Genomic DNA, 140,587 nt, shown 5'->3' on the forward strand with positions numbered 1-140,587 from the left:
CTCGAAGCCGCGAGCCAGCGAGCACATTCTGCGGGGGCTGAGGCTGGCGAGCCGGCAGGCACTCAGCTTCCTCGGCAGGACCCGCCACGAGAGCCGGATTCGCGGCCGGCGGGGACTCTGGAGCACGAGTGGGAGCCGCCATTTTCCCGGAAGAACGGGTCTTCTTCGAGCCGAATCGAGCTTTATTGAAACACCGGAAACAAACAGCGACTAGGAGGAGGGGCGGGAGTTACGTGATGACGTCATCGCCTCCTCTTGGCGCGCTTTCGCTCCGCGCGTGTGCGTTCGTTTGTTCATCGGCTATTCGTCTGTTCATACGAGAAATACTTAGTGCCACCGTGACCTCACCAAGCGTTACAGTGTGTGTTAGTGCACAAATAGCCCAGCCCCTGCTGATATGGAGTTAACAGAGTGGTGGAGGGGAGCAGAGACATTAACCAAATAGTAATATAACAACTTAATAGTAAGATTGGCATGGGCACCGGGGGAGGTGTCGCTGAGAAGTGAAACTTAAATCCAAACTTGAAAGGTGCGGGAGGGGAGGGTGCAGGACGGGGTTTGGGAGACCCTGGCCTGTGGTATGGAGCCTCCTAGCCCAAGGCTTAGTGAAGTCTTGAAATGTTAAAGTTGGAAGTTCCTTAGAAACCACCAGCGTACTGAGACTGTGGCATTCGGAGCAAGACTTTCTTCATTTACAGCACTGCCTCAGGCATTGCGGGACATTTGGTGTCTCTGGCTTCTGCCCATTAGTTGTTATGACACTCCCAAGTCATTGTAACAATCCAAACCCTCCCCCATCCTCCATTTCCAAAGGCCCACAAGAGAAGTGATGGGGAGTGCGAGGTGCTGTACAAGCCAATTGAGAACCTGGCTTTCATAATTCCCTGCTTTGCTTATAGCAAAACAGAGGCACAAAAATTGAAATAAATATTGCCAGGGCACAAAACCAGTAAGTGACAGCACCAGATTTCAAGCCCAAATGCCCAGCTGCTTTTTCCACCACACCAATTTGAAAATCCCTTTCTTCACTTTAGACCTTTTCCAAGTGTATGAAATTGTTGAAAAGATTTTTTTGCTGGCTGTTGAGAAGAGGAAGGCAGTGCAATAAGCATCAGATCCAGCGTATAGCTTCTCTTTACAGTTCAGCTACCAGCACCGAGTCCCAAAGAGTAGGAAGCATGCTGAGTCACAGCAGATATTACTTGAGAAGTGTGAATGCCCCCATAACCTCCAACACTCACCGCCAGTTTTTTTGATATAGAAAATTGAAGATATCTCAATCCTATATAAGATGCTATGTAAATACAAGCAACTCCCTCCCAACCAGACAAACTCCAGATAAAATCTGAAGCTACTCCAGGGAGCATAATTGCAGCCATTTCTGTACCTCCCCAATCTAGTCCATTTTGATCAGATTAATTAATATGTCAAAAATGTTCTCAATATAAGCTTTGCTTTCAAGGATTTCAATAACCTGCTCCAGCCCTAGCTGAATAAGAAATACTTGAAAAAGGCCCTTGAGTCAGATGATTGTCGTTGCAAGCTCCCTCTCACCCCCTGGCCCAGGCTCCCTCATCCTGCCCCTGCACCCTAGCTGGAGGCCTTTTCCGCCCCAGAGTAGTAAACTCCCATCTTTGGATCCTGGGCCACCAGTGTCCTCAAGGCAAGAATGCATGTCTTTCAAGCCTCAGAATTTTTCTCCCTTCTGTTTTCCTCTTGTAGAAGGCTGTCCTTTCTCCCCTTGGCAATTATAAATCTTGGCTCAAGTCTCACTTCCTCCCTGAACCTTCCTAGATTATTCTAAACCAAAATGCTCTTTCTAATGACCACACTATAGTGCTTAGTAAGAGTTGGAACCTCACTGCGTGAAGCATATGCTTCTCCAATTGTGTTATGCATGGTGATTTATTTTTCTTTTCTAAGAAAATAATAAAGTCCTTTCTTTCAGGAAGCTATCTTTGTACTTTTCTGTTTCCCCTTTATAAAGCACACAGCGGTACAAATTGACAGAATCTCCTTTTATAATTTTCTCTCTACCTTTCCCTCATATTCCTCTTCCTCTTAATGAAATGTCCCTTTTGTATGTACAAATCTTAAGCTTTTTATATAAATATTGACCATAATTACTCTAAATTAATTATGGATATGGGATAGAATCTTCTGCACAGCATAGCTTAAGGCTTCAAGATGTCATCATAGAAATCTGAATTCCTACAACACCCCATGCATCTAGTTCTTTTGTCAGTAACCAAGAGGCATGACAAGTGGAGAAACATCACTCTACGACAAAAGCAGGCTACTTGCATTTCAAAATTAAAATAAGCAAAGTATTTTTTTATAATCCATCAAACAAACAAGTATCTAGAACACAAATTTTCATAGCAATGTCTAGGGAAAAAGATATAAAATGGAGAAATTTAACAATGGAGAAATAAAGAACAGAGAGAAACAGTGAATGTCACAAGTTTTACCTGTTTGCAGCTGAACCAGGCAAATCCTCATGAAGAAATGGAGCCCACAAACCATAAGCAGCTAATCTCTGCTAAAGTATTCCAGTTGCATATCAAAGAGTCCATCTATTATAAAAATGAATCTGGACGAATGTTTGGGGGTTTTGTTTATTTGTGTTTTTCAATGCTCATTTTTTAAAAAATCTAAATCACTTTGCCAATGGTACTTGGGTTAATCTCCTGAATGTTGCCCCCAGAATAAATTAATAAACTTGGCTACGTTAGAAAGAAAGAAAAATTCAAAACAAAGAATTAAAGGAAAAGAAAATTTCATCAGTCATGCAAAGTGCTGCCAGGATGACTTATAGCTGCACAAGGACATAGTTTGAACATGAGTAAAAACAAAAGCAAAACCTGGGAATGATTTCCATTTGTCCATACAGAGTTGAAGATAAAAGCTGACAACCAATTGTGAAATGGATAAACATTAATCTTTAGAACTTCCAGACTGCTGTCCTCTGTTTTCTATTTGTTGTCAGTGTTGGGACATGAATGGCCACAAAACTGGCCATGGTACACCAGGAGTCAACCAAAATGGCAGCAACAATACTTACCACCCTACATGTTCTTCTTATAGTGTGAATTTAACATTCCTCCTGTCAAAAAATGGGGTCAGTCTTCCCTATCCTTGAATGTGGGCGTGCTTATGACTAGAGCAAAAGTGATTTTTCCAGTGTAAGTGATAAAAGGTCCTGCAACTTCTGCCTAGTTTTCTTGGGGTGCTTACTCTTGGAACTTAGTCAGCAACCATGAAGAAGCCTGAGTTTGTGTAGGTGTTTTGGCTGTCAGCCCAAGCTGAAGTCTCAGCCAACAGACAGCAACAACCACTGAACATGTGAGTGAACTAACATTTGGATAATTCCAGCCCCAAACTGTCATGTCACCTCCAGCCCTGAAGACCTCCAAGCTGAGGCCCCAAACATGTGGAGCAGAGACGTCCTCCCTATGCCTTTTCTGAATTTCTGATCTACAGAATTTGGGGCATAATAAAATGGTTGCTGTTTTATACCTTTACATTTGGGGTGGTTTATTAAACAGCAGTAGTAACAGGAACATTATCCAAAGTTAATCCCTCCACCTATGCTCTGGATCCCATCTATTCTTGCCTCCTTTGAGATTTCATTCATTTGTTCCTTCAGCAAACATTTACTGAGTGCCTATCATATACAAAACACTGTTCTAGGCTTTGGAGATACAGTGATGAATGAGACAAACATATTTCCTGCCACACTGAAACTTAACATTCTGTCACATAGTACTAAGTGCCACATAGAGAATTGATACAGGGTGATGTGAAAGGAGTGACTGGGGAACAACTTGCTTGATTGGGTGATTTTGCAGTTGGTTTTTCTGAGGAGATAAATTATAAACTGAGACTAGAATGACAAGAAGTGATCAACCGTGGGAAAATCTGATGGAAAAACATTCCAAGTAGAGGACAGAGAAAATACTAAGGCTCTAAAAGGAGAAGGAACACAGCATGTTCAAATAACAAAAAAGCCAATGTGGAAGGCTGGGGCTAGATTTTGCAGGGCTATTTAGACCAGGATATGGAGTATGAATTTTATTCTAAGAGAAATGGGAAGTCATTTGTGGTAGGCAATCTCTAGGATGGTCCCCAAAGGTCCCACTGTAATGTAAACTCCGCCACTGACTGAGGACTGGACTTATTGACACACTTCCAGTAAATAGAATATGGCAGAAGTGATAGGGTGTCACTTCCAAGATTAGGTTATAAAAGATTTGAACAGACACTTCACCAAAGATGTATAGAAGAAAAATAATCACATGGAAAGGTGACCAATGTCATTAGCCATTAGAAAAATGCACATTAAAAACACACTGAGATACCACTACACACCTATCAGAGCGTCTGAAATTAGAAAGAATCACCAACCATACTAAGTGTTGAAAAGGATGTGGAGAAACTGGAACTCTTATAGATGGTTAATGGAAATGCAAAAATAGCATAACCACTTTTTAAAAACTGTCTGGTGGTTTCTTAAAACTTTCCATATGATTCCTCTGCCAGGTATTTACCCAAGAAAAATGAAAACATATATCCATACAAAAGTTTGTACATACATGTTTATGCCAGCTTTATTTGTAATAGCCCAAAACTGGAAACAACCCAATGTTCATCAGTAGCTGAATGGATAAACCAATTGCAGTATATCCATACGATTAAATACTATTATACATGTAACAACTCTGATGAATCCCAATTCTACTGAGAAAGAAGCCAAACAAAAAAGAGTACAATTCTATTTATATAAAATTGTAAAAAATACAAACTAATCTATATTAGGTTCAGGGAGGACTACTTAAGATGGTGCCACCCAAAGATACTCAAAATGGCGGTTCCCACCCTATGGGACTTCCCCATTAAATAAAAAGACAAAGTAACTCATAACTGCAACAGAACTCCATGCCATTGGTCCCCTCTGAAACCCTACTTTACATACTAAGGGAACCAATAATTGCAATCTAAAAATCACCTAATTAACATAAGGCCTCAACAACTCTCATTGGATATTTCATTTAATTCCTCATTAACATAAGCTGTGGCCAATCAGAATAACACAACTCACCACAGAAAGAAATATAAGCCCAACCCCCATGGGGAGAAGAGGCTAGGTTCTGTCCCTGTGCCTCCACCACGCTGCTTGTACCAATAAACTCCTTCTAGCCTGATTTCTCATCTCGGTACCAATTCTTTCTGAACCTTTCAATCTATAGTGACAGAAAGCAGATTAGTGATTACCTGATAATGTGGGATGGCAGGGGGTGGGTAAGAGTTACAAAGGGGCAGGAGGAAATATTTTGCAGTGATGGATGTGTTCATGACCTTGATTGTGGTGATGGTATATACATACGTGTGTGTGTGTGTGTGTGTAACTTTCTTCTTTGAGAAATCAAATGTTGCTTCCTTCACTTGGGTTATTGATGTGGGAAACACCAATGTCAGTGTAGCAAAGATTGAAAGTGTTCAATTCCACACTTGGGCCCCTCAGCACACAGAGATGGCCCTGCCCCCAAGTGGAGATCACTGGAGCTGAGGGGGTGGGAGTGCTCCAAGGGGACATGCAGAAGCACGCCCAGCCTCTATGCCCAGGCTTGGCCATAGGGACAGAGCGCCTAGTAGCAGGAACTTGAGCAGCAAAATGATGATTGGTGGGGACTCAGTATCAAAAGAGACTTTAAATGAGAGAATAGCCAGAGATTTAGACCAGACGAGCTCACTGGGAATGATGATCAACAACAAAGGAGCCCAACATCACCATTCTATTAGAAAAACCAAGACTTGATTGACAACCAGAATTTAGGGTTAGAGAGCTGACTGAGCAGGGGGAAAGCTAGCTTTTGCTTTGCCCCTACTGTGTGCTGGGCCTTTTAATTGCATTAACTAACTTTATATAATCTTTAAAACAAATAGACCAATAAAACAGAATAGAGAACGCTGAAACAGACCTATGTATATGTGGAAACTTGATATTTGCCAGAATTGAGATTTAAGATTAGTGAGGAAAGAGTGAATTTTCATAAATAATGCTAGGAAAATTGGTTGGGAAAATAGTTTCCTACTTCCATGTGAGAATTAATTCCAGGTGGATTAACAAGCTACTGTTAAAAACTGAAAAGGGTTTATAGAAAAAAAAATTTCTAATGATCATAAGTTTAGAAAGGATTTGTTAAGACACACCTTACAAGCTCTATATAGGAAATAATTTGTAAATTCAACTACATTAAGGCAAAAACTTCTATAGTACAGAAGGGAAAAAGCTACCACTCATAATCAGCAAAGCAGTATCCAGAATATAAAAAGAATTCTTACAAATCAATAAGCAAAACAAACAAGTCAACAGAAAAAAAGGCTTAGATATAGTTCACAGAAAACTGGAAAAGCCGAAAACATATTTTAAATATACTGAACTTGAGGGAAAAGCAAAGTAAAACAAAAATCTTAAAAATTTAAGTCTTTCTGATTGGAGAAATGGGATCTCATGTAATGCAGATGGGAGATTGAATTGGCAGAAATGCTTTGGGAAGGCAAATCTAGTAAATTTGAAGATGTGCCCACCCTACAATCCAATACACAGCCTCTATGCATATAGTCCTTCTAAAGAAACTCTGTATATGTAGTAAAGAAGACCGATGTCAGAACATCCATTGCTGCACTGTTTGCAGAAGTAGTGAAAACATCAGTTAAAATGAAGGACCTAGATCTACAGGTATCAACACGGCTGAATCTCCATAACTAAAGATTGAGCGAAAAAAGCAAGTTGCAGAATAATACCATTTATTTTAAGACGGATAACACGCAAAATAATAATGTATACTGCTTTTCTTTTAAGTCAGATTTATTGAGATATAATTTACACATAGTAAAATTCACCCTTTTTAGTGTACAGGTCTGAGTTTTGACAGATTCAGTCCCATGATGGCCACCACAATCAAAATATAGAACGTTTTATCATCCCCCCAAAACGTAGTCAGCCTCCACCCGGTCCCAACCTCTGGCCTGATCTATCTTCTGTCTCTAGAGTTTTGCCTTTTCCAGAATGTCATATTGAAATAGAGCTCCCTACACCCTCATAACGTATGCTATCTGCTTCTGTAGAATTGCTTGCTTAACCTAAGTAACTCCATTTTGCTCCCTGTCTGACCTGCAGACTACCCCCCGCCTTCTGCATGAGAAACCATTGACCTTCTCATAGAAACAAAAACCATTGCACAGAAATAGGAGCCATACACAGTAAATTATTACATGGGAACAGGAACCATACACAATGAAAAGTCGTGTACTTGATTGTTCTAATGACTCATTCTCGGCTTCTGTGACCTAGCTCCCTAGCTTGCTTTGTGCCCCTGGACAAACCCGTGTGCCAACGGGATGTAGTTTTTGCCTTTAAAAAACCCCACAAGACCAAGGCCCGAGGCTGCTCTTCCTTGGTTGCTCCTTGGGAGACGGTCGCTGGCCAGCTGGAGTGAATAAACTGCCCTTTTCTGCACGAGTGGCATATAAGTGCATTTCTTGTGGGAGGGTGCCTCACGACAGTACAAATGACATACAGTAACCTTTTGAGTCTGGCTGCTTTCACTTGGCGTAATGGTTTTGAGATTCATCTATGCCATTACAGGTATCAGTAGTTTTTTCCTTTTTATTGCTAAGTAGTATTTCATTGTATGCATGTAGTAGTCCTCTGTAGGGTTTGTTTATGTACTTAACAGTTGCAAGATAGTTGGGTTGTTTTCAGTTACTGGTGATTATGAATCAAGTCAATATAAACATTTGTGTTTGGGTTTTTGTGTAAACATAGCTTTCATTCCTCTTGGGAGTAGGATTACTAGGTCATAGGGTAAATGAATGTTTAACTTGATAAGAAACTGCCAGATTGTTTACAAAAGGTCTGTGCCATTCTGCACTCCACTGGCAAGGTCAGAGAATTCCAGTTACTCCACATCCTCACTGGCACTTTGCTGTTGTTCTTTTAGTTTTAGCTGCCAGCCTTCTTGCCCAAGTGCTCTGGCTTGGTTATTAAGAAAGATTAAAGAACTTGTTGTAAACATTTTGTATAGTATCAATCATGTTTTTAAACGATGTGGAGAACATTTTTTCCAGGGACAAGTGACATGATCCATGAGGGCAGAGGGAGGTGAGCAGGAAGGGAAGGGATGGGAACCAAGGGTCATAAACAAGAATGAAGGAAATTCTATTTTCTTTCCGTGATTTTTGGGGGGAAGCATCTGTTTGGGAATGAAACACACTAAATTTTCAAATAAACAAGCGCCATAGCTAATGAAATATGAATTAAGAATGCTGCACGTAAGACTTCGTTGAACAATAGTGGCTTACATCTGTGTACTGTTTCACCAAACCTCCCCTTTCAGTGAGTCTCCCACACCCCTTTGTCAGAGTTTATAGGGGGAGAGACAAGGCTAGGGCCTCCCGACTCACCCACCTATGGGCCACTCTCTCCCCACCACCCAAGTGTCCCTCAGTGCAGAGCTTCACAAATGAATGACAGGCGTCTGGCCAGTTAGAGAAGAGAAAGTAAAGGAGGAAACAGAGAACTGGAATTGGGGTATAAGAAAAACAGTGAAAGGTAGGAGGAGGGAAGAAGGAACCGGTAAAGAGGGAGGCCAAAGAGTGGAAGGGGCAGTAAGAGGACTAACATTTCTCTGTCCAGAAATCAGAACATAAAGTTCCATAAGTCCTCAGGAACTCACAGATAGAGTCTTCATTTCCCTCCCAGCTCTAGAATTCTATACTTCCACAAAACGTCACATTTCCCCTCTTTATATTTCACTGCGATCCCACAGCAACACAAGGTTCCCCTCAGCGGCCCAAGGGTTTAGGCTGTAAAGTGCATGCACTCCACACCAGAAGTAAATTCCTGCAACGGTCACCCACATTGTTTGAAATGAGGAACCCCATTTGCAGCTCATATCTCCCTTTTTATCAGCAAATAGTAATTGAAAGCCGTTTGCCGGGGCTGTGGTTCCCGAGTGACAGACTGTGGCCTATTAAAATTAATCTTGACAGCAAATCCTCACCGCTTCCTCTGAGCACGTTCAGGCCGTTGGTTTACGAGCAGGATGAACAGACGGCCCATCCCAGAGGGTCCGGGGAGGAAGCGCGTTCAAATGGCCGCCTGCATCTTTGTTTGCTCAGCTGCTTGGAAAAACTAGGACTGAGGGAAATGGGATTAATCAAGGGGGCAGTTGCCCATGGAAAAAAAATACAAAGACTCTGATGAGAAAATCTCAGCCAAATAAGGTTCAAGTTGGAGGAAAAGGACTCCTCTCTTCGGACCTTCACGTGGTTTAGTGTGGTTTAGTGACCAACCTCCTATTTCAGGCCACCACTGTGCTTTATGATCTTGATAGTGTGGGATGAGCTAATTCAGAAAAAAAAATTATGAAATGTAGGGTTCTATGAAATTTCATGTAATTTTAGTTTTAATTAGCAAATTTGATGAAGATTGTTAGTTTGTGATTGAATAATAAACCTTCATAAAATTTGTGATTGAGTAATAAAACCTTTATAAGTTTTTTTTTTTTATATGAATAAGCTCAACACCAGAAAGAAACGTCCCTAAAAGAGCACATATTCTGGTCTTTGATACAGACTATATAGACATTGTAGCTAAGGCCCTTTCTCTCAGTTTAGAATATAAAATCTTGAACAAGATTTAAAGTACCTTTCCCTTCCCTTGACTTATTTTTCTTCTCTTTGACACATTGGCTGAAATTCCATCAATAAGAAGATTATTATGTTAACAAGGATCTTCCTTTGAGACCACAGATACTTCTAGAAGGGTTATGGTCTATCAGTCATTTACATATAAGCATGAATTAATTCCAAAGAGCTTTCTCATAAAAGCCTAGCTGAGGTGATACTAAAAGAGAGGAATCTGGTAGGAGGGAAACAGAATTTTGAGCAATCTGAGAGGAAGGACAAACCAGAGAGAATAATATACAGCAATGAGTTTAGGGTAGTAGGAAGACCCCAAAGGACCTCATCTCTAGGATTTGGAGAATATGTAGGGCAAGCAAAAAGGGAAGCAGGAGGATGTCAAAAGAAAACTTTGCTTAGAATTGGTTCAGATTCCGTGCTGGAGAGCAGAGCAGAGCATCCTATACATAAATGGGCCTCACTTCAGATTTTTCATAAAACAGCCAGTACATTGTGTATCATAAGTCTGGCTATAAAAACAATTGATAAAATATGATTAGATAAACTATGTTCACACTTCTTTTGTGCTTGAGGAAGGACAATTTGCACATTTATTTATGAGAAAACAGAAAAGGAGTGAGGGAATTCATTTGCAAAGTCACTATAAGGTGAGATTTCATAATATTCTTCCTTTCAAGTTTCACTGGGAAGGAAGTTGTCCCTTTAGCGAAGGGAAGAAAGAAGCAGGTGTCTGCTACAATGTCAACACACCACATCTCTGACTTTTTGGAGTCTGATGAACATCAGAGGCCATGAAATATAGAATAAGGGAAAACTTACTACCCCTTTCCTCTCCCTAGACCTGGCCAGAATCAAGTGTCTGGTCACCTTTCCTTTCCGTCTTGCATGAAAAAGAACACAGCTCTGAAAATCATCAACTAGGGGGAGAAACAGGGGAGGAATAAGGGATGCCCGTGAAATATGTAGTCTGGAGAACTATTCAGGAAAAAAAAAATTCCCCCTTGATTTTCTTCCCAAAAATTTGGAGGAGAGAATAGTCAAGCATAGTATGTAGGACAATAAAGTTAATCCAGATAAGAGGATGAAGGGGGTGGCGGTAAAATTTGTCAATCCCCAACTATATTTTTAGGGGAGATGGTTTGTGTCGTACTAACTTTGTGGCAAGGCAATTAACTTCTCTGGGCCTCAGTTTCCTTCTACGTAAAATGAGAATATTGAACCAGACAAACTCCAAGATGCCTTTCAACACTTAAATTATATGATCCAAGGATGATTAATGTTATAATACATTCTTTGGCAACATCTGCATCTATTTAAACTCATAAATGTTGAGAAGAAATATTTGGTATGCAGTAAAACCAGGAAGCAGGTAGCTCCCTTTAGATAAATATTCATCCAACACTGACAAAGTTTCAGGTTTATCAACCTCTGCCGTACTCCCATAGTTGCCCATATCTTATGGAACTGGATAATGTTTTCCATCACCTAGAATGCTTGGGCTTAGTTTAATTTTTATATCTAATGGATAACAGTTCTGAGTAATTTAAGATTGTTTATAAGGTTAAAAAAAACTGCAGTTGTCAAAGTAGCAGAAGACAAGCAAACCATAGTGAATAATGTGGGAGGAACATCACTTCAAGCAGACTGAAGGAAAAGGTAGTTCAAAGGAATAAATATTTTCTTTATAATATACAGAATGAAAAACATTAGATAATGTAAGTCAAGTGTTGCAAACTGTGGGTCTTTGGTCATATCCAATCTAGAGATGGATTTGTTTGGCAACAGTGTTTTTCAAAATTATGAACTTGTGTGACTTTAAGATGGGCATGTACTGACAGTCCCGAGGAGCAACCTCTCAGTCCCTTCCCTCCCCCTGCCACCCCATTTTTTGACCCTTTGCACTTAATGCAAACTCTCTGGGTACCAGGACATTTGAGTTTGAGTGTGTGAGGTAAGTGTAAATGAAATATCCAACTCTTTTTTTTTTTTTTCTGAGAGGCTACAATTAATACCATAACTTCCTAGATCACTAGTAGAAGATATGTACTTGTTACAGGAAAGTGTTCTTTATCTGTAAATCTCAAAGTTTTTGTAAGGTCTTCTGTGCTTTAAGAATCTCTCAGATTGTTTTCAGGTAATTCACAAAATTAATGTTCCTCCAGATTATAAACTTCACCAAGATTATAACCCTTTTTCTAGAATCCAGTATAAAAATTGAACTTTAATTCAATTTCTATCTTACCATCTGTAAGTAAGGTTTCCGCCTTTTTGTGGGAGAGCCAGTTTCCTTGCTTTATAGTCAGACTAATAAATGCTCTATTCAAAACTCAAACAATGTATAGGTATTGTTTACAAAGCTTGATTAAACACTCTTATCTATAACAAAAGCCATTTTTAAGATGTCAAATGAAAATTATAAATCTTTATAATCACCATGGAAACACTAACATCTTCACAACTACATTTTACATTTTAAATTTCATATTGGGGATTTTGTAACCAAAAAAAAGGTCAACTTGAGAAAGCAATAATTTCCTTCCCCCAACTCTGCAAAAATGTTTAAATAAATTTGTGGGTACCATAAATATATTTTATTTTAGGGTTGGGCTGCAAAGCGACCAGTTAAGGTTTTTTTCCAGTCTGAGTGTGTTTTGTTTAGGAGGTGGCAAGTTAAGAGGAAAGGGGAGAATTAAAATATTTGCAAAATGTCATTAATCTCCAGCAAGAGCCTAGAGTTGTTTTTTCCCCCTCCTTCATTTCAGAACTAATCCAGCTTTCTGTTATTTGGCTCAGAAAAGTCTTAAATCTGTAACAAGAGAGTAACTTCCTGTTCTCAAGAGCATGGCTGCCAAAGAAAACATTTACAAGAAAAGTCCCAGGGCCAAAAAATTGCATACTAATTATTTCTCAACCCCCCCCCCCACCCTTAATTCAGGAAGGTGAATGCTGTAAATGCTCTATGTTAAAACCCTAAAGTATGTGTTGAAAAATGAAGAGAAAACCCTCAAGAACTGTTTGCCATTTATTTATATTTTATTGCATTCAAATTACATCAGTTTTATGGCTGTTGGGCACAAATAAATGTTTCTTACAATATTTTGTTTGAAATTCCACAAAGATTGTACTATACCTTTATCAAAATACATTATGGAAGTTTTTACCTAGTACCTTTCCAACTGGGGAAGAGAAAATCAGCGGCTGCCATCCAGGAGCTGACCTAGTATTCCCAGCTAGGCCACGGTGTTGCTGCAAGCTGGCCTGACACAGCAAGATCTTGGTGTTCGCCTTGGTGATCTGTTGATTCAACACAGTCTCAATCAAAATCCCAGCAGCCCTTTTGTAGAAATCAACAGATTATAAAATTCATATGCAAATGTAAAGGACCTAGAATAGCCAAAACAACTTTGAAAAAGACTAAAATTGAAGCCTATTCCACCTGACTGTATGGCCTGTGATAATGCTGCAGTGATCAAGACAGTATGAAACTGGTGTCAAAACAGGCAAGTAGATCAATAAAACAGAATAGAGAGTACAGAAATACACTTATGCATACATGGCCGATTGATTTTCAACAATGGCACAAGGGCAACTCAGTATAAAACAGTCTCAGTAATCTCTTAAACAAGTGGTGCTAAAACAATTGGAGATTCACATGCAAAAAAATAAAATAAAAACTACTTGGATTTGTACTTCACATCATGTATTAGTTATCTAATCCTGTCTAACGAATTACCCCAAACTTCAGCAACAGTCTCCCTCAGGTCTCTTTGCCTCTGGTCTCTCTTTCTAGAAACACATCCCCAGTCTGCCTTTTGGGCCTTTCCTTCCCTGACAAAGTCAAATGGGTTATTCTCAAATTCACACATGAGGAAAAGGAGATACAGTTTATTTAATCTCCTGTTTATCCAGCCACATTTTCCCACCACCCCCTATTTTCTTTCTGCACAATCCCATTCACTAGTATTTATTAAGCTCTAATATAATTAAATTCATCTTCCCAGTAAGACGAAATCCTTGGGTTTGCAAAGATTCATGGTGCAACACCTCCTTCCCAGTAATTGCTAGTGATTAAGAGCAGGTACCAATGACTGGCATGTCTGATGCAGTGCTGGGAAATCCATCCATGCTCTCATGTGATCGGCACAGCAAGACGATGCAGGAGTCACAATTCCATTTACTCCATAGGTAAAGCTGCATCCTGGGGCATGGAGTCTCAGAGGACTGAAATGACCTGACCAAACAGGTAACACGGTTTAATGGCAGACCTGGGACTGACTCCAGGCCACCCACCTATGTTCTGAAATCAGACAGGCCTGGGTCATTTTGAACAATTTTCACATCTCCTTGAGTTGCAATTTCCTTATCCTTAGAATAGTGGTAATAACATCTTCCCTGCAGGACTGTTGGAAAGATTCAGTGTATGTGTGCTATGTCTACTCAGGAACTGTTGGTCTCCTTTACTTCCCCCCAGCAAAGCTCTTTTTGGAATACCTTTCATTTGCAGATTTCTTCATGCTTATCAAGGTTTGGAAGGAATTCCTACAAATGACTAGCATGAGAAACTTTTTCCTTTATGGGAAACTGCTCCTGAGGAGCTTACATCATTGGAGCCCTGAAAAGATTGGGAGGAGCTGGACTCACTGGAAAGATTTTGGAAAGGACAAGGGTCTTCAGGTACATACCTTTGTCTTCCCAGAACCTGGCATGTGCTGACTGAACTGGGCCTCTGAGTCTGGGTGTCAAGAATAGCACCATGGTCTGATGTGCCCTGAGCCAGGACACAAAGGAATCCTGAACTTCCTGTCACCCCCAACCTCACCCTTTGCCCTTATGATCACCCATGAGTTCCTGGCACAGGCAGATGACATCCACTGGTGAGAAGGTGGGTGCTCAGACTAGCCCAGGGGCCGGCTTTTGGTCATGCATCTTCCAGTGGGGGACCATGTCACATCACCTAACTCCAAGCACTTCCCTAATGTTGGTCCTCCCTCCCAGGCTAGTCCCCAAATCTGCCCTGTGGGGCATGCTCTGCCTGGAGTCAAATGCTATCTCAAGCTCAAGGCTTGAGTTTGTTTGTTTTTTTCTCCACTACTGGCTCTCCGTTCTGGCTCACTGAGCAGCAGGCCCTCTCTGATTCCTAGATCCTGGGGACACCCACTCCTTCTGAGCCCCATCCAGCTTCCTGCTGGCTGCCCAGGCACTCTCCCAGCCCTGGGGGCCTCTAGCCCTGCAACTCACACCTGCACACCCCTGAGTTCAGGTATCTGAAGGCAATATCCTGAAGGAACTTCTTTCACTACCTGTTTGGGGGCAAGTAGCCTAAAAAGAGAAACTTTATACACTCCATTTCTCATTTCTAGTATTGGCAAAGGGGTCAGGAAATCACATTCCCATCCCGTTGGTGAGAGTTTCAATGGATACAAATTTCCATAGGCCAAATTGGACCACATGTTCCAAAAGACTTAGAGTGTACAAAGCTTTTGACCTGGCAATTCCTCTTCTATAAATTTATCTTGAGAAAATAATTAGGCAAGTGTACAAAGATGAGTGCACAAGATGGTTCATCAAAGGATTGCTTAAAAAAGAGTAAAGACAATCTCCAAATTTTCAACATTAGGGGATAGATCAAGTAAATCATGGCACATCAATAAAATGGAATCCAATTAACTATAAGAAACAATGGTGTAGATTATATATATATTTATATATACAAATAATCATAATATACAAATAAGCAAAAAGTGGTTACGGAAGTATGAGTAAGAATAGGTAGCAGTTAGTAAGTGCTTCCTATGTGCCAAGTGCTATTCCAAGAACTGCACAGGTACTAACATTTACTCTTCACATCAACCCCACTAGGACAGAACTGTCACTATCCCCATTTTATGGGGGCTCAGGCAGGTTCTGGGACTTACCCATGCACACGCTAGTGACTGAGCTCAGGCAGGTGGACTCCAGAGCCCAGTTCTGAAAAACCACATGATTCTGCTTCTCAGTATAGAGTCATATTTGTTCAAAAAACAAAATAAGTGTACATAGGTGGGGTTTTTTAAAAAGAAACTGGAAGGACTGAAATGAACATAACTTGAAGCATTATTATATGATTTTTTATTTTTTTAAAAAAAACTTACATACACTGCTGTTTTTCATTTTAGTGAGATAAAGTTACTATGTAATACTAGAGTTCATCCCCCAATTCTACATAATACCCATGCTCAGGAAGAGGGCGATGAATGTCACTCTTTCAGATGGAGGGTTGCGGGTCACTATAGCTAATTTTGACAAAGGATCTAGAAGGATTATCTCAGTTTCTTTCAGTTTCAGCCTGTACAATTTAGGAACTCTAATAGTGTTTCTGAAGAGTTGCAATAATGTCTAGAATTCTCCACATGTTGAAGATATGTTTAAAAATACAAAGGCCTCAGCTGTAGAATGATCCCTGGCATTCTTTAAATTTTGAAGTACTAAGTTTTTCTTTTTTCTTTCTTATTTTAAGAGAGAGAGAAAGGAGGGAAAGTGAAAGAGTTTGCAGAGCAGTGTTTGTTTCTGCCTGGGTCTCATTAAAACTGACATTTTTTAAGTCATTGCTTTTCACTTAGAAACTGCTTCCAGACCAGCTCTTCCAGGGGGCATGGGCCTCGAGTCCAGCTTTCCTCTCTCCTTTCTAAGAACTGCCTTTCCCTAAATGCTCCTCCTTGGTGATTTCCAGAGAGTATGGACACCTCCATTCATGAGGGTCCACCAGGAGTCAGCGGTGCTTTAAAACAAGCCTCCTGAACAGCAATCGCTGCCTGTCCCAGCACCGTGCCAGTCCTCCATGTGAATCACCTCACCGGATGCTCACGTCAGCCTGCCACACAGGTGTGGTCCTCCCAGGTTTTTAGAAGATGAAACTAATATTCAGAGAGCTCTGACAACTTGCCAAGGTCCCACAGCAAGAATTTAGAAACAAATTTGGCTCCAAAATGTGCATTTTCCTCTTTACACTATCCTGATTCATAGTGATTTATCTTGCTTTCTTTCTTTTGTTTTTTTGTTTTTGTTTTTATTTTTGAAGTGGCATAAGAGGTAGGAACTGTGGACAAAGGGAGGGAGATTTTTTAAAGTAAAAACTATTTTTGTATTTTGTGATCACGAATGTATCTTACTCTTTCTAGAAGGTGGGTTGACTAAATATGTTTTAGGAATTAAAAAGAAGGACACACACATAAAATATTCTGGCTTATAAATGCTTCTATGGATTGCACTGATTGAAAGATCACCATGATCTGACATCGACACTCATTCCTGAGCTTGACTTGCTCTCTGACCCTTCTACATGGCCATGAATGAAAGACAGACACATTAGTAGAACAAAATATATGATATTTATTACACATATGTGATGTAGGTTATAATATCAAAGTAGAGCGTGCATAAACAGATTTATTCATTCATTAAACAAAAACAGCAATTGATATTGAAAACATTAAATGATTAAACTTCTACAGCATAAAACATTCTCTTTAAGTTAAAGTGAGAGAAAAAAATCACAGGTTGAATAAATACAGTGATTTCAGCTGGTCCAATAAAGGCATAAGGCACAAATTAAACCAAGAGATTAGCACATCAGAATGAAGCTTGTCTGGCCCACACATGTCCCTAACCGCGGCTCTCACAACCCTGCACAGATCCTAGGGACCGAGGAGAGAGCATCTGCACCCTGGGAACCCTTCCCTCCAGGTTCAAGTTTTTCTGGGTGCCCAGGCTCCTTGAGAACAGGATTCTCTGTACCAGAGAAACACTGCCTCTAATACTTTTATGGGTAAACAAAACCTTCATGCTGTAACAAATGATCCTGAGGTAACATGAAATTTCAAATGAATGCCCTTTTCTCCCCCAACCGAGTCTAGCAAAACAGAAAATGAATTGTGAAGGAATTATCCTGATAGGATTTCAGTGTCTACACTGAAAACAAATGATGACACAGTACAGCAGGGTACGCTGTACTACCGGGTGTTTGACATGCGACCTTGTACACCTCCCTCTCTTCCCTGTCTCCTTCCCCTTCACTTTCCTTCCTGTCTCAGAAGTGAATCAGATCCTCAGCAATTTCCATTCTGGCTTACTTTGTGTGTGTGGAAACAACAGCCACCCTTTCCAGACTTCAAGCCACAGGGTTCCAGGGCCTTTTGTCCATCTGTAAAAAGTGTATGCATTCGAGTGCCTAAGTCAGAGTTTTCTTCATAGTTAACTCCAGGACTCTTGTGTATGGGGTGTAGTTCCTAGAAGGCATGATGATTTCACGGGTCCTGCTTGCTTGGCTGAGAAGTGAAAAAAGACAGGTCAGGAAGATGAAACAAAACTCTCCATACTATTCACACCATAAGACAACTCTAGGAAGTGGCTTTTCAGCACTTAAAAATAAAAAGACTGTAATAATGCTGTTTAATATTTCACTTAAACATTATAAAAATAAAAAGACTAATAATGCAGTTTAATATTTAAATATTACAAAAAGTCCTGCAGTAGACTGAATGTTTATGTACCCCTAAATTTGTATGTTGAATTCCTAAACCCCAAGGTGATAGTATTAGGAGGTAGGGCCTTTGTGAGGTGACTTGGGTCATGAGGGTAGAACCCTCATGAATGGGATGAAGAGGAGGCCTTGCAGAGATCCACTGCCCCTTCTGCCATGTGAGGACACAGGCGCCATCTATGAACCAGAAAGCAGGCCCTCAACAGACATCAAATCTGCTGGCACCCTGGTCTTAGACTTCCCAGCCTCCAAACCGTAAGAAATAAGGTTCTGTTGTTTATAAGCTACCCAGTTATGGTGTTTTGTTACTGCAGGTCCGAACAGACTATGACAGGACTATTATTTTTAGCAACTTTTCAAGGCTGTACTAGGCATCAGTGATTCAGAAAAATATTAAGACATGCATTCAAGGAACTCATAATTTGGTGGGAAAGATACATACATGAATAATTTTGATATAATGTGTTAGGTTCTATGACAGAGATATAAAGACATTTTCTAGAGGTTCTCTGCTTGACATTCAGATATACACTCCCTCTTCTCTCCTCTGCTCTGTGCTTTGGGAAGCTGACCTGAAGGTCAACACAAATGGGTTCCCTTGCCTTTGAGCTTCTGGTTTGTTTTGACCCATTGGGAGATGGCAGCAGGGGACTGAAGAACAGGAGGACAGAGAGGTCAAGACACGTGCTCCCTCCCAGCCAGGCTGCAGCATGGTGGCTGGCTACGTCCTCTACCAAAGGCCACACTCCAGCTCCCTCTCGCCCTCTTCTCCTGGCTTTCTTGCTTTGCCTCTTCAGGCACAGGTTGGCGACAGCTTTCACTGCTGCAGCATGCCATTGTCCCTTGTTTATTTCCCTTAAAGCTATGCAAACATTTGTAAACAGTCCCTTCATTTAACTCTCCTCAGTCTTCCCTTCCTGCTAGGACCCTGAGCAATACAAGAATGAACACATGATGGGAAAACTGAGGGCAGAAAAATTTAGCATTACCAGAAAATTCACATCTGGAAATCTGCTAAGAGAAGGTGAACCCTGAGGGATGCCTAGCATTCATCAAGTGGGTAAAGGGGACAAGGGAATTCTAGGCAGAAGGGATAGTATGTGCAAAGGCAAAGAAGGGTGAACACACAGTTTGCAGATGTGGAATGGAGACACATTTGGTATGAATGGAGCAAAGAGCTGGCAGAAGATGAGGCCCAGTAGAGAAGGGCCGTGTGTGCCTTGCTAAGGAGTTCAGAAGGAAACGAAACTACTGCAGGCTTTTAAGGACAGGTATGATATGCTCATATTTTTATTCTAGCAAGATTCCTCTGGTACTGCAGAGGTGTTGACTGCAGAGGGGTTAGTGCAGATGCAGAAGGTTAGTTAGAAATCCTTGATATTTAGGAAGTGAAAGAGAGATCATGAGAACTTGAGTTCTAACAGTACCAGAAGGGAAGCAGGAGGGAAAGGCTGGGGAGATATTTGGGAGGTAGAATTAACAGGATTTGGTGACTAAGGTGGAGACATCCCATTTTTTTTTCTTCCTGGATACATAACTCAACTACATTTTCCAGCCTCCCTTGAATTTGGAGAGGGGGGGAATGTAACTAAATGGGCAGAAATGATTTCTATTTCTCCCATGTTTCATCCATAAATACCTCCTACATAATCTTCCATATTCTCTCCTCCTCCCCTTTATGCAGAGAGTACAGTGGAGGATCCAGGAGGACTCCAAAGCCCAGGCAGGGTCACTAGATGGAAGAATCCTGTGTCCCTGAATGACTGTGTGGAATAAAGCTCATACCAACCTGTGATGTGAGAAATTAATCTTTACTGTTCTAAGCCACTGAGGTGTGTGTGTGTGTGTTCTTTCATACAGCAGTTACATTCCTTATCCCAACTAATGCAATGACATAGATGAAATATGAGAGTCACCTCCCTTTCCCCAACTTTCCATGTCCAATCATTCATGAAGTGGTAGAGGATGTATTAGAAGCACGAAGCTGGGGGAGGATTTTAAACTTCACATGTCTCCCCCCAGGTGATTCGACATGTCTTCTCCATGCTCTCTACCCCACACCTCCATATACACCTTGAAAATTCCTACTATACAGGCTTCTGACACATCACTGGAAACATCGCATTGTACCCACTGGTCTACATGTGTCTCCACTGCTAGGTGTAATTTCTTTAAGGGTGAAACTACATCTCAACCATCTTTGTGACTCCAAAAGCTCAGGAAACTGAAACAGACGGGGCAGGGAGCTATCACCCCACTCAGGGATGACAAAGGAAACCAAAAGTTGAGGGAGTTTCAAGGAGTGAGTGGTCATAATGTCACCTGCTACAGAGAGGAATTCATGGGAGTCCCTGGTGTCCTGACTAGGCAGTTTAGTGGAGTGCCGGGGTAGGAGCCAGATAGCAATTTGTGCCAACTCCTATGAAAATTCCACATAACGGAAATGGTCTCCAGTGACAATATCCTAAAAGCCCATAAAATGCAGAAATATTTACAGAGGTGAACCCTCTGGGTTTCAAAAACATGCTCTCACATCCCAACCTTTCAAAAAAAAGTGGAGTATTTTATTTAGTTGATCACTAGGAAACAACAGGATTTCAAGACTAGAAATAATTTCAACCACAAAACTGAAATCCAACCATCTTCTTTAACACAGTCAGGCTATTGTTAACCTTTTATTAATCCATGAAGAGGCAGTTCCCCTGGGGGAAGCAACAGCAGAATCAGTGAATAAATCTTTGAGGAAAAAAAGCTACTTTGTGTTATGGTCTCTGCAACAGAAATGTGGAAATGCAAGCACTTTAAAGCACTTACTATGCGCAGGGCACTTATGACCATGGGGAATATTTTTTCATTAAATTGTACCTATAAAGATATAATTTATGAGGTTGCTGGAAACCAAGTTTCACTAGTGGGCTGGAGAAAGGGATGTCTTTTCTGTTGGTTTTTTCCTTTCCTCTATGAATGAAGGCTGGATGGCCTGAACTTGTTCTCAGTGGCTTTAATTAACATACATCAAACTTTCCAAACCAAACTCCTGAGTCTTAAAAAAAAAAAAGGTGTTTAAAAGTCCCTGAACTGTGAAGTGAGTCCTGCCTCACCCTTTCCCTCTCTCCTAGCTCTATGATGAGATCCTTGCTCACTAGAAATTTACGTACCACAAAGATTAGGTGGAGTGTAGAATCTGAGGAGGAGAAACGGAGGCAGAGAGAAGGTACTAGTCGTTTAGACAGGCCGGTGGCGGTAGACACTGGACGGTGTGAGGCAAGTGACGAAGGAAAGGGACAGCACCGTGTAAGGGAGTCGCAGCTCTGTGGCCAGAACGCTTCCATGGCTCAGCAGTGACTGCAACACACTGAGCTTAGGCAACTGAGAAAGCAGGGGCAGCGTCAGCAGAAATATGAAAATGTGGGCACCTACCACCAAAATCTTCCTTTTGGGGTGTAGAGACTGAGACTCAAAGAGGCTAGGAATTTGCCCAGAGCAGCAGATGTAGTAAGAGGCAGATCCAGGACCCAAACCTATGTCTAACTTCCAGGTGAGTATTCTTAACCACTACTAAGAGGAAGTGCCTTTGCAGAAAAAGAGGATGTGCTCACGCATGGATGTGGTGACTACGGAGATCAGGCGGGCACCAGCCTGGAGTGCCCAGCAGGGAATGAGGACTTGTATTCAAGAGAGAGAATCACACTACCCTGTGGCTCAGCCACCGGGAGGAGAGGTAAAGCCGAGACTGGATGTGATCTTTGCCGGAACTACTGTAACCGAGGGAGAATCACGAAGAGCTCTGTGGTGCGGTCTTGGAGGAGAATGAGGAGCCTTCAATGAAGATAAAGAACAGACCAGGGAGGCAGGGAGAGAACCAGGAGAGAAAAGTCTTACAAGCAGCCATTCCTCCACTTAGGAAGGATTCTCGAGTGCAACAGGGAGCTGGCTCCATTCAGCACATACTGACTGAGTGCCTACCACGTGCCAGGCACTGCTCTAAGCAGGTCCCCAGGACACTGCAATTAGTGAAACGGACCAAGATCCCTGCCCTCATTAGCTTACATTCCGGTGAGGAGAGAGAGAGAGATAATAAACACAAAGAAGTAAAACTTAAGCAACAATCACTTCTTCCAAGGCCTTTATTAAATAAATAAATCATATTATAATACAGAGCAGCTGCCTAAGTTCCCCACTTGGTATGTACCTTTCATTCACTTATCCAATAAATGTTTATGGAGCATTAACTAAATGCTAGATTAGGGGTTGAGAACCTAGGATCCTGCCTGTAGGAGTTCACAGTGCTGGCAGGGACAGGGGAAAAGCTGGGGAGAGGGTGGTTTATAAGAGAGGATTAGTGGCACTATAAGAAAAGGCTGATTTCAATTTATTTTTTATTTTTTATTTTTTGGCAGGACAAAAAAAATAGAGCAGCTCTAATTGTAAGTCAAATGCTATTAGCAGTAGCACCACATATAACCCCTGCATGCAGTTGTAAGAAGTGGTTAGAAAGTGCCAGGCTACTCTACAATGACACACATGCCTTGTGCCTGGAGCACACAGGGACCACTCTGGTTCTCAGCTAATAGACATCTTATCAATCACTGGGCCTTCCAGACTTTCACACAGTGTCTAGAGGATTTCAAACTGCCAGTTGTTTCACTGAAGAGCCTAATGCATACTGAAGCACCATAAATTTGATTAGGCTATCAATCTATTTCTTAAAGTCACTAATTGCCATCAATTAGTTACAATTAGAAACAATTTCATTAATTTTCATATTAATGAAATTGTCTTAGCATACCCAAATTCATTTATATTTGATACAGTGTTTTACATGTAAAATCAGAGTTTTAGTTTAGTTAATAGTATTAACAGATATTTATTAAATGCTTAACTTCAGTCCAATTACTGTGCTAAATGCTTTATACACGTTTTCATTTAATACTCATAGCAACCCAATGAGATTTAATATTAACATCTTCATTCCTATTTTAAGGATGAAAGAGTTGAGGCTTTAGAGAGATTAAGAAACTTGCCAGGCTGTGCTCAATTAGCAGCTGGCTGGGTAGGGAACCCAGGCAGCCCAAGACTCCCCAACTGCACCATAAGGCAGAGTTATTTATGGGAAAAGAACAGGAAGTAAGAACAAAACACTTTCACGTAATTGAGGCTTAACTCAATACTTAATTGCTCTAAAACACTGTAGAAGAGGCTGTTTAAAAAATATTCAAGAAAACACCATGGAATCTTTTATCAGTTAGATGCAAGTTTGGAGTCCAAGAAAGAACCAGAATTTTGTTAGTACAAACATGACACAATTTAACAACTCTATTTACTGTTTTCAAACTACGAATGTACTACACCAAGACTCAGAAGTCCTGGTTCTAACCCTGGCTGCGTGGCTTCCAGTAAATCACTTTATCTCTTTGGGCCTCAATTTTGGTACCTATAAAACATGGGGATTAATCTAGACCAGGAGGTTCCAATTTGGTTTTGACTATAGAATATCTCAAACAAAATATTACTTGGAATTCCATATACAAAACAGACTAATATTGACTTTCTCAGGATGTTTTGAGGCGTGAAGGGTGTCCCAAAGGCCAGCTCCTTGCTAAATCCCCTTACGCCTGACACTTCTCTGGGAGCCCTAGCTCAGAGCAAGGCAGTTCTAAGAAGCGCAGGTGGAACACTGCTCAAGTTAGCTCTCAAAATCCCAGGCTCCTCACCACTCAGACCTGCCTGGCACCTTTCGCATAGTGGGCACTTAATAAATACTTGTGAGAAAACCAATGAAATACTATTCTGCCTTTCGGAAATGTGGATATGTAGTTTTCATTTCCTCTGCTGATTGACCTAGGTAGTTAAAGTGCTAAGATGGATCCTGGGGGAAACCAAATGCTACATTTATGGAAAAGCTGCTTTTAGATACTAAAGTGGCTTCCAAGTTCACCATGGCCATAAGTTAAGGGTCTGTCAGCACTTCCATTATGAAAACTACTTTGTGGTTTCATAACTTAGCCATAAAAGTTTGCTTCGGGCTATACTTGGGCATACAAATTGAAAAGCCTGTTTTAAGCCAAAATGTGGGAATTAGAAAACAAACAATTTATTGGTTTCAGACATAGTTTTGTACTCGTCTTAGCCAAACAAGATTTATTATGTGGGCAATTAGAGTGGACTAAGCCACTTGGTTCTTGAAAAAATTAAAAAGGGGGAAAATGACCAAATTATTTATATTTCAAAAGGGTTCCCTGAACACAATTGATCATGTCTTCTGGTTACATTTTCATCATGTACTTTGTACCACACATTGATGAGACCCAGAGTTTATTTATATATTCTTTTCCTTTCTTTTCTTTTTTTTTTTTTTAACATTTTCTGTTAATTACATCAGAATGATAAAATTGCCTTGTTTTTACCAGAAGGAAAGCAATGTAAATGAGAACATTGTCAAAGGAAGTGCTTAATGCTGCTTTCAGTGAATTGTTTAAGAATGACAAGTGGCTCATTCTAATAAACAAACAAAAAAGAAAAACTACCAGTAACGAATAAAAACAAGCAAAGTAGGGAAATGAGTATATAACTTAAGGTTTTATAAGTACGATGTTAGAGCTGGTAGAGACCTGCAAAGTCACCAGGTCAAACCTCTGACTTTTACAGATAGGGAAATCGAGGCCCCAGCAGAAAAAAGACCTGCCTGAAGGCATCCTGCTACTAGTTAGTAGGACTAGAACCAGATATTCCACATCCCAGCTTGGTGATCAGCTCATCACTGTTTCCCACTAGATATAACCATTCAAGAGTCCAGGATTCAACATTTTTGTGAACTATTAACGTCTAGCCCAGCGCACACAAATACCCCTGCTTACACACAGGATGCCAGGCATTTTGCGACTGTGATGAACTAATTCACAAGTCAATATCACTAGTATCCTTGTTATAAACTTGTTTTATGTCTTCTTTAGGCCAAGCACAGTTGTGAGCACCTAGAAATGGGAGTTAGCTACCAAAGGCAGATTACTGGGCTACAGGCTCTAATCTCACTAGGGAGAGACACAGGCATGAGTGTGTGGAGCAGCTTAACCATGAACAGGTCAGTCCTGTAGCTCAGGAATGCAAACAAACAAACCATGCTATAGTTATCACATATCTGTTGATGAGCTGAAACAGATCACTTGTTACTGAATCAGATCCAGGGCTTCACAATTGCTCTTTTATAGTACTGGGGAACAGATGAATTTAGTTCAAGATTTAGACCCTCTCTTTGTGTATGATTAAAGCATCTTGTATGCCCCTTTCACACTGTTACAAATGTCTGTCTACAGATCTGTCTCTCCCTTCAGACTGTACTCTGGGCAGGAATAAGATCCCATTACTCTTTGTGTCATAACTGTCTAGCACAGGGAAGGTACTCAACATCTGTTACTGAATGATTGAATGAATGAATGAGCAAACCAACAAATGTATGCACTCACTGATAGGGCCAGTCTCTCTCTGGAGTGACTTCCCCAGGTCTCTCCTTCATTTTCCCCTCTGCCCTGTATAATGCCTCTGCTCCCACAGAAACCAGCCAGATCCCTTAGCAGCCACCACTTAGCTTTGCAGAAATATTTTGGGCAGAAAGAATGCAATTATGTTAATAACAGGCCCATAAAGTATTTTCTTAAGTCAAAGAGGAATTTAAGACAGAAAAACAGGAAATTCCTAAATACCTGGGTAGAAGATCACAGTCCACTCCAATCTCTCTGGTTTCTACCTCAGTCTTGGGCTGGGTTTCTATTAAATAGTCCAACCTGCTTTGTAGTTCATTATTCTAGAGATGAAGAAAAAAGTGCTTTTAGTAGCCAAATATGTTCCCCCACAAATATGCACGATACAAATTATATGTATTATCTGATTTCCCCCCATGACACAGACATTGATCACAATGTATTTATTGAGCATCTTTTATACCGTAGGTGTTGTAGAAATATATTGACTGAATCCTTTTAGATAGCTTTCTGTGCATGAACATACATGTGCATCCAGTTTTACATAAATGAAAACAAACAAAATATCCTAATCTATACTATAATCTGCTTTTTTTCAGTCAACAATTTGTTGTGAATATCTGTGTCTACTAGTTTTCTGTGTCAACAAACTATTTTAATTGGTTCACAGTATCCCATTGTATGCATATACATTATTTAACTAGTCTCTTATTGACAGGCATTTAGATATTTATCACTTTTTTTGTCATTATAAATAAAGTGCAGCTCAACTTTTAATACCCCCTTATTAAACTATAAAATGAGTAAGTCTATTAATTTAATTAAGTGGGAAATACCTCTATAACTTAATAATTAGTATTCATAGGTGTGGAAAATTCAAAATCTCAAACATATAAAGTAGAACAAGCTCCTTGGGATTAAAATAAGCATTCCGAATAGTTTTTTTAGCCAAACATTACATGAGTTGATGATTAGATGCTCAGGAATTGGAAATTTGCCCCATGGGAGAAATGAACAACGAAGGAGCAAGAGAGTTGAGGTTATTAAAATGAAAAGAGATGAAGTGATGGTGCCTGAAATCTAAGGGCAAAAACACACACAAAAATTCAGAAAGAGTTATCTGACCATAGAGTGGGTATCTCTGTATTGAGATTTTTGGATGCTTTTTAAAAGTTCTATACAGTTTTCTGTTATGCTAGACAAACTTTTATGAGGCAATGACCATATCTATCTTACTGGCTTTATTCTCGAAGTATGGCATGTAGGAGATACAAGACAAGTATTTATTGAATTAATAAATGCATAAATGTTTTTACAATGAGCAGGTTATTTGTATAACTAGAAAAAATATTAAAGCATTTGTCTTCTTGTTAAGTTGGAGCTAAAGCTGAAGCATTATTCTAAGACACTAGATAACATATGAAAGTTTAGAAGTTCTATGGAAACAGCAGCTCATTTGCTTTGGAAGAAAGAATGTGGGTTACAACTCAGTAGCTCCTGCTCTGAATGGGTAAGAAGCAAAGCAACAGTTCCCGTGCAAACCCATGTTCTCTATGATATACAGGTCTACAGATCCCTCCTGCTAAATAGGAAATGGTGCAAAGAAAGAGAATGCATTCCAGATTTCCCAGGAGCTAACAAGCTATGACAGATCTATGGGCTCCAAATGGATACCCTAATCCCCTGATCCTCAGTACAGAAGAATGATGCAGGCTTACTGCGAGTGGGACATCAACATTCACACACACACACACACACACACACACACACACACACACACACCTTCCCTGACAATATGAGCTCTCCCATTCACAAGGAAAGAGAAAGGTAGAGGAGGCCTCTCCTTGCTGGAAGCTCCAGCAATCCCATCACTTATCCCTTCTCAGTGTAAGGACTTTAATCATGAGAATTTCACAGAATACTGGGTCTAGTGCCTGTAGTTAAGAGACATAAAAGACAAGGTTGGCAAATATGCCCCAACTGGTACATACTGAAGAGTGAACAAGTGACCCAAAATCCGTTATTCTGTTTCATGGGAACTGTATGCATGCATACCAGACACCCATAGAAGCACAGAAATGAAAGTTTTATAGTCATGAAAATGTAATGCAATCAGTAAAAACATTATTGTGCATCTGCTATGTATCAGGCAGTGTGTGAAATTAGGTGAGGGGAGGTAGCAGCAGTTAAAGAGATATGGCATGATTTGCAACCCTTGAGCAGCTCAGTCTTGTGGGGTACAGACAACAGAGCAGAAAGTAACAAACAGTGTGATAAGTACCATTACAGGGGACCCACAGAATATTAAAAGAGAACTCAGAGGGAACACCTAATTCAAAATGGGGAGAGGAAATAAAGTTCCTGGAGTTAGGTAAGGGAAAGAGAGTAAGAAAAAGCAAACAGGATGAATATTCCAGAATTGTGGAAACATAATGGGTTGAGAAAAGGCACCTTACTGCATTATACAGTGGGCAGGAGTTAGTTATAAAGGGCTATGCATGCCATTACAAGGTATTAAAACCCTGTCCTGTAAGAGCAAGGTCAGCACCAGGATTTATTTTAATCACTTGGCTCCCAAGTGAAAATTCAGGAAGGCCACTGTAATTATCCAGCTAAAAGAGTGAGAGTTGCACTTCCAGTACAGAGGAGTATGTGCTCAACAAACTGATCCTGCTGCAAATAATAGCTACATACTCTGGATAAAAGGCAAAAAAAAAACCAACTAATGAGGTCTCTAAATAATTAAATGAAGCCCCACAAGTTTTGGAGGAAAGGTGAAACTTGGAGCAAGTGACAAGCACTTCTCTGTATTCTCTGGGTTCTCTATGTTTTTTTTATTTTTTTGTTTTTATTTGCAGTTTTGCCCTGAGAGCAGCATAACCATGCTGGTGGCAGCACAGATACAGTAAAAATTCAGTAGAAAGACTATTATTCTGGTTGGAGAAACCAGGAGAAGGAGCCCAGGGTTACCAAGAGAAGGGGAAAACCAAAAAAGGAGAGTTAGAGTAGGGGAGAACCCCAAATTCTGTGTTTAGACTCAGCTCAAGTCTCTGGCAGACCCCTGAACTATGCATGTGTGGGGCAAACTAAAAGAAGTTTGCAACTTAAGGCTTAAAGAATTGAACTGAGATATGAGCTAATGTCTATTGCAGGGATGGCAGGGTGTATGTGAGCCTAACTAAATATACTGCCTTTTAAAGCAAAACCTCAGTACTCTTCAAAACAATAAGACAGAACCCACAGTCATGACAAGAAAGCATTCACAATGTCCAGCTTATAATCCAAAATTACTTGACATATGAAGAGTCAGGAAAATGTGATCCATTCCCAGGGAAAAAGAACCAACAGACACAAATCCTGATATGACTCAGATGTTGGAATTTTCAGACAAGGACTTTAATGCAGCTATCATAACTATGATCAATAACATAAAGAAAAACATGCTTATGATTAATGAAGTAGTAAAAAAATAGAAAATATAAGAAAGAACCAAATGGCAATTTTAGAACAGGAAACTACAATACCACAAATTAAAACAAAATTTACTAGATAAAATTCAGAAAGAATGCAGATAATAAAAGAAGGAGTCAGTAAACTTGAAGGCAAATTAATAAAAAGTACCCAGTTGAAAGAAGATAAAGAAAAAACTTAAAACAATAAATAGAGCTTCACAGAAGTGTGGGACAATTTTTAACAGAATGTATAATAAAGTAAGTCCCAACTATATGTTGCCTGAAAGAGATGCACTTTAAAAGTCTAACATTGGGATATAAATATCGCAGAAAGGGAGGAGAGGGAAACTAAAGCAGAAGAAATATTACAAGAAATAATGGCTGAAAACTTCCTACATTTGGTGAAAGACATAAATTTACAAATTCAAGAAGCTCAGCAAATCCCAAACAGGATAAATTCAGTGAGAAACACATTAAAGTCAAACTGCTGAAAACCACAACTAAAGTAAAACCTTGAAAGCAATCTGTTTCATACAAGGAACAATCATTTGATTTACTACACATTTCTCATCAGAAACCTTGGAAACCAGAAACAATGAGCACTGAGAAAAAGAAACTGTCAACTTAGAGCTCTATACCTTTCAAAAATGAAGGTGAAAAAATAATCTTATTTTCAGATAAGAAAAACTAAGAGAAGTTTTTGCCATGTGGCTTGCTCTACACAAAATATTGAATAAAAGTTCTTCAGGCTGAAGAAAAATGATACCAAAGAGAATCTCAGACCTTCAGGAATGAATGAAGCACATCAGAAACAGAAAGTATATGACTAAATATGAAAGACTCTATTTTCTCTTAATTTCTTTAAAATAAATATGATTGTCAAAGCAAAAATAATAACAATGTACTGTGGGTTTATATGTGTGTACATATCATACATATGACAATTATAACAGTGGGGGAGGGGTAAATGGACCTATATCATTGCAAGGTTTCTACATTTTACATGAATTGGTATAATATTACCTCTAAGTGGACTGTGAACTGTTAATAATGCATATTGTAATACCTAGAATACTAAAATATTCTAAAATTCTAAATATTCTAAAATATTGTAGAAAAGAGAGCAGAAATGCCAATAGATAAATTAAAATGGTATTCTAAAAACTGTTGAAATAATTCAAAAGGCATGAAAGTGGAAACAAAACAAGTAAGCAAAACAAACAAAACACACCAGAGGGAACAAACAGAAAATAATGAAATGGGAGACCTAAATCCAACCATATCAATATCATTAAATGTTAATAAACTATATACTCCAATTAAAAGGTAGAGACTATCAGAATTATATAACAAAGTAAGTCCCAACTATATGGCTGTCTACAAGAGATGTACTTTAAATACAGTGACACAGATCAGTTGAAAATAAGTGGATGGAACAAGATGTACAGTACACATAAGAGGGCAGAAATAGTCATATAAATATCAGATAAAACAGACTTCAAGAGAAAGAGTATTTAAAAAGGTAGTGACCAACATTTCATGGTGAAAAGGTCAATTCATTATCAAGTCATAACAATTAAAAATGTATATGTACCTAATAACAGAGCTTCAAAACACATAAAGTAAAAAAATAAATTAAAAAATACATAAAGTAAAAACAGACAAAATTAAAGATAAAAGTAGACAGTCTAAAACCACAGTAAGAGATTTTAATACTTCCCTCTCAGATAATTATACAAAAAACAATAAAAACATAAGTTATCTAAAGTTATCTAAGTTATCAACCACCTAAACTTAATTGGTATTTATGGAACATACACAACAACAAAATGTACTTTCTTTTCTCACAATATTTAATTGAGAGAGACCATATATTGGGCCATAAAACAAGTCTCAATAAATTCAAAATAATTAAAACCATATAAGGTATGTTCTCTGATCACAACAGTTTTAGAAATAAAAAACAAAAAGATATCCAGGAAAATCTCAAGTATTTGGAAGTTAAACAACACCTTTCTAATAATCCATAAATAAAAGAAAAATTTGAAGTGAAATTAGGAAATATTTTGAACTGAATGATAATGAAAACGCAATGTATCAAAGCTTGTGGGATGCAACTGCAGAGATTAGGACATTTACAGCTCTAAAGGCTTACATTAAACAAGAAGAAAGTTCTAAAATCAATGATTTGAAGTTCCACCTCAAGAAGCTGGAAGAAGAGCAAAGTAATCCCAAAATAACTGGAAGGAAGAAACTAATAAGTATCAGAGCAAAACTCAATTAAATAGAAAACAGACAATAGAGAAAATCCACAAAGCCAAATCCATTTTAATTTTTTTAAATCAACAAAATTGATAACCCCCTAGCTAGACCGATCAAAGAAAAGGAGAGAGAGAGAGAAAGGGAGAGAACAAGCAAGAGAGAGAACACACCCATCACCAATATCAGGAATTAAAGAGACATTAAAAGGAAAGAATACAGATGTGGGGGGAAAAATATCAACCCCCTTACTTCAAACAAAACACAAAAATTAACTCAAAATGAATCATCTAAATGAAAAAGTAAGAACTCTAAAATTCTTAGGGGAAGCCACAGAAGAAAAAAATCTCTGTGACCTTTTAGTAAAAGATTTCTTAGGACACAAAAAGCACAAGCCATAAAAGAAAAATTGATTAATTCATTATCAAAATTCAAAATCAAAAATAAAAATTTCTTCATCAGATATTATGAAAAAGCAAGTCATAGAATGGGAGAAAATGTACATCTATCTATATATCTGACAAAGGACTAGAATTCAGAATATATAAAGAACTCTTACAACTCAATCATAAGAAAACTAAAAACCCAATAAAATAATGGCAAAATAGATACTTCAAAAAGCAAGACATGTAAATGACAATAAGCATATGAAAAGATGTTCAAAAAAAAATGAAGGAAAGAAAGAAAGAAAAGATGCTCAACATCACTAGTCAACAAGGAAATGCAAATTTAAACCACAATGAGATACCACTACATATCCCCTAGAATGGCTAAATTAAAAAGACTGGCAATACTAAGTCTGGGAGAGGATGTGGAGAAACGGGTATACTCAAACTGCAAGTAGAAATGTAAAATACTACAACCCATCTGAAAAACTGACAGTTTCTCAAAAAGTTAAACCTGCACCTACCCTGCACTTGCCTTACAGCTCCGATATTCCACTACTAGGAATTTACCCAAGAAGAATAAAAACATATGTCCACACAATGACTTGTGCAGTAATGTTAACAGCAGCTCTATTCACAACAGCCCCAAACTGGAACCTACTCCAATGTATTTCATCAGGTGAATGGATAAATAAACTGTGGTCTCGTCATACAATGGAATACCACTCTGTAATAAAAAGGAACACATACAACAACTTACATGTTTCCCAAATCATTATGTGGAGTGAAAGAAGCTACACACAAAAGAGCATATGCTGTATTATTCCATTTATACAAAATGCAAAAAAATCTATTGTGATAAAAAGTGACCCTCCTCCCCACCAAAAAAAAGATCAGGGGATGACTGGAGATGAATGGGCAGACAGACTGCAAAGGAACAGAGAATCTCTGGGAGGTGACAGAAATGTTCTGTATCTTGATCGCACTGGTGGTTTCACAGATATACGCAACTGTCAAAACTCAGTGAATTACACCCTTTAAACAGATGCAGTTTATTTATGTAAATTGATATACAACAAAGTTGATAAGAAAAAATAGAAAAGATGATGAGATCCCGAACACTGGCAGGAAAGTCAGAGACGGAAGGATGGGCTTAAGAAATACTTAAAAAAATAAAATCGACAGGACTTGATACAGTAAAAAAACAAAGACTATCTGCTTCTCAGCCTGACAGAATACGACCGAAGCAGAATGACGAAGAACAACAGCCTTAGACTGCTGCCTCGACTGTGCTCCAATAAAAGATTGCTCCTGGGATCGAGAATCAAATTGCAGCGTTTTCCTGCTTTCAAATACCACCACCTTGTGTTTATATGTGTAATGAATACCACGTGGTGGCTTGAGAGGCTTGTGTGCCTTCTAAGAAAGAAGAACCAAGTGTGGCACTTTTGGGCATTTTCTGAAAATTATGTCACCAAAGTATGGCAGTCACCTCCTCCCTCAAGTCCCTTAGGCCCAGGGGAGCAAGCGACCAGAAGCTGTAGCACAGGCACTAAACAAGAACGTGTGTCCAATAAAATGTGTATGGACAGCTCTGGTGCCTGGAGCTGCCACTCCTATATTACACAGGAAAATTAATAATAGTCCCAAGAATGCACCACAGACACATGGAGAGGTTTATGTACCACACAACACACATTAAATGCAAGATGGGCAAAACCGAGATATTTGATTCCTTTCCTCTGACTTTTGAATTTAGCTGTATGTTTAGGATTTTCAGCAGAGAAAAATGTAATGGAATTTGTTTAGAGTTTCAGAAAGCTTACATACTTGTAATTTTACTTTAAGATCATTTTCTACATTGGAAATAGGGAATGAGATATTTCTCATCCAGAAGGTGAGCAAAGAAAAAATTGTTTGTAAAAAAGAATGGGCCTGTTTTTGTTATCAGGAAGATTTTAAATCAGATGATGAAAATGTAGTCTGACAGGGCCAGGCTAGAGCAAGCTTTGAGGAATCTGGTATGTGTTAGGGGAGGAGGGGCAGGTGTGCAAAAAAACTAATGATTTTAAATATAGGTAAGTACGAATGATGAATCCAGGAACCAAAATAAATCAGTCTTTATTTTAAGAGAAAAAAAGAAGTGTTCTAGATTGTCATCCATGACCTAGAAAAGAGCCTGGCCTTTTCTCTGAGCCCAGAATCAGGGTAACCAAGATCAAGAGAACAAGGATAGAGTGCTGTCTTAGGCTGTTTGTCCAATGTCCTCATGCGATTTGAAAAAGGCCAACAAAGTTTTCAGACATTAAAACTAAAAGTAATCTCAGAGATGATCTAAGCCCTCTCCTATTCTCCCTCCCCTTTATAAAGATGAAGTAACTGAGCCCAGGTTGTTGGTGGTATGAGTGGCCCACGGTCATGCAGAGATAATGGCAGAATGTGGATAAGAATCTAAGTCTCCCAAAACTGCTGAGTAATCAAGAAAGAATTAACATTTGTCAATCTTTCACATTGTGCTAAGCACAGTACTAATTGTCTTGCACACATTATTTCATTTAATCATTAAAAAAAAAATCCTTCCAAGTGTGCGTGATTATCCCCATTTTACAACTGATCTAACAGGCTCAGAGGGGTAAAAGTCACTTGACCAGAGTGGCTCAGCTTGTAAGTGGAGGTGTCAGGATCTAAACCGTAAACCCTTCACTCCTTAGATAAAACTACAGTTATATTAATGGTGCGCTAGGAAATTTAAAACAACAGGCTCTCCATGGGAAAAAAGCCCTGATTTGTGGTGTATGCCAATTACTATGGTGTGAAGACTCCCTTCATAGCTAATGTCAAGCTACCAGTGTGACATCACTGAGTGAAGAACTGAGAAGGCACACACACAGCAGCTTTCACGAGACTGTACAAGGCAGTTCCAGCACACCACCGCGTACTCCGTGCGGACCTGGAACTGCTGCTCAAGAAGAACAGCTAAACTGTTCCTGTGGGACAGGTAGGATTGGACCAAGTGACGACACATGTAAGAACCAAGTTCTTCCATTTGAAACTGAGAAGATAAATAACTGTTGTTTCTTTAAAATCATCAGCATTGTAGTTAAGAGGAGCATAAACGTGATCAATAAATTCCAAAATACCACCTGGGCATGGAGCCAAAACAAATAGTATGAGAGATGACTCATTCAAACAGTCAGCTTATGACACTCAAAACTCCAAGACTTGATATGGATCCCAAACACCTTTGAATTTTACAAATATTGGGACCAACTGCTAACAGAAGCTAGGATGTCACCAGCCTATATAAGATTCACATCCAGTCTCACATCCCGGGATGGACCCCTCAGGCTGCTGTAGGGCCAAGCCCTGCTCATGTTCACCTAAATGTGAAATTCTGCTTATTAAATTCTCACACAGCTAAGTTTGATGAACTTAGCTTCATCAAACCTTGAGAATGAGCAAATGTGAAAGAATGATTCATTCTGGGACATGGTTGCAAATTTGAAATATATATCAAAGACAATAAAAGGAATCCCTGGGACTCAGGCAATTAAAGAAACACTGGGTACTTTTTTAATCACTTAAGAATCAACTAATTTAATCCTCATAACAACTCTATGGAGAGGAAGCCACTTGACAGAGAGGGTTCCCATCTACAAACAAGCAAACTAAGGCACAGAACAGGTAAGTAACTTGCTCAAGATCACAAAACTAGCAAGTGGCAGAGCTGAGATTTCAACTCAGGCAGCCTGGCTCCAGAGTCTGCAATTAGGCCCTTAGTAAATGGTAGCTACTTTATTAATAAGATGGGATATGGGAGATTACCAGATGTATCCCCCAAAACTTTTCAAAAATATCTGCAGCACTATCATTGGCATCATAATGGTTTAAACAGGAGATGGAAAGTCATGGTATAAAAATTACTGGTGTTAGAATAGGTCAACATAATAGATATTCTTAGTGGCCAAGCAAAATAATTATAATTTACAATCAGATAAATTTGGAAAAGGTCAGTGTGACATCATAATCCTAAAAAAACCATATTTTTTCCCAATTCTGACACTATTAAAATTGGCCCAATATGTTAAATAGCATGATTTAGCCATTCCAGAATGTATACATATATCAAAACATCATGTCATACAACATAAATATATATAATTTTTACAAAAAAAAAAAAAGCTGGCCTAACAGTAGGAATGGTACTTTTGTCCACTACCAATTTGCTGCTCAGATAGGGTCTTCAGCATAGTTCTCCCCTAAAATGGACTAGGGCTTCTTGGAAACAAGCCAATTCCATATCTTGGGACAGGATAAAAACCAAAGCTAGGTCTGAAACACCTTGTTATTGCCATTTAGCAAGAATGACTCCAAGAGCCTCAGGAACCCTGCTACATGGGCAAAGAAGTTAACACATGAGAACTCTCCCTCGCTAAGTTGTGACAATTTGAGAACCAAAAAAAGGAGGTGCAGAAGGAAATAATTATTATGATTATGGAAACAAATTGAGTCTGAGAAATGCTTTGTGATCCTAAAGTCACTCAAAGGGATAGTCAATATAAAATGTACAAAAAGATTGTTTTAATAGAAAAGAAGGGTGACTATAATAAGACATGCTAACATTTTTATTGATTTTTAGAACTAGAAAGCATTAATATATAAGGCTGTGTAGTTTCTCTTATAGAGTATTAATTTTATGTCTGTATTTTTTATATATGTCAGTTTATGTACATGTTTGTATATCTGTTATATAAATGTATGTGTATATGTTTACTATATTTCTGTGTTAAGTTAGAAAGAATAAGAAAAGGACATGTAAGTCAGATCACCCCAGGACTTCAGGGCCCATGGAAGGACTGCTTGGCATTGGTAGTCAAAAAACAATCAGGTGGAAAGACGGGTAGCAATTCATTGGCATTAGTGGTCGTGCACAATTAGCAAGGAATGACAGTCAGCAGAGTGTGTGTAAAATAATAAACTAGGCAAACAGACGAAGAAGGAAACCAAGTATTCCAACCTAACCTCTCACCTCCTAGGAGATGAAATCTCTACATGGCCCAACTAAGTATGGAAAAAATATTAATAAGGAATGCATAAGTTTTTAATAATGCTAAAGATCAGGTCAATGCATCACAAGGATAAGGGGTTCTGAGTTCCAATCACCTTGGGTCACCTAGTCTTGTGACCCAGCCAAGAATCAGTGGGTCAGTAACCCACATCCTCTAATCTTAGCAATACAGAGACGGTATTTTTTCTCCTTTGGATCTGAGAAATTACTGCACCTGTCTGGAAGGTGTCAAAATGATATTAACCCTAATAAAATATTGAAACAAGTAAAATAATAGCTGCAGGAAGGTTTTAAAAAACAAAAACAGAAACAGTGAAATGAATTAAACCCATTATATTTAAACTTTCAGAATAGGTTTAAGTCCAAATGTGTTATTAAATCTTGTCATTATGTAACTTATTTTGTATGTGTTTTATCTGTGTAAGGTGGATGTTTGATGTGGTCAAAAGCAATAAGTCATATGAAATGAAATTTGTATTGGAAGAAGTTTTAGGGAATTTAATCAATCAAATTTATAATCCACGTTTAAATGCTCAAGGAAAGCTGGTTTTCAGAGTCTTGCTTATTAGGTATTGTGGCCAACACTGCTGGTCCCATGCGTATCCTCTAGGCCTCACCGTTTCCTGACATGCCACTTGCAACTCTTTACCTGGGGCTCCCTCTGACCACCAGCATCCAGCTGGCTCTGTTCAGAGGAGGCCAGAATTGCCACAACCCCCAGGAGCAGGCCTCAGCCAATGACTGATGGAAGTTAGTGGATACCTTTTGATAAGGATAACTTGGGCCAGTTCCACGCCATCTCCCAGAGGTCCCCTGCAGGAGAGCTTGCTTGAGCAGCACAGCCAGAGGAAAGTGGGGTGGGGGAGGCAGACACTGTTGGGGGGGACCTTCTGCCTCTCCGATCAGCATGTTTTTCCTCTCTCCTTGAACTGCCCTCTGTCACGCGGACTTCCACCAGGACCCTCCCTCTCTGACTCTCACTGGGGAAGGTGGGATTCCTCCCACAGGGACCTTCATTTCAGAAGGAAATCTTAGCAATAGAGATGGTCATCCATGGGCTGGCACTGGACCCAGGGACTGTGGGGAGGAAGAGAGGAGTGGAGATGGGGAAAATACCCATCTATTCAGCTTCAGCAGACTGCGGCTCTCAGGCCTTGAATGTGGTGCCTGTGGCCATGAGGGCCTCTGGTGATGATTGCTGTAGGCAGCCCCCCAAACACAGAGAACATGAAGCCCAGCTCCCCACTCCTGCAAACATGGTGGTTAAGAGCTCAGGCTCTGGATTCAGGCTTGCCCATCCCTACTATCACTTGGGCAGTTTCCCTAACGTCCCTGAAATTCAGTTTCTTCATCAATAAAGTGGAGGAAATACAATCTAACTCAGAGGGCAGCCCCTTTAAGAATGAGAGAACAATGATATTAAGGTAAAAGTGACTGCGTGTTGAGTCTCTGCCAGGCACCTCTGTGCACTCTCATTCCATCGCCACACACACACAGGTGCACTTATGACCCCCATTTTATAACTGTAAGAAATTTACCCCAAGTCACCAGCTAATAAAAAGCAGATCCAGAGTCCACACTTGAGTACATCTGATTCTACTCTTAACTTCTATGCTACACGGAGAACATGGAAAGTATCTAACAGTGCCCAACACACACAAGGTGCTTCGTAAATGCCATTTCTTCCTTTTCTCCCTACCTTGTCCTTGTCTCCTGGGCTAACTCACTGGGGAAGGACTATAATGAGGAAAACCAGACAAGGGCAGGTGCTTGGCAAACCAGCTTTCCGTGGAGTCTTAAAAGGAAAAGGCTCAATGCCAAGCTCTTAATAAAAAGACTTTAGAGCTAATGACATTGGCTTCTCCTTCTATTAATACTAGCCTCTTACAGTTCTTCCAATCCCATAATTTCTGTCTCTGGAACCTACACAAAATTGTCAAATGACTTTCAGAAAGCCAGAAAGTCAAGAATGCTAAGCATCTTAACATTTCGGGTGAAATTAAGTCAACCTTTAAAACACGTTCACTCAGTGTACTAGCAGAGCACCAGACTAGAAGCCATTCTTCTAGCCTAGCTCTGGCATATATCAAGCTAGGTGACCCTGAGCAAAACCACCTGCCTTCTCTGTGCCTCTGCTTTTTCATTTGTTAATACAGTGGTAATATTCCTTGTCTTGCCTTTCTCAAAGTTGCTGAGAGAATCATGTCAGGAATGTACATGAAAACACTTCACAAATTATAAAGTACTACACAAATGTGGGAAACTATCAGTATTAATCAACAGCTTAGCAGAATTGCTAAGAAAATTCTTGAACGAGAAAAACTAGAGCCAAAAAGCAGAGGTGAGCAGCAAGCTGGAACGAGGAGAGTCAGATGGTGAAGAAAAACTAGCTGTCAGAGCCTCATTTTCAGTGCTAGCAGTTAACCTTCAATCAATTTTATAAGGCCAGGAAATGGCTATATTTTTAATTAAGTGTCAGTGGTAGGCTCAGCAACATAAAATTTAATGGTAGGGAAGACACCAACTTAAAGAAACACAGCTTCTTACCTCTCCTTCTAAGAAAGATATCTTTTCTAAAAGCTGCAATATTAGGAGCTGTTTCTGTTGCAACTTTTTCTTTAATGATTCAATCTAGGAAAAAACAAATTGAAAATCGTTAATCAAAAATGTAGAACAGTATAAGCAGGAATTAATCAACTGGAAGAGATGTTTTCGGTTTTCATTTAAACAGAACCTGTACACTGATTCTTTGTATTTCACAGAACAGCATTAACACGAGATGCTCCATGAAAGGATGATTCCGTGACCAGGTAAGCCTGGGATATCAGACATGATTTTGGAGTCACAGCTCATTAGGTTTGTTTAACTCAACATTTCCACACTGATTTTGCTGTGCAACCCTTAATAACATCCCACAGACATTCTAGGGAACATGCTTTGGGGAATAGCAGATAAGACTTTACAAAAATAATTGTTCAGCTTGAATTTATGAGGCAGCCCACATTTCAAACATTCAGCTCTGTTATTCCTGTTAATACATTCATATTTGTTCAACCAAGTGTCAAAAGTTTGGGTTTGGGAAAAAGATCACTAAAATTGTGATTAAAAGTGCTAAGGAAATTCAGAGGATTGAGGACTCATGTGGCCTGAAGTAAGCACGAAAGGCTCCCTAAACATACTTGAGCTGGACTTTCACCTTTGTTTTTATAATATATTTTATCTTGGACTACTCTTTTTTTTTTTCATTCATATATCGTGTCTCCCTAGACAAAACAGAGGTTCCCTAAAAGCAGGACCCAGGGTACTCTGTACCAGGCCATGTCTTGGACAGTAGTGGGAACAGTATATAGGTTCAATAAAAAATGCACTAACTTTCCAACCATCTCCTATATTAAATTTGAGCATTAACAAAATCATTTTAATAAATCTCTCAGTGTACAATTCCTATGGAAGGGATCCTGGCAATATCTAGAAAAAGTATATATGCATTTACCATTTAGACACAGTAATCTCGTTTCTAGGAACAGATCCCAAGATACATTGGCCAAAATATGAAATGACTTGGACACAGGATTTTGTTTTTTAAAAAACACAAAACAAAACAAAACTCCACCAGTAAGTAGCTGGTTAAATAAAGCATGGTACATCCTAACAACAAAGGTCTATATAACCTTCAAAAAGACCAGACTTTTCTGATAATAACTTGTTACATCGGTTTAACTTCAAAAGCACATTTTACAGGTTCAAAAAATAAAATTAAACCAGAAAAAGGGAACCCTAAATCTTCAAAACAAATTGAAATGAAGGAATTTAACTGTGTATCAAATTGGTGAAAAGTATTAACTCAAGTGTTGTTAGAACAAGGTGGTTTAACTGTATATTTTTAGTGGGATATATCCTAAGGATAAAGACAGCTGCAAAGAAATCTCTCATTCACTAGGAAAACTGTTAGTAGTAACATCAATATTGTCACTTTAAAACTATTTGATATATATTGTAGTATAATCATGTCTGGGAGCAAAATTTTTAGGGTAAGAGAGAGAAATATGAGTATGAAATCAAAGAAGTAAAAAAAAAGTTTTGTTAAATTTGAAATGACAATTATCAGTATGAACTTTAATCTTTCATTTTCTTTTGTAAAATATGCATTCCTACTCTGTCTACTGGGAAAACTTAGCAATGATAAGAGTGTAATATACCTACCCAGTTGCGGTCTCCAAATACCATTCCGCACTAAAAAATCACAGGACTTCTTGGAAGAACGGCCCATTTCAGGGAGCAAAAAACTAGATGAATCTGAGATACTTTGTTATGCCTGTAAACAAGGACATGAGGGGTCCCCTCTTGGGCCAGGGATAGGACAATTTGATCACCAAAAATAACAATGAATATAACTGAGTAAAACAGATGGAATATATAAATATTAAAGAACATGATATTTTACCATTCTTAAAAAAAAAAAAAATCAGTAACAACTCCTCATTGGACACCATTGGAAACAACAAAGGCACCAACTCTTTACTTGGAAACTCAGCAATTTGAAGGGAAAAAATACGCATTTATCTCGCCTTACTTGTACAAACTGCATTTTAAGATTCTAAAAAGCCCTAGTTTATGAAGAAAAAGTTTTACTTTATAGAAGAATTCCAGTTAATAGGGAAGAAATGATGGAATTAGAAAAACCAAAATTTTGGGGCCGAGCCCGTGGCGCACTCGGTAGAGTGCTGCGCTGGGAGCGCGGCGACGCTCCCGCTGCGGGTTCGGATCCTATATAAGGATGACCAGTGCACTCACTGGCTGAGTGCCGGTCACGAAAAAACGAAAAAAAAAAAAAAAAAAAAGAAAAACCAAAATTTTGCAATCTCTATGAAATAACTACCTCAACCATCAGCAATAGATGAAATGATGAGGGGAAAAGCTGATGAGAAACTTTACGATTGTGTTCTGAGCTATCAGCACCCGAACCCATTATCAGCCTTAGTATCACCCCGAGTGGGAGAACCCAGACAGTATAAACCCCAGAAATGACACAAAATAAAGCACAAAGCACCACCAGTGAAGTATTCTCGCCTCCCCCGGCCCCCATAAAAAGAAAGGAAGGTTGAAATTTACTCTAATCAAGCTTCTAGAGCTGATAAGGAAACAAAATGTGAAATCCAGAATGTGGGAATTTTTACAGGACAGCTGACTCAGTTCCCACAATAAGTCAGCAGGTAAGGGTGAAGGGGGTGGGGGGCAAGCAGGGGCAGCACGCTCTAGATTATGAGACTTTAGAAACACAACCAAATGTAAACATAATGCATGCTGACTGGAGCAAAGCATCAGTAAAAACACTCCAGAAAATTTTACTACAGGCCGCAATTTAATGATACCAAGGAATTATCATCAATTTTGTTAGGTGTGATGATGGCATTATGATCGTGTAAGGAAAAATCCATATGTTTTAGAGGTGCATAGTGAAATACATAGGAAATATATGCAGAATGTCTGCGATTTGGCTTAAAATGCTGCACAAAGGGGGAAAAAGAGGAAAAATCTTGCTATTTGTTGGGTATTGAGTCTAGGGAGCTTCATAGATTATTCTCACTGTTCTGAGTGCACTTCGCATTTTTATTATAAAATATTTTAAATTTCGTGTGGTGTCAAAAAAATACAATCCTCTGACATATAAAGCAAACCATACAAAATAGAATATAAAAAACACACTTAAGAAAAAATGTCCAATGTTGATAATAAAGAAATTACTAATTAAAAACAGTAATGAGTTATCCTTTAATACCTATTAAATTTGCCCAAAACTATTGGCTGAAGAAATCAGTATTGGTAGGGCTGTGAGGGACGGCTACTCTCATGTGTTGCAGGTGGCACTATAAATTAGAATGACCCTTTAGGCAATTTAGCAATAAATATTAAGAGCCATAAAGCTGTTCATACCCTTTGACCCACTAATCCTACTCCTGGGAATTTATTCTAAGGATATAATTCAAACATAGGAAAAAAGCTATATATATAAAGATGTTCTTGCTCCCATTATTTATAATAGAGAGAAAATGGAAATAACCTTAATGTCTAGCACTAAAGAAAAGGGTAATAAATTACAGAATATCAATTTGATGGAGTATATTACACAAACACTAAAAACAAATATATTGCAAAATGGAAGTATTTATAAAAAACCTCAAGGGATAGAAAAACAAAAGTTTGTAACAATGAAAGTAAAATTTGGAAGAGAAGTTAGATAAATGAAATAGTTCTGGGGTTGCAGTAGTATTACAGGCCAAAAAAAAAAATTTTTGTGTGTGTAAATCTCTTCCCATTTTTGTAGGAATCATTTTCAAAAATCATCTTCATAGTGTTCCTTTTTCATTCCTTTCTATAGGATTAAGATTTTTTTAAACTGGCATTTAAAATCTTTCAAGGATAGTCAAAATAGGTACATAAATTAACTAGAAGCTTCCATGGTCAGGGGTAATATTTAATCAAATAACATAAAATATGATTTCAAATACACTAGTTTCATTACCTCTGAAGAAATCAGCATTTTGTAAGTCAAGGAAAGCAAGAGACGCGGTTTAAGAACACCCTAGTGAACAGCTCATAGAAAGAGTCCGAGTGGATCCTGCTGATCGCTGTCTCCTAGATTTTAGCTTAAAAAATAAATCAATACAAGGCATCATCTGGGCAGAGTGTTGTAGGGAGAAGATCTCCAGGAGTTCTAAAAAAGCAGACGGCTGATGCTACACTGACGAGGTGCCTCATTCTGGGGAGAAGAAACGGGCCATGGGAAGGATTTGGGGCTGCTGAAGCTTCTGACAATGAGGCTGGTGGTCTTCAGCAAATGATGCTTCATGAAGCAATTGTGCCATTATGCTAAATGAATGCTGTTCATGCACGTTTGCTGTTATGCTTGAGCATTTCTTACAGGAGCATCTTGCCCAGTATATTCTGTGACCAAGGTTGACTTGTTTAGATTAGAGAAAAAAGGATAAGGCTGGCAACGTCAGCACATGGCTGGCCCTGTGCACCCTACAAGGGGTGCCAACTTTGAATCCCAATTTAGTCTCCCCTGTGGTCTGTCCTGAGCACATCCCATGCTTGTTCCCAAGTGAGGCACCCAGTTTCTAAAATGAGCAGACTCACATGCTTCTGAGTTTGACAGCATTCTAGTAATTTTTAACTCTCAAGTCTTTGGTTCTTTTCTACGATCTCTAAATCACGCATCCATATGCAAAATGGTGTTATCTCTGACTACCAACTTCAAATAGCCTTGCAGCACCTACCACATGATAAGCACTTAAAAGTTAGCTACTATTATGTCATTACTGGTATTTCTCCTTCCCTTTCTGAGCTTCCTTAGAGTAAAGACCGTCAACTTTATATTCCCAGATTACAAATGAATGAATGAATGAATCCATCTGTCCATCCCTAAACAATCCATCCCTTAGGCTTCAGGGGCAAAATTGTCTGAACATACTCTTGGAGGCCCAGGTGATACAAGATGGCCTTTCTAAACACATGTCCCCAAAGTATCCCCCAAAGTTTGCAACTTTGACTTCAACGGGTTTATTTACCCTTCACGAAGCTGCATTTAGGTTTAGCTGTCACCAGGTGGTGGTAAATGACCCAAGCTACCAGGCTCAAATCAGGGCATTAAGAACTAAGAAATTCATTTCCAGACTCACCTATATGATTTATACACAAACATAATCTTGTTGCAACAGTTAAATTTAAATATCAAATAGAAGTCCAACAGTAGATCCCCTTTATAGAACAAGGGGAAAAAACACATCTAGGTAAAATCTGGAACCTTTGAACTGTTGTTAATACATTTTTTTTTTCTAATTTTTGTCTTGATTAGTTTGTTTCTATGTAACTCAAACTGAATATATGTCTTGCAGCCCAATTGATCATGCAGGATGTTAGGTCTCTACAACTGTATGCCAGTTTGACATTTAAGGAGGGATGAGGGAATAAAAGTTCTAAGCTTCTTAAAACTGATAATAGCTTTTCTTCACAAGAGCCACAATAAGCCCTATGTTTAAGCCACTCCATCCCCTTGGAACTCTGTGAACATACTACGGTCCTGCCTGCAGGCCTTTGCACAAGCTGGTGCCTCTGTTAGGAATGCCTTGAGACCCTCCATCCCCTTTTCCATCAGGAAAATTCTTGCTGTCACGATCTACTTGAAGTAACCCCCCAGGTCCTGTCATCTGGTTTTGTGTCTCCCTCCTCTGTGATACCTCAGCGCTTTGAACAAACCCATTAGGACACATCACTGTTATTACCATCCTTTGTTTATATCTTTCCCTTGCACTAGACCCCAAATCCACAGGGCACAAATGTTTAGTGTATCGATTTCCTTAGATAAAAGATCCCTTCTCTTAGGAGGTGAAATCACCCTTATCAATCCACACATTTTTATAAACTACTTTGGAAACAGACTGCTACAGTGAAAGAATTCCTCTCACTTTGTTTCAAAAAGAGCTTGTATGTCAACCAGACCAAAATGAAATTGTACAAAACTTCAGCAAGGTTCTGTTATGGATTCAGTGAAATCCTGGAAATGGTGAGGCTTCTCAGCTTCCTGAAATTTTTTTCCATTAGTAACATGTGGGACACAGGCCATTTCATGTTAGATGTCAGAAAATGATACAGCCTTAGAGTTAGAATTATGTGAATAGTACCCAACTGTTCAGGACTCACAAAACATAACTCAGTATTGAACTCGGGGACTGTGAGAGAAATCGATGAAGAAATACAGCAGCAAGTAAGTATTAAATATTAGACAGTACTTGATATGAGTTGTTAAGAAATTACGCTTTGAGGTATTTTCTTTTACCAGCTGGCAAATGATAGCATACATGAAATATGCTACCGTAAAATAGGAAACCTGCCAAAACTGAGCACGTGAGGGGGCACGTCAGCTTTATTTTACAGTGGGAGTGTCACGCACACAAGCAACTGTACTCCCCTCATGGACACAAGAAGGTACATTCGAACTGATGGCCGCACTTAGGAGTTTCACGCTGAGGAAAAGGACAAACCAGCCATGACAGTGACAGAGAGTGTCACACGCAAGTGTGGTCAATCTCTCACAAATGAGATGCTGATCGAAAGGGGGGAATTGTTAAAATAGTTAATTGGGAGGCCATTAGGCTGAGATGGCTCCAGGGCCTTGGGTTACTATCTAAGCAAACGAAAACCCAGCTGAGAGGGAATGGTCATAGCCTAGGACACTGAAGCTTCACCAATCAGCACTGCCAACTAACCTCAAACTACGGACTATCTACTTTAACCAAACATTTTCTCTGTCTTACCTCTGAGAACACCTTATGAAAGTTTTCCCCTCGTGCTCCCTAGGTGAAGCCCTGAACCACTCGCTGTTCAGTGCTGCTGGATTCACGAATCCCTGCTTGCTCAAATAAACTTTAAAACTTCAAAAACAGAAACAGAAAACAAAACAAACAACAAAAAAAAACACTGATGGTCACATTTAGTCAAAATGTTTAAAATCCTGTAAGGGAAAGGGAATTTGATTTTTTAAATCCAGACTAAGTTTATGACATTATTGTCTATTTTCTTTGGAATGTGTTTAATTTTGTTTTCATCTGAATTTTAGGAATAACGAGTTAAGGCCCACAGGCTCATTTATCCAGAATCGGGGGTGGGGCAGGGGGCCGTGTATATATATGTGTGCACGTGTTGCAAAACTCAACCACATGTTAATAAATAAACTAAAGCTCCCCAAACTCTGTCACCAATACCCCCTTTTGTTACTCCTTCCCACAGATCTTCATTTAAGAAGACTTTTTATTTTAAAGTGAATTTATGAAGAAATTCATTTTCCTATTGAAAAAATTATCAGATGTATAACTGCCAATCAATGCTGCTAATCAAAATGCGATTATCAGGGTTATAAATTCTAGGTCAAAATAAAGCAATATGATACTTTATTGTGAGTTTTTATACCCTTTTCGGGGGAAATTTATGCTATTATCTGAAAATTTGAAAATTTCACAAGGAAGATCCCCATTACCGTTTTCAAAACCCCTAGAGAGACAGTAAATCAGTGAACTGACTGGGGCAGGGATGGAACTTTCTAGAGCTTACTCAGGCTTCAGCCACCTTCTCCCTTCGCTTCCTGTCTCTTGTCATGACAGGACCATTTTCAACCCAACCTCTTGAGCCCTCTGTGATCTGATAAATAGCTGTCTCCACATCCCTCAACCAGATAGGTATCACGTTTGATCCTCACATGCCCCACTGTGAGAATAATTGACATCTTACACTTCCTCCGACGAGGTTTTTCATTTTTGCTACAGCTTCCCTTAATTCTATTTTGGAAGTCTTGTAACACTAATTTCATACTTATTGTATGTTTTAAGTGCATTCTCCTTGATAAAAGCCACCACAAAATGCAAGAATAAAAAGAATAAAGCTTAGCCTCTTTTTTTATTAAAAAAAGAATAATTCATAGAGAAATATGACAAGATCAGAATCTGCCCTGCACTAATGCAGCATGAAAGAACAGTTTAATAAGGACAAGGAAATGGTGCATTATCTCATTTGGAGGGGAGTGAAGGGAATGAATTAAAGGCCACAACAAAAGGAAACTGAAAAATTGCTAAATGAAGCTCTGAGTGGGGAAAATGAAAAATCAATGAAGGAACGGAGGGAAAAAGGTACATTTTTCATCTTCATGATGCTTGACTGGGTTTGTGGAAATTCATTTTCAATTAATGTGTCCTGTGGCATTTGGCCAGGCTATGAACATGGCACATATTTTAATCAATTTTTTTCTATTAAGTTTGAAGTAATATATAATAATAGACCTATCCCATTCAAAAGGATCAGTTGAAACTGGCTTCTGAGGTAAAATAATCTAATTTGGTTCCAATGTCCTTCCTATATTAAATAACCCAACTTCTCTTTAAGGAGAGTTAGAGCACTCTGATTCTCCTGGGTGCCTAAAAACGACTTGGCTACATAAAGCTCAGGTAAGGATGAATATACTGGCTTCCCAATCTGAGCGCATTCACTGGGAAGGAAGAAAGTGGGTGTTCTGGGTACCACGGCCTATGCTGGGGCAGCTCGTGATTCTCAGAAACAACCCTAAGTGGCTATCCCCACTTGACGAAAGATGGAGGTTCCAAGACTTTCATCTCAACTGTCACCTGGATGCTGGCAGGGCTGAGATCTAAACCCAGGTAAGTCTCTGATGCCAAGGCCCAGGCTCCTTTATCTACACCACAGTGCTGTTCAGAGGTTTGCTTGCTTCCATCCTCCCTGGATAACAACCGATCGCTGCAATGCTGCCCCAGAAATTAGGCAAGGCTGGGAGGAAGGCTGACATGTGATATCTTCTTTTCCAAAAGATCTGCTGGGGCCTAAAGATCTAGAGCCCCAGCAGATCCTCTGGAAAAAGATTAAAGATCCTAAATCTTTAGGCTGTTCATTTTTCCTCTGTGATTTTAGAGGAGGCAGGTGGAATGGAGAAGTGGGGAGGATACTTATTTATCCTCATGCTTTCTTTGACGGATGCAGTTTCTGAGCAAAACACCATATCCTGAGCAGAAACACCCAGGCAGAGAAGTGCCTCAGAATAATGTAATAAACATATGTGGAGGCACCTAGCTCCATACTGGCACAAAGTTGGTGCTAAAAAATGGTATTTTTAAAAAATGTTCCTAAAGTTCAAGTGCCCCAGAAAATGAACACCCTCTAGAATGAGCCAGAGCCTTTCTGCCCCCTCCCTGCACCCTCTGCCAGAGGCATTGCTCTGCGGCTCAGATCTGATCAGGCTATAGGGAGCCACTGAGGAATTATGGGCAGGGTAATAAAGGACATTTTTCTTGGCTTAGTATTAATAACTCACCACTATTGGCCTCAACCTATATTTCCAACCTCTTTATTCCTCATTCCTGCCTACGATCCAGTCAAACCAGATTAATACTCCCTGAACTCACCCTATACTTTCTGGTCACCATGTTTTTGTTTTTATTTATTCTATACCTTGTCTGGCATGTCCTTTTCCAGCCATTCAATACCTGTCTAGAAAAATCCAACCCATCCTGCAATACCCAGTCAAACATGACCTCCTCCTTAAAGACTCTCCACCCACACCAGAATTAGTTCTTATTTACAGGCACTGTGCTAAGCACTTAGCATGCATTACATCAGCTAATCCCTACAAACACCTGCAGAGGAGGTACTATTACAAACATCCCCATGTAACTGATAAGGAAACAGTCTTGGAAAGGATAAGTAATTTGCTCAAAATACAAAGCCAGATTTCATTTACTTAAAGCCTATTAACTTCACCACTGTGTTCTCCAGATTCCATGTTCCCAGCACACGGAGCTCATAACTATGCTCATCACTTGGCACATTGTGACTCAGTCCTCATAAGTTTAAATGGCAGCCAGAAAGTCCTTTGAGAGCGAAACTCATGTTTACTTTTGCACTCGGTTCATAGAATGCACTTCTTAAATCTTTACTGACTCTCCCATCAAAGAAAAGCTCCCCATAAGTTGTAGCCGGCTCCTCCCTGTCCCCATTCCTACTCCTAAGTCCAAGGACTGGGTTTCCTGCAGACTTCAGCAGAGAGATAGGAGAAGAGGAAAATTCAAAGAGAATGGCACAGGGGAAACAACTCAAGCTTGACAAAGGTGACATGAGGAAAATCAGTAGGGCAATGTTGTCAGAAAAATAAGCTTTTTCACGACCAAAAACAAAAAACAAAACAAACAAAAAAGGAACCCTATTCATACCATACACAAGAAAAATAAATTCCACATGGCTTATGCTTTATTTGTCCAACAAATATTTATTGAGCACCTACTATATGTCAGTGACTGTTCCAGGTGTTAGAGATACAACCATGAGCAAAACAGACAAAAGCCCCTGCCCTCATGGGGCTTACATTCTAGTGAAGGAAAACAGACAACAAACTAAATAAGTAAGTGTACAGACAATGATAAGTGATATGGAGAAAAACAGGAAGGAAAGGGTGGAAGCTTCGTGTGCTCAGGTTGTATTTAAAGATGAAAAACAAAACTTTAAAACTATAACAGAAGATATCTTTATGACAAACAAGACACACAACACCAGCACAAAAAGACTGATAACTTTAACTCCACCAAAATTAAAAACTGGTGTATTATAAAAGACAGACACAAGCAAACAAACGAAAACCATTTACTAGGAGAAGATAATGGCATCCAAATATTTTTTGATAAATGATTAATATTGATAATATGCAGAGTTCCTACAAATCAGCAGGGAAAAGGATAAACAACCTCATATGAAAATGAACAAAAGACATGAACGACCAATTTATAAACAAGGAAGCCTGAACAGTCAATAAGCTTATACAACTTACTCAACCTCACAACTTGTAGTGAGTAGTAAACAGGCTGATGCAAATTAAAATTAAAATAATGAGATGCTATTTCATATCTGGCCAAAATTATAGTCCACGCAGTGCCAAGTGGTGGTGAGCATTTGGAAAAACTCTGCTCTCTCCTACGTGACTGGTGGAAGTGGATGCACACTTCAGTCAGCAATCGGGCAACAGCTAGTAAAGCAGAAACTATGTCAACCCCACGTTCTATCAACTCCTCTAAGTGCATTTCCTAGTTAGAGAAGCATGGAGACAAGTTTAGCACTTTTTGAGAAAGAATAAAAATTTTAAAACAAACTAAATATCTACCAATAGGATAAATTAAAATACATTCATATAAAAGTATATGAGCCATTGAAATGAATAATTTAGATCTATATGTAATAACATCAAAAACAAAACTGAGGCGTAAGTTGCAAAATATGTACAATAAAATTTATTTACATTTCATAGAAATATGTTTAATATCCTTTAATTCCACTTTTCCACAAACTTTTTGAAGTACCCTTGTAAGGCCTACCAGGCCTCCAGGTACTGTCCATAGCCCAAAAGAGAGAAGACACTCCAAGGGCAGAGGAGAACAGCTCAGCGTGGGAGGGAGATTCACCTGGGTGATCCACTTTCTCTAAAGATCACTGCATTTCCTCAATTCATATTATTTCATCTTCTGAAACTGGGAATGAATCTATTCTACTAGAACAAATGTCTACTAGAACTTAGAAAAATATCAGAGCGATAAAGGTATCCCCAGAAACAATGTAGGAAACTACACTAGTAGGGTAGATGTTACTATGGTATCATCTAGATGAGCGATACTCAAATTTGATTCCACCTCCCTAGCTGAACTCTGAATACCCAGCAAAGTATCTGGAGATCTGCATCTAAACAGAGCACCATGCACATGTTAATACATGAGCTGTTAATTACTAATATGAAAAATTATTCATCTGCTTCCTTTCCCATCCTCTCTGCTTGCTTAAGCTGGAAAGAAGCATCTAAAGAAAGATCAAAGGCATATATCAACAAGAAAGCATCTACATACCCGCTTTGCCATGGAGAATTGGTAGGAGTGGAGAACTAGCCACGTGCAAGGGACAATGAGCCTCTTAGTGAACTTACTCCACTAGCCCAGTCTACTAGCTTATGTAGGCTAATACCACCCACCAGCTGCTACTGCTGCTACCACTGCTAGTTCTCAGCATCACTAAGTTTTGATGAAATACCAGCACCTGTGGCCATCTCAAGGAAGACCTCTATAAAACAAAGCATGCATAAAGTATACTTCATTTCAATATATTTCAGCCAAATATACTCATATTTCTCTTTTCATCAGATATACTTTTTTTTTATGAAGTTGGTTGAACCGCCTATTCAAGCAAAATGCCCGTGAAGAAAACCAAACTTTTCTTAAACAAACAAAAAGAGTCCTAAGTGATTAGTGTTGCCAATTTCCACTCAGAAAGGACACCCTCAGGGCCACCTCCCATGTACAAATATAATCTAATTACATGGGCACTTGCTGCTTCTGTATTTTTGGGGGTGTTATCTGCTGGGGAGTACTTCCTTTCCAGAGCATCGAAGTTCTACAAGCTCTCTTCCCATCTCCTTAGCAGATGTCCTTGGCAGCTTCTCCATAAAGAAAGATTTATTTTCCAAGATCTTAGGCCAGCCTCCACCTGGCACTTTCTGAATTATTAGCTAGTAGTCTCTTTCATTGCAGTTCCTTCTTTGATGTCTAGGAACCCAAGTTTCTAAAAATATTCTGTGGATCGTTGAGTTCTCTTGATTCTGCAGTCTGAGGCTGTACAAGTCGAGGTTACAGTACGTGGGCATTTTCGCAAACGAGAGCCCTCAAAGGTCAAATATTCCTTTCCATAGCATGTCCTTCCTGTTTTGTTCATCGGTTCATCACAGTTAAATACCACCTCTTCCCAGCAGAGCATACAAGTATTCTTCTAATCACGAACAACAAAAGGAATCACTTCCAACCCAGAGCGGGCTACCATTTTATCATCTTCCAAAGAGCCGGAGACTAAATTTGGAGAAGAGCTCGTGCGACATGATCTGGAGACAGTTCAATGGAGCAGATTAGGGTTGTGGACTCAGTGCTACCTACGGCTCCTTTCCCCTACCCCCATTTGGCTAATTATCAGTAAGGGGAAGTAGTGGGAATCCCCTAAACACAGGGCATTTGGCAAAAGTGTACTTTTGTGTTGCACACATTTCAGCACACCATACAGTAGTTTTAAAACAAATTCTGTGCCAGCAAGTGGCTAAACCATTTAAAATGAAAGATTCTTGGGATGAAGAGAAGTTAAATTTTTTAAATTGCTTTGTGTATAAATATTCTATTAAAGAGACTGATAGCTAAGCTAGAAAGCAGGACAGAGCACAAAAGAGAGAAGTGTATCCAAAGATCCAATGTGGCTCACAAGACTCCCAAAGAGAAGAAAGAAAGGTAGCAAGCACTGTGTATTGGTCAAAAAAAAACAATCCAGCTACTTTTGCTTTTAATTCACTTTACTTTATGTAAGCACAGCAGGAACCCATTCATCAGTAGTAGCAAGAATAATAGCAGTTAGTATTTATTGGGTATCTCCTATGTTCCAATTAACATGCTAAGTGTTTTACGTACATCATCTCATTTCACTCTTACAAAAAACCCTCCCAGGTAGATACTGTTATTAATCCCATTTTATAGACAAGGAAACTAATAACTTTTCAAAGCTCTCACAACTAGTAAATGCAGGTCTGTCTGTTCTCAAGTCCATGCTCACTGTTATTTTCAAGGCTGCCTTTCATTGTATGCCCATAAAGGTCTCTAACTGCAGGGGGTGCATGCAGATTCAGGGCCTGAAAAGGTAAGTTAATTGGGCCTTGAAAGAAGAGCAGGGAAGCCCTATTTTGCCCACTGGCTAAAGAGCCAGAAACTCAAAGCCTCAACTCTCTGAAGAGTTACCTACTCTTTCCGAACCAGTTTGTTTCTCCAAAGAACTGTTGCATTATGATGGTGGCATACTCTTTAAAAATCTAAGAGATAATGATTAAATATTCCCAAAACCATTTCTTCAGAATTGCAGAAATGTTCTGCTTTGTCTTTCACTTGAGAAGTGGTCGTTGTTTAATACTGTACTATTATTTCACCAAGGTACTTTGTTCTCTTTCTAAAGAGTACAGTGCGGACAAGTGCAAGGTCTTCTGTATAGACAGAAGTGGAAAATTTAAACCAGGGTAAAGGCAGACATGCACAGTGGGAAGAGGAACCATGAGAACCACTTTTAGTCACTTTTTTGGTGGTAGGTTCCCAGCTTCTAAAGACATTAGGTGGAGTGGATTCTGTCTCTATTATCTGTTAAATAAGTGGACCTCATTCTGCCTCAGTAACACCTTCCCTCTAGATGGATCTGGATAGCCTCTGGGAAGTTTTTATTATCTGGATACCACCAGGCCAGTACACCTATTAAGAGTGAGCTGTCACAGAATCCTCTCAGAACCAGGGGTTGGCAAGAAGTCAATGCCCCTTGATAGGAGCCAGACAGTCACAGATTTGGACCATCTTTCTCATTTCAGTGCTCCTAATCTCTAGAGACTGGTCTCCCTGGCTTTCTTCTGCTGAGCCCTTCCTACTCTGAGTTCACTCCCCGTCTTCCACCTCAGGTATAGGAGCTTTTGAAGGAAGCTGGCTGAATACAACACAAAACCCAGGTAGAAGAGTCAGGCCACTGCTCTGACTGAGAATACAGGGCATCAGTTCTCAATCCTGGCTCACACTGGAATCATTTGTAAAGTTAAAAAACAAACCAACCAACCCAGGAACCTGTCTGTCTCCCACCCCCCATCTGCCAGGTCCAAGCATGTTTTTAAAGCTCCCCAGGTGATTCTAATGCGCAGTCTGGGTGGAGAAGCACTAATGAGAAAATCAATTCCTTGCACCTTTGCACTTATTAAACACCTAAATTATATCAAGGGGGGGGGTACAGTTGCTTTCTGCAAAAAAAATCTAAAGAAATAATGCCTCCTCTGCAACTGAAAAGAAACTCCCTTCAGACACTTTTGTTGGAAGGAACATTTCCCATATCACAAACAGCAATGGGAAATCAGAAGAAAGGCATGATAAAATGAAAGGATGCCTAATGGTTGAAACAGAAAACAGTAAAGGAACGCTTATTACTGTTTGTCCAATTGAATAATCATTACCCATTGGCAAAAATATGAACCTACCCTTTTGGAGGGCAAATAAAAATTTGTTTTTTCCTCCAGATCCTTTTCCCCTTGGCAGGAAAGCTGCTTAGGTTGGCAGCAGACTGGGCCTTGGTGGGAGCAGGTAAAGAGGCGTATATAGCCCTGTTCACCGAAGGAATCACATTAGTGTGTGAGCAGAGGCTCGCTGCTGTGGTCTCAGGATCCTCCCTAGCCTTTGACTCCTCCCCACTCTCCTAGTGCTTTTCCCGGCAATCTAAAAAACACATCCTGACTGGACACCAAGAACCAAATCCCAGCAAGGCTCTTCAACAGAGGAATGAAGCCCAAGGGCAAGGATCACCCTGAAACTCTGGTAACACCAGAGGGTAAGATGCATGAGGGCAGGGCCCACATTTGCGTGGCTCCTCGCAGAGCAGGTGCTGGTGGACATCTGGTGAATGGATGAATAAATGAATTTCCTCTCGAGTGCTATTTTTTTCAGATTCTTGGCATTTCTCTACATTTTCTGACAAAACCTTAAAAATCTAAAAGTGGTACATGTAGGGCATTTTTTGCTTTGTTAGTTATTTTTGTCAGAGCCAGAACTAGCTGCAAGAACTAGTCATGGGAGGAAAATACCCAATCCCTGGCGTCCATGACAAAGGGAGATTTTATTTAGTAGAAAGACCTAGTTTAGTGGAGGTATTTGGTCCCACACTTCACAGAAGACACTCTGTGTTGTCTTTTTTCAATGAACTTGACCCCGTAAAGTACACAATAATCCCTCACTTCAAAAGGGCCCATGCTCCCTGCTCCCATGAGCCCTTCTCACATAGCGCTAGTCCTTACTCTCTCACACTAGAGAAATCAAGTCAGTCTTGAGTTAAGGACTGCAAAACCTGGACCAGTTCCTTTTTGTTCAGTTCATTATGATGATGATGATGATGAAACACTATTCTACTGAGGTGGTAAGAAATACATTGCTTAACATTTAAGGATTCTGAAAGCCTCAGTAGTAATAGTAGGACATTTTGAGCTGAGAAAAGAAGCCCATCATTTTAATAAATCAGGTTTCTTCACAGACATTATGACCAAAATGACACCAGCAACGGGGTGGATCCTAAATTCCCATCCCTGGTGAAGGTGAGGTTATGATGCAGACGCGCTTTCTAACTTCCTGTGCAGGAAGGAAAACCGCCCCTAACATCTGCTACACCTAAAGGTTGACTCTTTTCTAGGTCAAATTTGCTTCCATATCTGGGTAGCCTGAGTCCACAGATAAAAATACACTTTTTTTCTAAAGTTAGAGTTAAGATTCTGCAAGTGACCAAATCTGTAGACTGGATTTTTCAAAATATGGCCCAAGAGATCTGAGGTGATTTAGTTATGACTTTGCTGATTTTGCTCAGAATAATGATAGTGCAAAGTAATGATAATGCTGGGATCATAATAATAGGCACAGCATAGTAAACAATACAGAATTCTTTATACAAGGGACATTTACCAAGGTGACCAGATTTCCTCCACATAGTCTTTCAGATCACAGAACATAGGCTTTTGGAGGAACCCTAGAGTTTCTATCTCAATTTCTTACTTCATAAGGAATGTGTCCGTGATGAAGGGCTAAATACCTTCTCAGGACAGCTAGTATTAGAAAAGTTTTCTCAACTTTGAATGGAGGGCTGAAATGTGCCTCTTTGAAAGTGCCACCCAGTGGTTCTAGCCTGGCCCTGCATCGTGATACAAGACCAAAATACACTCCCTTTTCTACAGGATCACTTTCCGAGATGTAAATCCAGCTCTCACGTTTCTCCCTGGCCATGTCTTCCCCAATTCCTTCAACCTTTCCCTGAATTACTTGCGTTTTCAACTCCTTTCCAATCTGGCCCTGTCCTTCTGAATGTGCTCACTTGTCACTGTCCCTTTTCCATGTTTCTAACTGTAAAATGTGTATATATATACATATATATATTCACATAAATGGCTACAGTAATTGAGATTTTAAACCATCCTGTTGTTGTATAATTTCATATGGTAACTGGTAATAATTTTTACTATCTGATTTAGATAGTTTAAATGCAGAATAAAAAGTCTTTTTTTTTTTGCCTCCTTTCTCTGTTGAAACACAGCTGGCCCCTAGGTGGTGCTAACTGTGATGGGGCCCTCCTAAGATTTAGCCTGTGATTTCATACCAATGACTGGGCCTTCCAGACCACATCATCAGAACTCAGGCTTATTTGGAAGATGTGAAATTACAGGCCGAAAAGCAAGGCATGGACAGTGACCTTACATGCTTCACTATTTATATACAGAGTATGTATACATTTACATATATTTAATACATATTAAATTTATATTTACTGTGTATGTATATTCCCCCACTCCCTTCAAATTGGTACATTTGTTATATTCCAGAAGTAAGTCAGAAAACAGAGAATTCTAAACTACTTTGAAAATGCCTTTAAAAAAGTATCTCTGATGTTGGTACTAGTCTTAAACCCTCACAGATAAGGGTTTAACTAAATCAGAAGCCAGACAGGAGGTTTTGTTCAACGGTTCTCTAATATTAGGTATGAGAAAAACACAGACACCCCCCTGTGGTGAGGTGGGAGAAATGTAGTGCCCCACGGTTAAGGAGTCACATGGGGAAAAATAAGGGATCGCACTCACCCCAGACTTCATGTGTTTGGAATTCAGAAGCAGAAAAACTGTGCTCTGACAGCCAAGGTTCACCAAGATGCTAATTATAACAAAGCAATGCTCTCCCTTGGGAAACACTCCTGACATCTCCCTAGTGTTGATGGGCAGGAGCTCCTAAGGGAGAGACCCCTGCCTATCACCCTTGCTGGCGGTGTCCCTGCCTGGTTTCCTCTTCTGAGCCTCTGCTATTCCACTGCTCCCCAGGAACTTGTGTGTGAGCTCATATAAGACATATATGATTCAACACAGCATGACTGGACTTCTCTGCTGGGGACAAGATTTTATCTAATGTACATGTTTACACTATACCCAATCAAAAGAGGTGTCCCCCCATCCTCACAATTCCCTGACCTTAACCCCACCACACTGATATCCCCAACATTTCATGGATTAATAAAATAGATATATTTTCCATCTTCTATTGTCTGTCACGTGTATGAATTCTTTATTAGAAGTAGATATACTTTTAATTTTAATAATTCACTAATAAAACACATAACTTTTTAGAGTAGTGTTTAATGTAAGGAAAAGTTTTTTTGTTTTCCACTGCCAACCAAACGTTTAATTAAATTGAAACCTTTTTCTTTGCAAGTCAGGGAATCAGACCCAAGGGAATTCTTATAACCTCATTAGTCCTAATCTTTCCTTTTCTATCAGATTTTTCCATCAGATTTTCTAATTAAGCAAGAAAAAACTATAATAATAGGTGATTAGCTTTACCAAGAACGGACTTTTCCTCTACTGACAAGAGAGACAGATTACACTGACACAAGTTAAAAAAAATTTTTTTTCCTCTTAGAGAAATATAAATGCTCAACTTACCTGTTTTTTTCATTTAGAAAAAGAATAGTAAACTATGCCTAGTATAGTAAATATATTAACTTGGTTTCATGTTACATAGACAGTTAGAAGAGAAAAGATGGTGGAAAAGAGGAAGAATGAAGAAGAATCAGGAGAGAGAAGAGAGAAAGGAGGAGGAGGGAGAAAAAAGAGAGAGGAACAGGCCTGGCAAGGGAATTAAAGAGACAGAACGGAAAGACACACCCGGAAACAGAAACGGAGGGCAAGAGCAGCAGCCGGGAGAGGGAGGCGGGCAGGGGTGGGCGAGTGCCAAGACCTGAGCTCAAGTCATCTCTCATCACACCCTCTGCCCCCGAGCCGTGGCTTCCACACGGGTTGTCACTGTCCTGTGAAAGCGGGTGAGCATATGAACCGCTCTTCATAGCTTTCTTAACTGCAACCTTTAGATCTGGAGAAAACCCACTTTTAGAGGGATCATCACCAGCCCACGGGGGACATATGAGGAAAAGGCCCTGTGGGCCAAGACAGCAGTGGCCTGAGCAAGGTCACTTGTGAGCCACAGGAAAGCAAGCTGAGCTTCCCCACCGCTGGAACAACCCCAGCCTGGGCCTTTCACCAGCGCTTACCTCCTCAACCATCTGTTTGACTTTCTTCTGCTGGCAGTGCACCATGTCATCCAGGTGCCTGATCCGTTCCCGGAGGCTGGCCGAGGCCTCCTCCAGCTGCTGATACCTAGCACAAATGGAAGAAAAGGCAACTGAGTCCCAAACCATAGCAGCCACACCAGTACAGACAGTTACAGCGTTAAAGAAATATTGCCAAGAACTCAAAATGAAACTCTGAGATGCACTCCTCCTACTTTGAATGTCCTAAGTGACTGACTACTGATCAACAACCACACCACAGAAGAATTATAGGACTCTTTCAAGTTCCCACGTGCAAGTTTTATCCTGTATAAGGTCAGTTACTATATTTTCCAGAGACTAAGAGAATTTTTTCTGCACCACTTACAGGTATGAGAAGCCATCTCTTTTGGGGTTAATACAATATTGGCACATTCCATAAACGACCTTGATTACGAGATCAGATAAGGAGGAGTCTAGCAACACAACAAAATATCTGAAATCAAGTGGCAGACTTGTGGGGTCTGGAATTAGAGTTTCTCTACACATCACTTATTCTAGGTAAACGGGGAACATGCTGAAAGACTGTCTCCACATCAAAACAGAGTGGGCCATATCACAAAATATTTCATACTTTTGTTTTAAAACAGCACTAATTATTCTCCAATTTTGCTTGGTTCAAAGAAACCACAGCAACTAGCAGATGGACTCCAGTTCTGAGGGGCTGTGGGTGCAGAGCACTGGAGAGGGGCTCTGATGGCCTGCCTCCCACTCCCCATCCCCACCAGGTCCTTCCTCAGCACTATGGTAAAGATTCCCATAACCTTGAAAACTCTGAAGTTTCAAAAGACGAAGGAAAACAGGTATTTTTTCAGCACATACTGTGTGACAGGCCAATATACCCAAAAGTTCCCTCACAGTAATAACCCAGTGAGATGGGTCTTGTTATCATCATTTTAACCCTCTCCCCTTTTAAAAAAGAATTCCCATTTTACAGATAAGCAAAGATTCTCAGCATTCTCCAAATGCTCAGATCATTCCAATCTCGTTTTCTTTCACTAGAGAGCCACTGTGGCCTCTCTGCCTTTTGATTTCTAGAAGAGACAGTGTACTGCTCCCATATTTTCTATCCTGGATTTCATATGCTCCTAGCCAGAGAGCAATGCAAGGTTTTACTAAGCAAGATTTGGAAACTAAGAAAAACATTCTAAAATCAACTTCCAGGAGAAATGGTATTATTCTTGGTTGATGAGTTTATTCATCAACAAGGTGCATTCTGTGGAATTCAATGTTATCATGAACATTTATAGACTAAACTCTTGCACTTGCAACAGTCTTTGATGTATTCCAGGGCACTAACAACCAGCCACAGGCTGTAAGATGTGACTATAAGCTCTTAAAGAAACTCACCCACATTGGAAGCTCTCAGCCCAATGTTGTGTACACTTAAGTCTATAATAAGTGACGATCTTGTGAATGAAAATGCCAGAGTCAAATGAGTCCACAAAAGCACAGCATGCCTACCATCTCAATCCATTACAAGGCAAAAGACATTGCATCTCACCTTTCCTTGTCAGGATCAGCTATTTCCCCTGACATTTCTGTTTCATGTTCTAGGAGTTGGAGTTGCAGTTGATGGCGTTCCTAAAACAAACAGAAACTGATATTTTAATCAATGGATCCCAAGTTGTATAGAGAATGTATATCAAGCAATTCTAACACTAGGAAGTCCAAATCTATACAGCATCCCTAGGTTTTACACACCAACTCACCCAGAGTCCAAACAAAGCTCTGAAGTGCCAAATCTGTTAGTGTGTATTTATGAATTAGAGACAAATATCCTGGATAAAACCACATTCAAGATTTATTTTTTTTAAGTATTCCATCAGCCCAAGCTCAGATGTCTTATGAAAATTTATAGTTCTAAATGATAATAATCAATACTCTACATTAGTGGCTGGTGATATTGTAAAATTCTTGATTATTTTCTAAATCATGAGGAAAAGAGCCTCTGGAATTCTGGTAACATTCTATATATTAACCATGGTGGTGTTTATACAGGGGTGTTCACTTGTAAAAAACATATTGTGGTAGTCAAAATAATTGTCCCCCAAACTCATTCACGTCCTAACCCCTGAAATCTGTAAATACTTGTATGTGATCTTAAATGGAAAAAGGAACTTTGCAGGTGTGATTAAGCTAAGGATCTTAAAATGGGGAGATTATCCCAGATTGCCCAGTTAGGCTCTTACAAGGAGGAGGCAGTCGGGTTAGAATCACAGAGAGAGACTGAAGATGCTACATGGCCATCCTTGAAGCTGGAGGCGGGGGCCATAAGTCAAGGAATACAGGTGGTCTCCAGAAGTTAGAGAAGGCAAGGAAACGGATTCTCTTCTAGAGTTTCCAAAAGGAATCCAATCCTGCCAACATCTTCATTTTAGGACAGTATCAACAGGAAATATACATGTATCAAGCTGTGCATTTTATACACTTTGCTGTATATATGTAAATTTAAAAGGTTACCAAAAAAAGTAAGAATTTGGACAATTACTTCTTTGGAGAAAGTGTAAAAATGTTAATAAGAGTGTGGTACTCATAACTGAAAGAGCACTAGAAATACATTACAGATGTTAGCGTAATAAATCTCCTTAACGTTGAAGTTTACTAAATCCTGCTCACTAACTGGGAGGAGATTATTTTAATTTAGGTCCTCTTCTAAGAACTATGATGCCTCATCTTTATTCTCAGAAATTCTCCCCAACAAACTCTTACTAGTTATATATATTCCAAACTTCTTTCCACCAGATTATTTAAAGCAAATGTTTAGGGGCTGGCCAGTTAGCTCAGCTCGTTAGAGCGCAGTGTTATCACTCCAAGGTCAAGGGTTTGGATCCCCATACCAGTCAGCTGCCAAAAGTTAAAAAAAAAAAAAAAAAAGCAAGCAAATATTTGAAAATGTAACTCCTACAACTTCTGAAGTTGTAAGCACTGGTATGCAATGGAAAGGCCAGAGGTTGGGGACTCCTTAGCAAGGAAGAGTTTCATATCACCGGCAGATTCAGAATAATAAAGGAAGACTGACTTATTAGGGTTTTGTTATTGTTTTCAATCTCTCCAGCAAATGCATATCATATGGCCTGGCCTGGGTGGAATGTTCCCCCTGCCCTACGTGGTATGCCACTAGCTGGAAGTTTACATTAGCCTTCAAATCACAGCAATGAACCTTTCACAAGGGAGCATCCCCCATCCAAAAAAAAAAAAAAAGCTATCATAAAATAGGACAAGGCCTAACTTACAGCACTCCTTCAAAATTCAAATTTTTAAAACATTGAGGTACAACAAATCTTAAGTGTACAATGCACAATAATGTTTTACATATTTATCCACGTGTGAAACCACCATCCAGATGAAGGCACGGAATATTATCTGTTCCCCAGAAGGGTTCCTGGTAGAACACACCCCTTAAAGGAGTTTTCCTGATCATAAAAAAAGGTGTTTTGAATATGATACTCAATAAGAGAAACAGTCAACTAAGGTATGTAAGTAGAGAAGCCATTCTAAAGCACACAGTGTGTCCTCAAGCAAAATTCAAAAATAAATGAGAGCAGGATACAAACACTGCTACAGCTCACGGACATGCTGTTCACATTTGGCCAGATTCCTGCTCTCAAAGATTTATCCCTAAAGGGGAAAGAGCGTAAATTGGTACCTCTAATCTCAGCTAAATAAAGAAAGCATCTCTCTAGTCTAAATGGAAAGGAAGATTTAGAGAAAGGACAATAAATCTTCAATCACTAAAGACAAAGCCAACACAACTTAGGGAACGTTTTGTGTCACCTAAGTGCTGGCAAAGAGGGCCGGCCTTACTGCCTCCCTGGCCTCCCACCCACTCAGCTCACATTAGGGCTCCACATGGAAATCAGTGGGGAAAATCTAGAAACTTTCAGAATGCCAAGGTTACAAAGAAGATAAGTTTAAAAAAAAAAAAAAAAAAGCTAACCTTGGGGGCAGACACTTCAGCAAGCCTGTAACAAAATAAAACTCAGAGCCACAAATGACTGAGCCCTTACTATGTGCCAGGTACTATGCTTAGCACTTGGCAGGAATTTTTCTCTTTTACTTCTCACAAAAGCCCTAAGAATAAGAACTATCATTATCAGCACTTTACAGAACAGGAAACTGGGATTGGAAAAGTAAGTAACTGCCCACAGCTAGAAAGAGAGGTACGATTCAAACCCTAGGTCTGTCTGATTCTAAACCCTATGCTCTTACCCACACCCACACTCTCTCCATAAGGGGGCCTCGCTGCCCTCCCTCCCTCTCCGCCCTAACCATCTCCCCCACGCTGCCTGCTCACCTTGCAGGGAAATCTGTCACCTAGACAGAGTGTCTGAGTTAACCAGCATCTTCTGCTGTTGCAGAACAGTAATATGAGAGAAAGCTCACCCAAGTTCCAGAAAGTGCCCTCATTGCCCAGTCTTCGTCACCACCCACTCTGATCAATACCAATGTAGTCCCAAAGGAGCCAATCATCTGCTATTCAATAAAAGATGGGATTCTATTTTGCCAGGCAGGTAGAGGTGAGATTGTAACTGACGCTTTAGATTGCTCAAGTCCCTCACAAATAAAGATATTAACTAAAAAGGGAGTCCTCCCCACCCACATGAGCCCTGAAGCTCCACAGCTCTAAGCTGAATGTAGTTCCCACTCTGGCTACACCTGGCCTTGTCACAGGACTGTAGAGGGATTCATGTTGCAGATACCATGGGGTAAGAAGACCTCTTCTCACATCACATGCAAGCCCAGACGGTGACCTTGCTTACACTGTCATTTCGCAGCCCACCCCCTCCCCCTACTTTCATCATCAGGTTGGAAAGTCTCAGCTTCCAGAATGAGTTACAGGATGCACGATCTTGACAGGTAACCACTACCCACAAACTCATATGCAGCTAGAGAGCTATTTTCCAGAAATCAGCCACAGCTTTTACCCTAAATTCCTGGTCCCCGCCCCCAGATGTCAGTGGTCACCTGCTGAAGGTCACCCATCCTTTCTCTTCCTTCCCTTCCTTCCTTCCCTCTTTCCTCTCTCCCACCCCCCTTCTTCCCTTTTCTCTACTTCCTGCCTCATTTCCAGCCTCTTCCCTCTCTCTTGACTGGCTTCATTATCTCAGCAGAGCTCCTGCCTTCCACAGGTCTCCCCCGCCCCCACCCATCACCCTGCTTACCACATGCACAGAGAAACGTGGTATCCCCTACTCCTCCAAGTCCCTGGTGTGTCAGGGAAAAGTCAACCCTTGAGAAGTAGGGCCCAGAAACAACGGGGCTGGGGTGTTGATGTAACCTCTAGATTAGGGCCTGATTACTCAACGGGAAACTAAGTTCATGACTGAGGCACTAGCAGAGCAGAGCTGCTAAAATATTAATTTTTGTAAAGAATTTCATACCTAATATTTTTTAAAAGGATCAAAATAGTTACCATGGGAAAAAATCAGAACTGTGTTGGATTTCCTTATACTTTATTTTATAGGTTTTTTAAAAACTGTTATTATTATAAATTGGAGGGATGAGAGGGATCAGTGTTGAGGGTTTCTCTTATCTTCAGCCAGGCCCAAAGCTGTGTCTCACCTTTTCCATGCGCTCAATCAGCCTGTCCAGCTCCCCAATCCTCTGGTCTTTCTCCTCTAGGCTGAGCTCCGCTGCATGCATCCTTTTATTGGCTTCTTCAATCGCCTTCAGAAAGCTGTTGGTTTCTTCCTGCAACAGAAACATACTCTCCTCAGTACAGGCATGAAGTACTGAAGCTACTTATTAGGGTCCAAACAGCTCTGGCCTTGCTCAATTATGATTTCTCTTTAAATGCATGACCTTGGGATCTAAAAGTGTCTCAAAGATCATGAACTTAACTTCCATGATTCTGCTTCTCACCTATGCATAAAGATACATCATGAGGCTTTTTAATGGGCCTGGTTACTTTTTCTCCTTTTTTCCCTTGAATCTTTAAGTCCAAAAGGCTTAAAAAGAGCCTGCAAAGGTTTAAATAACATTGAGTAGATGCTCGGAGTATCACTGTACTTGCCGACAGTATAAAGAGAATTAGGGAAGATCTGGAATTAAATGCAGAATTCCCAGTTCTTTCTCCCATATTATAACGCACCAACTCATTCCTAAGAAGAAAACCTAGTCAATCGTTCAGCACATTTATGAAACCTCTAAGGACACAGATAAGCCAGACATGGCTCCCTGCCTTCAAGGAACTTACGCTCTCCTAGAGAAGTCAGGATGTGAGATGTACAGCCCAACTCTACTGACAGGTATACAGAATTCCACAGCAAAGAGCACTGAGATGAAGCAGGCTTCCCAAGGACAGAGAATACTTCTAGCTGTGTGGATGGGAGAGACTCCATACATGGACAGGGTGGCATTTTCAGACTTTTTAGGGAGCTTGGGTAGGACCAAGGACAGGGAAGAGGGAAATTTTGGGTAGAGAGAGTAAGTGGAGGGAGGAAGGGCACAGCCACAGGCAAGTGCAGGATCTGCTTAGATGCTGGCAAATGGTCAGATTGGCTAGAGAATGACGATGTGTATTTAGAGGAGATTGGGGACTGTCCTGAGCAGGGAGGGAAGAAGGGAAGGGAATGAATGAGCAACAGGATCGATTCCTTGATCGTTCACCCATGTTCAAGTCCACTAACTCACCTCTAAGAAGAAACCCTGCTACCTAAACCTCACCACCACCAACAAGCGCCCACCCGTGGGTCACTTCCGTTGGCAGCTGCAGCACACGCACCAGGAGAGCCTCCTTCTCGGCACTGTGCTTCCGCTGCTCCTCCTGCAGCCTCTCCTCGTACTGGCCGTACAGCTTCCTCGTCATCTCTCTCATCACCTCAGCATTGGCTTCTTGGGACGATTCCACCTACAAAGAGACTTGTTTCAGAACCCCAGCTTCTGCAGATTCTGGGGGGTCAGCAGCTCTCTGTACCGTGTGTGGACACACCGTGGTACTGAACCTGTTGACCAGGGTTCTGTGGTGCAGAGAAGCAGCTGGAATGAACAGAGCGGGGATGGAAGGCAGAGAGGCGAGCAGAGGCATCGGAAAATAAACGTGGCACTTTACACAAATTTATTTGACATTATCAAGACAAAGGTGCTCCACATGAGTGAATTTTTCAAAAGGTGGAAACTTCCTTCTCTAAGCAATCCCATGAGTCGCACTGGCCAGGCCAGTCTCTAGGTAAGACTTCAATTAAGCTCAGATAAGACATCTGGACTCACCTTTTCCACTTCTTTTGTGCCTTCCCAACTGTCGCCTTTGGAAACATGCCAACCTAGCTTGGGGAAAACTAAGCTGGGCACCTCCAATGGCTCGAGTGCACCCACCTCAGGACTAAACTGAGAAAAAGTACAGTCATGGGTGGGCAGAACTTAGGCTGGGGGTGGCTGGTGGTTGCCTTCTGCCGAGGCATGTCCTGATAGGTGGACTTCATGACACTGAGTTTATGGTGCTAAAGGTTTGCTCTTGTCCCCTCCCTCCAAGTTATTGCTGTTCCACAGAGCTGAGTCTGCTGGATACAAACCTCTGCATAAGGGAGGTGCTCTCTCCAACCTCAATAGGTTACGTGACTTCCAAGTAGTGACAAGTCACTCTTTAATTCTCCCTTCTCATCACTGGGCAAGTTTTGGCACCAAGAAGACACAAAATGGAAACTCCCGAGCAGAGGTTATGTGCTGAGAGACCCGATCCACCCTGCACTCCATTTCCACTGCACAGACTCCAGAAAGGACCTCTACTGTGCAGTCAGCGTGTGCAGGACAGACTCATCTAGCAGACACTAGTAAATATTTATGGAATGAATGATTGCATAAAGCTCCTTAGCTGAGGAAAAGAATAAAAGTAGTAGTAATTTCAGATTTCTCAGCAACAAACCTCTTTTTTTCCAAACTCTTATTCAAAAATACAATACAGCCACATGCCACATAAGAACTTTTCAGTCAATGATAGACCACATATATGATGGTGGTCCCATGAGATTATTTATTTATTTATTTTTTTGTCGTTTTCGTGACCGGCACTCAGCCAGTGAGTGCACCGGTCATTCCTATATAGGATCCGAACCCGCGGCGGGAGCGTCGCCGCGCTCCCAGTGCCGCACTCTCCCAAGTGCGCCACGGGCTCGGCAATCCCATGAGATTATAATAGCTATATCACATAGCCTAGGTGTGTGGCAGGCTATACCATCTAGGTGTGTGTAAGTGCACTCTGTGATGTTTGCACAACAAAATCGCCTGATGACACATTTCTCAGAACATATCCCCATCATTTAGCAACATGTGACTGTATATGAAAAAGTAAATAGAGCTGCCCCGTTCAGTGTGAAAGTAAAGAGGAGATGATCTGTTCCATGGCTCTCTGTCTTCCCACCCGCTGGGTGGTTGTGTCAGGCCACGTGGATTATGATGGCAGGACCCCACGGTCCTGAAGACAGAGACTATGCAGTGCCACGTGGCAGGCCCTCCTCCCCATTGAGCCCATCCCGGAAGCAGCCTATAGGGAAGGGGACCATACTTCTAGTTCGTTTCCCTAACGAAATCATTAATAGCACCAACTTTTACTCCCTAACATAGTCTGGTTTGAGCAAAACATTATGTGGATATACTACCCCATAAGATAGCCTAAGGCTGTGCTGAACCCACTTTTAAAACCATAAACTTGAATAAAAAATAATTCATTCAGGAAATAATTTGTTGAGTGCCTTCTATGAGCCGTTCATGGGTCTGCTCCTGCCACTGGGTAGGAAATCCATTCATGTCTCAGATTTAGGAGGGGCACAAATGCCCCCAGGGCATCAAAAGTCCAGCTATGGAATACACACAGTCTGGTGGGCAAAAGGGACATTCCCCAGAGCCCTGAGTCACGTATCCCTTTTCTTCCTGAGAAGAGGATCAGAACCCAAGTTCCAGTGAACCGTGTGGCTCTTGGCTCTTTATTATCAGACCATACAGAAAGGCCTTGGGTCTCCAAAGCTTCTCAAATCTCAGACCTGCGGGCATCCAACTGCCTTCTCAGTAACAACAGCAGTGCCGTGGTGACCAAGGAAGGAGTGTGCACTGGGGTGTTTATGGAGCACCCCCAACTGGACTGACAACTGTGAACACAGACGGCCTCCCTCAGTGCCTTCAAGCCAAGCCCTACACGGTGGCCATAAAAGGGTGAGAAAGTCCCATGAAGAAGAGAATGGAGGAAAGGAGAAGGAAGAGTTGAAGAGGAGAGGAGAGGAGAGACGGGTTAGGAGGAAATCTAGGCTCGTATACTCTACCTTCATTTTCAGCAGCTGGTTTTCAACTTGCGCTACCTCTAACTGCCTCTGCTTTTCCCGCAGCTTGTCCATGGACGCTTCGTACGTCTGCTGCAAGTTTCTGATTTGATCCTTAACGTTGCTGTTTTCCAAAGTAACATCTACAAGAGTTTTCTATTTGGGTGGAAATAAAAGCAAAACCAGATGTAGAGGTGTGAAAAAACATGGCCAGAGTCACACACGGAGACATTCCTTTGTCATTAACCATTGAGGTAGATGTCAGGCCACAGCAGCTGCCAGCTGGCCCTGGTGTTCAAGAGACTGAGGGCCTCCCACGAGGACAGAAGGACTGCCACGCTGTAGCTGGTGGGCCAGCGAGCCTCCCCCAACACATCCCGCTGCTACTGCCAACACCCTTGCCTCTGCTTAGGATGGAAGGAAATGAATTAAAATGGAATCTTTCCAAGGAAAAGTGTTCATAATACATCAATTCACATGGGAAAACAGGTTTAAAAATAGTATAATACAATCCCATTTTGAGAAATATGTATATGCATGTGTTCAAATATGTGTTTATGCATAGGAAAAAAAGACTAGGAGGAAATTCAAATAATAATCCTCTCTATGTGATAGGATTATGGATATTCATTTCTTCTTTGTTTTTTTCTATATTTTCCAAATTCCTATAATAAAATCAGACAACCAAATATGAGTTTTATAGAATGAAGATATCCCCCTTTGTTAAAAGAGCTGTCACTTCTGTACTTCTAGACTGGCTGCCAGGACAGTGACACCGTGGCTGAGCTTACCCCAGTGCCTCCAATGCTTTACCCTCCTCGCACAGGCAGAGAAGGGTGGTGATAAGGACATACCAAGGAACAGAGTTTGGTGACTTAGACAAGTGCCCAACACCTGCTGATCATTGCTCCAGGCCACCCACTGTTACTAGTTATTGCTTTGCGTTCTGCTTGGTTAACTCTCCTTAGTGAGAAATGGCATCCATAAACCCCAGAATTCCTATCACTGGACACTGGGTTATGGGCACCTTCTACCACTTCCCCAAGTCACCTACAACTTCAGATTAGAAGATCTGGAAACTCTGGTGTTGGGCAGTTTCTAACACTTTTGTCCTCTTTGTTAGATGAATCAGGCAAAGCTCCTCCAACTCCTCAGCCTCCGCTTTGGATAATAATAAGCCTCTCACTCCTAAACCTATTTGAATTTGGAAAAAGAATTTTCGATAGAGGTAATCAGATATTAAAAGAAATACTGAAGACATTTGGAAACGTGGAATCACAGAACATTTGAGCTTCAAGAAGCTTTAGAAACCACCTAGCCCAACCACCCCTTCCTCCAAGCCCCAGTGCTTTAGATACTGCTCTTGTATCCACACGAATACCTGCAATCTGGACCAAGAGACCAGGAGTCTTCTAATCCTGGCTCTGCCACTAGCTAAACACCGTGTTTATGTGTTCATGTCATTTCTCTCTGTTGGCCTCAGTTTTTTTATCCATAAAACAATGGGGTTGGAGATGGTCTCCAGTTCTTTCTAGCTCTGACATTCTATGAAATCAAACTAAGGGTGTGGTCTCCCAGTCCACAAATGGAATGCACAAATGGAAGAGGCTAATACCTTGCAGAAAAAAGAAACCAAATACCTTGAGGTTCAGTGAAGTTTCCAGGCTGTGAGACATTACCTTTCTTTCCTTCCTCTCTCTTCCCCCATGGCTTAATCTTTTAGTTATAAGGCTCTTTTGGCCGCCCAGGACTAAGAGACTGGACAATAACTTGGAATCTGTCAGAGTACCTGGGTTAGGGCTGACCCTGTTCTAACAGCTACCCTCTGAGATAAGTGCCCAGAGTGCCAGCCAGATGGCAAATGAGAAGAATTTGCCAGAAAATACTTGCAAATATTTTTTTATGGAAAGAAAAAGCAGAGACATAGTACAGATGCCAACCAAGTCTGAATTCAGGTTCAGTAAAGCCCTTTCTGGTTGGCTGGGGGTTAGATGACGTCCAAGAGGGAAGGAAAGGGAGCCTTTGTGAGCCCCCTTGATGGCTAGGGGAGAGAGAAACAAAGGCTACCGACTAAACCTGACCCAAAGAGGGGCTTGGCCTGAGGCCAGAGGGAAACTGGCATATACTAAAGACAGGCAGGAAAGGGTGGGACTCACCAGAAATGGGCCCAGACAAACCCAAACACGAGGCCCAGCTGGACCCACGGCTGGTCAGCAGCCTAGCTTTGCTGCTGTTGCTACTGCCCTATCGGCTGCTATCAGAGAATGCTAGGTTCTAGGGGAAGTGGAGAATCCCAACATGAAAACTTGTTTGTTTATCTAATAAATTATTTATACGGGACCAGAAAGAATTTGAAATCGTTTGTGGAACTTTTAAGAGGAGAGTAAAAAGATAAGAGCCAAATAAAGTTGGAGGAGGGCAGAAACTACTGTATATATTTGAAAACAGACCAAGGGAAGCTATTTCAAGTGAATATAATGCTTTGTTTTGAACATTTTCAATTTAATTTGCATGCTAGGGCGGGGACTCAGTTGCAAGAGTACATATGAGAAGCATCTGAATGGTTAGCTCCTAGCAAATCACATCAAACTAATCAAAAAAAAAAATTCCTTGAAGTGGGCAGACAACATACATTTTCACAAACGTAGGATCCTGAATACCCTGGATACCCTGTCTGGTACTACAATACAGACTTTGGAATACACATGAGTCTTTCTAATGCAAAATAAATTTTAAATCAAGAAAAGGTACTTACAAGCCTTTGGGAGTTTCCTGCCATAAAAGAGTACAGATTGTCTTGGGTTAAGTCTGTCTTTTTTGTCACTGGGTGGAACTTCCTGTAACACGGGCTATAGGGAGAAGCGGGTTGATGTGCTGTGTTAGGCACTGGCACATGGGACCACTCAGATATCTGGTGGAGCAAGTGACATCTCTAACACTGAGATCAAGATCTAGACCCCCATTTCAATGAGGGCAAAAACACAGGTTTAGAGTCTCAGCTTGGAAACACTTCCTTCAACTTCCTTCATTGTTTTCCTAGCATAGTCTTTACTGTAGCTATGCTTAAAGGATTCTGAATAATGAGCTGAGGACATTCTGTGTCTGACTTTTCTACAAAGGAACAGGGCCCCTCTTGGTTAAGCTTGGCTGCCCTGTAGCAGAAGGGACCCCACGTAACAGTGAGCAGATGAATACCTGCAGGCCAATGGAGTCCGACGCCAAAGCCGAGTTCATGGCATTTAAACTATCCAGGGCTGTCGACTGGGTTTGGATGTGATTCTCTAGATAGTTCTGCTGAGCATGAGAAACCTGGATAGATTGAGGAGACAGTCACACAAAACCAATCCACACATACCCACAGTAATCTTCAGTTTACTGTGATTAAACTGAATCTTCTTCTGATAGTAGCCACATCCACGGCAAAGGAAAGCTTTAAAACAAAAGTCAACACCTGCATGACCAGAGAGTAGAAAGGCAACAGTATGTTTCCTTTGGATAGTATTTACACGTTCATCCACAGAGCCCCCCTTAATCCTCACGACAACACCATGCAGGAATCAGCACACTGCCCTTTATGGGGAAGAAACAGAATCAGAGAAGATAAGTGATTTGCTCACAGTCAAATAGCTCAGAAGTTGCACAGCTACAAGTAGGACCCACTTGAAATAACTTCTTCTGCCATCTTGCTCTCTCTACTCACCACGGAAAGAATATACTTCAGGCTCACCTAGTTCTCTAGTTGCTTTGTTGCTGTTGTTGTTGTTGCTGTCTTTGTTGGGTGTGTGTGTTTAACATGCTTGCAAAAGTTTCATCAGAGGCCAGTCCTGGGCTAGACCTAACAAGGGCTGGATACAGAGAGGCAGGGAGGCAGCAGGGCTAAAGGCAGAGGTTCTCAGGAATGCTCAGGGGTGGGCCCCTGTGGAAGCCGCAGGAAGCAGCCTGGCACAACAGGGCAAAAAGGTGCATCCTGGGGAAGGGGAGAGAGAGTTGAAACAGCAGGACCAGGATCATGTGGCAGGTCCTTGTCCAGGCGGCATGTTTACAAACCAGTAATACAGTGATCTTAATCTGGCTGCAGTATGTGAGATGGCCTGGAGACTGTATGTAGGCAGAGAGATGGGGTTTCTGGAACAGTTCTAACATAAGAAAATGAGGAAGTGTACGAGATGGTGATGGAAAGCAAGGGGCAGAGTCTTGTTTACGCATCTATTGCAAATCCAATCTTTTGGCTTTGATGGCAATTGTTAAGTGTCTGTCAGTAGAGGGCAGGGTAATTTCCATAAGTAGGGTGAGAATTTCATGACTCTCCTCCTACATGCTAGTGGGAATGGGCTAGGTGGATATGTTTATATACCCCCACCCCATAATCAACGCAGTAGGTCTTACTAAAGGAGATGATCTCACAGCCCAGACATAAACTGAATTCTAATGAACCACTGTGCCCTTCTTTTCTACAGATATTAACTCTTATGAAATCATATCATATATACATAGACTTTAATCTTTGGGATTATTAATAACAAATTTTTTTTTAATTCTCACAAGTGTTAGCTTGGTTAAACTAGAGGAAGATTATTTTTCTTAAATTTTTGAGTAGGTAATACACTCACATGGTACAAACATATTAAAAATATAAAAGGTACACACTGAAATAAATCTCACTTTCACTCCTGTCCCATCTGCTCGGGTACCACCCTGCCCACCTGCCCCCAATTAGGAATTGCTGTTAACTATTTTCCGGATTATCCTTTTAGAAACTTTCTGTGCACACACAAAATAATACTGACATTTATTTTCTCCTTCTGCTTTATACAAATGGTAGCAAACTATACATATTTTCCTGCATCTTGATTTTTTCACCAACTACTCTATATATTTGAAATTTTTCTGTATCTCTGTTTGAAGGGCCTACTTGTTTTTTGTTTTTTGTTTTTTCTTTTACAACTGCATGTATTCTAGTTGAGAAATATAATTTATTTTAGTTTCCCCTTCTTGGTGGACATTTAGGTTTCTGATCTTTTTACTATCACAAACAATGCAATAAATAAGTTCATGCAAATGTCATTTTACATATGTGAGAGTTTATCTGTAGAACAAATTCTTAGGAATGAAATTGCTGGGTCAAAGGGTCTGGCATTTGTGATTTTGCAGATACTGCCGAACTGCTCTCCCTAAGAGTAATGCAACGTGCATTCCCATCAGCAACCCACCCGCTTTCCCACAGCTCTGGCAACAGTGTCTCGTCCCAGTCTTGCAGTTTTGCCAGTCTAATAGATAAAAAGTACATCCCAGGAGGGTTTTAGTCTGCATTTCTCTCACTGTCATACATTTAAGAGCTCTCCATGTTTGCTTTACTGTAAATTATCTGTTACAAATCTTTTTCCCATTTTTATGAGTTCTGGCCTCATTCCTGATTTGTGAGTGCTCTTTACATATTCACAAAATTAGCCTATTATCTATGATATAAAGGGCAAATAGTTTTACCCAGATTGTCATTTGACTTTGACTTATGGTGTTTTTACCAGCAGAAGTTTTTCATTTTAATGTACAGTAGTCAAAGTTATCAAGCTTTTCTTTTGTGGTTTTGGGATTTTATGTCATAATAAGAAAAGGCATACCACACTTTAAGGGCATAAATGAACTCACATATATTTTCCTCTGGCACTTATAAAAGTTTAATTTTTAGCATTTAAATCTTTGATCCATTTGGAATTTTATCCAGATATGAGACTGTGCCAACAGTTTATATTGACTAGTCTATTTTTCTCCCTTTATTTGAGATGCTACATTTGTCATATGTTGGGATATATTTCTGAACTTTTTTTATTGATGTCTATTTATGTCAATACTACACTGTTTTAATCTCTGAGTATTTTTCAATTTGTTTTAATGTTTGATAGGGCTAGTCCCTCTCATTGGTCTTTTTCCCCTCAGAACATTCCCAATTCTTACTTATTTTCTATACAAACCTTAGAATCACCTCATCCAATTATAAAAAAATAAAATCAAATTAAAATCTGTTGGTATTTTTATTGGGTCACATTACATTTGCACATTAACTTGGATAGTACTGACTTCTTACAATATTGAATCTTCCTTTCTAAGCACAGGGTATATCTTTCCACTTGCTAAAGTTTATTCCTAGATATTTAGTATTTTGTTGTTGTTGTTATTTCTTATAACTGGTTGTTTTTTGTATATTGAAACTTCTTTGTATACATTGATTTTTTACCCTGCTATCTTACAGAATTCTTTTATTGTTTATGGCAGTTTGTTTTCATCAGTTCACTTGGACTTTCAGATCTATAAACATACAGTTTATAAATAGTGATAGTTTTACATCTACCTGTTCCATTTTTATCCTTCTAAATGTATTTCTCTTATTTAATTCCATTGGCTAGTATCTCAGGTACAATGTTATAAATAATAATGGTGACAGCTGCCTTCTTTGTCTCATTCCTGACTTTGGTAGGAATGCTTCAAATATTAAGATCATTTCTTGCCACAAAAATTTTCCTTTAAATAATAAACTTCATTCTGTAATAAAATTCCCTCAACTCACTTAAAATATGATTCCATTCATAAAACACATCATATAATCAAAGATCTTTAGGCACGAGCCACTCAGAGAAAGTTCTATGCCCTACCATCCCTCTGCATTTCTGAGGCACTGAGATCCTGACTTACCGACAGTTCTTGGGTGAGCTGTTGGATCCTCTGTCTCATCTCATCATAGTCTCCACACATTCGCTTCCTTACTTTTTCCAGAGTGGCTCTCACCTGCAGCCCACAAAGATGATAGTTAGAGATCAGCCTATGACATTTTCATGCGAGACTTCCAAAACTTTTAGGAGAGCCTAACAAGAGATGGGCCCCACAAAAACATAATCTTAGAACAATCTTAAGAATAGGACCTTTAGGAAATTAAGGGAGAAGATCACTCCTGACATCTAGTTAGAAACCAAAGGAATTATCCAAATAATAATAATTTTATATATCCATATTATGATTACATGCAACTATAACTCTTAATAAGTATTAGTTATCCAAATTATAAACTCTAAAGAAAAAATGGCTTGTTGAAATTCACCTAACACCCTCAAATCACATTTAAGCAAGGTTTGCCCCTTTCCTGTCACACATTTTTACAAGTAGCTAGCAAGTTTTTAACAAGTTGACTCTGCAAACACATGGCTAAGAGGACCAAAAAACCAAAAACCAAAAAGCAACCTCAAATTTTCCCCATCTCTGCTCTAACTGCCAAAGAGCAATTAGACATCTGGAATGTAAGGAAGAAAAATATGGGCCCCGGAGAGCCCATAAATTTGAAAGTCAGTTCCTCAATAATTACCAATAATGCACAAGGCACTAAACATAACAAAAGTTATGATGATCCCCAAACACTTGTTTACACAAACACTGTTTAAGTTTCTCTATGGTACCACTGCCAGAGGAATAACAGGGCCTTAAAATTGTTTTAAACATAACAAAAAACCTTACAAATAGTCCTTGTTATCTCCTTATTCTGGTGCCCCTAGGATGGACAAAGTGCGCAGAAATTCTCAAACAGAATAGAAAGTCTCAAGGGAGTTTTCTATAGATACACTCCAGAATTTCTATTTTAGGAAGAGCTTAAAGGCAGCAGAGTTTGGCTAGAATGTGAGTGTTTAGGGATCAATATTGGAAGACAATCTTGAAGGTGTATTTGCATAGTAAGTACACTGTTTTAAATTAGACTGCGTGTTTATCAAGAGTGACTGACTACTGGTGGAGATTTGGGGACAAGCGGGAGTCAAGACTCCAAGCCTTCCCCAGATGAATTCTAATAACAGAGTCTACTTTCTTGCCACTAACTACAAACATTTTGGAAAATGAAGCCAAAAGCATGACTTTTCATTCTAGGCAGGTGGAATGGCTTTCACTGAGGCCCAGAGTTGGCTCCTGTGCAGCTGACAGTGGTGAGTGGGTGGAATCTTGAGCTGGGTGTTGCTCCCACCGGTAAACAGTGCAGGAAGCCAATGGGGACAGAGAGCCACCCACGAGAGAGAGAGAGAGAGGGTGGACAAACCCATAAACACATGTAGGAATGACCAAGCCAGGGTGGATATGAAGCTAGCTATAGAAGGTGGAACCTAGAAATTAACTTTGAGTTGCAGTCACAGTGGAGGTTGGCAATTCCAGCTTGGAACCAGCCCAGTGACCTTGGCACATGTCATTCACAGCTCAGAATCAGCCTGGTCCTGCCATTTTTGTCTTGGGCAATTTGCAACTCTGAACTGTGCTTAGAAGGTTTGTCTCTTGATGGAGTTTGGATGTGTTGTCCCCTCCAAAACTCTTGTGGAAATTTGACCCCAATGTGGCAGTGCTGGAAACTAATTGAGTCACGGGGACAAATCCCTCATGAATGGATTAATGCTCTCCCTGGGGGAGGGGGGATTAATGAGTGAGTTCTCGCTCTATTAGTTCCTGCGAGAGCTTGTTGCTTAAAAAGAGGCTGGCACCTTCTCTCTCTCTCTTGCTTCCTCTCGCCATGTGATCTGCTTGTACCCGCCGTCTGCCTGCCACTTTTCCGCCATGAGTAGAAGCAGCCTGAGGCCGGTGCCAGATACAGCTGTCCCAGAATCGTAAGCCAAATAAGTCTCTTTCCTTTATAAATTACCCAGTCTCAGGTGTTTCTGTCACAGCAACACAAAACAGATTAATACACCTCTAATGCAATGCCATGCTATTTGGAGCATTTATTTATTTATTTGACTGGTAAGGGGATCACAACCCTCCTCAGCATGGTGTGGTCTGCACCACGCTCAGCCAGTGAGAGCACCGGCCATCCCTATATAGGATCCGAACCTGTGGCCTCAGTGCTACCAGCGCCGCACTCTCCCAAGTGAGCCACGGGGCCGGCCCTATTTGGAGCATTTAAATGTGCAAGGTGTAAGTATTTCCCTGTGAAAACCTCAGGAGACTTAGAATGTCCAAGCTGTTCCTAACAGGAAAATCAGGATGGAATACTCTAAGTGGTTAAAAATTATCTTTGGGAGGCAGGATAACTGGGGATTTGAGGCTGTTAGTTGTCACACACATTGTGATTGAGTGTGTGTGTGTGTGTGTGTGTGTGTGTGTGTGTGTGTGTGTGTGTGTGTGTGTGTGTGTGTGTGTGTGTGTGTAGCTTTTCTGGCTTTTTCTCACATTTTCTGCTAAGTATTTACATTTTTTTAATTTGATAAGAAATGTCCTTTTTAAAACTCATACAAAAGCTAAGACCAAGTGGCTTTGTATCTTATCTGCAAACCCACCAAATAAAATGGGGCTCATAGAGTTGGAGATTTTGACCTTATGGGTCAGACCCTAGCTCCCACAATCTAGACATGAGAAAACTGAAGCCCACAGAAGGCAAAAGTAACGTGCTGGGCCAAACACAGAGCTTGAAACAAGGTCGGTGAGCTTCCTCTACCCTACACTGCCTAGCTTCTCAAGAGTGCTTTCTAAGCCACAGGCCAGTGTTGGGGGCCCATCAGTGTCACAGCCACACATTTTCTCTTTCATCTAATCAGTGTGGTTTGGGCAACAGGGGCATCAGTCAGTCTAGAGAGACACTGGGTAGAACAAAAAGAAATGAAAATAGATAGATATAAATAAGATGATTAGAAGCCAATGCTCCCATATGTTGACAGGTATTCTGGTTGAATGGTGAGATTATGGGTTGATTCTGTTTCTTCTTCATACATTTTGTACTTCTCAAATTTTCTCAAATGAACATGTAATTAAAAGACACACAATACAGTATTAAATACAAAGAAGTGGCATTGATTGGCTTGGCTGGGCAATGTCTACTGTGGTTGATTTCCCACTGTTTTTTCCAATCCAACTGACTGGTTTAACCAGTCATTGTCTTCCCATTCCCCTTGCCAAGGATGGGTTTGGAACTCAGCCTGTGACCCAGTCCTGGCCAATGAGACAAGACTGAAGCTGAAGGAAGAAACACAGAAAAGCACATCTAGAGTCCAGAAGTGCCCTGCCAGGGACCCACCTACGTCTAGACTTATCCTCATGTGAGATAAATTTCCCTTTTTCAGTTGGCTTTTCTGTTACTTGCAGCCAAAAGCATCCCAATTTATACAGTCATCCAAACTATACATTAGGTGTGTCCAGTGTAATAAGCAAAACCACTTAAGGGCCCCAGCCCATACACTCAGGAAGGAAGACACGTGGTCTCCTGAGTATCCCTCTCAGTAACGTCCATCCCACAGAAGTTCAACCCATCCCTCGTTCCTGAATTACACCTGCACTTCTAACATTACCATGAAGATAAGCAGAAACCTTTCAATCTAAAATGATAACACTAAGAATTCTTTCAAAATGCCTCATAACATTCATGTCAATGCTTCCAACTCCATGGGCTACAAGAAGAATATAGACCAGAAAAAAAAAAAATCCCAAAATGGCTCACGTCTTTGATGTAGTTCATCTCTTCTTTCAGCTGACTGGTGGACCACCCATACACCACCATTTCTTTCTGCTGATTTTCATCTGATCTTCGCACCACACCATAAACAACACCCTGAGGGAGTTTCCTGATAGATTCTCCATTGCTTAGGTCAGGACACTAAAAGAAGGTGAGAAAGGAGAAAAAGGATCACTCTTTTAGGCCTCATGAAAACAGCTGTAATATCGGGCCCACTGTGTCTGATCACACAATGCCCAGCGCTGGGTGTTTGGCAGCGGGGGTGGGGGCAGAAACCCAGCCTGGTCTCTGCTCTCTAAGTGGCGCCTGGCATGGGCTGGGGCTGCCTTTACCCTGGAGGAAGAGCACCTTTCTCTCATTTCTGTCAAGACCTGTCCATTCACCTCGAAGTGCATCTGCAGGACCCCATCTTCCCAGGGGGCGCCCTTTCTAATTCTTACAAAGGTGCCAGAAAGACTTGTGTCATCCTGGTAACAAGAGCAAGTGCTGGAAACCTCACGCTCTGGGTAATGCTGTTTTCCCCTTATAACACTTCCTACATGACTTCAACTTCATCACTAAATACATGGCCTGAAACACACGAGGCTGAGGTATGTAAGAAAAGAAACTTGGCGGTTGTCTGGCAGCCAAATGGTCCTCTGAGGGCAGGGCTGACTCTGGAAAAAAGAAGGTGGAGTCAGTACACAACCTGTCGTGCCCATTCACGAAATATTTCTGAAAAGCCAGGCAGAGGCAATGTGACTGCAGTCCAAAAAGTCCCGAAGAATCTTCCTACTCCTGCTGGCGGATCCCTAATTCCTTCCACTAAAGCTTGGATCACTGTTGAAATGCAAATCCCCTTAAGAAAGGGTAACACGCCCAAGTGTTAACAAACCTTAAGCAGGAAAAACGGAAATTAAGATTTGTTGAACCCCTACTATAAGTTAGAAGTATTCCTTAGTACATTTAATGTTCATAAGCACTCTGTGACATAGCGATTATCCTCCCCCATCATAGCTGAGAAAACTGATGTTCAGAGAGATTAAGTAATGTGCTTACAGTCACACATCCACATTTGAGCCCTGTCCTGTGGTTCTGTCTGACATTAAGTACACCTCCCCATACTGCAGGCTTTGTTAGATGTATGGCACACGGTAAGGGCCTCTATAACACGGAAGCAACAGAGACAAAAAAAAAAAAAAAACACCCAAGACCAAGGACTGAGACTTCATGGACAAACTGGCCTGCTCCCAACTTCCCTGGGGCTAGCCCTGGTACCTCGACAATGTCACAGCACAGAAGCCAGATTCCACAATGGCAACTGTGCTCTCCCACAGACTTTTCAACTGCCTCTGCATAGATTCTTTCCATGTGTTCACAAAATATTTTTGACATATTCAAAATTATAATTTGCATTTTAAAATCATTCATTGTGGCAGAATAATAAGTACTTTATGATCCCATTCATTAAAAGTTTATAAAAAAAATTTTAAAAAGGTCTGGAAAGATACATGACAAGTTATTAATAGTAGAGACCTCTAAGGAGGGGACAGTGCAGTGGGGCAGGGGTGCTAGAGATCAGGGTGACTTTAACTTTTTCCTTTATACCTTTTTGTATTGCTTGTTTGCTTTTTTAAAAAAAAAAACAATGGGAGCTTTTTTAAAAGTAAGAAAGCAAAACAGCCATTGCTTCTCACCTTTCTGCACATACTTGGGCAGTGATGGGACACAAGGGGTTGTGACACTTTGTATTTGCCTCTGGTAATGCTTCCTCTTCTGTCCCTCCCACCTGGGCCACACAGGCACTGACGCTACCCCCTAAATTTGTGAGTATGTTTAGGTGACTGAGCTATTAAATGTTTCTTGGTGGAGTGACAAGCTGGCATTAAGTTGGCCCCAATTTACTAGACATATAATTAGGAAGAGGAAAAGCTCTAATGAAATTCCCCACATACCAGGAAACAAAAGCATGTGCTTTCAGTCACGGACTCCTCCCAGTTCCTGAGAAACAAGCTGATGACAACACAGGGCTTTTGGTGAAAAGCATTTCTGCAAAGCAAAGGCTCTCTGAGGTGGATGGGCTAGCAGGAAAACTCACGTGGCTAGATACAGAGGATTCTACAAGGAGAGGATTCCTAAGGCAGCTTGAGGAGCTGCTGGGCTACGACATGGAAAGGGAAGGAACATTTACAAAGAAAGAGAAGGGAGAAAATATTTGTTGTCTAGCAATTTTTAAAGGCAATATTTTCTTTAACCCTCACAATAACCCTACCATGTAAATATTACTAGTTCTTCCAAGGTGGCAGCATTCTAGTGCCTGCCTATGCCTTTCCAAATCTAAGCTCTTGCCTGATTACAATGCCTCCAAAATAGCTAAGAGTCAGGAGAGGAATTGGAACTCATATCTCCATGTGTCATCTCAGAGTCTCCAGGGAATGGCCTGCAGGTCCCAGGGCCATTTGGCAGAGGCAGGCCCAGGATGGGGGGGCTCTTCTCCCCTTCCCCACACCACCCCCAACCCCATCCAGACTCACGGCCTCCCTTCTAGTCCTTGATCGCCAACCTCCTCTCTGCCCCCCGGGCATTCACACGTGCTGCTCCTTCTGCCTGCACTAGTGGGCTGAAATGTCCCTCCCTCAGCAATCCCTTCCAGACTGGTTAGGTCTCCCGTGTGGTCTCACAGCAGTTCACCACGTTCACCACATTCCATTCACCACAACCATAACTGAGTGACTATCAGTATCCTTACACAGGGCACTTCACAAAGTTCATGGAAAGATTCAAATTACATCCAAGTCTATTTTCCCACAAACTCTGTGAAGTCCTCTCTTGTATGGAAGGCCTGCTTCCCTATCAAGCAAAGTTCCAAGACATCGAGGGCCTTGTTAGTCTTCTTTTCCACTAAAATTCCCAGCATCTAACAGCAATTGACACGCAATAACTTTTTCAGTAAATATTTGTTGAATGAATAGGGAGTTTTAGAAGTCGGAAGAGGTTCTGGTGAACTACCCAGAACATATAAATGTGGTCCAGCAGAAGCGAACACCCTTTGTTCCTCTTAGATAAAGGACAGATAGCTGATGTTTGCCCTGACTGTAAAACATACATCCAGAAAGCTTGCAAAGGAGCAGAGACTGCTATCATATTTACAAAATGTCAGAGTGCTTTTGGTCAAAACTGGAGAACAAAGAAGAAAATAAAAAGAGCTGATATGTTTGGCAAGGTGTTTATGGCTGAAGTCTTCTCTCATATTCTTTAAAACACCTCCCCTATTAATTTTTTTAGGCATAATAAAAGCATTGTTATAATATTAAGAAACAGTCTTTATCTTTTAGAGAAACATGCTGAAATATGTATGACACATTTATTTATTCATACTGGGTAGAGGAAGTGGTGAGTGGGGCATTAGGTGAGGCAGGACTGGCCATGGGTGGAGGGTTGCTGGGGCCAAGTGAAGGGTCAATGATTCATTACACACGATTCAGTCTCCTCTTGTGTAAGTTTAAAACATTCTATAATTAAAAGTTTTTTAAAACCCCCTTAAAATGCTGCTTGGTATTTAAAAATTAAGTTTTAAAAAATGTATACTAGACCTACTAAAAACCTCCTGGCATGAAACAATACTATCCAAAAATCTCCTTGAAAGCAAAAGCCCTAATAAATGTATAGAATGAAAAGAAAACTATTAACAAAGAAAGGAAATGGAAACAACCAACTGAAAGGATACTCCATATTCCCTAAGTGAAATGCATCAGCATTAACAACAGGTGTAATCAGTAACATATACAGAGAATCCCTCAATTAAGCTGTTCCCTGGGCATACTCATAAAATTTACCTACAGGTTCATAATAAGGCTGTTTTCCCTAAAGATAAATTTAGCAGCAAATGCCTTAGAACATAACTCAACCTAAATTCCTACTTTAAAAGCTTTTTACTACCATTGGGTTTGGGTTTACTACCATCAGAGTTTGGGTTAGCAAGGCCAGTGATATTACCCAAATTCTAAATCAGAATATATGACCTTGCAATGCCACAGATCCCACAAAGGCAGGGACTGTCTTAGCCACATTCACAGCTATGTTGCTGATACTCAGCATAAATAGATGCTCAACAAATACATTTGGAAGGACGGAAGGAATAAAGACAAAATGTTTGGAATTGGGTCTATGCCAGAATATTTAGACTATCTAGTCATCCCAGACACAGGATTAATCTGTGCAAAGAAAAGCCCTTGGTCAATAAGGGCTCTCAGGGAATAAATAACAGTGGAAACACACCTTAACACAAATCCCAACAAAGCCCGCCACAGTCAGCCTCCAGCCCTAGAGGCCAAGATGGACAGCTGATCACACGTCTAGGCTGCCTATCTGACTTAGAAGGACCACAACACAAACTGAATGACTTGCAAAACAGAAACCAAGTTGTTTCCAAAACTTCTTGCTTTGGACCTCTCCTCTCCAGCCAGAGGGCAGCAGCCAACCCAGGGACTGCTGAGTGCTGAGCCCCTGGGGATCCTATCCATCTTGCGCAGAGGCTGGTACTTTCAGGAATGTGCTCTGGCCCGTCTGACGTGTGTGTCCATCTTAGCAAATCACTTGTCCCAGGTCGTAACTCACACTTGACACTGTTTTGCCTTCAAAATGAACATTACAGTTGAACCCAAACGGCCTTCCCACAGCCTTCTAGAGAAATAAGGAGGGGATGGGCAGGCCCACATCCTCAAAGAAATGGAAACCTTTGTTATTTCTGACTATCTCATAGACTAAATAGAGACCACTTCCTACATAAAGGCATGCTCGGAAAAAGACCAATCACTTTGAATGCTTAAAGATCAGAAGGAAAAGAAAGACAACTAGCCAAGACAAAGTTCCAAAGAGAGCAACAGTTCTAATGACAGTATTCTGATAGGAGGTAAGTTCTTCAAGCTATTACTTTACAGCTTCTATGCAGACAATAGCTGCTTAAGTTCAACAACCCCAAGGAAAAGGAGAAAAGTATCTGGAGTGAAAGGAAGGGCAAGGTTAGGAACTGCTTTTCTGGAACCCAGGGTATACAGTACACACCTTAGGTAACCTTGATTTGATAAAATGCAAACACCCTAAACAGACTTTCCCTGATAGGAGAAAGCACACGTTGATGTTCCCATGGCAACACAGCTGCATCACAGACCTGAGCTGGAACAGAAAATCCACTATCTACGAGCTGTGTGGCTCTGAGCAAAGTTACTTATTCCACTGAGCTCCAGGGTCCTGAACAGTGAGATGGGAATAACACCACCAATTTCAGAGGGGCATTCTAAGGAATACACAGAGTAATATGCGCTGCTGGGCACACCAGTAGATACTGGAGATTCTAGTATTGGTGGTGTGGTTTCTTTACATTCTGAGTCACCTGGGTTCCTAATAAACTCTACATGTCCATCTGGATGACAGTCTGTCTGTCAACCCCTCTCTTCTTGGGTCTTTTTGCTGTTCTCGTTACAGTCATCAAATTGGCTCTGACAGTGAAATGCTCACCCCTGCACTGGCCTCGGTTTCTCTTCATGGGGAGAGGATCACAAAGTCTTAGGAGGTTAGAAAAATTGAAAAGATTGTATAGTCCAGAGCATTTTTAAACAATATTCTCAGCTCCCCCTCAGTGTCCGATAAGGCTGTGGGCTGGAGGGGCTGGAGGAGGCTGCTGGGGGCAGCCAACATAGCCTGGCCTAATTTTAAACCACAGCCACTGTACATTCACTGCTTTACCAATGGCACTTCCACATATACCAGTCTGAATAAAGAGTCCCACAGCTAAAGAAACATGGGAGAACACTAGCTCTAGGCTATCATTTCCACTTCAGAGAAAACTGAGGCCCCTAGAGATGACTTCACTGGCCCAGCCACTGCAGTGATTGGTGAGGGAGCCAGGACTAGAAGCCCAGGCCGCTCCCCGCCCTCGACCTCCCGGGCTGTTATCTCTGACAGGCACGCAGAGTCCCTGCCTGCTGTCACAGAGGGCAGCCCCAGCCCCATCTAAAGCTCTGAATCATGGCTGCACACTCCTGCACCTGGCAACAGACTGTGATGTTGTATAAACAGTCACGCCAAGGACGAGAACTCAGCAGGCTTATCCACCCAGGCCTTTTAAAGGAAAGAGGACTATAACACCAGTGGCGAGGGTTTCTTCCTTTTAAACATTTTACTGGGCTACATAAGTTTGCAACTCTACCTTCACACCCATATACGAGGGTACTTCAAGAAGTTCGTGGAAAATGGAATTAAAAGATAACATGAATCCTTCTATGAACTTTTTGAAATACTCTCAAATCTGCTCACCCTCACTCAGGGTTCTCAAAGGTCTAGAGAGAAATAGCTTCTTTAAAAACAACAGGTCACTGAAGGACAACTACAATCCTGGGATGTTACTAGCTATTTAAAATATTATCTGCTTTGGGCCGGCCTGTGGCTCACTCGGGAGAGTGTGGTGCTGATAACACCAAGGCCACGGGTTCGGATCCCATATAGGGATGGCCGATTGCTCACTGGCTGAGCGTGGTGCTGACAACACCAAGTCAAGGGTTAAGATCCCCTTACCGGTCATCTTTAAAAAATAAATAAATAAATAAATAAATAAAATAAAATATTATCTGCTTCAAGCTATTTTGTCAATTTGCAAAGGACTTCACCAACACAAAGACTCACAATCAGCTCAAATCAGATTCCCTAAAATTCAACTATGCAGTCAGATCCTTCTTCAACACGATAAATCTGTCATAGCTGGTGGTGGTTCTGACTCTTCTGTGTGTGTGTGTGTACACGCCCACACCCACGGGAATATGTTGCACATGGATTTGGATAAGAATGTGGAAACATACACATACAAAGTTCTTTCAGAATGATAGGTATTTAATTTCCAAATCATCTACTACCAATTTTAATTCTAATGTTTAACAATTTTATAAACATTACACTCCACATTTATCAATTTCTCAACATGAAATTTGTGCCCACAAACTATTTAGCATATCATTAGTGATTTCTACCATATTATTAATGATTTTTAACATACAAATAAAAGCCCACAGCTCATATATTTAAGTTGTTAATATAATTCAAGGTGATTACATTATGCAAGGAAACTTGTTATGGGTTGAATTATGTCCCCCCAAAATAGACAGTGGAGTCCTAATCCCCAGTATCTCAGAATTTGACCTTATTTGGTGATAGGTAAAATGGGGTCATTAGAGTTGGCCCTAATCCAATATTATTGGTGTCCTTTTAAAGAGGGGAAAATTTGGAGCCAGTTACAGACATGCACACAGGGAGAATGCTAGGTGAAGATGGAAGTTATGCCATGACAAGCCGAGGATTGCCAAGAGCCACCAGAAGCTGGAAGAGGCAAAGAAAAATCCTCTCCTAGAGCCTGCAGAGGGGACGTGGCTCTGCCAACACCTCTCTCCTAGATTTCTAGCCTCCAGATCTGAGAGAGAATACATTTCTGTTTTTTAAGCCATTCAGTTTGTGGTGCTTTGTCATGGCAGCCCTAGGAAACTAATATAAAACTCAATCATCATAATCAACAGCTATTCATTAAGCACCTACTATATGCAAGGCAGGGAACTAGGCTCTGGGGAGACACAATAAAAAGACACTGCTTCATTTCTATATATATGTATATGCCTAAGTATATGTGGTACACAAATTTTGCAGAAATATGTATATATACATATGTGCTCTTCTTAGCAGCAGCTGGCTAGGTGCCAAGTGAGAGGGGTCTGCCTGTAGTTCAAGAGAGGGGTATTCACTGAAGCACAGGGTGGTCAGGGAGGGTCTCAGAGAGGAAGGGGCCTATAGGTGAGCCTTGAAGTACAGGAAAGCCTTGTATAAACTGAGTGACAGCTGGGAAGAGACTTCAGGCATGGGCTAGGGCCTTTGCAAGGGTTTTGAAGAGCAAGGAGATGCCATGTTCTTGGGAGATAATAAGTGAACCTATCTGGTGGGGGCAGAAAAACCCCCCCAAAAAGAAGATATTATTGAGTTGGAGTTTTTAAAAATTGTTTATGAATATTCATGAGATACAAAGCTGACTGTCACCCCTTGTGCCCAAGATGTGAACTGAGCTGGTTTTAAATGGGCAGAGTTTGGGGCAAATGAGGTAGCCCAAGAGGAACTGGCCATCAGGCCAACCAGTGGTGTCACATGGCAACTATATCAACATCAGTATTTTGGTGTTTATCAGGTTATAACAAAATACAGCTATTTTACTTAAAAGGAGAGATATCATCATCATCTCCTACCCTTTGTCCACATTTATCATTTCATGTGAGAGAGAGCCAAGGTCCAGGACTGAATCTCTCAGGCAGGCTGTTAGAGGAAGAAAGTTCTAGTAAAAATAAATTATCTTAGAGAAGTAGGGGTCAGGCCCTAAAAGAGAAGGGATTCCACTATGGAGAAAATGAGAGGAGAAGGGGAGGGAATCTGCTCGGGGAAGAAGGGAGGGCGCTCAGGCTCCCAGGGGAGGGCAGGGAATTGGGCGCAGGTACCACCTTCCCCCTTCCCTCCCCTCTCTCCCCCTAACCATCCCCAACCTCCTCCTCAACGTCCCTGCCCTGTGTCCAAGATGACTCCATCAGGTTCCTGGAAGTGATGGGACCCAAACTGGCTCTGGAGGAAATACACGTGATGAAAAAACCTGAGAAAAGACACATTCTCACTGGTAATCAAGGCAATGGGCTCTTCAACAAAAGAGGGGAATGGTCAGAACGTTTTCTCAATGAGTGCACCTATGTTCCATTCAAGATTTTAACGTAGCCTAGAACTTTCTGGGTATATGTTCACAAAAATGATCTGCATTTTGTATTTTAAATACTAAAATAATGGTAACACACCAATAAAATATTGGTATACTGGTATGTAAAAATAATACTGAAAACAGGCACAGCCACTAGGACGAGGCTCAGAGAGCAGAGCTGACGTGCGGGTGGCATCTTCCCCAAAGACGCAGCACCAAGCCATGGATGGGTTCTCTGAGGTTAGGTCTGTGCTGAGAGAGGAGGCAAGGACAGAATGACGTCAAAAAGGATGCCTAAGAGGAAGGAGCGGCAGGACAGCAGTCTCAGGAAGGGGAATGACTGCACCAGGGTTAAAGGGAGGAAAGCAAAGACCAAGGGCCACTGGGTTTGGCATTCCAAGGGAACACACTGGCATTGAGTCATTGCCTCTGTAGTCCATATGAGAGGCTGGGCACCATGGTGGGTACCTGGCACATATTAGCTCATTCACTCTTTGCATCCAGGCATTATCGTACCTACTTTAAAGATGAGGAAGCTGAGTGTTTGGGAGCTCATCTGTGGCTGGAGAAAGCAGTCTTGGGCAGCTGATGTCTCCTGAAGAGAAGCACTAAAAGGCACAGGCAGCCAGGGCATCTTCCTTAGGGGGAGGATGCCTCTGAAGCACACCCCACGAACACACAACACCATAAAAAGATGCTGACTTGGTTGTAATTGCCTCCAGCAGCCTGCAACACACCTTCATGGAGCTGGGCAAAATGCACCACCTGTGATACACCTTCGTTGTGAGTAATTCCTTTCTCCGATGATTTGAGAACAGTGTACAGAAGAATGGCCCAATTGGCAGTGGCATCTACACGTGGCCAACTGCCCCATGGGATCCCAGTTCCTCAAAATACACTAAGCATCTTCTATAACAGTGTCCAAGACTAAGTCCTAGCCCTGCCCTCGGCCAGCTGCAGCTGTCCCAGGGCCCTGGAAATCCTCTGAACAGTTCTGTTTCATCAGAAGTCAATTGGGCCATTTACAGCTTCCCACCTCCATATCCAAGCCAGCTCCAATCCCCTGGCCTCTGTTTACCGCAGACCCGCTTTCAAAGCAACCAAAGTCATCTGACCAGGGAGGGTCACGCAGAGTTCTTGCACTTTGCAATTTTGTGGGTCCCATAGTGGCTGCCACGCTGAAACCACATCAGAGGAAGGGGACCCTGCAGAGTCTCCTCGCTGGTGCATGGCCTCTGGCTCACACTGACTCAGGCCCAGGAACCTGGCCAGTACATACATGGTGACGAAAGCACCCAGAAAGCCTCAGAGTTACCACCAGAACCTTCAAGTGCTGCCACCACCCAAGGACTTCAGTCCTGGGAAAACAGCATGCCCCACCCTCCTCCTCTCTACCCCAGCTCTTCTAAAATGAGTCACCAACGATTGCAGACAGGCACTCAAACAGCATACCTGGTCCACCTGGTGTAAGTAGCATCATGGTGCATTAGTCTACCCCAGTGGATTCTGTCCTGGGCTCCTCAGAGCCTTGGGGTTCTCAGGCCCCTGCAGGATGGTGCCTGGGACTAGACAGGTGAAGGGAGACTGGGAGGACTTTGGCCCTTACCAGCGCCACTTTTGTCTGGTTTATATATAAGCGTTCAGAATAAACATTTTTATTTTTATTTTTTTAAAAAAGAGGTCCGATTGCTTTAACAAGTTGGAAAAGCACTGTTCAAGACAAACAGGCAAACTGGTATACAACTTGGTTATCAACTCTGCTAAGCACTCGAGCCTCTTTCCTTGGAAACACTTGACTCTTCTTCAGCAGTGCCAGGCCCTCCAGGGCATCTACCACTCCAGTATCAGCACTCAGGAACCCTTCACGAGAATCTCCCAGGCATGCAGCTTGGGTCTAACTCCAACAGACCAAATTCCCCAATTCTTCTACCATGGGGACAGCACAGCCACTAAGACCCTTGTCCTGTCACTCACTCCCACTTGCATCCCTTCTTCAAAAAGTGTTCTAAGCAGCCTGGGTACACCTGGACACAGCCCAGGCCCACTTCTCTGACCTAGCTGTTGGCTCTAAAAGGGACAGAAAGGGAGAGGGGCAGTGAGGGCAGAAGGGGATGTCCCCTCTCCCCCACAGCAACAGCAGGCCCTACGCAACCCTGGTCATCAACAAGGGCCTGGCAGTTGAAGCCTGGCCATTCTCTCTCTCTTTCTGGTTATGACCTTTTACCCCCAAACTTATTCTTTGGAGAATGTTCAAAGCTAACAAGAAGCTAAAAGAAGAGTCCCACTACATAAGCACAGTACCATTATCACAAGTAAGAAAATTAATGTGTACTCAATAATATTTAATACATGGTTCATATTCAAAATTGTATAATTACCCAATATATCTTTTATAGGTTTTTTGACCCAAGATGTAGCCAAGGTTCACTCATTACATTTAATGTTAAGCCTCTTTAGCCTCTTGTCTACAACAGATGCTAATCTTTTGTTGTTGTTGTTGACAATTGAATTTATTGAGTGGTTCAGGCCAATTGTTTTGTAGAATGTCCCACATTTTGGATCTGTTCCCTTATTACTAGATTCATTTAAACGAGTTTGGTGTGAATATTAAATAGGTGATATTGTGTACTGCTTAATGGCATCACCTCTGAAGTCACATAACAATCAGGTTGTCTCACTACTGGTGATGCTAGGTTGGATCACTTGGCTGAAACGTTGACTGCCAGATTGCTCCACTGTACAGAACACTGTCCCTTTAGAATCAGTAAGTAATTTGTTGAGGTAATACTTTGAGACCATGTGAATATCCGATTCCACAATAACCTTTCACCAATATTTTTGTATCCACTGAAGAGCCTACCTGGAAGTTGCAAAACAGATTTTTCTAAACTAATTAGCTGGTGCTCTATAAAGAAGAGCCTTCCCTGTTCTTCCCCTCCCCCTGCCCCTCTCTGATTACCACTATATACTCACGGATTTTTTTTTTTTTTTTTTAATTCAATGTGTCATAACCCATTACTGTCACTATTCTTTCTGATGCTTAAGTCATTCCAATTTCGGCCAGTGAGAGCCCTCTCAAGTCAGCTCCTGGGTCCTTTGCTATGACCCCTTGGTCTTTGAGTGCTACCTAACTTTCTAGCACCAGGTGTCCCAGGCCCTGCTCCAACCTGGAACCAGCTGTTTTTCTGGACCCTTTCAGAAGGACACATCTGCTCTTTTTGAGCAGCTTAACCGCTTTATACCCCCATCTTCCTCTAGTCATAACTTCATTTTCCTTCCTCCCTGCTTCCTTCCCCTGTCATTCATCATCTGCATTAGCATACATGGCTCTTTGTTTTTGGTAGAAGTGGAAAGAAGAAGGGTGTAAGAGGAGAGAAGGGAAGACAAAGACCTACAGTAAATTTAAGGACATTACCAACCCTTTATCAATCAAGGAGAAGCTTTCTTTTTTATAATTGAGCACATTATTGGTTAACTCCAAAGCAAGTCTTGTGTTTCAAGAAGTCACTGCCTCATAATTTCATTTACTAAACTTATATTGTATTATACTATATCACACCGTTTTGTTTTATTTTATATTCATATAAAACATATGTATAAGAAAAAGTATACCTACTTCCTGGCACTCCTATCCTTTTCTCTTACTTTGTCTCCACCAGTACTTACTACTTCCTAAACCCTATAAAATGAACTTAATTATTTTGTTTATTTTCACTCTTGTCCCACTAGGATATAAGCTCTAGGGAAGCCAGGTATTCTTTCGTATACTGCTTTGTTCACCACTATACTCCCAGTGCCTAGAACATGCCTGGAATACAGCAGGTGCCCCCTAATTGCTTGTGAATGAGTAAAATGGCTTGACCAGGGCCATGGGCCTAGAGGTACACAGGACCTCCTATTTATCCTTTAAGCCTCCACTTCAATGTCACCTCCCGAGCAGTCAAGTCTTCCCTACTCTGTGTTCCCAGAGCCCTTCTCACGTGGCTGGATCCTAATACTTGGAATACCACATCATCATTGTTTATTTCTACGTGTTTCACCTGAAAAACTGTGAATTCCTCTAAGGCAAGGACAAAGTCATACTTATCTTCATGGCCCCAGCACTTAGCACAGGAGTTGGCACAGAAATGTTTGCTGAACTCCTTTCTCCAGCCAAGAAAGTGCCCTTTCCCCATGCCACAGCTGCCTGCTAGGCTTTTCCCCCCACTGCATGAGCCGGGCTTCCAGCCACTGCTCCGAGCTGCTGAGAAAGGCTCGGGCCCCACCGGCAGCTCACAATGGGCCCTTTGACTCACCTGCACTGGGCTGTTTCAGGAAAAACCACGTTCCCTGCCACAGCACCTGTCACTAAGGCCAATGTCCCTGCAGCTTCAAGGCAACACAGAGCCAGTGTTCAACCAGAAACGAGAGCAGGGGACAACACTGGCAGAGCCCTCTGAGAAGAGAGGGCTGACTTCTGGGAAGATGGGAGGCAGGTGGCAAGGTCACGAGGCCTTCAACATCATCAGCAGCCTCCGCAAACAGCTTGGTTTGGGGAAGGAAGTGGGAGCAGGCTAAAGAGCACAAAGACAAGAACTTGCCAGAGCTTTGCCTCAGAGATGGCTCACCTGCTCTCTCCTCTCAACCTTCTTCTCACTTTGCTCAGAAACGGGGCTCTCAGGAGGGACGGTCAGACGTAGTCTGCAGACATTTGCCTGGAAGAGAGGGAGAGAAGAGGCCAGTTAGGAACCAGCATTGGGGGCAGAAGGAGCTAGGTGATGTCGGGCTTCTCACAGTCTGTTCCTAAACTTCACAATGGGGGTCACAGGGGACTCTGAGGATAGGACCGGCCTTTGCCTGCCAGCATGGGCACCCACCACCTTGCTGCTCAAAACAAGGAAACTACTGAATTACTTCACAGATTTCAAACATGCTTTTTAAAAAATAGCTCAGATTTCATAACAATATGTATAGAATAATTTCATTTTACAGCTAGAGGGATAGGGGCCAAACTATGAACAGTGGTTATCTATAAATGGTAAGCTTTCAGGTGACCATGGTGGGAGGGTGCTTTCTACTTGATTATATATTTAATTTTTCTACAGTAGATATGTATGTGTTTAATCACAAAGTTTTTTTTAAAAAAAGTCTATATGCCCACGTTCATGGCAGCATTATTTACAATAGGCAAAAGGTGGAGGCAACCCAAATGTCTGATGACAGATGAATGGATAAACAACACATGGTATCCACCTACGACGGAATATTATTCAGCCTTTCTGACACAAGGTGACAGCAAGGGTGAACCTTGAGGACATTATGCTAAGTGAAATAAGCCAGTCATAAAAAGACCAATACTGCACGATTCCACTTACATGAGGTACCCAGTGCAGTCAAATTCATAGAGAGAGGAAGTGGAGTGGTGGCCGCCGGGAGTTAAGTAGACGGGGGAGCAGGGAGCAGTGTTCCATGAGTATGGCAAGCCCAGTACGGGAAGACGGGAAAGCTCTGAAGATCAGTGGTGGCGATGGCTGCACAACAACGTGAATGCACTAACGCCACTGAAGTGCACACTTAAAAATGGTTAAGACGGTAAGTTTTATAAGTATTTTACCACAATTAAAAAATAAAAAGCGAAACCAAAGCTGTCCATGTGCGTAGTCTAAATGTAAGACAGCTGGAAAAGCATAGGAGACTATATGATCATGAGCTGATAAAACATCTAACTCCTTAATTGTCTATACCACCGGGAATGTTGGTCACTAATCACTGAGGTTCTCATGTCAATTTATTAAAGGCTGCCAACAAAGTTCACTGACATGCTGGGATAAAGGCTCCTAAATGATTTTTAGAAGTCTAAATTGAACCATTTCTCTTAATATAAAAAAAAAAAGCATTACACCATTCAGTGAGAGAAGCTACAACTTGTATGATTTATCAATATTCTGTTGACGAAGGGTGACTAGGAGCAAAGTCATTTTCCTGCCCAATAGGGTGGACAGTGGACTACAATCTGTAGTACAAGAGGGCAATAACAATAATAACAATAGTAGCTAGCCATGCATTTAGCACTTACAGTATGCCAGGCACCGTCTAAGTGTTTACATGTATTTATTCACTCCATCCTCACCACGACCCTATGGTAATAGGTACTCTTACCAGACTCATTTTGCAGATGAGGAAGCTAAGCCTCTGAAGGGTTACAAGGCTAGGAAATGGCAGAGCTGAGATGTGAAGCCAGGAGGTCTCCAGAGCCAGTGCTCCTAGCCTTTACACTCCTTGCCCCCTATGCGCCTGAAATGCCACACGGGCTCCACTCATGGGAGTATTGCTTGCCCTCCATTATGTATTGAATTGTGTCCTCCGAAAATCCATCCTCACTCTCCTCTGGGCAAGATTCGCTCCCCAGTGACCTCAGCGTCACATGTGGCCTGATCCCCAGGGCTATCACTGCCCCTTATATGGCCAACTTTGCAACTAACCTTGAAAGCTCACCGCCAGTCAAGCTGGCCGAAAAGAAAACAAGCTATTCCACTAGGTAGCTTTCTTTCCTGACAGGCAACAATGATGACAGGAATTTGAGTCCCTCCAGAGAAAGGCAACCTTGCAACTCCAGGCCACTCAGACTGATTGAATCCAGTCCGGCATCTGCACAAACATCAAAGTGTGATTCACACCAGGTAGGCAATCCAAATCTGGGATGCTCAACAAGTTTCTCTGTTAGGCTGGTCTAATCCATGGCACAATTCTGCAGAGAAAAGGAGGTGCTTTTCTCCTGCACCACATCCCATACACACACACACACGCACAGGTACACACATGCATACACACAGGCTCCAAAATCTACTAGCTGTGTGACAATGGGCGAGTCACTTAATCTCTCTGAATTTCAAGGATAAAATAAGATAAAAGGAGGGTGTCTAGCACATAGCAAGCCTCCGTGAATGTTAGATATTTTTATTATTATCTAAATACTATCATCATCGTATAATCCTACATGCTCCAAAATAAAACAGACCTACTTAGTTTCACCCTTCTGCTTTCCATGAAAATAACAATTCCAGCAATAGATCTGGGACATTAGCACTGCAAGTGATGCCTGTTGGTTGGTTGATTATCCTAGACGGGTAATCCCTAATGACCATAATTTTCAGAAAGGGACCCCATAGGTCTAATCACCCAAAAGTGAGGCGGCTCCTCCCCCTACTTGAGCCCATTTTCATCTGCCCGCCCAGAATTTTCATACTCCTCAACACACTTCCTACTGTGTCCTGGGCACATCTTACACATCAAGCTGAGGCATTTATACACTGGGGTACAGAAAGCCACATGGTAAACAAAGTGCATAAAATAAAATGAACTTGTAAAATAAATCATTTGACTTCAAAGATATTTGGCAATGGCAGCAGGTGCTTAAGGCTGCACTCCAGGGCCCAGTCTTAAGCATTTACTCTTGTCAGTAGAGATGCTTTGATGGAAACATTAAGGGGTATAACTAGTATCATTTAACAAATGCTGTGGACTGGTTGAACAGGAGCAATTTAAACCCAGCTTGGAACAGGATTATCTTCCTAACAAGATGGCCAAAGGTACTGTCTTAGGGAAAAAAGAAAGTTGCAGAACAAAATGTTAAGACTAATCCCATTTTGTTTTTTAAATACACTCTGATAACGTGTAGATTAGGGGGGAAAACTACCCTTAAGGGAACTGTTGATGGTGTTTATCTCCATAAAATGAATTTCTGTGTTATCTGCAACTGTAATAATAATAGCAATAACAAAGATTGAGAGATAATGTGTCACAAAGATAGAGAGAGAGAGAGAGAGACTAATCTTCCCAAATCCACAGAACCACTTCAGGAGCAGCAGGAGAACATCTTGAAGGTTTAGAAGGTGCTCTGAATTCCTAACAGAAGCACTAAGGAAAGTAACCCCTGAACCCATGCACCAGCTAGACCTGGTACAGTCTACCTCTCTCTACTCATTTGCCTTCAGCAATCTCCCATAAGAAAATCCCCCACTGACTAAGATCAAAGCAATGTTACTTATTTCTGAGCACTTTATGATTTATATTTCTTTTATGATTTGAACGTTAGTTTCCTCCTCCAAAGATCTGAATGGCTCCCCATTGTCCTCTGACTATAGCATTTGTAGATTGTTAAGAGTTTGGCCCCTGCATACTTGTCCATTTTGCTCTAGCTTAGGCTTCAGGCCTATTTAATATCTGATTTATATTTTATTTTATGATTTTATGATTTACATTTTATGATGCTGATCACCATGATTTCCTGAATCATTTCCTGAATACACAATACCCAGAGCTGCGTGAGGCTGGGCAGTACCTGAGAGGCAGGTAGGGCACTTTACTCCCAGGGGTTCCCACAGCAGCTGGTTCAGGCCTGTGTTCTGAACAGTGTGGAGAATTATATCTTACTCACACTGAACACCATTATTGGACCAGCCCCACCAGAAGTGAGGGTCCCTTCCAGTGAATCACAGCAGGAAGATGGACTCAGCATAGTTCACAGTTACTGAGCACCCACTACTTGTAAAATACTTTAAAGGGCTATGAGGGTACCTTGAAGACAAAGAAATAGCCATGCCCCAGGATCTCATAATTTAGAAATACACCCAAACAAGGCAATCAAGAACACAGTGTAACCAATACAAGGTACTGAGAGGCAGGGTAGTATAATGTTTAGAGCATGAGGCAACTGCACTTCCTGGGTTCCAACACTGGCTCTTACACCTACTAGCTATGAAACCTTTGGAAAGCTACTTAATCTTCAGTGCTTCAGTTACCTGAGCTATAAAACAGAGCTAGCAATACTGTACTTTCTTAGGATCAGTGTGAAGTTTAAATTACCTAATATGTGCAAAGTGCTTAGAACAGTTTCTGGCACATATTAAATACTCTATAGGTGTCCTTTATTATCATACAGGAAGGAGAACAGTAATCTCAATTGTATATGGTAGTATATGCAAAGGCTTCTAGAGATGACATCTCAGCTGGGTATACAAGAAGAGAAAGGCCCTTTCAGGTCAGTGAGGTTTGGAGAATCCATCATCATCATCATAACAATAGACCACGATTAGACAAGGCATTGCAGGCTGGCCAAAGGCACAGAGGATGGCATTGTTCAGAGACTAAGTAGGCCTGCAGCCTAAGCTAGAGCAAAATGGACAAGTACGCAAGGGCCAAACTCTTAACAATCTACAAATGCTGTAGTCAGAGGACCATAGGGAGCCATTCAAATCTTTGGAGGAGGAAACTAACATTCAAATCTGAGTCATTTCAATAATTCGACTGACAGTTATCAAGCACCTCGTATGTTCCATGCACTACAAAATGGATGGAAGGGAAAACATGGGGGAGAGACCAAGCAAGCTTTGTACCATAATGACGTTTACAGCCCTTACAGTGCTCATCGTAGTATCAACTAATACTTGCTCATAATAGGTGCTTGGCTCAATAAATGTCAGCATGGGTTTCTTTCCTAGAAACCCATGGGGATTGGTTTAAAGAAAGTCAAAGGAGAATACACCTGAAACTCCCTAGAGAGCCTTCCGACTTTCTTCAAACCAACTCCCATGGGAGGGATGGCAAGGTAGGGGTAGATAGCATTCAGGCCTCCTCCACAAGAAAAGGCACAACCAAGCTCTTGCTGTGCAACTCAGGGTACCTGGGAACTACATGGGTCCTCTGGGGCGTTGTTTCTGACCCCCTTTGTGGAGGCAGAGAGCCTGGGTTTCTCACCTAGGGGATACTCTGAGCATCCACATACCATCATGCTCTCAACTTCTGGCACCTGGGGCTCACCCAAGGGGAAAATACCCACCTCAAATAAAAAGAGGTGGAAAAGATGACCCCAGGGAGGTGAAGGGTTTGGTAATCAATTTACAAAGGTGGATTTCCCTAAGGAAATTAGCCAAATACATTTACATTTCTCTCAGGCCTGGTCCACTTTGTGACTGTGGGTCCCCGTCTAACTGCCCCTAATGACAGAAGGTGTGGCCACTGTGGGTGTGGCCGGGGGACAGACCCCACTCTCTCCAAGCTCAGCACAAGTATCAAATCTCCGGAACCTGCAGGACAGGCTGTGTGTGGAACAGAGCACACCTCATCTTGGCCCTGAGCTTGCAGCCCAATTATCTACACCAAAGTGAGGCAAACTTTTTCTGTTAAGGGCCAGATAGTAAATATTTAGGTTTTTCAGACCACTGTAAAAACTATTCTTAGCTCAGAGGCACACAAAACAGGCTAAGGGCCAGATTTGACCCAGGGACAGTAGCTGGCTGCCCCCTGATCTACATACTTGGACACTTTTTCCAGGTGGTGTGAAGTGTCTCACAGCCCCTCTTTCCTGTACCACAGCTGCCTCCAGGCAAATGTCATAAACAGGAGAACAGCAATCTCTCCTTGCGCTCTCTCTGGTTCACTTCCATACCAGGCACACTATGTGCCCAAAAAGCCAAGATCCAGAGAAAACACGGAGGTCAATGAAGGCACAAAAAAATACCAGTGTGACCTGGAGGGTTATGACTCCCCCGCCCCTCCATCACCACCATCGCACAAGGCTGATGGGACCTTTCTGGAACACTGTCCCAGGAGTATCTGCATTTCCAAGAAAGCTGTAAGGGGAGGGCAATGCTTAAAGAAGTATTCTCATTCTTGGTTCCTCATTAGAATATCACCTGGAAAGCTTCCTAAAAAATACTGGTGTTATTCTCTACTTTCAGAAGTTCTCAATCAATTGGCCCAGGGTGAGGCCAGGACATAGCTATTTTAAGCTTCCCAGTATTCCATGTGTAACCATGGTTGAGAACCACCGACTTAACCAAAAAAATGAAACTCCAACTGTGCAACAGGATGCAACAGGATGAGGCAGCTACAATATTTGGAGGCCTTCCCAGAACTATCAAACCCGCACCTGGGCCAGCATTCCCATGCATTTATCACCTGTTTCCTGCCCAGTTGGGTCAGAGGTGATCGGCTGGATTTATCCCACGGCTTCTCTTCCTGTTTTTCCATTTGCCAATTGGATGTTAAGTGTGGCTCCTTTAGGACCCTCGTGAGACCCCTCTTTTTAAGCACCTATTCCACCAGGCCTGGGGAGGGAGGGTCCCTAAACCCTCTCCTGAAGTAGTTAATCATAGGTGGCACAAGCAATGTCAGGGTGCACAGGCACAAGCAATGGCAGGGTGCACAGGCACAAGCAATGTCAGGGTACACAGGCACAAGCAATGTCAGGGTGCACAGGCGCAAGCAATGGCAGGGTGCACAGGCGCAAGCAATGGCAGGGTGCACAGGCGCAAGCAATGGCAGGGTGCACAGGCACAAGCAATGGCAGGGTGCACAGGCGCAAACAATTTCAGGGTGCACAGGCACAAGCAATGGCAGGGTGCACAGGCGCAAGCAATGGCAGGGTGCACAGGCGCAAGCAATGGCAGGGTGCACAGGCGCAAGCAATGGCAGGGTGCACAGGCGCAAACAATTTCAGGGTGCACAGGCACAAGCAATGGCAGGGTGCACAGGCGCAAACAATTTCAGGGTGCACAGGCACAAGCAATGGCAGGGTGCACGGGCGCAAGCAATGGCAGGGTGCACAGGCGCAAGCAATGGCAGGGTGCACAGGGAAGCACGGGAAGTAGGGTTCAGGGCAGGCTTCCTGGAGGAGACAAGCCTCATCAGAGGAGAAACATGAAGAAAGGCAAAGGGGCAAGGAACAGCATCGGAAGTTCAGGGAATGACAAGTAATTTGGAATATCTGGGAAGTGTCTGTGTGTGGAATGGAGACAGGACAGGCAAGGACCAGATCAGAGCGCCTGGATACTAAACTAGGGAGTTTGAACTTTTGCTGGCAGTACGGAGGAGGCTCTTGAAGCAGAGGAGTCAGGTGACTGGATTCTGAATTTTAGAAAGACCTCTCTGGCTTTTAACAATGAATAAGAGTCAGCAGTGTGATTGGCATTTAGGAAACACCACTCACCCAAAGAAGGAAAGAGGTAAACACCCCCATATTACTCTTCGGTGTGCTGGAGAAGGACTGAAACTGTTTTAAGACCATAACGCACATAACGGCTGAAAGTACCTTAGGTTGAAACATTTCAACACAGTCTCAACCCCGGATTTACAGCTCTTTGAACTCAACTAGACACCAACTTTGGAGGCTTACTGATTTGAAAGGGTTTCCAAAGTGACCGGAAGCTCAGTGGTAACACCAGCGCCCAGGTCTCTTATGCAGATGTGGATGCACAGTGTAGATAAACTACAACAGGGACCTCCTAGGCAGCCCTTCCTCAGTGCCCCAGAGACAAGGAACAGGTCAAAATCACATTCCTTACCCTTGACAGAACAATCATGGGATCTCCATAAATGTCTTGAAAAATCAAGTTTCCTTAACATTCCTCAGACTCAGGTCTGTTCACCCTACATCAGACACAGCAAAATGGAAGAATAAAAGCATAGAGTTGGGATATTTTTTTCTGAGTCTACAACTGTCATTTTTTAGTGGCAGAAGCTTTTTGGCTAAGCCCGTGGTTCCTTAACCTCACAGTCTGGCCTGTCAGGGGCTAGCTCAGGAGGGCTCTGGTAAAGAGCCTGTTTGCTGGATGCAGCGGGACCCACCTCCCTCCCCCAGTGGAAGCTGCAGCCAGCTTCCTTCCACCAGATGCCAAGGTGCCTGAGCATACTGTCCCTTCCTCTGAGCCTATAGGATGATACACAGCTTATGCACACAGGCGTTTATGTCTACCAGAAAAAGGAAATGAGGTAAACACCTGCCTGACCCATTCATGGGCCAGCTAAGGAGAATTCTTTATTTTCAGCCAATCAGGCAGAAATGGGACATAGGACAGTGGTGCATTAGCCAGGGATTGATGACTGGCAGGCCCATTCCAGTTTTCAACAGAGGAAGCCTTTGCCAAATAGAACAAAATATCAGCAAGGGCAGGCTAGGAGATAATCCTATCCTGTGGCCTTGTTGGGTTTTGTTTTGTTTTGGTTTTTACGTGCTACTGAGGGGCCACCATACCAGCAACACTAGCCAGCAGTCTCTTATTATCGACAGAGGACGGTACTGGAGAAAACACTTGACAGGTCTATCATCTCACACCACCCTAGCAGAACAGCTTATCCAAAAATACCCAGCTACACAAAGGAACACGTGCCTTCCCCACAAAGCACACAACCTGGCCTCACAACTGACCCTCCATTTCAAAGCCTCATTCAGCGGGATTAACTCACGTTTACAAAATTCCTTTCAAAATCATAAAGCAATGTCAATATTATTTTTAATGTCTCCCCCCCATTCCCCAAGGTCATCATTCTGGCTGTGGTTATCCTCCAGCCAATTTATCTTCCTGCTGTTGCCATAGATAAAACTATTTTTAGTGCACAACTGGTTTGAAGGCAGACTTTCTTTTTTTTTTTAATTTCACAACTCCTGCTAGTTGGCATCCATAAGTGCCTCTCAGAGCTTTGTTTATCAGCGGACAGAAGTTACTCTCCCCACCTGTTTTTATTTTCCTTGAAAGATAATTTCAGATAAGAAGGAAGTACAAATTGCAGGTGGCAGCCACTGAACAAAGGGTAACTGGTGACAGTCTGGTTGGCCACACCGCCCTTAGTGGCTGACGCAGAGAATTCCCTGCTCAGTGTCAGCTGTCACCACCACCATTTCTGGTTGGCTTGAATGTCTGGTTTCTTCCGCAGCCTCTTTGGATAAGACAAAAGTACAGTTTTAATGACTAACATGTTATCATTCAGGACCATCACTTGTCCACTGTCAGAGAGGAATGAGAGAACAGTACAGTCTTTATTGAAAAATTTCAACTTCAGGAACATCTTTAATGATTACTTGTTTGGTCTGCAATTTTATTTTCCAGACATCCTGTTCCTGTTTTCCTAAAAAGTTAGTGTTCTGTCCCAAAGCAGGTCCAATATGCCATTATCATACAGTATACGTCAAGTATCCATTTAGATAAATGATATTTCCTTTCAGTATCCCAATAATGTCAATGGCCCTACAAGTTCCTACTCACCCTGCAAGACTAAACTCCAACGTCATCTATAGTGAAAGGCTTTCCTCAGATGGCTTAGGAAGAACCTTTCCTTTTAGCATTCACAGAACCTTATAAAGCCTCTACCCCACTATCATAATTACCACTTTGTATGACAGTAGTTTGTGACAATGTCTGCCTCCACATTGGAGTGGACTACAATGCCACAGCCTGCACCACACAGAAGGAGAACTATAAATGTTTAATAAATCTATTAACCAATCAACGAGTCACAGCTTCCCACCACCGGAGTCCCTCCCCGCCCAACCCCCCAACACACACACACACACACACACACACAGAACCTATGACATTTGCAAATCATGAGCAGAGTTAGAAATTATAAAAAGAACCCTACGACCTTTGGGTATCTTTTTTCCAGAACAAGAACAAGGGTGCCCAGGACAGCCCTGCATGGTCTGATTCAGAGCCCTGATCTTCCAGTCCAAAGTATTTCTGCCATCTTATTCAAAAGGCAAAGTTTCTCAACAGTGTGTCACAATGTGCCAGACACCAGAGCACTTATAACTAAAGAAATACTCTAAATATTTGAGAAAAAAAAATCGTCAGAAATGTTATCTGGCATACTACTTTAGAAATGTTATCTGGTATACTACTCATTTGTATCCATCCATAATATCACACTGGTCACCCCAACCAGTCCTCACCTCTACAGGAGAACTTAGAGAAATTCATGCAATTTATGCAGTATCACACATGTGACCCTGTCCAGGCTTAGGGCTAGCTGAGACTTCATTCCTTCTCAAGCACAGTTGTGTTCTAACCAAGAAAGTTTTACATAGACAAAAGGCAAATACTCACTTGGACCTAATGTGGATCTTGCTCTATGAGGCTAATGATTGGACAACTAGAGTTCTCTCAACCTTAAGTGCCTGGTGTGTGCACACACACACACATAAACACACATCCCAGAGCCCATCACTTGGCCCACGCCAATAGTAACACAATGCCTCTGTTCTAGAGCTAAAGACAGCTTAGGTGACCACTATCACTTGTTTGATGGTAAAGCAAATAAGCATGTCTACAAGACTAGCAGACAGGAGTACCAAAGAGGGTTTTGGTTTGGACTTAACCACCTGTTTAGCTAAACCTTGGGGAAATGTGATAACAGAAGTCTCATGATAAGCACTGGATATCATGATAAATGGAAGAACTGAAAAGCCACAAGCCAAGCCCCTGGCAGTGTGCTCTCAGGTGCTGATCTTGGAAGAAACATGGAACGTGAAAGATGCAATCTGCATATACCTAGCGCTTCTTTCACAGAGCACCTGGAGAGGTGGGGAAAGATGCAACAAAGATTGAAGAGAAAGAGTGCTTCCAAAGGGCAACCTCCCTGGACATGGTGCCCAGGACTTTCAGGGCTACCTCTGCTGCCACTGTGCTAACATTTAAATGAGAAGGAAGAAAATGGTTCGCATAAACTGAAGTCCCACACAACTGGGCTCCAGGGTAGCCAGCTGTGGACCTCTAGTTTGCAAAGTGGTGTCCACCTTGGCTAAGCCTGCTGCAGAATCAGTGTTATTCTATCACCAGAGGACACAGTGACCCCTTCTTTCTTTTATTCAATGGAAAGAGAAAAGTTTGGGTTTAAAATACATTCATCACTTTTGGTCTCAAGGTAGGGACACTGCAAATATGTCTCGCTTGCTTTTTAAACTTCTGCCACCAATAAATTTGGCTTGACAGAGAAAGCGGGAAGGACAGGAAATCTCAGGGAATTCCATAAAGTCCCCTAAGCCCGCTCCTACCAGCCGGTGGGGCGCCCCAGGGGCGTCAAGAGGAAGGGTCACGGCCCAAGCTAGGCCAGGTCCGGAAAGTTGAGCCCAGGGTGGAGCGTCGTGGCCAGGACCGGCTCCTCCGCGTCCCCATTCCCAGACCCCAACAGAGGGGGCGGCCGGGATGAGGGCACGGGACGGCGGTGGCTCCTGCCCCCAGCTACTCACCCTCCTGCTGGGCGCCCCAGGCGTCCTGGCGCCGCCGCCCGAGAGCAGGGTGACCGTGGACGTGGAGCGCAGCATCCCGCAGCGGCGGTCGGCAGCGGGCTGGGCGCGGGCTCTCCTCCAGGGCCGAATAAGCGCGGGGTCCGCCCTGCGTGGGGTGCGCGGGCCACCGGCAGCCCCGGCTGCGGCGCGGCGGACGCGGGCGGGGGCGGCCCGGAGAGGCGGGGCCGGGGCGGGGCCTGGCGCGCTCGCCCGACCCGTCTGGCAGCATTTTCTGCGCAGGGCGCAGACCCGGCCAAAGTTGAGCACCGCGGTCTCCCACCGCCGCGCGCTCCCAGGGTCAGTCCCGGGAAGGGAAGGAGCCCTGGACACCCCGGACGCCCAGGCGCTCTCTGTCGCCCGCGGAGTCGAGGTCTGCTTGCCCGTTCAGCCTCATGGCGCACCCGCACCCCCGGCTGCCCCCAGCAGTCTCTGCCACACCCCGGAGATCATGGGGACCTCCACCCCACAATTCATTCGTTATTTATTAAGTTCCTATCTTGTGTCCCTTTCCGCAGCCAGCAGAATGGACTGCTCCTTTCCGCGAGGGGTTTGCAGTCTGGTGGGGACGCGGAGAGGTGGCAGGTGTCTGTGCTATGTAGAAGAGGAGATATCGTGTACTGTGGGAGTACACAAACCGACCTTTGGAGCCGGAAAAGCCCTCCTGGAGATGATGATGACTAAGCTAAGACCTGAAATGCAAGGAGTAAGCCACATGTAGAGTGTTCATCACAACTGCTCATATTTAGTCAATGATTTCCGTGGGCCCGGCTGCGAAGCACTTTGCATGTATTACCTCATTTAATCCTGGCAAGCACCCTTTGAGGTAGGCACTATTATTATCTCATATTCCCATTTTGGGGATGAGGACAGTGACTCACCCAGGGATTGAGTAACACTCCTGCTCAGTGGCCAAGGCGGGATTTAAACCCCTCAGTCCAACCCTAGCGCCCACTTCTCCACTCTGCTGTATCCTAGAGGGAGGCGGGAGTTCCAGGCTGAAAGAACTGGCACTTCACAGATGGGGGGGAGGCGAGGGAAGGCATGGTATATTTTTCAGGAACTGGAAATACCATAGTGCAAAGAGCAAATGGTGGAGGGCGGCCGAAGGGAGCTGAGGCCAGATCAGAGGAACCTGTGTGCTCAGCTAAAGGATTTGGCCCTCATCCTGAGGATAAAGTGTTTTTCAGCAAGGGAAGACACAGTCTCTACCCATCCTTCAAAGTCCAGTGTCTGAAAACTGCCTCCCCACCACGCTCTCCAGGCCCCCCTGCCCTGAACGCTCATGCTCGTGAACTTAGCAGCTCTCTGGGACCATGTCTTCTGTTAGAGTCATCCATGAGTGTGCTGTCCCCTGTCCTTCTGGATGGTGGGGGCCAGGTCTTAACCCTCTCTGAATGCCCAGTGTGGCACCAACAGGGAAGATGCTCAAGATATGTTGCTGAGCAGAATTCCAAATGATCCCGTGAAACATGCTCTTTTTGCAAATGAGGAAACTGAGGCCAGCATATATAAGTGACTTTCCCAGAGTCACACATCCTGTTCTTTACTATCCCCATCATCATCCTCACCACAGCTGTTCCTGTTAGCAATGCTTTATATGCATTTTCTTATCTAATTCTCACAATGACCCCCCAAAGTGGATACTGTTTTCACCCCCATTTTACAAATGAGGAAGTCGAGGCCAGACGCATTCATTAGGTTAACTAGCCTTCTAACTCCAGGCCTACTGCTTTTTCACTACACTCCTCTCTTTCCTTCCAAAAGAGGTTGTTTGTGAGAAGTTTCTTTCCATCCTATTTCCACGCAGCCCCCTGCTCTTGGAAAAGTTTTGTAAGACTGAAAGCTGGGTCTGCCTTTCAATAAAAAGTGGTCAAAACACGGCTGTTGAGAGCCAACATGGGTTAGAGACACCTGCATGGTTACCTCAGGAGAAAGAGGCTAATGATTATTGTTGTTTTGTTACTTTGCCCTGGGAAGAAAGGAAGTAGGCTGCTGTTCAGACTAGTCAAAATAACCTGGCATTGTCAATGTCTATTTATATCGTGTTGACCACCCAATTGGCCACCCAAGAGGGAGTCACCATTTGAGAGGAAGGGTGGTCCATGGATTCATTTTTCCTCCATCCGCTCAAGTCTTTTTCAGGTTTTCAGTATAATACTTTTCACACTGTGTTATAATTCTTTACAGAAGCAACAGTCTGCTCCCCAGCTTATGAGCTTGTGTAGGAACTGGGTCCTGTTCATATCTCTACCTGCCCAGTGTCTAGAACAGATCATTGGCATGTGGTAAGTGCACAGTAAATGTTGAATGACGAAACGATATTACAGAGCAAGATTTCAACTCACTCACAGTCAAGCAAAACAGACACTAAGATCCTTGCCAACCCATGTTCTAGGGTGGGCCGAGGTCTCCAAGCAGTTTACCAACAGAAGCAGCCAGAGCCCTAGGATCATCCCAGCCAGGTCAGTTCCCCAGCACTGGCTGTCGCCAAGGACTGTGGATGGTGACTGGGCAGATGCCAGGCTCTGGCTTATGCCATAGCCCCTCCCTCCCAGGCCAACACTGGAAGCTGAGCTCACAAGGAACTGCAAGAGAGAGGAAAGTGGGAGCCCCCAGAAAGTGGGAAAGGAGGGGAAAGAAGGAAAATGGGAGACAAGTAGGACGGAGAAACTATTGGAAAGGTAGATATAGAACAGAGAGGAAGAAGTCGAAAATGAGTCACAGTCACAGGTTTCTATGAATAGTTCCGGGAGAAGATAAGGAAGGAGGATTGACTCTTTTCAAAAGAGGAATCAAAGGCCAGGAACTTCTGCCCCAGTCTGAAGTCCTCCAGAGTCTACAGAACAGGGAATGCAGAAGAGGACAGAAGGGAGAGGAACAGGGACAGGGCTCTGGTGTGGGAGGTCACCGTATTCCCTTTAGATGCCCAGCCCGGTGCAGGCTCTCCCTGAGCACTGGTGATGGAGGGTTGCCCCTGTTTGGGCTGGAGGGAACAGGAGCTGTGACAAAACTGTCTTTGCTGCCATCCCTTCCTATAGTAATAGCCACATATGCCTAAGAGCTGTCCTAGATTTATTTGCTGAATCACAGGTGTGTAGAAAATTCAGGATGTTTGTACAAACACCTTTCATTTTCTTGAAATCAATTTCTGAATTGTAACCTCCATCTCCCATCCTGGTTCCTAGAATTCTCTTTCGTATCCTCCAGGTCTCTGCTTTCTTAATTGTCTTTGTTGCTTTGTACTAAACCCTCTCCAAGCTCAATTGGCAACTTTTAGTTGAGAGTCTTATGATGAGACCCATTTCTCCAGCAAAGTCCTGAGCAGCAAAGACTATCATTATTTCTTGGCAGAAATGATCAGGAATTAAATTGCTGCATAAGGGCACAGAGTAGGTGAGCCCAAGCAATATAAAGCTTCCTGATATTTTGTGCCCTCTTCAGTCTTGTGTCTCTGAAGCTTCCCTTTTGTCCTTGCTGTAGATTGAATGCCCTCCCCTGCAACCCCATTGAGGCTTAATCCCTACTGTAACTGTTGAGGGTGGAAAATCCTACTACAGTAATTGAAAGGTGGGGCCTTGAAGAGGTGATTGGATTGTAGGACCATGCCGTAGTGAGTGGATTAATAATGGTGGTCAGGGTGTGGTTCTGAGGGCTTTAAAGGGGGAGTGAATGAGGAGGTTAATATCTCTCTCTGCTTCACTATTTTCACAATGTGATACTCTGCCATCACTGTCACCACCACCAAGACCCTCACCAGATATGTTCCCTGTACTTTGGACTTCCCAGCCTTAGAAACTGTAAGCAATGAATTTTGTCTTCTTACAAATCACCCAGTTCCAGGTATTTTGTTATAAGCAACAGAAATGGACCAATACAGTCGTCTTCCACTCAGCTGTGACAATATCCCAAAATCCTGGTGTATTCTCCTGCTCTGTATTTCTTTTCATTTTTTGGCCAGCTGGCAACTATGGGGATCCAAAGCCCCAACCTTGGTGTTATAAGGCTATGCTCTAACCAACTGAGCTAACCAGCCAGCCCTCTCATTCTGAATGCCAAACAGACCAAGCTTTCACAATGGAAAAAGGACACATTTTCAACCCGAGGACAAAGGTATTGAATTACAAAGCCCTTTTGAATAAAGTGGAGAAAGAAACACCCATATTCACTGGGGCATCTGAGGAGCAGAGAACAGGGCCTGGAGATAAGGAAGGCAGACTGAGAGGAACCTAATACTCTGGCCAAGTCACTCGGATACACAGCATTTATAAGCTTGTCTAGACATAGGGGCTGGAACCTGCTGCTGACCCACCTTGGGGAATACAAGCTGATAGAAAACAATTATGCTGGTTCACCAGTTAACCCAATGAACAAATGAGCAATTGGCAGAGTAGTAATAAGCCAACTCCTTGAACAGATATGTACCAAGCACCTATGTGTCAGGCACTGAGGACACAAAGATGAGTAAGATAGCCCCTGCTTTCTAGGAGTTCATGATCAAACTGGGAAGAGAGACATGCACTTAGCAAATAACATGATAGCTAAACTTATATGGCACTTGCTGTGTTCAAAAGCTTAAAGTACATCAACACATTTAACCTTCACAGCAACTCGGTGAGGAAGGTACTATGGTATCCCTATTTTGCAGATGAGGAAATTGAGTCACAAGGAGGTGAAGTGACTTGTCCACAGTACCAATACTAGTAACACTAATAATACTAATAACCTCAGACAAGATGGCTCCAGTGTCCATGACAATTCACCTCCTATACTGGGATAAGGGCCAGACTGGAGGTGTGTCCAAAGTCCTGTGGTGGGCAGAGGAGAAGCAGCTGCTGCTACTAACAGGAGAGGCTTCCCTAGGAAGGTGGCATGGGAGCTGGCTGTAAAAATGAAAAGTAAAAGGTAAGGGCATTCCAAACTGAGGCTGGAGGAAACAGCAGGGTCAGAGGGTCTGGGAAATGCACATTAGTCAGTTCAGCTTGAACTTCAGGGCAGGAGGGAAGGGCAGAGACTAGCAGGATGGGGTTAGATTGCAAAGGGCCTTGAATAAAGTTGAGGCTTCATGGCAGGTGATGGGCTATTGAAGGTTTGTGAGTAGGGCAGTGACATGATCAGATCAGTATTAAGAAAGATGGCAGGCAGCAGAGAGGCATATGGATGGAAGCAGAGGCTGTGGGGCGAGTCCTTTGGAGTGTACTGAAATAGCATTGATATGATATAAAGAGTCTCTGACCTAAGAGAGTCAGTGGCAGCAGAATGGAAATGAGGGGCTGGTTCACAGGGCAGAAAATCAACAGCACTTAGTGATCCACGAAAAGCTGGAGGATTTTTGTGAATTGCAGTTTACTCCAGTGAATAGTTGACCAATACTTGGATAGCTCCTGGGGGAAGAAGACTCAGTCAAGAAAATTAATGAGTAAAAGACAATTACTTTCTCAGCCCCGGGGCTTTAAACACAAGACAAATCTTGAAACTTAGAAGGCAGCATCTGAAAAGGAATTCTGACTTTTCCAAGTACAGTAGTCACCGCTTATCCACAGTTTTAATTTCCATGTTTGTTACAAGCTGTCAACTGCCGTCTGAAAATATTAAACGGAAAATTCCAGAAATAAACAGTTCATAAGTTTTAAATTGCACTCCACTCCGAGTAGCACGATGAAGTCTCCCACCATTCCAGCGTCCCCACCTGGGGCGTGAATGCTCCCTCTGCCCAGCATATCCACGCTGGAGACCCCACCGCCCGTTAGCCACTTACCACTGCAGTGTTGTGTTCCAGTCACCCCTATTTTACTTAATAATGGTCCCAAAGTGCAAGAGTAGGGAGGCTGGCATATTGTTGTAATTGTTCTATTTTATTAGTAGTTATTGTTGTTTATCTCTTCCTGTGTCTAATTTATAAATCCAACTGTATCAGAGGTATTTATATATAGGAAAAAACAGTGTATATACAGTTTGGTCCCATCTGCAGTTTCAGGCATCCACTGGCGATCTTGGAATGGATCTCCCACCGATAAGAGGGGCTATTGTAGCTACTACTATGGGTTTATAGTTAAAAAAAACCTTTAGATGCAAAGACAGAAAACTTAGGTATTTATTTTCTCAGAAAGACATCCTGGTGACTATCTTTAAGAGGTAGCAGGCTCCACACAATGTCAAAAAAATAATAACACAAGAGAAGGAGTAAGTCAGTTGAGACATGGTAAAGGAATTAGGGCCCTTCCTGAGCAGTGTGGTACAAAGAGCATCCTTTTGTAGCCCATGTGCTTCCTTGAGTAATTTAGGAAATTTGCCCCTTAAGCTACTGAATTGGTGACTGGTCAGTAAATCTCATCTGGACAAATTAAAAGGGAAAGTGATGGACTAATGGGTGCAGAACTATGCTGTCTACCCTAAGTGAATCATGTGCAGTATGTGCATGTATTGAAACAACACACTGTACCCCACAAATATGTACAAGTAAATGTTAAAATATTTTGAATAAAAAATAATGTAATAATTGTATTTGAATCTATACCAAAAATGAAATAGCCAATATAAGGGAAACTTTTTTTTTCACTTTTTTCTTCAAAAATAAAAAACTCTAAAATGTTTTTGTGTGCATATTTATGTAGAACATCTGATATGTCTATGTATGCTATGACATTCATCTTAAGTCAGCTTCTCATAGAAGCAGATGGAGCCAAGGATTCGCATGCAGGTGAGCACTAAGGAGATGCTCCCAGTAGAAACCAGGAGGGGAGTGGAGGATGCAGGAAGGAGAAGAAGCAAGCAAGGGCACAAGCTCAGAGAAAGGTCCGGATTCAGCCTGACCCATGGATGGCTCTGGAGTGTAAACTGCACCTCAGAGCTAGTCTTGTCTCTAGACAAAAGAGCTGGGGTATTTGTACTCCTACATTAATTAGTCAGTCCTTGGCTGAGGTTTCCTGGGCATGGGAGTGGAAGGTGGGAGAGGCATATGAGCTCCCAGGTGCTTGCGGCACTCTATAGGAGCAAGGAACCTGTATGTCCATGGAAAATCCTCCGGGGAAGAAAAAAGGAGAAAATAAAAAAAGAAAGAAAGAAAATCCTCTGAAGGTCACAGGTACAGACAATTAGCATGAAAGGATGCAAAAGCTACAGAACAGTCACAGAGCAAGTAAAAGAGGACCAAGGAGATTTGAGTGGGCGTCAACTGTGTCTACTACATTGATATATTATATCTATATACAAATCTGGATACAAAAGTAGATACCAATGGGCATGTAATATGTCGCTACTCAGAGTAAAATCTCTGGAACATCAATAACCACAAACCTCTGTGTGTGGTCCACAGAGTCTGGTACAGGAGAGTGTAAATGCAGAAAATCTAAAAGAATCGGAGGAAAGAACATTCAATCTATTGGTGGAAGAGGCAAGATCCAAAAAATCAAGAGGCTGGCACAAGGAGCAGCATCTGACAAGATGAACTCTGGCAGGAATGCGTCTGAGCTCCTGACCTTGGGTCCACTAGCACAATAGCAGTCTAGGACTTAGGAGATCCCACCCAGCAGCAGCATGTGCTGAAGATATCTGTGGTGCTCAGTTTGGCCAGTAGCTCCACAGAAGCCCACCCTTCTGTGACCCAGAAAATCTCATCTAATTTCAAGTTGGATTCAGAGGAAAGCAGCATCTGGAGCCAGAAAGGCAAGAGTCCATACTGTGTGGTGCTGGCCCAACCATGCCTGGAATGTGGCCTTCAGGTTTGGGTGCCAGGGTTTAAGGGAACATGGAACACCCAAATGATTTCAGAAGAATATGCCCCATATGGTATAAGAACTTAACACTAAATAATGGGAGATGCGGGTGACAGAACTGGGAATATTGTCCTCAGAGAAAAGCCTGGGGGACATTTTAGGTGACTTCAATTGCTGGATGTCTGTCACCATGGCAGAGAGATTAGACTTGTTCTGTGTGACCTATAGTGTAAGACAGGAGCCAGTGGATAAAAGCTGCAGGGAGATGGAGTTCAACACATCCTGGGGAACAGCTTTAATAGCCAGAGATAGCCAAGGAGAGGGGATAAAGGGAAGAAAGTGAGAAAGGTGAAAATGATGGGCAGGGTATTCCCCATCACTGGAATGGGGCTCGACCAGTGGTCCCCAAGCCAGACTACATACAAAGCCACCTGGGGACTTGCTAACAATATTTTTATGGGCCCTGACCAACAGACATTACGATTTAGTGAATCTGAGATGACACCCAGAAATTTATATTGTAATAAACTCCCCCAAGTTTTTCTCAGGCCATCATACACCATTGGTACTAGGACCAGGGTCTGAGACCACTGGTGAAGACATCTCATCAAGGATGACCTGGGAGGACTCAGGGATCAGGTGGGGAAGGGGGCATAGAGTAGATGCATTTATTCCCCTCAAATTGCAGAAATCTGTGGCCCCGGGATTGTGGGATTCTAAGTCTCACATCAGAGTCAGTCTGACAAACCCTGTTTAATACAGAACATCAGCTTTGGAGCCAAACTAACCCAGGTTTACATTCAGCTCTGCCACATATTATTGAGGGGTCTTGGGCAAATTATTTCCATTCTCCAAGTCTTAATCTTCTCACCTATAAAATGGGAGATAATAGTAGCACCTCCTAGGGTTGTTGTGAGGCTTGAATGGGATTATAAATTATAAACCATATAATTATAGTATGTCACAGCCCTCAACAAATGTAAAGCCCTTCTAAAGAAAACCACAAATCACCTGCTCACTTTCTGGGTAATGCTGAGTGTAAAAGAGGACAGAATATCCCTTTAGATTTGGAATGATTTCTTCAAAGCAAAACTATCGAATGTTCTGCACTAGTACTAATGTAAGATATTTGCAAAAGAATAAATGCCCTTCTTTTTCTGTATTTGACTTGATCTACTAAGAGAGATTAATATAGAGAACTTATCTGCTTTTAGCAAGTAAGAAAAGAATCATGTAAGTTCAAAATAAAACAGTCTTCATTTTTTTAGCCTAAGAAGACCAATAATACTCCCTAACATTATTTTTCTGCCTTTCTGCCTCTACTGAACCATGCAACCAGGCTTCCATTCTAGCTGCCGAGGCAAGTGTTAAGTTTACTTCAGTGGTCTCACCCTATTTGCTGTTTCATTTTCCTTAGACTGAGTTACCTGCAGTCAACCACGGTCTGAAATATTAAATGGAAAATTCCAGAAATAAGCAATCCATAAGTTTTAAGTTGCAGGTGGTTCTGAGTAGTGTGATGAGATCTCACACCACCCAGGACATAAATCGTCCCTTTGTCCAGTGTACTCACACAGTACATGCTCCCTGCCCATTAGTCACTTAGTAGCTGTCTCTGATATCAGATCAGCTGTCATGATATTATTTTAGTTTATTATTAGTTAATCTCTTTCTGTGCCTGATTTATAAATTAAACTTTATCATAGGAATGTATATATAGGAAACAACATAGTATGTATAGGGTTTGGTACTATCCATGGTTTCAGGTGTCACTGGAGGTCTTGGAACAGATCCCCTGCAGATAAAGGGAGACTGTAGTACAAAATATGGGATACCAGCAAGTTTTCTCTAAGGTCAACTTACTCTGCCCCAGGACGCATCTGGCCCCACTCCTGCTGGCTGGGGTCTTTCTGACACGCCAGCCGTCGCTCTGGGTGGGTCCTCTGCATGTGGTTGTGAAAGTGGTTCTCAGGACAGAGACTTCAGGCTGGAAGAGCTAATGTCCCCCCGACAAGCTGTGCCCCCAGCGTGGGTCTGAGACCACTAGAGGAAGGGATGCCACTTCTAATCCACACAAAGCCACGTGGGCTGGAGGTGGTCCTGCCCTGAATGTGGGGGCTCTGTTATTTTTGTGCCAGATCTCCCCACAAAAAACCCTGCTGCTGCCACAGCCCTCCCCAAGTCAGTTCGTGGGGACTCCTTTCCTCTGGTAGCTCAGGTCAAAATCTCTGCAGTCATCTTTGTTTCCTCTCCTTACTCTCATACTCTACATTTTATCTTTATCCAACTGGCTTTATCTTTGAGCCATTTCCAGAATCTAAGCCCTTTTTATCACCGGGGTTTAAGCCACCAGCACCTCTCCCCTGGATCCTTGAAACAGACTCCTAACCGGTCTACCTGTTTCTGACCTAGCCCCACTGTAGTCCATTCACAACAGAGACCACAGTGATCCTTTTAGCCCCACATTACTCTGCTCAAACCCCTTCAATGACTTCATAGCTCTTCAGATAAAAGCCCAAGTCTTCTGCATTTGATTTGTGTCCATATCCCCTGAGATCCAAGGTCTACAAGACAGGAGTTTTGGTCTGTTTTGTTCACTATTCTAATACCAGCATCTACAACAGGGCCTGGCACAGAATAGATAATCCAGTAAACCATTCTTGAATGAATGAGGGGGAGGCATTTTGCCATGTCTCCAGGGCTACAGCATGTTCAGATCAGTCCCTCCAAGATCCCAGCACCTCCAGATGGGGGATGGCTCCATTACTCACCTTACCTGAAAAAAAAATCTACTTCTGGTCCAGACTTCCCTCTGATCTGGCTCCATCAGCACCCTCTCAGCCAGGATCAATTCCCCATGACCTCTCTTGATAGCCATTCAGCTCCCCTTGTGCCTGTCACACTGGGAAGATACCCTGGTGCTCTGGGCAGATGGGATGGGGCCAGGGTCTCTAGATGGCCCGGAAGGGAACTTCAGGATCTGCCCAAGCTGTGGGGGCTGATGAGGTGATATAGTTTAGCTGAGAAACAGGAGGGAGGCATTTAAGCAACTCCCAGTCACAGCCCCAGACCACCAACCAGGAAGAGGAAGTTTAAGATCAAACAGCTGCACATTCTAAGAGGTGGACTGAGCCCTGCAACAGAGAATCCCAGAAAAGAGGCCAAAGAAGCACAGGGTGGGTTGCCAGGGAGCCACGGGACCTCAAGCATGGAGCAGGGCTCAGGATAGGGTAACCAACATGCCCTGGTTTGCCTGGATTTTCTGTTTTAGCACTCTAAGTCTGTGTCCCAGGAAACCCTGTCAATCCCAGGCAAACCTGGAAAGTTAGCCACTCCAGATTAGAGCAGGAAGCAAAGCCACAGGAGCAAGGCCAGACTCTGGTGTGAAGAGGGACACTGGGGACACATACAAAACAGTGACTCTAGAAGAGTGACCCAGGCAGACAGCTCAGTTGTAGAAACCAGGACAGATGAGAGAAACTGAGCTTAGCAACAAAGGTTAAAAAGTGTTCCATTAAATAAAAACAAAGTTTCTGTAGTCAAATAAAATTGGGAAAATCCAGATTAAACAAAATAGGGAGTTTAAGATGGGACTTATTGCCTTAAAGCATATGTAGCATCTTCCAAAGAACTATGCAGTGTTTCTCCAGCTTTATTGACCCCAGGCCCCCTCCCCGACCCGTGGAATACCTGTTAGAACGGAGCTCGTAGGGAGCTAAATAAACACAAACCCAGCTGCGGAGACACTGCTCTAAGGCGGCTTTTCAAAAATGTGCCTGATCCGAAAAGAGGTTCACACAGAATCTGATTATATGGATTCATTATTGTCAAGTCAAGAGAGCCAGGTCAAGGGACAAAGTCCCAGTTTCAGACGTGATGTCCAAAATTGAACACTGCAGCCTCCAACAGACAGGTCTGGAGTCACACATTTGTCAAAGGTTCAAGTACCATGTCTGAGAACTGTCATTTGTCATAGCAAGGGCCCCCACTGAAGGTCGGCCTGGTAACCTTCCCCACACAGAGGGCAGGGGCCCAAATCACCAGCAGGTGGGGGATGAAGAGAAGTGACTGTCCCAGCACTGAACGCTGGGCATGGGCGGGGGTAAGGAGAGCAGCCCCTGCTTGTGATTTCTATTTTGTTGTTGTTCTGCACAGCTTTATCAAGACAAATTTCATTCAACATAAAACTTGCCCATTTAAAGTATACAGTCGAGTGGTTTTTTGTATATTCACAGGTTTGTGCAACCATCAACAAAATCTACTTTCAACATCCCCAAAAGAAAGCCCATACTCGTTAGCACTCATTATCCATCCTCCTGACACCCAGCCCCAGGGAGCCACCAATATGCTCTTTGTCTCTATGGATTTGCCAGTTCTAGAATTTTACATAAACGGAATCATACAAGGTATAATCTTTGGAGTCAGACTCTGTTCATTTGTCATAACATTTACGAGGTTTATCCATGTCGTAAGATGTATCTGTACTTCAGTCTTTTTTTATTGTAGGATCACATTCCATTGTATGGACAGAATTAATTTTGTTAACTGTTTATTAGTTGATGAATATATATGTTGTTTCTACTTCGAGGTTATTATGAATAATGCTGTCATGAACAATCATGCACAATTTTCTCATGTGCACACTTGTTATCATCTCTCCTGGGTATATATCTAGGAGTGGAATTGTTGGGTCACTGGTAGTTCTATGTTTAGTATTTTGAGGGACTGCCATTGCCATTTTCTAAAGTAGCTAACCATTTTGTATTTCCATCAGCAATGTATGAAGGTGTCTAAATTTTCTTCTTCCTCACCAACTCATCTTTTATTTTCCTGCTTGCGATTTCTGTGGTTTCTGTGTTTATCTTGATCTGGGCTGGAGGAAAGCAGCTGGACTTCATGTGGGGGGAGGCAGAGGAAGGGCAGAGGGTTCCGAGACAACTCTGGGCTTTGACATTCCTGGCTCCGGCAAACTGGGTTTGCTTGGTGCAGGGTCTCGTGGAGGATTGCTGGAGCCTTTGGGGGAAGCTGGCGGAGGTCTTCCTCAAGAGATTTATGCCCCTATGGAGAAGTCACTGTGGGAAACGAAGATGAGAAAGACCATTCAGGGCTTAGGCTTACAGTTCTTGGTAAGAACAATGTGTAGACCTACTTGAGGAGTCAGGTGAGAAGACCAAAGAATGGAGGCCTGGAATCCTGGGTTCTGGTGGGGGCTCTGGCACTATTTGTGTTGACCTGATGTTACCTGTCTGCAGCCTTACACTTCCACGTGGTAACCGAGGACCTTTGGGCTGAATGCTGTCTAAGACTGATTTTTAGGTCTGATGTTCCAAAAGCATTAACAAACAAAACGATCCCCAAATATTTATTTGTTGTTCTTTAGTCAGGTTACTAACTGTCATTTCCTCTAAATCTTCAGATTTAAATCTTAAGCAGTTTACTCTTATAATAGGCCAGGCCTCTGTGCCACTAAGCAGAGTTGCAGGTTAGGTTCTTGAGAACACTAGATATAGGTCCTTCATTTTATTCAGATCAAAATGCAGGAGGAGCCATCAGGACACAACCTATGTCCTGCACCCTGGCAACCTTGCATTATTTTTACTTTCCGGAACATACCATGTTCTTCTGTGCCTGCCTTAGCTTGGCTCCCTAGGACACAGACTCCCCGGTAAGGACTTGCATGCAGAAGGGTTTTGAGGAGTGCTTTTAGGAGCACCCCTGTGCTGGAGTGAGGGAAGCAGGACCGTAGAGGAAGGAGCCAACTGTAAGGCAGTCACACCAGAGGCCTCCATCAGTCCCACAGGGAGCTCTGGAGCTGGATGGCCCTTCAGAGTCATGCTCAATCGAGGCAACAGGCAGAGCCTTTGTGCCCACCTATTGTCCAGTCCCTGCATTCGGGGTGCCCTGGGGAGGGGACCTAATGGTCAAGGCAATTCTTGTGAGCCGTGGGCATCCACCGCTCCTGCAGCTGGGAAGGGAGGGGATGCAGGTGGTTCACTGCAGCAGTCACCACAGAGCCTGTGACACAGAGCCTGTGTTCGTGCTCCTCCTGCACCACAGACAGCACCTTCCCTCCCGGCATCGCTGTTGTGGTGCTTCTCCCATTTCATCACTTTTTGTGTAACCAGGAACTCCTCAAGGAAAGGACTGCCTCAGTCATCTCTGTTGCACCAGAGTTCACATGGCGCCTGGCAAGAAGCAGGACAGAAATAGAATATACTGAGTAAGAGGGAGGTCTCTGCATCAGACCATGGGTCCAAAAATGCCATGGCTATCCATTACGAGGGTAATCCATTTCCTTCCCTGAGCCTCAGTTTCTCAATCTGTAGAATGGGGATGATAATTATCACTGCCTATTAGGGTTGTTAGGATTAAATTAATAGTATAAGTAAGACACTTGGCACGTGGGAAGTACTTAATAAAAAAGAAAAGCAGGGAGGGTTGTCTCCTGTAGCTTTTCTCACTGACCTATTAGCAAAGGTCTGATTATTTGGTTTCAGGAGCAGGAAGGGGAGAAGAGTCAGGAGGAAGAGGGTGTAGCTGTGACCATGAGTGGGAATTCTGGGGGAGCCATGGGCCCTTAGCAGTGTGGGGATGTGGGGAGAAATGAGGCTGGTGGCTGGGGGTGGTAGTCAGATTGTGAACTAGAGGGAGGATCCTGAAATGGGAGGGAGGGAAGTTAAGAGAAAGACCCAGCGGCAAGCTCAGCCCTGGCTGTGACACTTCCATCCTGTCTCAGAATGTCATCAGTGTCTTAGCCCTTCAGCAGGACATATCTTCACAGATATCTCTGCAGTCTCTCCACCATGTGTATCTTCTCCCCGAAACAACATTCTCTGTGAACAAGCAACAGGAGTATCGTAAATGCCAGGCATTTCCTCCCTCTCCAGCTGGTTTGCAGGACAATGCATTTATCGCTGCTTCATCATATGGGCCACACATATATTCCTGCAAATAGGAAACAGCCCACATTAGAGGGGGCGGAGAGCCTGGCCCACCTGCATCCTGTTTCCCACGGGCCAGCAGGGCCGGATACCTCACTGCAAGCCCACTTCCACCCTCTTCATCCTCTCCTCCAAAATTGCTGAAAGAGGGGACAGAGAGCACGGATGTGAAAGAAACATTTTCCTGTCCTGGGTGGAGAGAGACCTTTGTCCTGCCTGTATGAGGGTGAGAGGGGAAGGCACATCATGACTGGACATTTTTAACTTTCCTGCCTTCCTTGCAAATTTCAACATAGGCTCCCCTAACATGACTCTGCTTAACAAGTTTATATTCAGATAGTGGGCATTTTGTGTTCCATGTTATGAGATTTTGCTTAAAATCCTACAAGGTACACACAGATACAAACATGCAACTCCTTCGAGTGGTACACACTTGACTAAAATCAAACTCCTTGGTTTAGCCAGCTCAGCATATCATTCTGGTTGGACACTTTGAAATGAGGCTCAGAATAGAGCCTAACTTTAGCCAGCTGAAAACTAAATGAATTGCCCTACTTGACAGAACCACATACCTTCACTCATTCACTTGGCCATCTGTTCACTTACTAACTCAGTAGACTTCCATTTACTGAGCACTTTCAGTGTGCCAAGTATTGTCCTAGGGCTGTCAGCAAGGCAAGGATGTGTGAGGCTGCCCCCTGCCTTGGGGAAGCTGACAGTTCGGACGGGCAGTGGGGAAGAGGGGCCGGGCTGCATGAAGAATTACCCATCTGTAGACCTGTAGTCGAGGACATGGGGGAGGGAGAATGGCTATATTGTATATTTACATAAATTGTATATTAAGTCATAAAAAGAAAGAAAGTACCGTCCCATTCTGCAACATGGGTGATCCTTGAAAACATGCAAAGTGAAAAAAAGCCAGTCGCGAAAGACTATATTGCTGGTTCTATTTATAGGAAATGTCGAGAATAGGCAGGTCCAAAAAGAAAAAAAAGTGTATTACTGGTTGCCCAGGTCTGGAGGGACTTGGGGAAAAACAGGGAGTGACTAAAGAGTACGGGGATTTCCTCTTTCTTTCTTTTATTACTACTTTTTTTGGCAGCTGGTTGGTACCTAGTACAGGGAACCAAACCCATGACCTTGGTGTTATAAGGCTGTGCTCTAACCAAGTGAGCTAACCTGCCAGCCAAAGGATTCTGCGGCCCCCACCCCCACCCCACCCGCCCCCCGGGTCTTCTTTTTAGAGTCATGAAAATGTTCTAAAATGTATTGCGGTGGTGATTCCAAAACTCTGTGAATATACTAGACACTGTTGAATTGACACTTAAATGGGTGAATTGTGTGATATGTGAATTATAGCTCAATAAAACTGTTACCAAAAGACACAGTGACACACCTATTTGTGCACAAAACTTTTACACTTACTCACACATGATTGCCAGGCCGTGGGGACAGCGGGGTTGGGGGAGGAGTCAGTATCGAAACTGACTGACTTAGCAGAGCCACTCAGTCTGACTCTCTTTCTCTGAGCAGCTCCAATAGCTGAGGGAAGAAAGCAAGTGAAAAGAGAGTCGACAATAACAACTGCTAACAGTTGCTGAGAGCATTTACCGAGCAAGCACTGTAGAAAGCTTTACCCACATTATCCCATTATGTAGTGTGTGTGCAGCCATCCCAATGAGGTAGGTGCTCTCATAAACCCCAGGTTACAAATAAGAAAACTGAGTTCCAGAAGGATTAAGTAACTTGCCATGGTCTCACAGCCAGTGAGGAAGGTGTGGGACACCTGCCCTGAGCATGTGTACTTAGCTCTCGTCAGCACTGCTTCCACTAAGGGCAGGGGCCAGAGGCACAGGTGAGGTCACAGAGAATGGGTTATTAGTGTACTGGGAGGGACCCAGGCACCTGTGGTCACACTGAGGGTGAAGAGCTGGTTCCGTGAGTGCAACAGGGGCATGCAGAGCTGCACACACACTCAGGAATTTGTGGTCACCACTCTGACTTTGAGTTCTTGGAGATGGGGTGCATTCCAAGGTGTGGAGGAAGTGGGGCTGAGGCAGAGCATGGGGGTTAGTCACGAGGCTTTGATGGGCATGACAGGTTGCTCATCAGCCTAGATGGTGCAATGATTGAAGTCTTCAGAACCTCACAATTCTGTGGATTTCAGAGAGATGCACATGCCAAAGACATGTCCCTGGAGGAAAGTTAAGGGGAATTCTATCACCCCCAACCAAATGTGGAGACAGAACATTCAAGAACCAGGACCCTGAAGAAAACAATTGCTTCTGTCAGTGGTTCCCAAACTTTCCATCACCAAGGACATCTTTCAGTAACACTCTCTAAGAATAGCACATATGGAAAGACTTTGTCTGCCCAATTACATTTTAATGAGTAATTAATTTGTTTTCAACATTTCCATTAATCAAGGAGATTTACAACTACTGAGACCACCAACCTTGCCCGGCTGAGTTTCTATAAGCCCCAAGCCAGGAAACAACGATCTCAGCAGTGCTTGGGTAGCTGTGTAATTTCTCTCTGTCAAGCTTTCAGAGCAGTGGAATGGCCTGCAGTTCCCCATGAAGACATCTCCAGGCCTCAAAGGGTACATGGGGCCTTATGTCAGGAATCATCTTCACCTTGTCTCCTATGGTCAGGGCTGGCTTGTTAGTAGGCAGTGCAGAGAGTCAGGTAGCTGTGGATTGCGCTAGGGTTTGGGTCCCTGGAGGACAAGGTGCTACTTAATTAATGTTAAACAGAGGCTAAGGTGTTGAGATTGCACACACCCCTTTCCCCCACTTTCTAAAGTGGTGCCAAGCCTGTGTGATTTTGTTTTTTTCAATAAAGGTAATCCATTAGGCCTAGAGTCTAGATTGGTGATATGTGAGCCTTTTTGTAACTTTAGTTTTTCTAATAGACACATTTTCAGAAAGTAAAAGGAAACAGATAAAATGAATTTTGCTAATATATTTTATTTAACCCAACATATCCAAAATATTATCATTTCAACATTAATGTTAATGTTACTATTAATGATATCAAAACAGTAATGAGATACTTTACATTTTTTGTACTAACTCTTTGAAATTCAGTGTGTATTTTGCACTCATGGGTCATCTCGGTTTGGACTAGCTACACCTCAAGTGATCAGCAGCCACACGGGGCTAGTGGCTACACAGCTAGCAAGAGGAGGAGCCGGACTTGGGACCCTTCCCCCTCTTCAGACCTCCCAGTGTGCTCTGTTCCTGCTGCTGGACAAGGCCTGCTTTTATCCCCACACAAGTAAATGGCTTCTCTGAAGATGCCCTTAAAGGTCACCCAGCCCAGCCATCCATCCAGGGCATGGCCACCAGTCGATGCAGCCTTGAGTCTCCAGGGACGTCATAGCAGACAGCTTCCTCAGGGAAGCCAGGGCCCAGGGCCCTAAACTCCAGTTAGATGATCCCCTTCTAGTTTTACGAGGAGCATGTATTTCCACTGGGATCTCCCCTCTGACCCTCCAGAACTTAGCACTCAAACTGGGTTTATCTCATGCCCTACCCAAGTTTCCGTCTATTCAGGCACACTGTGGTGGACCAGGAGTCAGACAGACAAAGCTGACACAGGCAGGATAGCACAGGAAGTGATGGCAGAAAGGAACTTGCAGGGTTCCCTACAACACCCCAGTCGCTGGCTCAAGTTCCCTACCCTTGGGCTGTATGAGACATCCCTCCAACTGTACAAGTTCCCTGTCACTTCAGGTAATCTCAGTGAGTTTGGGATGCTTGCTTGCGGCCAACTGAGCCAACAGTTCTGTCTCATCCTGAGGCCTTTGAGCACATTCCTGCCACCTCCCACTGGATGGTCTGCAGGAAGCACTGGGCTCTGTGTCCTGGGTTGTGCTATCTCTCCCGCACTGCCACCAAGGACCCAAGGCCTGTGTGGGCCTCTGTGTGTCCACTGCACATCTGGAGCCTGTCTCTCTTCGTCTGAGCCCCAAGCTACACATGGAGTCCTCCCCAACCCCCAGGTGGAATCCTATGCTCCTCTACCTGCATTCCCACACTCCTCTGTGTCCCATGTTAACTGTTTAGCTCATATTTCCTTCTACCCTGGCTCTCATGGGGCAGTTGATTGTATGCCCTGCTCCTTGCTGGGTTGTGGGCTCCTGGATGGCAAGGACAGTTATTAATCACCTTTTATTTTCTCAGGTTTCTTCCCACTTCCCTCCCTCCCTATGCCTAGTAAGTATTAGGTACTCAATACATGTTCACTGAAGGGAGGAAGGACAGGATGGGAGGAGAAAAAAAGTGAGGAAGGAAGGATCTTTAGACCAGTATTCAAAGCATTAGATAACATCTAGTGAAATTAAATTCTGGACCAGATTCTGCCTCCACCAGGATCTCACCAAGGGGAGCCAGCCACCAATCGCAGCCAGTATGGTGCAGTCAGGCAGCCCAGAATGGCATCCTTTATCAGGGAAATCCAGAAGGCTTGAGCAGTGAACTCCCATTTCAGATCCTGAATTCTCCAGGGGAGTCATGCAATTCCAGTTTCCCTCCACATATGTGTCGGCTGTGGTGTTCCGTCAGTGTGCAGGACAGCAACAGACTTCAGGAGGGATGTGGACATTCAAGATTTAAAACCAACACATTCAGAGATTCAGAATATGTCGAGTCAATGCTTTTTGAGAGGCTAGTTGTTTCCAGGTGTTCCTCTGGGCACTGAGTAGCAATAAGCTTGGACCATACACTTGTGGGATTTGTAGATTGCTGAGTCAATTGCACAAATCAGAAATTGACTTTAAAGAAAATCAAGGTCGTAAAGGCAAATAAATATTAAGGAATCATTTTGAAAGGTAAAATTGGGATAACAGAAAGAGGTTTGGATTCAGACCAGAATTGGGTTCAAATACTGGTTCTGCTACTACTAGCTGTTAAATTTACTAAAAAGAAATCAAAGTACGTATATGTGGTTTAAAAAGTCCAACGGTTCTACAAGCTTTATAATGAAAATTAGCATTCTCCTGCTCCGTGATTCCCATTCTCTACACACAACCACTTTTCCCTTTTTTAGCTATTTCCTCTGGCATTTATCTCCATCTATTTAACAACACACATATATGGCTATATCTAGATTTCATTCAAGTTTTAGATCTTACCTGTCAACTTTCCACGTGGAAGCTGAGCTCTCTTAAACCTCCCTGCCTACCTCCCCTCCCCACTCTCCAAATAGAGCTACATCATAATGTTGTTAAGTCAATATTCAGGGCTTCCACCCTATGATCATGTGATTATTATTCACAATGAGGCCATGAAGTTCACTACATGGCAACCTATTTTCATTCTTGTTTATAAACTAAGCTAACAATTATCACCTTTTCCTCATTTGTTTAGCTTTCTATGTGCTTATTACTAATCAATAACTTTTCTTCAAAAGTGGCAATCTCTCGGTACAATGAAACTCATATGGCCTTGTATCAATGGCTTCTTTTTTCTGGAGACAGACCCGCCCCACTTCCCTGCCGAGCCTTCCACCCTCCGGCCCCAGCCTGGGCTGGTGGTTCCGCAGCTGGTCCCCAGCGCTTCTCTTAGCCCATCGTAGCCGAGGATTTCCGTTGTCTGGGGCTTTCCTGGGTGTTTCTCCTGGGGTGGGTCACCTGCTTCCTTTATCTTATCCCTTCTTTCTTGGATAATCCCCTCATTTTGTTGGAACATACCCAGGGTTAACTGGGGATTAAAGTTTTCAAGACTTGGCATTTCGGAAACTGTCTTGATTGATGGTGTGGATGTGAATTCTAGATCGAGAGAAATAATTGTCTCTCAGCATTTTGAAGGCATTGCTCCACAGTTTTCTAGCATCTAGTGCTGTGTTTCTTCAGAAGTCTGATGCCATTCTGATACCCCCTTTTCTCCTCACAGAAAGCTTTAGGGTCTTGTCTTTACTCCCAGAGGTCTGAAGTTTCACGATCACATGCCTTATGTGGATTTATTTCATACATTATGCTTGGCACTCTGAAACTTTTGCATCTATGCATTCATGTCTTTCAGATATGGAGAAACTTCTTGAATTATGTCTTTCTCTCCTCTATATTCTCTGTTCCCTCTGTATGGAACTTCTGTTATTTGGATGTGAGATCCCCTGGACTGATCCTCTAATTTTATTATGTTTTCTCTCCTATTTTCCATCTCTCATTTATATTGTTGTTACTGGTCAACTCTCTGGGTGATTTCCTTAATTAATTTTATTTTCTAGTTCTTTTATTTAAGTTTTCTTTCTGTTCTCAAGTTTTGAAGTTCCAATGATTATTCTTGTTCCCCGAATGTTTCCTTATTAGAAGCTCTTGTGCTTTGGTGCATAGTCTCTGAGGATCAATCAATCACGGGACTTTGTTATTTTTGCTGCAGCGGTTGTTCCCTTCTGCTGCCCGGATTGCCTGTTTCTTCCCAAGTTCCACTTGTTTTTCACTTTTTCTTTGTTTTCGTCTATGTCTTTGATATTAAAGGTTTCTGTCAAGTGGCTGTTGACCCTTGGCTGTTCACTGATCTTTGAGACTGGGGTGCCTAGTAACTGATGAGCTGCCCTTGTGTGTGGGCACAGCGCATCAGCTGTGGGATTCATCAGAGGATAAATGACCGGGCACTTTCACTGGGAGACTCCTGACCCGCCACATCTTTAATTTCTATGCCCGATCCAGTCGTCTTCCCCAGAAAGGAATCCTCCAGGCTCCTGCATGGAAGATATCGAACTGCCTGCCACTGCTCCTGGAGCAGGGTTGGGGCAGGTGCAGTGGCCTCACCACTCAGTGTACCGACTCTCACTCCATCCTGGTGTGGCATAGTGCCCGTCCTCAGCTGTGCTGCTGCCCAAAGCCAGCAGCTCCAGGGAATAAATGTCTGGTCTTCTGCTAGGATGAGGGAGAGGATACCTTCAACAAAGCCTATTGTTAGCCCCACTCGCACTTCATTTTCAAAAGGCTCTTCCTACTTCAAACTTCACCCCCGTCTTTACAGGTATGACCATCTGCTGGTCTGTTAAATTGCACTTGTACCTCTCTCTACGGCTTCCCAGATTTTATTGCTATGTTTACTCTCCTAGTCCCTTTTATTGTCATTATTTTATAGCTTTAAAAAAAAAAGTCTTAGTGTTATTTTAGTGGTTTTTCAGGAAGGAGCAATGGTAAACAAGTAACGAGTGTGTTCAACCTGCCATGTTTAGCCAAAAGTCTTGCTATCTCACTTGGAAAGTCAGTTCATGTCTTTCGGCTTCTACACTTCCTCATCTGGAAAGGTTGCCAATAACATATACTTCACAGGGCTGTTTTGAGAATAAAACGAGGTAGTGTTTGCAAAGCATTATGAATGGTTTCTGGCACATAACATGTGCACAATACATAATGGCTACATTTTCAGTTACCAGTTCCACTTTGAGAAAATGGCATGCAGTGCAGCAAAAAATATTCAGGTTATAATGATATAGAACTTCCAAAATTTATAAGAATTAGCTACTGGAAGTAACTTCAAAGATGAAATCTTTCCACATCCATAAAATTTTAAGAATATAATGGACAGTCATAGGCTAGATTATTTTATATATTGTCCTTCCTGCAAGCAGAGCGCTGGATAAGATGACCTCTGAAATGACAAAGAAGCAACTAATCTCCAATTATTGCTTTATTTTCCACGCTGGTCGCCTCTTGGAATATTAGAAATCTCTATGAGTTATATAATGCCAGGACAGGAAACATGCAGTGGATTATACCAGAAAATGGTGTAGGGTAGTATTGCAAGTGTATATTTGCATTAGAGCTGGAAAATAAATTTGATTTTAAACAAGGAACACCCAGCCCTTAAACTGACCACAGACCTTCATGAACTAGGATTCTGGACTGCTAAGGCTTGGGAAACACAGCTCTCCTAGGAGCCAAGTTCTGGATGGGATTTGTCCATAGAATCTGGTATCTTTTTTATCCAGTGTCAGTTGATACAATAAAAAGTTAACACAGATAATGCTTGGGAATTTATAAACTTCAGAAAGAGAGAGAGAGAGAGAAACATGGCTTCTTTAAGGAGTTATCATGCCTGACCATTTTCAGAGGAAATTAACACACACATTGATGCTAATATTAGGGGGAAACATTTGGATGTAATTTTTAGACAATGAAAAAACATTTGACAAGAGTCTTTGCAAAGGCTATCCTTTTAAAGGAGCCATGTTGTAGACAAGTTTTCTCAGGCATAGAGAACTGGTTTACGGACCAGAAGTAAGAAGTGCTCATAAACAGCAACTGCCCTTGTGGAAGAACTGCAAACCCCAGAGGCTTCTAAATCCTGGGCCTGGCACCAATCTTTTACTTTTTTTAAAAATTTTCAATTACATGTTCACTCTTTAGGAAAACAAAATAACATAAGCAAAAAGAAAAATTGCTTGAAATCGTGCCACCAATCTTAGGTTTTCCACAAATGATCTTTCCATAAAAAAGATCTAGAAAAATCCTTGGCTTGAACAGAGTACTAAGTTCCTATGACAATGCCAAGCTTATGGCATGCACAGAGAGGGGAGTCCTCCAGGGCCAGATTTGAGATGGCCTCGAAAGTCATTCTGCTCTATTGCAGACCTGGCATGCTCATCAGTACAGATGCACTTACACTAGGCAAATATTAGGACTCGGTGAGTCCCCTGAGGAAAGGCCAATATGTCCCTGTCCATTAACACACCTTAGCAGGGATTACTTTGCTATAACAAGGTCAACATCTTGGAAAGCAGGGCACAAGGCTCTAAAGGAAAGAGAAGTAATGTAGTGCTTTGTAAAATGCAAAGAGAGTGTTGTTGTTATTGGGATTCTAGGTAAAAGTGTGAGAGAGGCACACTGAAGACATGGGACTCAAAGGTCAATGATGTCAACAAGTCAGGTATTGGTAGGAAAACTGTGAGTCACCAAATAGGGACAATTGTCTAAGTAACAAGCACAACCAAGAGATAGGAAGACCTGGGATTTCTGCCAAGGGGATCACAGTTGTGCTAACTTCCTCTGCACTATGGAATTGTGAGCTGGAGAGCCATTGATCCAGCTGGCTTATGACCACCTGACTTTAAAAGACTTCATGGTAACTGCAATTAAAAATGCAAGAAACCCTCACACACTGCCAGTGGGATTGTAAAATTATGCAGCCACTTTGGAAAACAGTTTGGCAGTTCCTCAGAAGGTTAAACATAGAGTTACTTTATGATCCAGCAATTCCATTCCTGGGTATATACCAAAGAGAACGGAAAACATCTGTTCAAACAGAAACTTATGCACAAATAATCACAGGAACATTACTTGTAATAGCCAAAATATGGAAACAACCCAAATGTCCATTGACTGATGGATGAATACAAAAAATGTGGTATAATTATGGAATATTATTCGGCCTCAAAAAGTAATGAAGTACTGATACATGCTACAACATGGATGAACTTTGAAAAAGACGTCAGATGCATATGGTTTGATTCCATTTATATGAAATGTCCAGAGCAGGTAAATTCATACAGACAGAAAGCAGATTAATGGTTGTCAGGATTCGTGGGGAGTGAGGAATGACGAGTAACAACGGGTATGGGGTGTCTTTTGGGAATAATGAAAATGTTCTGAAATCAGATAGTGGTGATGGTTGCACAACTCTATGGATATATTAAAAACCAATGTATTGTACCCTTTAAATGGGTAAAAAATCTGGTATGTGAATTATGTCTTAATAAAGCTATTATTAAAAGAAAATACATGAAAACCCAAAGACCGCTTATGCTTTCCTACCTGGTGCCCAGACAGGTCTTAGCTTTCCGCCAATGTACTAAATGTACATCACAAATAGCCTGCAAGAAAGGGTGGGTATCGAGCAGGGTGGAACAACCTGGGTGGGGAGACCATTGCATTGTAAAGCAGCCAATGCCACTTTTCTTTAACATCTGGCAATGAACATGTCTAGGCATTTTCATTATTAGTGAAAACACTGCACAGAACCAGAGGTGCAGGACAAGCATCCCAGGTTGCACCTCTGGTTTTGGTTGTCTGATGCAGGAAGGAAGAAGACCAGCTCTGCAAGGCCTTGCCCTGGCAGGTGTGCGGAGCAGGAGGGCGCCTTGCTGCGAGCGCAGGAAGAGGAGCCAGGAGATGCTGCTGCTGATGGAAGACAGAACCACATCCAGCCAGGTGCTGCCACCACAGCGGTGAGCTCCCCGCAGTACGTGAGGAAACAGACCGAGAAAACCCATCCGATGCCAGGATTCTTTCAAATAGGTCTCTTTCCCAGCCAAGCCTACCTTCTGCTGACAGTTCCCCCCTGTGTATACAGCTCCTAGCAAAACACCCAGCACAGAGTGGAGCTCAATGAATATTTGTTTCATGAATTAATAGCAACATCACTTATGACAGCAAACAAACAAAAAAGCAAACAAACAGCTTAAATGTCCTGCAGTGGACTACTGGTTCATACATAATTATGGTATACCTATAATTAGGCAAGGTATTTCTATGCATAAATTTTCTATTTGCTAAAATGGAGAGAGTAATAGTACCTATCTCATAAGGCTGTTGTGGGGATTAAATGAGTTTAGGTATGTAAAACATCTGTAATATTGCTTAGCATATCAAAATGACTAAAAAAAGTTAACTATTTTTTTTTTTATTCCATGGAATAATGTGCAGTTGTTAAAACTGCATTGAGGAAATGCATTTTTATATTTGGAAAAAGTCATAATAATTTGAAAAATAGGTTCTATAATGGTGTGATTCCAATTTTTGTAAAATAAGCATGAATATAGAGAAAAAAGCCTAGACAAATACACATAAAAATATTAACAGTAGCTATTTCTAAATAGTGAAACCAAGGTGGCTTTCCTTATTACTATTACTGGTTGCTTATTTGTATTTTTTAAACAATGAGCATAAATTATTTGATTAAGTGAAAAAATTATTAAAAATTCCATTTGAATGCATAAAGAAAAAGCATTCACATCCTTTAACACAATAATTCTAATTTTGGGATACTATTCTAAGCAAATAATCCCAAATACCAGAGGAAATATTGCCTATAAGAATTAGGTAAAGTGTGATTTTTCTATACATTATAGGATAATATATAGTATTTGTAAAAGATTGATGTTCAAACCATAGATATTCAAACAATGTTCAAAAACATTAGAATAATGCTTAAACATGTTAGAAAATGCTGTTTACATTAAGTAAATTAACCAGGATAAAATAACTGGTACCTGATCTCAAGCATATATCATAAGCAGAATATATTAGAAAGAACTAGAGAAAAATGTTAACAGGGAAAATAAAGAGTCATTAGCAGAAAGTATGTTTGACTCTCTACGCTTTACTGATTAAAGTCAACTACATTTATCACCTTTTTGTCCAGAGCAAGGTAGATTCTTTCTCAGTGATTTACAAATTAATCAGAAACTCCTAGACTTATTAGAACTTCCATTCTTCCAGAGGTGGAGGTTGTCCTATGATGTAAAACTAAAATCATTAAATCTATTTGGTCTAGGAGGAGAAAGGTCCAGAGGAGATATGCTTTCAGTTTATGAAATCGGAAAGCGTAGGTAAATATAACCCTGTTCATTTATCAAAATGTGAAACAAACAAAACTAATTTTAATTCTATCAATATTTACAAGGTACTTCCTACAAACAAAAAATAATGAGACACCCTCTTTGTCCTGGAGGAGCTCACCACCAAACGGCATAGGAAAAAATAACTATAATAACTAACTACCATCCAAGAAGGGCTACAGTAGGACAAACTTTGAAGGGTCAGGCAAGGCTTCCCATGGGAGGTGACATTTGGGCTCAGCCTTGAAGCTTAAGTAGTTTTGGCAACTGGCAGATTGAAAGGTCAAATCCCAAGCAGGGATGAAGTCCTTCACTGAACAACTAGCGCGCACTGTGTGCAGCTGATCACTCTCAGGGCTGTGTGGGTTACTGAAAGGGTCAGTGTCCACCAAGAGGCAAGTCTGTAAGGGCAGACCTCAAGGCTCCATTACGGGCCCTGTGCACTTTCATAATCTGTCAGCAGCTCAAGTTGACAACTTCTTGAGAAGTTGAGGAGATGACATGGAAGGAGACGATCTCAACAGCCCAAATCTAAGAAGCAGATATTTAAGAGCGATGTGATTTTAAAAAGCCAACTACACAAGTACAGAAGGGGGCAAGCAAACCTAAGGACAGCCCATTTAAAATGTTTTAAGTTGCCCATGTGTGCAAACTGAACCAAATGATAGTTTGACAAATTCGATAACACAACCTACTTTACATTTATAAAGGATAGGATCCAGAATTACAATGTTCTGTTTAATTCAACAAATATGACACGCCTAGTATTTAACAGGGGCTGTCTGAGTCCAGGGGACGCCAAGGGGAAAAATCGGGTCCTCTTCCTCTTGGCGCTCCCACCCTAATATGGAGAAGGACCCATATGCCATAATTTCAAAACCACGTGTGAGGGCAGTCAGTGATGGTGGTACACTGAGAGTGCAAATCTTACAACAGCATAACCTTTCTCACCCCTTAAAAACACAGACTCAAACATGTTTCTTTCCCCTTCCTTTCTTTAAGGAAGTGGGTCTGTGCTGTCTGCCTCTCTCCTAGCCACTTTGTATACTGCTTATGAGCCTGTTCTGAATAATGATTGGATATGTCCTCTTTGTCGTTGGAAAAACTCTCCTGTAATTTCCCAATTTGACCTAAACAATCTGCTTGTAGTGTAGTTTCTTGCCAGCTTTAGGGTCATGGCATTACTCAGACAGAAACCTTGTTGCAGGTGACATTGAAAGTTATGAAATTTGCTCGAGGGACTTGAGGAGAGTTCTGGGGGTCTGGAAAGGAACGAGATCCATATCATCCATCACCCCCTTCTACGCGTCCTTGTGTTTTGAAGAGCTTGATGTTGTGATTGGTTTGCATTGTCATTTGGTAGTAAAGAAGACCTACATCGCAGACACAGAAACAGCCCTCCGCAGCTTCAGCCTGAGGTCTCCAGGTTTGGCCGCAATGTAGTGACTGTGGTGCTCTCTGCTGCCATCCAGTGGATCTCCTGTGAAAGGTCAGGTAGGAAATTCAATTCAGAGGCTGTCAGTGTGGTCCCCAGACCAGCAGCATCAACGTCAAATTCTTGGCTGTCCTAGAAACTCTGGGAGTAAGGCCAGAAGTTCATGTTTAATAAGTCCTCAAGGTTATTCTGATGTATACTCAAGTTTTAGAAGCACTCGTTTAGGCTAAGTAGTAATTTGCACTCTGAAATGCATGAAATGAATCATTAGAGATTTCTCAGTTGGAAGAAGCTGATGCTCCTTCGTGATCAAGGATCATAACTTTCATAAGAACTAAATTTCATCAGCCACTTCAAAAAAAGGTATTCATCTCCTTCTCAGAAAGGACAAGAAGGCATAAACTCCTCTGCTTTTTATCCAGAATCTCCTGCTTATAAACATCTACTTCTTCCCTATTGTTGAGAGGGGCATTCGAGGTCCTCCAAAAATATGGCACTGACCCTGCTTTCCAGTTTCAGCTCCAATCGTTCTTCTACTTCATTTATCCTAGATTCTAATGCAACTGGCTGATTCTCTAAGTCCAGCTTTTATCCTTTAAGTGTTCACTCTGTTCTTTCCACCAGTCAAAGATGTAACCATTGATAAGATTAAAATTTCAAAATAAAAAGTTCTAAAATATTGTATCCATTTTAAAGCCCTCTCAAATGCCATTTCCTCCATGAAGGCTTCCCTGATTGCCCCAGCCAATGACAACCTTTCCCATCATAAAACACCATCACACCTCATCGATACCTCTTTTTTGGTGTTTTAGATTCTGTCCCTTGATTTTTTAGTTCTTAGTGAACATTTATGATCCCTTTGAGTCCAGGGACTGAGGCTTACTCATCTCAGCACAGGCCAGTGCAGATTAGGTACACAACAAATATTCTTTGAAAGGTGTAAATGAATAACTTTGGTCTCTCACAAAATAGCAACTCACAATAAATGCTGGAATTAAAATTGTTGCAATGCTAACATTACAACAGAATTGACATAAGCGTACCACAGGAGCATTAGATGACCTGAGCAAGGCTGGGAAGACAAACCTTGGTATTGTAGAAAGTCTGCTTTGGGACTCCACCACCAGTGGCTGGGGCCAAGGATCACTGGACTGTGCCACATCGGGCCCAGACGTGGCCAACAGCTCCCCCTGCTGGCCACTGCCTGTTACACCAGGACTCACTGCAGGTAGCCCTGTGAAGCCTTCCATCCCAACAGCTTGGTAGTTACCCCTTAAAGAGCCCACCTGAGAACCCAGGAGCCCTCAGAAAACGCCACCCCCGAAGCTGCCACGAATTCCTGGTTCAAAATGCTGCCTCCCACAGACTCTGAGCTTTGGTCTGAATCTCCCGTTGCCATCTTAGGAAGTTGGAGTCAACCCTGCACTACCTCTCCTCCCAGGCCATTTCCCCCACTGGTCCCCATCCTCACTGCCCTGACCACTAAGTGTCCATATGTTCATAGTTTTGGCCAGTGTGGACCTACTAGGGGAGAGAGACACACTGGGTCTGACACTGGAGCTGGGGCAGAGGATGCCCATTAACGAGAACCTGAAAGAAGTCAGAGAGTAAGGGATCCAGGACTCCCAGAGAAAAATGTATGAGCAGGAGATGATTGCCAAAACAAGGAGCAAGACTTATTGAAACCTAACAGGGCAAATGGAAAGGGACAATCCAACAAGTAGTCTGGGGCTGACCTGGTGACAACCTGGGGCTCGAGTACATAGTCCTACGCATGTTCAGGGGCAGGGATTTGGGGGTGATCCCTTTGGAAGGCCTAGACATCTTTAGACAGACCTTGCCTTCTTAAGTTGGAGCTCCCTCGTGTCTTTGACATTACAGTCACTGAAAAAGAACAAATTTTGTGGGCAGCCTCCCTTCAGGATCGTTTCAATGACCCATGAGTCCCAGTACCTGGTTAAAATTCTTCTGGTGAGCAGTCTCAAGGCAGATGACCTTTACCTTGGAGTAGGTGGGGGAGCCTTGTGAGGCGCTTACAGTCAGGGTGGAGTCAGCCTGGAGAAGGGGGTTCCCAGTGCCCACACTTACCTCACCATCTTGTATAAATCCCCTCAAGCTGCTTTTATTACTTTTCTATGAATGCATCCAGTGGGACACACAATTTCTGGTGCCTGAATGAAACATTGAGATGGCTTGAAAGAAGTAAAAGAAACTAGAAAGAGTGATTGCTTCTGGGTAGAGATGGAGAAACTGAGGTCAAGGATGGGGGATTACTTTTCAGTGTTTCACCCTATTGTACCGTTTGCATTTTTTATTATGTACTACTTAAAAATGCACTAGGCTTTAACAGATGAAAATTAAAAGGACAAGAATAGACAAGTCATAAAAGGATATCTTATAAAGTAAACCTCACTCACAATATAAAAAGGAGATTACCCTGACGAAAGAGAGATGAGCCTATTATTCAGAAAGAGAGGGTAGTAATCAAAGCTGAGGGGTAGAGAGAAGTAAAGGGACTGTCACATTTGTATATTGCTGGGGTCTGTGCAAATTGGTAAACCAGTCTGAAAAGCAATTTGGCAACATTATAGAGATGTAGGAATTTCTTCTTTCCACTTGATACCCAGTAATTCCACCTCTGGCTATCTAGCCAAAGCAAATAATTCAAAATATGGAAAAAGCTGTAGACACAAAAATATCTGTTTTAAGAAGGCAGAATTTGGAATTCTTGACATCCAATAATATAGGGATGGAAATTAACTGATGGGATTCATTCAATGGGATGTTACTTTTTAAAAGCGTATTTTTAAAAAGCATTTTTAAAAGTGATAAAGATTATGTAATAACAGGAAACACACTTATTTTATAATTTTAAGCGATGACAAAAGCATATATGAAATCACATAAACACTGTGGTTGTATCTATGTTTAAAAAAACTATATAGGAAAAAAGACTGGAAGGAAATGCACCAGGATGCTACTAATGGTTGCATTATGCTGGTGATATTATTTCCCAATTTTTTTATCCTAATACAGTTAGCCTATTTTATATCAAAAAATAAATATGTAAAGAAAGAAATGAGGTCTGTTTTTCAATCCCTCCACCTGTCAAGCAGGAGCACACTGAGGCCTCTTGGCAAGTATTAGCCCATTTTCAGCAACTGCAGGCTAAGCAGTGCATACTTAAGAGCAAACACCACAATGCACACCTCTGTTTCCAGAGTGTTTGAAGAGTTGCTCCCAGGATGTAAGGATTCCAGCTACTGTGTTGAACTTAAGAGTAAAATTTGCCAAATATAGCTAGACTGCGATCACAAAGTCCAATGGAACATGGCAAAATAAACATGGCAATTAGCATGGTAGTTGGCAGCTTGTATATATGTGTACATGTATGTATACGTGTGTGTGTGTGTGTGTGTGTGTGTGTGTGTGTGTGTGTGTGTGTGTGTAAATAAAATAGTAATTGGCCCATGTGGTTATAGAGGCCAAGTCTCATGATCTGCCATCTGCATGCTGTAATTCAGTCCTGGTCCAAAGGCCTGAGAACTGGGGGATGGCGTTGGGCAATAATTGTACAAGGGCACTTCAAAACGTTCATGGAAAGATTCATATTGTCTTTTAATTCTGTTTTTCCACAAACTTTTTGAAGTACCCTTGTATAAATTCCAGTCCAGGTCTGAAGGTCAGAGAGTCAGGAGTGCTGATGTCTGGCAGCAGGAGATGAATGAGTCAGCTTAAGTAGAGAACAAATTTGCCCTTCCTCAGTCTTTTTGTTCCATAGGGACCCTCAACAGATTGGATGAGGCCCACCCACACTGGGGAGGTCCATTTACTTTACTCAGTCCACCAATTCAAATGCCAATCTCTTCTGGAAATGACTTCATAGACACACCCAGAAATAATGTTTCACCAGCTATCTGGGCATCCCTTAGCCCAGGCAAGTTGACAAATAAAATTAACCATCACACAGAGGATGTTCTCCAGAGGGGAGAGCTGGTCAGACCTTGGTCCTTGTGAGTCTGGAACCAGGCATGTGAGTACCCCAGGCAAGCTAAAAATGCCACTTCCCAAACAAGCTAATAGTTTGGTGTTCTTTCAAATCACTATTCTTCAGTATTTGTGTACCATACTTAAAGGACAGGGGAAGCAGTGTCCTGGGCTGAGGATGGAGAAAGAAGTTCTCTGGGGGCAGCCTATACTCTCTCCTCCACTGTCCAGGGCAGGTCAGCTCTGCTCCCAAACTTGGACATCCCAGCTCAGCCCAGCCCTCACCTGTGTGGTCCACCTCCTTTCAATGCAGTTTAGCCATCATGCCATTAGCAAGTGCAGCTATCAAGGTACTGATTTCCCTTAGAGCATTTTTTAAAAGCAATTTTCACCCTGTAATTACATTTCCAATGATATTTTAGTGTCTTGGTGGAATTTGAGCGCCCTAAAAAATAGCTCCCAGCTGGGCCTTGTCCAGCTCTGCTCCTTGGTGTCACTGTGCGAGTCTCCCAGTAGCCACAACCCCCACTATCCGAGTCCCACTGTAAAGACCTTCAGTTTCTCACTGCAGAGGTTCATCTTTTGCTTTCAAACACTGCTGGGTGCTTGGTCTTCAACGTCTCGGTTGCTCTTCCATGTCTTCAAACAGCTATTTAAAAAATTTTTTTGTCCACCTGTTACAGTTTTTCTCAGTGGGAGGGTTTAATTTGATACCAGTTACCGTGTCATGCCCGAAGCAGAACTCAAATTCTTTTTTAAAGTGCGTGGCATATAAAGCAGTCAGTGTTTTAAAAACTCAATATTCAGCACTTAACTTACCAAAAAATTACCATAAAAATAAAATAAAAACAAAACAAAGGAAATGGCTAAATACTTACATCAACATAGGTCTCAAAAAACATAATTTTAAATGTAAAAGGATGCAGAGTAATATGTACAAGAAGATATGATGTATATAAAATTCAAAAACAAACAAAACAATACTATATAATGTTCATGGATACATAACTATATAAAAATATTAAAAATTGAACGGAAGAACACACACCAATTTGAGAATAGTGTTGCCTTTGGGGAGAAAAAGGAATGGGGCAGATGGTGAGAGACAAAAGGGGTATCTTCAACCCTATCCATAATGTTTTATTTCTTTTATTTAAAAATGTGAAGCAGATATGACCAAATGTTAACCACTGTTAATTCTTGGTGTTGGGAACATAAATTCCTCAACAAAACAAAATGAAAGTCCTTGATTGGAAATTCTCAGATATCAGATGTCATGCTTTGCTACTTGCCTATTTCTGTCTCCCCCATATTTGGTGAACCCTAAATGTCTCTGCAGGTAGCAAAGTCCCTAGGACTAAGTCCACAGCTGGCCTCTTAACATCTGGGAAGCAAGCTCTGGATCGAGGCTGGCACCTCTCAGAAGGCACACACACCTGTGATACCCAGCGGGGGAGTGCAATGTCCTGACCCTCACGAGGATGACTGACCCTGGCTACACCTAACCTTTCCACCAGGCCTGGGAGGGCCCCACGACTCTGGTAAGCCCAAAGACTTGTTGCACCTTGACTTTGGAATCCAGCAGCAATGAAACACACAGACAAAAGGAAAAAAATCTACTATGAAGGTAAGGAGGAGGTAGTAGAATGAGTTATTCATTTCCTCTAAGATCCTGCTTTAGAAATGAACCTGGTTTAGGAAGCCATCCGTGTGTAAATTAGGAACAAGCAGTGCTCAGGAGGACCAGCGCTTTGGATTATAGCTGGGCCAGAGGAGGAGGCTGCAGGCAGGTTGAGTGGAGGCCAGTTCTGTTTTCTAGTTCCTCATAATCCAAATGCCAGAAGTCTCCCTAGGGAAAGCAGACAGGGATATGAAGGAGCTAGAAGCCCCAGAGGGAGCTGGGCACCAGTTTGACAGATCCCTTGCCTAGCCCCATGCCAGTCTCCAAAGAGCCCCAGTGTTCCTGCCCAGCAATAGGCCAGGATGGATGAATGGCAAGGTGGCCTCTGCTGGAGAGAGAACTGAACAAACCAAGGAGCTGGGCTGGCAGGTTTATTGCCCAGCCCTTTCAAAGGCAGGAGGGCATTTTACTGGATGCACCTGGTTTATCTCAATCTCCAAGCCCTTTCCTGGAAAACAAGTCTGTCCTGGAAGGGCGGCTGGATGACGGTGAGACAGGCTGGCAGCGTGCAGCTGGCAGGAAGGGCCAGCAGGAGGAGAGGCAGGCTGTCTGCTTCCCTTCCAGCAGGCTTCAGGCTCCAAATACAAACTTGCAATGAAGAACCTGGGGGCTGTGACCTCAGACAGACCACCCAGCCCTTGTATCTAGTGTCCCCAGCTAGGGAAGTGACTATTTCAGAGGGACAGCAGGGTAAGAATGGCCAAAAGTATACGGAAACTCTGGGTTGGTAAGAGCAGCAGACCTAGGACATTATCCCAGACTCACTATTTGCTAGTTGGGTGATGCTGGGCAAGTTTTGTACCTTTCCGTACATGTTCCCAAACATGTCAGAGGGGGTAACACCACCTATCTCACAGGGTGCATATTAAATCAGATAAAGCGCAACGATTCCTGGCCCCAGGGTTTTCCCAATTATGGCTTCTGCCCAGTTAAGGGCATTATAGGTGTTAATAAAGACTCATTCCCACTGCCCCAAAATTCTACTGGGCCCATTCCCAGGGTAAAGTTGACTAGTCTTTGTAAAATCCCTGGGTAGGGTTCAGAAGAGATGCCCTGTCTGCATGGGGTGGGGAGATGGGGAGGTAGCATGAGTGGAAGGTGACTATCCCCACCCCACCTGCACACACAATCCCTCCCACCCCTGCCCACTACACGCAGTGTCAAAGGCTGGGTCCTGCTTCCACAGCTGGAGTCCCACTACTGCAAACAGCTGGGGACCGAGGCATCCCCTTCCTTCAAGATAAGTTCTGCACACAGCCTTAAGTCCCAAAGCTTGCTGTGCCCCACAAGATTTCTCCATCACTGGACATAGGTCGGCCCCCTGCCCACTCACAGGGGGCCAGAGCCCAATTCCAGTGGGACCTCTCCCTTAGTTTGGCAGACATTATGTTGCCTCCTCCAGGAAGGGAGCCCACTGCCATCAAGCCCAGGATTCTCAGACTCTGGCCCAACACTTGACACTCTGGGGTGGGAGGTTAGATGATGACCTCAGTCAACAGTGCTCTGCTGGGGAAAATCCACTGATTTCAGGTTACAAGTGCAGTTCTGAATGTAAGACTAACATGAAATGTGCACTACACAATGACACTTACTATTGTGACAGGATGTTGCAGAAGAAGGTTTTCATCACAAAGCTGTCTGAGGATTGGGAAGGTAAAGGTTCCCCAAGAACCATCCAAACTCGAGAACTTGCTGATGCTGCCAAAGACCACCTTTGATACAGTAAGACAGTGGGAAGGCCTGATGACCACCCTGAGTGGCCATCCCACCTGGATCGGGCTCAGATATGTCACATTTGTGCAGCAGCAGGGGATAAAATGAGAGATCCAAAGATCACATCAGCAAATGGCACCAAAGATAGCTAGGTTGGAAGAGCAGCTAAAAATCGGTGACTATCCATGTCCGTGAGGTCTGCAGCTTAAAAGGTCCATTTTGATTTCCATTTCCACTCGCCTCTGACTGCAGTGCTGAGCAGAGGCAGCCAGCAGGCTGATGGGCTGCATAGAAACCCGCCAACAAAGGGGAGATCTGGATTGGAGGCCTCAGGAGCCCCTAGTACAGGGATCAAATTAAAGACCTTTGTCCTGCAGGGCATATAAGAGTGGTGACAGGCAGCAGAGTATCAAACTCTGCTGAACTCCAGATCCAAACCAGGCTCCAATTCCAGTTCTCCCATGTCCTGCCATATGCCCTTGGCAAGGTTAGTAACCTCCCTCTGCCTGGGTTGCCACTTGTCACAATATTACCTGCTCAGGGGGCGGTCATAAGGATCAAGTGAGCCAGTACACGTAGAGGGTGTAGACAATATCTGCTACATTGCAAGTAGGTGCTCAACACACGTTAGCTGTTGAGTCCTACATGATCTCAGGGAAAACTGTGGATACTGACTACGGACAGAGGGCTTACAAAGCACAAGGAAAAAGAGACAAATTTGGTGTGGCATAAATATGTGAAGGACTTAATGTTTATATCAAATTTCTATTTAGTTTAATTACCACTTTTATATCTATACTGTAAGCTCTCAAAGGTCCTAGACTGTGGCTTAAACCTTGTTTGGCTGCAACACCTGGCCCACGCTGGCAGATTCTGCTCGAGGGTTGGCTACTGACTCTATGTGACCAACAGCAAAATGCCCAACTTCCCCAAGACTAGGATTTCTTACCTGCCAAAAAGGCCCACGTGTCTGCCTTTTTCCTAAAATTGTTTAATTGTGTTTACTCAGCAAACCTCTAGAATCATACTTCCCGTCCCCGAGGAGTTGTTGACAATCTGTTGTGAGACAAAGTGAGATTCTACATGGGAGAAATCTTGCAACCTCCTCCCACACAATAGCTGTTATTGTTGAATGTGTTTCTGAACTGCACCAGCACATTCTCTAGCCTTAATGATCCAGCATGGGGCATACACGCCAATCCTTCTTCGTTGATGGGGACTTGGCCTGGGCCACGCATGGGAAAATCAGCAATGACCTTCAGCACTGTTTATTTAGCAGGTCTGAGAGTGGGTCCGAGGCATGCTGATCCCTGTGCAAAGCCTGGAATTTCTGGATTTGTGGTTGTTAAGCCCCTGATAGGAACTTGCTGTCGAGTCATTTTTTCCCTATCGTTTGAAACCTTAGAACAGAAAAATTTCTGGCTAATGACAAAGACTTCTCCAACAAAGACAGGCTCACTGTAACTACCCCCAGTTCAAAGGAGGAATGCTGAGAACGTGGAGGAAATGAGCTGCAGGCCTGGGAGGACTTTCTTCCTGGGCCTCTGGGCCTCCTGACTCACACTCTGTGGCCTGAGGGAAAGACAGCACCTCAGCATCTCTTATTCCCACGAGAGGACCCTGGCAGAAGGGCCAGATAAAGAGGCCTAATACAGTCTCAAAAGCAAAAAACACTAAGAAGAGTGACTATTACTACACATTATAAAATTATGCCTCAATACACCTGACTTTTAAAAAAAAAGCAAACAGAATTTATGCAAAGGCTTTGTGTGCTTACTAAAATTAGATGATCTCATTTACATTTGGAATGCTCCTTCTATTTAGAAACAGGGAGTCAGTGGGTGCAGGATCGCAGGATGAACAGGATGTTGACATGGAAAGGGAGGCAGAGAAAGGGGTAGAGGACAGAGCTCTGGGCAGGAAACTGCAGTCAGCAGCAGCGGCTCCCTGCAGGGCTGCTCTTGAGGGGGGCAGGGTTGCAAGAACCCTCCAGGGCTGCCGAGGCCCTGAGAGGAACAGCAGGAGGAAGCTCTGACCACCTGTTGAACTGGAGGCATGAGGAGAGGATGTCAAAAAGAATGTTCACTGTGTGTGCCTTCCTGAAGAAGCTTCCATGGTGCCTGCTCTCAGATCAAGAGAGACTGGGTACAAACTGCAATTACAGAAGAACCCTCTTGAGTGCAAGAAAAAGGGGTAATGGGGGTAGGGTGCCAGTTTATTCTCAGTTATCAACATGGAACATGCTTCCTCTTTTGCCATTTTCTGGAATGGGCAGTTGGATTTCTCAGAACATCACAACCATCCAGGGCTATTAATTCCCCCTGCATTCACAACTGACCATGCCCCACCCTTCTATTTCAGAAACTGTCCCGAAGCTGGAATGCCACCAAGTTCCAC

General features: G+C 42.3%; 2 protein-coding genes across 3 annotated transcripts in view; both read right to left on the minus strand.

Moving 5' to 3' along the window:
- POLR2M (RNA polymerase II subunit M) overlaps positions 1–143 on the minus strand; it is an 8,194-nt gene extending 8,051 nt beyond the window's left edge. Inside the window, exon 1 of the mRNA XM_063089709.1 lies at positions 1–143. This exon is cut by the window's left edge and continues 86 nt beyond it. Coding sequence (XP_062945779.1) covers positions 1–27 — 27 coding nt within the window. The 5' untranslated portion in view covers positions 28–143.
- A 16,963-nt stretch (positions 144–17,106) lies between these two features.
- On the minus strand, positions 17,107–103,290 carry MYZAP (myocardial zonula adherens protein). Of its 2 annotated transcripts, XM_063089707.1 has the most exons (13): positions 103,106–103,290; positions 91,710–91,796; positions 78,339–78,494; positions 74,579–74,671; positions 71,087–71,200; positions 67,895–68,047; positions 65,368–65,493; positions 64,206–64,334; positions 60,145–60,224; positions 58,584–58,689; positions 39,420–39,503; positions 25,930–26,030; positions 17,107–18,014 (listed from the first exon to the last, which is right to left on the minus strand). In XM_063089707.1, exons 1-13 carry the CDS (start codon positions 103,178–103,180, stop codon positions 17,918–17,920), a joined length of 1,401 nt encoding a protein of 466 aa, XP_062945777.1. In that variant the 5' UTR covers positions 103,181–103,290; the 3' UTR covers positions 17,107–17,917. The 2 variants fall into 2 exon arrangements, with proteins under 2 accessions (XP_062945777.1, XP_062945778.1); XM_063089708.1 differs by lacking the exons at positions 17,107–18,014; positions 25,930–26,030; positions 39,420–39,503 and adding an exon at positions 50,731–52,338.
- Positions 103,291–140,587: the final 37,297 nt, after the last annotated feature.

This window comes from Cynocephalus volans, chromosome 3 (assembly GCF_027409185.1).
Source record: "Cynocephalus volans isolate mCynVol1 chromosome 3, mCynVol1.pri, whole genome shotgun sequence".
NCBI classification, from domain to species: Eukaryota; Metazoa; Chordata; class Mammalia; order Dermoptera; family Cynocephalidae; genus Cynocephalus; species Cynocephalus volans.

Bases quoted from the DNA above. Each gene is read 5' to 3' on its own strand.
- MYZAP (XM_063089707.1), bottom strand. From the start codon at position 103,180: ATGCTGCGCTCCACGTCCACGGTCACCCTGCTCTCGGGCGGCGGCGCC. The intron at 60,225-64,205 runs GTGAGACACAGC...TGTTTGTTTTAG, and splicing joins TGATTGAGCGCATGGAAAAG to GAACGCCATCAACTGCAACT. The intron at 18,015-25,929 runs GTATTTAGGAAT...TTCACTTCTCAG, and splicing joins GACTGTGATCTTCTACCCAG to CCAAGCAAGCAGGACCCGTG.